This window comes from Astatotilapia calliptera, chromosome 13 (assembly GCF_964374335.1).
Source record: "Astatotilapia calliptera chromosome 13, fAstCal68.1, whole genome shotgun sequence".
NCBI lineage: Eukaryota > Metazoa > Chordata > Actinopteri > Cichliformes > Cichlidae > Astatotilapia > Astatotilapia calliptera.
In genome coordinates, this window is record NC_137434.1 from 30,424,013 (window position 1) to 30,568,191 (window position 144,179).

Below are 144,179 nucleotides of genomic sequence, written 5' to 3' on the forward strand. Positions count from 1 at the left end.
TAAAACTTAAAAAGGAGAAGTACTGGTTGGAGTCCAAAGGAGGGGTCCCTTTGATCAATAGGAGAAAACGGATCTCTTCTTAAAACCCCGATGATTTTAGTGTTTTAAATGTTTTGATGTTCTGTTTGATATTGGACACACATAAATACACGCTGAATGCTTGCTGTGGAACACTGGGCAGGACAGTTTGGTTCTCCGTTGTTCACAGATTACACAATTAAAGGAACTAGGTTCCTCTTTTGGTTAAAATAATACACCACACATAGAATTTTTTTTACACATTTATTACATACATAAGGAGGGTAATGAGTGACTGCAGGTAATGTATGAAGTGTGAATGAGACGTGTGAACAAGGTGACAACCAACTAGCACCCCTATCAGGAAGCTCTAGGCAAGGTTACCCGCCAGACTCCGGTTTGGTAGAAGCTTGGTAACACCTGAAGGGATATTTCAGTGCTGACTCACCTTTAAAGCAGCGCCCCAGCTGTTAGTGCCTAACAGAGGCAGAAACCCAGCTGGCCCAAATTCTCCTTTAAAATCAATAAAAGAACACTCCTCCATTGACAGTAAAATGGATGGAGAATTAGATCGAGAAACTAATGATGATGGTTGGGGTCCCGGTGTTATTCTTAGCACATTGGGAGAACAATTAACATGTGTTGAGACAGTCATCAACTCCACACACCAGCCTAAAGAAGCAAAAAAGCAGAAAGAGTCATTGAGGAAAACAGCTGAAAGGTTAATGAAAGAAAAGGGAAAGGACGAGGGGAGTAGTGGTAACTGGGGAATAATTTGGCAGAATAAGGCTATGCAGGCAAAAGAGAAAGAGGAAGAAGCCAACTCAGCAGCAGCAGGTGCAGGTGTGATGAGCGGGGTGAGACACAGAAAGGAAGCAGATAAGCACGCAGGCCGCAAAGCTAAATTTAATCACTGGGTGTGTTTATGGGAAACTGCAAAACCACACATGAAGAAAAATAGGTCTCAGCCACCTCCCTATTCTGCCTCAACTCCTCCCTCAGCAGGCATATATCCGGTACTTAATATCTCTGGTGGAATAATGACTATTGGAGAAGAACCGCCCGTAGCTCCAACTCCCATAGATACCAAGCATTTTTGCCCAGGAAGCTCCTCTCTGTCGGCGACATCCTCAGCTAGTAGTAGAGCCCCCTCTTCTATGTCCCATTGTTTTGGAACCGGATCTGAGGGCCTAACTGACCCCCCTGCGAGCGCACCATTTGCGGTTCGAATGAACAGACAGGAACCCACTGAACAACAATTAACTGATCAAGAAGCAGCATTACGCAGCTGCTTAAATGAACATAGGTCAGTGGTCCAGGTGAATAATCGTGTTGCGTCAGCCCCTCTTTCCCGGTCCAACCCCTTTGCCAGCACTCCTGTCGCTGTTAAAGGAGATCTGACCGCTACTGCAAAAACTGAGCCTGGCACTTCACCAAATGTCACAGTTACCATGTCTTTGGTGGGCCGTCAGGATCCGGAAACACAGATGAGTTTAGCCCACGTTTTTGCTGACACTGCTACCCCACCAGGCGGGGAAGAAACTGAGGATACTGATGATGAACTCAGTGACCTTAACAATACACCCCCCTCTACCCCTCCCAGTTTAGGATATCAGACTAGATCTAAGGGCCCTGTGCCTCAGCCTCCAGGCATATTTCCCCTGGTCCAGACTAAAGCGCAACGTAGACCAGTGTATCAACCTTATTCATTCGGAGATGTCCAGGCCCTAGTGGACAAACTCCCTGACATAACGGAGGGAGGGAATGCCTGGTTGGCTGGTTTGGATAAATACACAGCTGGACAGGACCTCGCACTGGGAGATTTTAGAGCTATTATAACTAGGTGCACATCCCGATCTCAGGCAGCGGACCTGGAACAAAATGCGGGTACTACCATGCATGAGAACGAGGTGCCACTAATGCAGGCCTTGAGGTTTATTGGACCGGCCCTGCGCAAACAATTCCCACCCAAAAATCAAGGCACCTTACAGAAATTTAAATGGGAGGGAAAGCAAAATCCCACCCATTATCTAAATCAGGCTGTTGAAGACTGGGTGAACCATACAGGTCATCACCCCAGTAGGACTTGTTCACAGAGCATGTGGTTTAGAAGGGCGGTGCTGAGGGGCATTCCGGAGTCAGTAAGCCAGAAAATGGAGGATAATCCTGATTTGCAGGACTGTGACTTTGCAATCTGGAAGAAACATTTGATTTTTAATCTTAACAAAGTGCAGATTAAGTCTGATGATAAAGCGGAGAGCGTCGAAGATTTACAGTTGCAACTGTTGAAGGTTCAGCTGCAGAAAGCTAAAAACGACCTGGGTGGAAAAGGTGACAAGCCTAAAAAGCAGCTTGTGGCCGCTGCGGCTCCCCCTCCTGGTCCAGTTGCCCCTGATTTGTATCCGAACCCATGGCCAACTGATCCACAGCCCCCCCAGTATGGTGCTTATCACTCCCCGGCCCCTTATGGGCAGAGAGGTTCCCCATTTGGAGGAAACAGAGGTGGTTTCAGGGGAAGGGGTCAGATGGGAGGTGGTAGGGGAGGCCAGATGTATGTTTGTTTCCGGTGTGGACAACCTGGACACTGGGCTAAAGCGTGCCCTTTGAACCCGGCTGCTGGAAGAGGCAGGGGAGCCCGTGGTGGGCCCTATCAGCATCCTGGCCACAGAGGTGGACCTCGTGGTGCTGTAGTTGGAGTGCCCCCGGCCCCACAGATGCCTGTGATGGGGTGGGAGTACTACGAGGGTGGTCCCCAGCTATAGGACACCCCACAGACTGCCCAGGACGGTGAAGGGACAACGGCGGACCCTATGCTGTCCATAACTGTAGATAGAAGAAGAAGCAGCTTTTTAGTGGACACTGGAGCTACGTACTCCACCATTAAGGATGTTGCTCGTGAAAGACTTACTGACAGAGTGATTACAGTGGTGGGCATATCTGGGGAACCTAAAACTCTGCCTTACACCGTGCCCCTCCCCACAACGGTTGGAGATCAGACCTTGTTACACAGCTATGTTTGTTCAAAACAGGCGCCTGTGAATTTACTGGGAAGAGACTTGTTGATTAAATTAGGAGCCACAATACTCTGCTCTTCACAAGGCCTAACTGTGACTCTCCCTACTGGGGTTGTACTTCCCTGCTCTGATGGGCCAGAGGGAGGTGGTCAGTTTCTGCTGCAACCCTCCTCCTGTTTGGCGGACTCTGCTGACATCTACTGGGCATTATTGGAAGTTGAAACACCTGCTGAACCAGGAGTTTGGACTGCTTTTCAGCAATGGCGGCCGTGGCTCTCACTCCTACATCCTTATGTCCCTCCCCCTGACCCACCTCATGTTACACTGTTTTATGACAGGCATGACACCACCTGGTACCAGCACATGTTCCAAAAGCAGTGTGAGGGGCGGGCTTGGTCTCTGAACATGTCGTGCATTTTTGCGGCACCGGAGGGAGTGGCAGCAGCGGTTACTTTTACAACAGATCAATTACAGTGGTACATGATGTCTGATGAGGCAGCTCCCCATGTGTCACTGGCCTTACATCCTGGACACCAGGCTAAGGAGCTGGGTGGAATGGTTAAACGTTCCCTTGCGGCCACTGACTGGACACCTACAAAACTCCCACAGGTTTTGTTTTCTCCATCTACCAAGACATACCAAATTTTAAATGATTGCTTTAATTCCTCAACACTGCAACATGGAGTGGTCAGCGGGTCACATGGAAGAGAACACACAGACCACTGTGATGCTGCGCCTTTACTCGACTCTCTTCCAGATTGTTTGTGGTCCCTTGGACCCACAGATGTAGGTTTAGTTGATGTGGAGCCAGTCTCTTTTCAACTGTCATCTGCTACCCCTTTGTGGCAGCCTCAGTACCCACACAGACCGGAGGCTGAGGCTGGGATTGCAGAAACAATTTCTGGTTTGGTCACTGCCGGTGTCTTGGAGCCCTCCTGCTCTAAGTGGAACACGCCCATCCTACCCGTTGAGAAAAAAGGCACGGGGAAGTTCAGAATGGCACATGATTTGAGAAGGATTAATGCCTTACTTGGCACTCCTACTTTGCCTGTGCCTAATCCTTATGTTGCCTTGACCAACCTCCCACCATCTCATGCCTGGTTCACCTGCATTGACTTGGCTAATGCCTTTTTCTGCCTCCCACTTCGTGAGTCACTGCGTGACATTTTCTCATTTACATTTAGAGGCCGACAATGGCGTTACACTCGCTTACCACAGGGATTTGCCCTCTCCCCAGGACTGTTTAATCAGTGTTTGAAAGAACTTTTACAAACCAGCCCACTACCATCTGACTGTATGTTAATACAATATGTGGATGACCTTTTGCTGTCTGCCCCCACGGCTGACATCTGTTTGGAGGCCACCAGAGTGGTACTTCACCACCTGGCCAACACAGGTTTTAAAGTGAGCAAAAACAAACTACAGATTGCAAGAAAACAGGTTTCTTTTCTAGGCCGCATGGTCTCACAGTCCGGTATTTCCTTGTCCCCAGAACACAGGAACTCCATTTTGCACCATCCAAAACCTCTAACTGTAAAAGACATGTTGTCATTTTTGGGCCTGACTGGTTACAGCAGGACCTATGTCCCAGACTATGTTGGCCTTACTTCCCCTTTGCGCGTTTTGGTAAATGAACAAGGCATGAGAAACCTCTCTGCTCCCCTCTCATGGACTACAGAAACAGAACAGGCGTTTATAAAGTTAAAACAACAGCTTTCTGTCGCCTCTGACCTTGCTGTGCCAGATTATGCTTTGCCTTTTCATCTTGATGTTTCTGGAACTGGAACCCATATCAATGGTATCCTGTTCCAGAAAAAAGGGGGAGAGAGAAAAGTGTTGACATATGTAAGCGTAATGCTTGACAACACTGAAAAACGCCACCCACCGTGCACACAACACGTTTCTGGACTTGCAAAAATCATTCAGAAAACAGCACACATAGTGATGAACCACCCACTAAAAATTTTGACATCACACAGTGTGGTGGCCTACGTCTCCTCACAGGCCTTCACACTCACTTCACTCAGGCAGAGACGCCTCAGTACCATTTTGGAAGCACCACACATCACCTACTCACATGAAGGCATAAACATGGCTGATCACATGGGATCAGGGGAACCACATATGTGTGAAGAGGTTGTGCAGGTACAGGAGAAAATCAGGCCAGATTTGCAGGCAGAACCTCTAATGGATGCAGAAAAAGATTGGTTCACAGATGGATGTTGTTTCAGAACTGAAAGTGGAATGTTGAAGGCTGCATGGGCAATAGTGGAACAGACAGACATGAGATGGAAAACAGTGAAAGCAGAGCAGTTGACAGGACAACAGTCTGCACAGAGAGCTGAACTGAGAGCGGTGATTGAAGCCTTAAGGATGGGAAAGGGACAGAAAGTGAATATATACAGTGATTCAGCTTATGCTGTGGGAGCAGTGCATGTGGAGCTCAAGCAGTGGCTAAGAGCTGGTTTTTTGACAGCCAGCGGAAAGCCTATTAAACATGAGATAGAAATGAGGGAATTAGCGGAAGCACTGTTGTTACCTGTTAAGGTGGCAGTGGTAAAATGCAAAGGACACAGTGCCGGATTGGACTTAGTGGCATTAGGTAACAAACAGGCCGACTTAGTAGCTAAGCAGACAGCTGGTTACTTACCCTCCCTGATTATGGTAATGGACCCAGAAGCCACACCCCCTCCAGAAAGACCACCCATACAACTAGGCCTAGCCACAATCAGAGAGTTACAGGACAAAGCCAGCCCCCAGGAAAAATCATTATGGGTAACAAGAGGGGCCACAAACACAGATGTTTGGCGTGGCCCAGATGGAAGGCCCATTCTACCGCCAGGGGTCAGACAGACAGCAATGGAAGAGGCACATGGAGTGGGGCATGTGGGACCTGCACAAATGATGAGGAACTTAGCCGCCTGGTGGCACCCTTATCTAAAAGACATGACAAAATACATGGTTAAAACCTGTAAGGAGTGCAACCAATTTGGAATCAAGCCCGCCTTCAAGCCAATAGCAGGGTACTTCCCCATCCCACTTTGCCCAGGGAAAGAAATAATCATTGATTACACAGACATGGTGGACAGAGTAGGTAGTTACAGGTACCTGCTGGTGGCTGTGGATGCATTTTCAGGTTGGCCAGAAGCCTGGCCGACAGCCAGTGAAAACAGTGGAACTGTGGTGAAGTGTCTGATTAATCATTATATACCACAGCATGGGTTTCCCGAGGTCATAAGGTCGGACAATGGTTCACATTTCAGGAACCACGATCTGCAGAGGGTTGAAGCCGCATTAGGTTTGAAACATAAGTTTGGCTCAGTTTACCACCCCCAATCCCAGGGGAAAGTGGAAAGGATGAATCAAACTCTAAAAACTAAATTGGCTAAAATCTGTGCACAGACCAAATTAGATTGGGTTAAGGCATTGCCTCTTGCATTAATGTCCATAAGATGCTCAGTAAATCAAACCTCTGGTTACACTCCATTTGAGTTGGAGCATGGCAGGCCTTTTCCTGGCCCCTCCTCTCGCCTGTTAATGTCGGATGAAGCTGATTCAGACCTCGATCCGAGGACATATTATAACATGCTCCGCAGTTTTGTTGCCCAGTATTCCTCACAGGTCGCTGAAAGAAACCAGCAAGAGCTGAAAGAGGCGGCTACACCTGGAATGGACTACGTCCTCCTGAAAGTCACAAAGAGAAAGTGGGCTGAGCCTCGCTGGACAGGCCCTTACCGCATAACAGAGCGGACCTCCCACGCTGTCAGGCTCGAAGGGAAAGGTGACACCTGGTTTCATTACACACAGTGCGCTGCTGCCACCGAACCAGGAAGAACCTTGAGAGAGGTGCAGAAGGACCTGTCAGAAGGAGCTGCAACAGCATCACCAACCACTTGAGGGAGCCAAAACTCAACCTACAAGCCGGCTGGTTACAAAAGGGGGTGTTCTTCATACTGAACTAAACATTTTTATTTTTCTATTTTTAACATCTTTTATGACTTTGCTTTTATATTGGCTTGAGTTTTTAAGATTTACATTTTACATTGCAATAGTTTTAACCGCTGAAAGCTCATTTAAAGTTGTGTCACTGATACTTTTTGTTGCTCTTTAACTCCTAGAACACGCCCTTGGCGAGGTGGGGGGAACTGGACCACCTTTCTGTGCCCCATCATCCTCTATTAGAAGACATCCAAGCTAAGTAAACATGTCTTGGCCCTTTCCCCCTGAAATGACAGGCAGGCAAAGATGTTGCGTCTTTGTTTGCTTCCTGGCCCTGGGTCTCATTCCCATTGGCATAATCCTGATCTGTGAAGGGCCCCCGAAACTTCTGACACCTTCAAGTTCAAAAGCTTCGCCCCCTTCTGACAGTCCCAATCTGACAAATGTAGCCCCTAGGGTCTTGCCCACCACTTCCTCTCCAGTTTTGCCCACGCCCGATCCATTTAGAAAGAAACGAGACACGGTTACCTCCTGTACCCCAAGTACGACTAGAATGATTACTCTCTGTGTCCCCAACAATAAAAGTTGGGTAGTCGAAATAGATTTCGCTAGCTTCCCAGTCACTCCCGTCACCAAAGACCAAGGGGGGGATCTTTTTAACCTTGCAGTACATCTCTCCTCCTCAGTGTGGTATATAACCCTGGGAGGTTGGCATCAGTGGAAGTGGTCCAGTTTAGTGTCAGAAACGGACCTCGATTGGTCCAAGCACTCTAGGGGTCAGGCTTTGCACTGGAGAAACCAAAATATGCTCAGAATAGCAAAAAAACCGGATCTTTCAGGCTTAATTTTTACCCTAAAGGATCTGGCCTTGACCTCCTGTCAACAATTTATACTTGCCCCTTGGACTGATCGCACCGCCCTGTATTGGCAAATGGAAATATGCCCTAGCGTTGGTGCAGCTCCAAGCTCTGTAGTTAAAGATGATAATCCCACCTTTAATGGCCCTCCGGTGACATATACAAACGGGGGGAGAAACGGCCGAATACGCATAGTAGAGACAAATAAAATGTCTAAAGATGACCTCTTCCAAATTCTAACCGGTATTTCTGGAGCAACAAACAACTGGTTACTACTAGCTGAACAAGCTGCTGACAAGACGGCTTCCGACTGCATAGTGTGTATGGGAGCCCGCCCCACTTTAAGAGTGGTACCGGCGCCAGTCAATAGTGCATGCCTCCTGCATCTTATGAACAATACAAAACGAGGTCATTGCTCATATCTGGAAAACCACTTTCCTAAAACTCAACGCTCGGTCTCTAATAAACCACCTTTCTTTTCTTCAGATGTAGCTGTGAACAATTTCACTTGTATTAACCTGACTGGCAATGCAGTAAAACTAGGTAGCTTGAACTCTTCTTGGTGCACTGAGATGACGGTTATGAAACCAAACTTCCGACCTACGGCTAGGGCTGATTTGTGGTGGTGGTGTGGCAATAACAAGTTATATGATGGTTTCCCTCGGGATGCGTCAGGTCTTTGCGCTCTCATAACTCTTATTTTACCTGTTTTAGTCACTCCAGTAGATCTCTCTATAGAAGTACACGAAGTTGGCCTCCCATCCTCCTCTGAACGCCGCTCTAAACGTTCTCTAATCCCAGGTTCAGCTCATAATCCAACCTATATTGATGCTGTAGGTATACCCCGTGGGGTCCCCGATGAATATAAACTGCGAGACCAGGTTAAAGCAGGATGGGCCTCGATACTTTGGATGGTTGAAATAAATGCGAATGTAGACAGAATTAACTACATTCACTTTAATGTGCAACTGTTGGCTAATTACACTCGAGATGGTTTTGAAGCTGTGCATGCACAGTTATCTGCCACTTCCCTAATGGCTTTCCAAAACAGGGTCGCAACGGATTTTCTCCTCGCAGAAAGAGGCGGAGTCTGCAGCCTTTTTGGTCAGGAGTGCTGTACCTATATCCCCAATAACACAGCTCCTGATGGTTCCCTCACTAAAGCTATTACTGGTCTCACAGCTCTTACTGTTAAAATGAAGGAACACTCGGGCGTTGATACTGCCATGTGGGACTCTTGGCTTAACATGTTTGGCAAATATAAGGCCCTTGTAGCTTCCATCCTAGTTTCCATCTCAGTTTTTGTTGCTGTCCTAGTCACCTGCGGTTGCTGTTGTATTCCATGCATTCGATCCCTCTTCCAGAGACTGATTGTTACAGCTCTCACTCCTGAGGATAAGGATCTCGCCCGGCAGATGCCTTTATTGGCTAGTCAACTTCCCACCTCCTCGCCAACGGATGATGAAAACTCTGATCGTGAGGGTGACGAACATTATCGTCTTTCTCTTGTTTAAATGCTTCTAGAATGGTTGTTTCTCTGTGGTGTTTTGTATTAGGCTTGTTATTAATTGTTTCCCTCACCCACTTCCTCTTGAAGGATATATCTGGTTGAACTGTGTCTGGTCGGGTTGTGAGGGTTAAGCGATGTTCTCAGGGTCTCCGGACTTAAGCCTGAGCGAATGTGTACTCCCACCACTGGATATAAATTGTTTTTTTCCACACCCCTTCCTCACGTTTTACCATATTCACTTTTGAATGTCCTTAGCAGTTACCGTTCTGGGTTTATTTTACTGTTGATTTATTCTTTCACATTTTCACGTTTATATCTCTCATTATTATAGTATACTCTGTACTCTCCACATTTTTATCATTACTTATGCTTTTTGGTTGCTGGGTTACAGGAACTGTTAATTTTGTGTCACTACCCTGGTTGCACTGACTCGTTGTATCCTTGTGTGCAGGACAGCTGTTACTGCTTTCGTCTGGAACCGAGACTGCTTGCAGCCGACCCCTGGGCAGGGTGGTGCCTGGACTCTTTTCTCCTCATCTGCAATGACAGATAAAGACAAATGATAAGACCCGAGGAGTTTTTCGAGCCAGGCTTCGACACGTCTCTGTGTTCCTTTGAATGTTACTTATTTTTGTGTGTTGACCCATTTAAGATGGGTCAAAAGGGGGATTTGAAGAAAATATAATCTGATCAAACATTATTCAGCTTTAAATAATTGTTCAGCTTTAAAGTTACTGTGCAACTGTGTAATAAAAATGTGCTCACGACTTTGGCCTTGAGAGCGATAAGAAGCGATCGCCTCATCCTGCAGGTGCAAGATATCTGCAAGCGAAGAGACTAGAACACCCAAGGCCGATTTCCTTTTATGGAGTTGTTTTTCTGCTAATGCAGCACTTTCCTCACAACCCCCTCCTGTAAGTTTTAGAGAATATATACCCATCCTCACAGCAAATCTTCGGAATCTCCTGATGTGAGCTGTGTTGAGAGGTTGTCTCTGTCTCAATAAAAGTTCACTGATTCCCCATCTGCCGCAGGTGTCCGGTTGTCTTCATTCTCCGCCAGCCTGGTTAAGTCAATTCCTCCTTAACATCTAAAAGAACCTATTTAATGAAGGAAGACGGGTTCACTTTGTGTTTAATATTATTCTATTGCTGTTGTTGTTTTTTTTGTATCCTTCATCATCAGAGAACTTCTGCAGGAAGCACTGGGTGGAATTGTGGGAGAAGTCTGCAGTGTAGATGGTGAAGAGGAACGGAGCCAGAACCGTTCCCTGTGGGGCCCCCGTACTGCAGACGACCCTGTCCGACACACAGCCCTGAGTCCTCACATACTGTGGTCGGTCGGTGAGGTAGTCCAAAATCCAGGTAGTGAGGTGATGGTCCACTCCAGAGTTCTCCAGCTTGTCCTTCAGAACCGAGGGAAGAATGGTGTTGAAGGCACTGGAGAAATCAAAGAACATGATTCTCACAGTGCTTCCAGCGGTCTCCAGGTGAGCGAGGGAACGATGTAGGAGGTGAATGACGGCATCATCCGCTCCAATGCCAGGCTGGTAGGCAAACTGAAGTGGGTCCAGTGATGAGCTTGTTAGGCGCCGAAGCTGAGCCAGGACCAACCGCTCCAGGGTCTTCATCAGGTGGGATGTCAGAGCCACCGGCCTGTAGCTGTTGAGGTCCTTGGGGCATGAAGTCTTTGGCACTGGTACAACACAGGAGGTTTTCCAGAGCTGTGGGACTCTTCCCAACCTCAGGCTCAGGTTGAAGAGGTGCTCCATCACCCCACACAGTTGGTCCGCGCAGCACCTGACGACCCTCGAGCTGATGCCATCTGGGCCCGCTACCTTCTTGCCATTAATCCTCCTCAGTTCCCTCCTAACATGGGTGGTTGAGAGAGACAGGCTGGAGCCTTGTGTTGAGTGTGTATTGGATGCTGTTGTTGGGGGTGGGGGGGAGTGAGCAGGGTGAATCGAGGAGGTGTGAAGTGTCTGAGGTGTCAGAGGTGGAACAGCAGCAGTGGGGGTGGGTGAGTCTGCAGCCGATGTTGTAGACTGTCTCATGGTTGAATCAAATCTGTTGAAGAAATGATTCAGTTCATTTGCCCACCTCACATCCCTCCCAGGCAGAGAGTTCTGCTGTTTGTGGCCTGAGATGGTTCTGAGGCCTCTCCAGACTTCACCAACGTTGTTTTGCTGAAGCTGGTTCTCCATCTTCTGCCTGTAGCTGTCCTTCCCATTCCTTATCAGTCCCCTCAACTCTCTCTGCACCCTTTTCAACTCCTCTTTGTCTTTGGATTTGAAGGCCCTCCTCTTCTGCTTGAGGACAGCTTTAATTTCTGGGGTAATCCAAGGTTTGTTGTTGGAGAAACACCGTACAGTCCTGGTAGGTACGGTGTTATCCACACAGAAATTAATATAGTCAGTAATGCATGTAGTAAGGCTGTCGATGTCCTCTCCATGGTCGTCACAGATCACCTCCCACACAGTCGACTCAAAACAGTCCTTAAGAGCCTCCTCGCTCTCCTCTGACCATCTCTGCACTGTGCGGGTGGCTGGTGGCACCCTGCGCACTAAGGGCTCATACACAGGGACAAGGTGCACCAGGTTGTGGTCAGATTTGCCCAGTGGAGGGAGAGGTGATGAACTGTATGCCTCTTCAGCATTGGCATACAGTAAGTCCAGTGTTTTATTGTCTCTGGTTGAGCAGGTCACATACTGGGTGAAGGTGGGCAGTGTGGAGTCCAAAGAGGCATGATTGAAGTCCCCTGATATTATGAGAAGGGCTCTCGGAGATTGTGTTTGCAGTCTGCTGACCACTGAGTGGAGAGTGTCACAGGCTGCATCCACGTTGGCCGAGGGGGGGACATACGCTGTTATTGCGATAACATGCGAGAATTCCCGGGGCAGATAGTACGGACGCATGCTAACGGCTAACAGCTCTTTGAATATATATATGAGTGCTTGTGTATAAATACACAAACAATACACATATGCTTTCAGTTGTGTAATTTAAGTAATCTAGGTAGCTCTGTTTTGGAAGTTCAGTTCATGCTAGAAATGTGTTTTGGAGTTTGTACATGTTTTGTCTCTAGGGGCCACCACGTGTATTTATATATAAGCATATATAAATAAAACCACTTTTTTTTTACATTAATAATTCCTTTTGTGCATAATTTTATATTATTGTTTATAATAAATTAATTAAAGTAACAAAACAACCTGAAGAGCCGGTTCGGAGCCGAAAGAGCCGGCTCTATTAGTGAGCCGAGCCGAAAGAGCCGGTTCTCTAAAAAGAGCCGTGAAATGTCTGGTTTTCAGGGTTTTTATCGGTTTTCAGCGTTATTTTGTTATCGTTTTTATCGTTAACTCGGTTTTCCTGGGTCTTTTCACGTGTGTTATGAATAAATCTTCTTTTTTTTCGGTACCGGTACTACTTTTATTTTGTTGTATTTATCCGCGACACCTTAAAGGCCGGTCCGTGAAAATATTGTCGGGCATAAACCGGTCCGTGGCGCAAAAAAGGTTGGGGACCGCTGTTGTAAAGCATCGTAATTCTAAGAGAATGACTTGTTCTGCATTTACGGTGTATGTGATGAAAATATCCTACATACATATTTTGTTTTTAAAAAGCAAATCCAATTTTCAGTATAAGATAACATATGAGGGCTCTTTTTCATTAATGTATTTTCATTGAGGTTTGTCAGTCCTTAAATAGGTGCCTCTGGAGCATGTCACGTTATTGTCCTGGAAGATCATATGGAACATTAAGCACACAGTGCACATAGTCTGAAGTGTTTAAAGACCATCTAAAGTCTTTGTCTTTCCCTGATGAACATCTATGGAGTCATTTTATTCCTACATTCTGTCTCATTAGGTGTAAGAAACATTAAAATGTTTTGTCTTATATAACGTATTATAGTCTTATACACAATGTTTTAAAGTTGACTTTAAAAGTCTGCATTCATTTAGCACTTACTGTAAAATGTCTGTATGCTTAAAGTACTGCCTGATATTTCACTTCCAGATGTGGATAATCTTAGCTGTCTGATTGTAATTCTAGAATTGACATTGATGGCAGCAAAAGTTGGGAAAGAGTCACGTTTACTTTGGTGAACAGAGGAGACGATTTAAAATATACAGTCAAGAAACAAAATAGTAAAAACATTGCAGCTGTTTTAAAAAGATAATTGACAACAGCTGCAAAACATATATATAAACTTAAGTGACACCTCATTCTTAATAAGTAGTGTTTAATATGATCCCCCCGTCCCTGCTACTATAGGAGCTTCAACTCTTCTTGGAAGGCTTTCTACAAGGTTTAGGAGTGTTTATGGAAATTTTGGCCATTCTTCCAGAAGCACATTTTTTTAATACAGTTAATATTTGTGAGGGTTGATTTGCTGGATTTCTCTGTGTTTCTAACAGTGTGCTTGTAATTTGTTTTCCCCCTTTTGTCTGTATTAGATAAGTCATCACATCAACAACCAGCATGTTATCTGCAGCTCTTTCTGCTGCAGTGTTCTCCGCAGCACAGAGATGACAGCAGCTTGTGAATGGAGCCTTTCCACGTGAGAAAAAGAAAATTCATGAAAGGACCAAACAGAAACAAACTCAGGTAGAGCTGATGGAAAGGAAAATAAATGGCATAATCAGGTGAAATTCTTCCAATTGTTACAGTGATGAATATAGGAATATAGCAGAAAGCTGCATATATGCACCTCAGTCTATGATTTTATTTGGCGTACCACTTCATGACTAAGCTGTTGTCGTTCCCAATCGCTTCCACTTTGTTATAACACCACTAATAGTCCTTTTCCACTAGTGCCTACTCAGCGCGACTCGGTTTTTTGGTTTCCATTAGCTAGTACTATTAGGTACCAGGTACTTTTTTTAGTACTCGCTCCGTGATATGAAGTAAGCTGAGCCGATCTGAAAACCTGAGCCTGCATGCCACCAAGCATTTAGTCGTGAAGAAGTTTCGTGGCTGGACTTGTTGCATAGGTGGCATCCTATCATGGTACCATGCTGGAATTCATTGAGCACCTCAGAGCGACCTATTCTTTCACAGATGTTTGTAGAAGCGGTCTGCAGGCAGAGGTGTTTGATTTTGCACACCTGCGGCCATGGAGGTAATTGGAACACCTGAATGCAATGATTTGAATGTGTGAGTGAATATGTTTAGAACTGTACTGTACATCGTGTGATGAGAGCTCTTCTACGCATTTTGTTTGGGCTAAGGTGCTTAGCCCACATTAAATTTAGCTGTAGGCCTTTTACAGTGACTCAAGAATTGAGGATTAGTAAGTAAACTTCCAGCAACTCTGGATTTTCAGCATTACAAAGAGGTTCATTTCCTGTTGGGGTACACAATCATGTGAAACTTAGACTGATCAGGCCTAACATTATGACCACTAACAGGTCTCTTAAAACTAGGTCCCTTTTGTGACATAGAGTTTTTGTTTACAGATTACGAACATCGTGAATCCCGTATCTCACTAAGCCCAAGCATAACAGATGGTTAAATTCACTTTTGTCCTCTCATTTTACCATCTACCAAAAATTAACTCTTCATCACGTCATTTAATCCTGAACTAGCGAGATTTTGATGTATTTTGGTTTTAATGACTCTAAATTAAATGTTTTGTTTAGATAAGCTAATTTAACAATTTAATTGTTTACTTTGTATTATAACCATTCATATGATAACTGGTTGATAACAGCCTGATAACAGACGCATGTAGAGATCTCCGCTGGTTTATTTACGAGTTCTAATATCCGCCTGTACGCCTTACATGTGAACGCAACACAAAGCACGCATGTGCAGTTTCTTGTCGAAGCCGATTGGTTCGTTTCAAACTCAGAGCGCCGTCCTATTATTTTGTTTAGCTCTACGTTGGTTAGCATAGAAAAGAATATTCTTCTGTTTTAGCGCCCGATGTTCCAGATATAACAGCAACGTGAGTATGTTTGTCGAGTAGTATCCCAATGTAACGGTTACTGTCCGACTCCTGTTTCGGAAAAGATACCGGACATTTGTTAAAAAGTGTTGTGATTGTTAACTGACAGGTGTGGCTCCTTGTCAAGTGAAGAGTGGCACTAATCAGAAATTTGTGACACATCAATGAAAAGTGCACGAGTGTCTGGAATAGACGTCGATGATACAGTGATGACGTTTGGCTGTGACTTGGCAAAAACGCTCACAAATCTATTGTTACGGTGTTTTCCCCTGCAGTGCTAACCATTGTTGTTAGCTGGCTAACTTAGCAGTTAAATCGTAGCAATGAGCTAATCAGTCGTTGGCTAACGAAGCTGACTCACTTCTTTTGTTTATTTATTTGTTTGCCGAATTCACAGCGACCCTCTGAAACGCCTGCTTTTTGAAGGGCGGGATTTGCACCAACTTGATGACCATACTAAATTGATAAATGTCATGTTTTTGTACAGCGAGATGTGTATGTGTGATCATTTAGCCCTGTGGGCTGTTTTGACAGTTAATTTTTAAATCTACAGTTGCTTTCTCATTTTGTTGTTGTTGTTGCAGGATGATGGAATCATGCCCTGACAAGGCTGATAAGCAGGAACAGGTAGCAGCTGACGTTTTGAAAGGGGCGCACTTATCAGAAGTTGGCACCTTACCAGACTCACAGGTAAACCAGGTCTTTTATACAGTGCTGACATAAACGCTTGTGTTGACCATACGGGTGACTGTGTGACAGAAATAACGTGATACGGGGTACCTACTATGTTTAAAACATTATGAAGTGTTTACAGCAGCATGCGCACACTTGGCTGTACACCTGGGGGTTTCGTGCCTAAGAATCGGTCCAAGCACACTCTATTAAACAGAAATGTGTACAGATTCAGCCTATTTTGGGCCATTTTCTAAACATTTCTATCCACAATTCTTCAATAACTGCACCCCAAATGTCTCCATGCAGTCAAAACCTTGTACATAAAAAAATATAAATCACAATCACCGTCAGAAAGACTATCCCCAAGGGGCAATTAAGATACAACAGAGCAGCATGATGTTGAAGATAAAGACGGGGCATAAACAGGCAATAAGAGTGAGATAATAAATACACAGAATATACATCATATACACAGTTTTAAAATTAAAGTGACTGAATATAACTGACTGAAAATAGATAATTTATTAAATATGTTACAAATAAAACTAGGATTTCATTGATGTAACTTTTCCTGGACTGATACTGACTTGTTATTAGTAGTAATGAAGGAGCTGATATATATTTGCTGTCAAATAAATAATAATTTAATGTTGGTGTCCAAATTTAGACTAAAACAGTTCACCAGTCATTCAGTGTGTTATTTGTTAACACAGGGAACACTGCTATTCAGAAGCAGTGTTAAATGGGACTAATAACCAAAACAAGTAAGTATGTCAGGGGATTTGAATGGCCAGCTAAAGTTTGCCTGTGAAACAAAGGCTACGTTCACACTGCAGGTCTTGATGCTCAATTCCGATTTTTTGATCAAATCCGATTTTTTTGTCTGCTCGTTCACACTACAAATAAAATGCGACAGCAAACGCGCTCTAGTGTGAACGCTCAAAGCGGCCCGCATGCGCAAAAGAAGATGTCACACACAACGCGCTCTGTTTAGACCCAGAGCAACAGTATTGTTTGACTGATGGCCTTAATATAAAGACTTCGGTCTTCACGTTTCCCAATTTTTGCTTTAAGTTATTTTGTTATTTACATAATAATGTAAATAACCTAATAATGATCCTTATTGCTGTTTAAGAGAGGAGCGGTGCTTCAAATGATAGCTGCAGATTTCTGTCAGAATCTGCAGATTATACAGTACAAATAAAATGTTCACGTTGTCTTCCCAACAGTTTCACTGACATCCACACTGGATGGCCAGGAAGCGTTCGCGATGTCTTCTCGGGCGCTGATAATTGGCTTCAGTCTTGTGTCGGTGACGTAAAAGGCGGATTTAATGCGACTTGACCGTTCAAACAGCAGTCGCTTTCTAAAACATCGGATATGTATCGGATTCAGTACCACATACGAAAGTGACCCAGATCGGATTTGAAAATATCGGATTTGCGCCGTTCACACTGTCATAGCATGATCGGATATGGGTCGCATAGGGTCAAAAAATCGGATTTGATGCGCTTTCGCCTGCAGTGTGAACGTAGCCAAAGTGGTGGATTGTTTTCACAGTAACCGAAGCGTATGAGGTAACTGAAGGAAAGTCTGCTCAGAGGTGTGGAAAGTTCAGCAGGAGGACAATGCTGGTGGTGAAGGACTCAACGGGGCAAATACATCAATTAGTTTTTCAGCTATAAATAGATGACTCTAGCACTTAAAAAAAAAAAAAAGTATTCGCAGATTTAGTCCCAGCTGTCTCCATTTTTGATTTCACAACAGCAGTGAAAGTTACTGCTGTAGATTATGTTGAAGCCACAGTCTTGGTTGTTAGAGACCCGCAGGGAGTGACGGAGATGTTGAGTAGATGAAGCCGGGTGGAGTGAGAGAAAAAAGTTTTCTAAAGTGGACGAGAGCAGCGCTTTTTACTGTGATTGCAATTAAAAAGCCATCAAGAGTCTTTTATCAAACCACCTGATCAACAAGCATCCTTTCACTGGTCCCATCCCCCGGCTCTTGGTTCCACATGTGCCCGAAGAAAGACAACGTTAAAACCAAAGCTGTCAGAATGCAGACGAACTAGTTTAGTTCAGTTGAGCCATCTTTCAATTTGGCTGAATTCCTTTTAAACTTTGCTGCAGACTGATGGGAGACATCCGCTCTCTCCTCTTTCAGAGGTATTTGTACAGATACCAGAAACGTGTCTAAAATATTGGTAAAAATGGCAGCGCTGCTGTCACTGTTTCTTAGAAAGCAAGAAATGTTGTCCCAGTGTTGCATTTAATGACATTAAATGCATCATTTGATTGGCAGCATATTTGAGATAAATGGTTTTTATCTGACAGCCAAACAACTTGCATTACATGTGAACAGACTGATATAACTGGACACAAACACTAATAACACGTTTCAGCCTGGTTAGTATTATTTATGTGTAAATAATCTTGTTTGCACTGTCACAGCTCTGCCTTTCTGCTGCTTCCTAATTTCAGTTCATTCTTGTATATGTCGCATAAATTCACAGCAAGTCGCCTCAAAATGCTTAATGTGGTTAAGGTAAAGAGCAAATCACATGACCCCATATAAGCCAGCGCTTATCACAACATTGCAGCATTTACCTAGTGGTTTACTTATCTTCATGTGTGCAGTCTGAGGCTGTCATTGTTCTCCAGTTTAGCCATGCAAATGCCCCTTTGTGTGCTTTCTTGTTCTTTTATGTTGTTTTAAGTCTATCTTTCCTGTTTCTGTTTATTTATTTATTTATTTATTTTTATATAAAGGCTGTACCTTCCAGGAACAATAAGGGCAAAAAACATGCCACTTTTATATGATGCACTCACATGTACATGTTAAACATTGTTCACTGGCCCTTCTTAAATGAAACAAATAATAGAAATGATGTGTTTTTCTGTCGGCCACAGAGCAGCCAGTGCAGAAAGGGGAAGAAATAATGCTGAATATCGTTAAATAATCGGATGGATTCTAAATCAGATCCAAGAGTTCAAGTTCTTATGGCTTCATACTTTTAGTGTGAAAGGGAGGAAAAAACCACTCGGTGGCAGATGGAACCAATAAAAGACAAAAAAATATTCAATTAAGGATACAAAAAAGTGGAAATTATAATACTAAATGAATAACATAGTAACAGTAAATTATATTAAGACTAAGACATTAAACTGAATGGATTGAAACTTTATAAGTAACATAGTCCACTGTTCCACAGACGATTGTTCAGCGACTGTTGGTGGGAGGCTGGGAGACCTGGAGGCAGAATGTGGTGTTAATATGCAACAAAATTATGTCAGGATGTTTCAAGAAAGTTTACTGAACAGTGATTTGTTGACGTTTGCAGACAGTAAATGATGTAAACGTTCTATCCTTACACACTCCCAAATTTGACGTGTCAGTTTACTGAATATGTAACCCCACTTGTTTACTTTTCCTGTCATATGAAGTGTAACTAGTGTGATTTGTTTACATCTGGGTCTCACATCACCAGCTTCTTCAGCGTGTTTGAAGTAGCTCCTTTTTAGGTACAAAATCATCATCTGAGGCTGACGCGTGGCTCTCAGACATCCGGGCTTGTCTCATTGCACCAAGGAATATAAATGCATGACGTTTGTAATATAATGTATTGTGGAGCTGATGCATGGAATGCGATGTTTTGGCTTTGTACAACAGAGCTGGTGTGTTTAAAAAACAAAACAAAAAATGCTGCGACATTTGTGTCGGTGCCTCTGACCAGTGTCTGGGAAGGTTTGGGACTGCAGTGCATGTGGAAATGGGATTAGGTGTTTTAGTCTGGCAGGGACCGCTAGAACCTTCAACCAGCCAGGCTGCCACATTTTTGTAATGTTTTTACATTTTAGGTAAGATTAAAACATTAAACTGGAAACAGTGGAGCTTTTTTGCACCCAAGTCAAATTCAAGCTTTCATTTACTCTGTTTCTTCAGTGTGTTGAGTTGGGTAAGATGCATATATTTGACTATTAAGATATTTAGGTACTTGGTTATACATTTTGGGATTTGGCAAGCAGCAAACTCTCAATGTGAAGAATTAAGCCAAAAACTGCAGTTCCTCTAAGAGCCACTAGAGGCTCCAGAAGTGGTCCAGTCCCTGTAGGCTCCCATGTTGAAAAGTTTACAGCACAAATGAACATGTTAACCTTTCAGCCTTGGTGTTGGTGCAGGCCTCAGGTTCAGACTCGGAGGTAATGAAACTGTTTTGCTGATGTTAAAAACATGTGCAGGCCCCCAATTTCCCACAGAGGAAACTGATTATGAACCAATAATGAAGTGTTAATGGAACCTTATGTATAAACACCTACATATCCATCCATGGCCTGTTGTGCAAACTGAACGTAACACCAAAAATCTCATCGTTCACTTTGTGATTTTTCACTGAAATCCGATGTTTCCTGCAGGATTCCTGCACCGAGGAGAAAGAACACCTTCAGGTCTACCTCCGAGTCCGACCTTTCACCTCAGCAGAGACAAACAGTGGAGAGTCTCAGGTAAAAAAAGAATGAAGTCATGGACGTGAGAGTAATTAATATGCTGGATATTGATTGGAACTGAATTTGTGTTCAAAGTGCAGACACCGAATTCAAAGGCCATCGAATAAACAGAACAGGCTTTGTTTTGTGGTGGAGAACTTCTTCCACAGTGTCAGAATGATGAGGTTCTGCTGATGCTTCTGCAGATCATGTTAAGTGAATGTAAACTGAACCAGAATAACCCCCGTCTGTGTTCCTCCTGTTACTTATTCATTCACTAACAGGACTGTGTTACCATCAAGCTCCCTGACACAGTTCTGCTCAAGCCTCCCAGTTCGTCCCTCTCAGCAAGACTGAGCACCGACAAAGCTTTTCCACAGACTGGACAGCACTTCCAGTTCTCTCAGGTTGGTGTTTCCTGGTGTCACAAAGTGTTTTTATCATCAATGCCCACAGAAAGATTCTGATGTTCCTTATAAATGATCCATACCCTGTCTTTTTTGCTCAGTCTCAGGCCAGAATGTTGGAGAATTCCTCATATTTAAATATGAGACGATAAGTTTACCGTCAGTACAGATGTGCCTTTTTCCTTCCTTGGACAGGTGTATGGCCCTGAGACAACACAGAGGGAGCTGTTCGCAGGCACGGTGAAGGATTTGGTGAAAGATGTTCTCGAAGGCAGAAACTCTCTGGTTTTCACTTATGGAGTCACAAATGCTGGGAAGACCTTTACATTCCTCGGTATGTGGCAGTCCCTCATGTCCTGAAGTGCATCACTTTTTATGTCAGGCAAAGTTGCTTTGCAGTTTTGTATGAAAACCATCTGACTGATGCCATCTTGTGGTGGATCAGTGTAACAGCAACAAACACTCATGATTGTGAGTCCACTGTCTTCAACACTGGATCTCGTCCAGCTGCTGTCTTGAACCTGTTTTGATGAACTCTATACTCTAACATGGAAAGACATTTAAAAAAAAAAAGAAATAACAGTTGAGCTGTTTAACTCATCTAAAATTGATGTGCAAGAGTTAAAGCTTACTAGCTTTACCTATCAAGTCGCAATTCAAACTTTAGCTAGCTTCACTTTTATATACGACTGCCAGGACTATTCGACAGAGTCGCTGAGTTTTCCTTTTAAAAAATAATTTCTTTTCTTTTCCTTTGGAGGTATTTGATCTCATTAAACAGCCTGTATGGCTTTCATGCTCAGGCTTGTGGAGCAGCCTGTAGAAGTGAGATCAGAATCAGTGTTTTGAGTTTTTATTGTAAAGGCTAACAAACGTGTGTGGGCTGGCTGGTTGATGATGATGGATTTAACTGTAAGAAATTAATTGTACATTCATTCCCTTGATTAGCGATGAGAATCGATAAGAATTTAGCTGGTTTCTGATTCATTATCGATTTTTGTTTTCACCATGTTAAAAGTCGCCACCGTCTCTCAGCAGGATTTCAAAGACATCGATGCTGTGTGGTCGCCTGTTTGTGCTCTTTGTTGTGATCAGTGTTGGAGTTGTTACTTAAAGTATTGCACAGGATACTTTTTGCTAAAGTGAGGCAGCAAGTTAATTAATTACTCCCAGGCGAAAGTCATTCATTATACTACTCCACGAAATCAGCCAATCACAGTGCAAGCAGATCGCCAGTTCCAAGGAATTGAACTACTGGGAACCAGTTCTTGATTCTCATCCCTTGATGTGATTCTCACGTCACGATTTAACACTTCATACTTTTATGACTTTTATTCTATGTTAATAACTGACTGACTTTGAAAGTTAATAAAACTCGACTGCCTGTCGATGTGTCACAGTCCATCATCATGCTTGTGTCACTCAAGGTCCGGATTCTGACGCTGGCATCCTGCCCAGGTCTCTCGATGTCATCTTCAGCAGCATCAATGAAAAGGTTTTCCCTGGAATGAGCATCAAGCCGCATCGCTGCCGAGAGTTCACAAGGCTCACTGTGGAGCAGCAGACGGAGGAAGCATTGTTCAAGCGAAGCCTCCTCAGACAGCTAAAAGAGGTAATGTGTGTGTGTGTGTGTGCGTGTGTGTGTGTGTGTGTGTGAGTGAGCAGACACACACACTGTGTTTTCATATCTTTGTGGGGACACCTAAGTAACATAATACTTTCCCTAACCTTAACCATCAAAAATGAACTAAACCTAACCACAACCTAACTGTGACCCTGACACCAAAACCACATTTTGAGTCCTTCACATGCGGCATGTTCGAGCGGCACAAAGTTCTGCTGTGTGTGTGTGTGTGTGTGTGTGTGTGTGTGTGTGTGTGTGTGTGTGTGTGTGTGTGTGTGTGTGTGTGTGTGTGTGTGTGTGTGTGACTGCAGTCATAAACATGTTGTAGGAAGTATTTCCTGACAGTGAAGAAAGACTCTGCTGTGGGAACACCCGACACCCACCCTGTGGGGCCAATCAGTGATAGTCTGTTCTGGAAGGTTTTGAACGTTGTTCTGTTGTGTTTTAAAGAATTGAAGCTGTGTTTTACCTTTGTTTGTTTGTTTTTGTTTTTTTGGAGCTTGTCGGCAATATTTTCATACACATATTTGCAGTCAAATATAGAAATGTATCAGCTACGCCTCACACAGCACATGATCATCAGAGGACCATTAAAAACCTTCTATAGAGCAGTGTCTGCTGCACAGTTTCATCACATTAGGGGGAAGTGAGGCCAGAATAACAAACAAACAAGGGACATTTTAAACAGTAGGATGTGAGGAAGAGCCAGGTGCTAGCAGAACCATTCAACATGCACACCAATGAGCCCTGCAGACGGACACTCAAAGATCCTCGTGAGCAGAGAGGGAGAAAACAAACAGGTGCACAAGAACGCAGGATTGCAATTAGACTCAAATATCAGCAGGGCTCTAACAGGGTGTTAATATACGGCTCAAAGAAAGCATTGCACAGCACTGCAAGATTGAATATTTGCTCTGAACCCACAAAGTGGTTTTCAGAATTGCAGGAGTGGTTTTATTTTACTGTTGCATCCTGTAAACCATTTTAAAGCTTGTGATGAGTCTTTGGTGAATCTCAATCATGTGGTGAACTCTTCTCTAAAGGTTTTTGTCTGCTCTTGCTTATCAGCCACACATGGTTTTATGTATTTATAATATTTTATTATTTTTGCTTTAGAGTGCAAAGAGCAACATCAGTCTGAACTCGACCAACAGGACTGTCATTGAAGGCAAGTTTTACATTTTAATGTTGCGCATGCAACACTGAACATGTCTGTGCTGTTAATATTAATGTTGTAGTTATGACAAACATTACAGATCAAGCTCCAAGACACGAATGTATTTTACAAAAGCAGTGGGGATGGTACAGTGTGTGTGTAAATGTGTGTGTCTGCTGCAGGCACCTCCATGCTGTGGACCAATGCAGAGGATGAAATCTCACTGGAGGTGGAAGCTAACACCAAGTTCTCTGTTTGGGTTTCTTTCTGTGAAATTTACAACGAGAACATTCACGACCTCCTGGAAGTGGCGCCTGGTGGGGCCCTGAGGAGGACCGCACTGCGCCTCTCGCAGGATGTCAAGGGAAACGCGTTCGTCAAAGGTCAAATCTAAAATTATAAGTAAAAGCAGAACTAAATGTCAGCTTTATCGTAAGTTTTCTTATGAGAATGTAGGAGAGCCTTCTCAGTGACTCGTACGCTGTGTTTGTGTATTTCCATCTAGATCTGCGCTGGGTTCAGGTCAACAGTGCCGAAGAGGCGTACATGGTGATGAAGTTGGGAAAGAAGAACCAGAGCTTCTCCTCCACTCGACTCAATCACCTGTCCAGCAGGAGGTGAGGACGACAGGCTGCAGCATTTAGACCCAGGCTGAGGCTGCGTCCACATGTACACGGGTGTTTTTTATAAACAGTGGATGTCAACAAATCCCGTCACACGTGCAGTTTTGGAAATATATCTCCATCTGCTTGTACACGAAGTCAAAGACTGTCAAGAACACGCCAAAGCAGCAGGTGACCAAATAATCCTGACTGTGTAGAAATGTTGGCCAATCAGAAGTGTAGAAGCCTGGGAGGGGAAGCGTAAACAAAGATGGCGCATAGAAGCAGTCTGTCTAAATACAGGCACAGTGACTGTGTGTGAAAACAGCATCATTGTAGAAATTTGTCTCATGTAAACAATAACATGGCGCACAGCTTTGACGTCGGGTGAATAAATCTGTTTTCTACATGTAAACGCAAAAACTACGTTTTAAAAAATCTCAGTTTTCAGTGATTTTAAACGGCGTTTATATGTGGACGAAAGGCCCAAACGCATGGAAAAAGCTGCGTTTTCAAAAACACCCGAGGACGTGTGAAATGAACTGTGGTTCGTTTGTGTGAACGCAGTGATCCCACTCAGGTGTGGACCAACCGCACTGAGACTCTTTGGAGTAGGTGCTCTAAGAATGTGAATGAATGTGTTATGGAGAAAGTCCTGGCAGCCCAGTGCTCAGACTTTGGGTTTAGGTGTGGACGAGGAAACGTCAAAGGTGTGCGTCGTTTTTGATGCCACGCTTTACGCCACATTATTGTTTAAATGACATAAATTTCTACAGTGGCAGAGACAAAATACTGATGCTGTTGATCTGACCATCTGCAGTTTTACACGCTTACATGTCCCTCCATTGAGAAAAGCAGAGGTGTCAGATTCTACGTTCAACACAGACACACTCACGACCCAAATCCCAACATCGGTTTTGAATAAATTAATTTTTTTAAAATTAAATTTATGTGTTTTATTCATTTCTAAGATGTGAGTCTACACCAACCAAAATACTGTCTTTAGTTATTAACATTTGAAATGATGAAGGCACTTGAAAAGTAACAAAGTTATCTGCCTGTTCAGAAAAAGGTTTTGTGAGGGTACAAAACCCTGTTTACTGTTTCCCTCCCAGGCTTCTAGGCTTCTGATTGGCCAGCATTTCGTTTTTAGCGTTTACATGTGGACGGAGATTTTTTTTTTTTTTTTTTTCAGAACTGCACGTGTGGACAGGTTTTTTTTTTTTTTTTTTTTAAAGGAAAAATCTTGTTTTCAAAAATACCCGTGCACGTGTGGATGTAGCCTAAAGGTTTCATCAGTGGTGAATAGTTGAGTCATTTAAGGAGGCAGCACTAATACTTTAGTCTGTCTGACATCATTTCAGCCCTTTGACCAACAAGGTTTTTCAAAAGTGACAGAACTGAATGCAAAGTTAAAATGAGGAATGATCAGTTTTGTCCAGTGAACTTGTGTTTGTACAGTGTTTTCCTGCATGCAACATGCAATGAACGTTTCTTGGTGTCATACGTGTTTGCAGCAGTGAATTTCCACAGTTTAAGACTCTGCACACTGAACTCCACGTTTGTTTTACTTCAGACTTTTAAACAGCACGAGATTGATCAGGTTCTGACATCATTAAACATGACAAAGTCAGTCATAGTGGTCAGTATCAGGCAATATATACTAGTGAGAAAGAGAAGAGCTTTTACAGACCTCACTACAATTATGTATTTAATATGAAGCAACGCCTGCTCTGGGCCGTTACCCCATGAACTGCACGAGAGGGCGGATCTGTTACCGAGAAATTGTTCTGCTTTTTTTCTTTTTTCATTGAAATGTGTGCTGTGATTCTTCTTCGTGCAGCCACAGCATTTTCTCCATTCGAATTTTGAGGATTGAGGACGTCGGGACACCGAGGGTCCAAACTGTCAGCGAGTGAGTAAAACCAGTGTTTGAGCACATAAACGAGTGTTTGATGTGTTCTCAGATAGTTAAAAATAACTGTGTGAGGTGGGATTTAAGCTTCTTCGTCAAATCTATACCATATGTATGTTGTAACAACAAATCCTTCTGGGAAGGGTAAGCCGTAAGCTGATATGCACTTTCCTAAAAATGTAACTGCGTGTCAGTACTGTCATTTCCTCCAATGCATTTGTGGTTACTACATATGAAACTGTTTTTTTGCAAAAGGCTGGCATAGAAAGAATCAACTGGAAGACAGAAACCCAGCAGAAATTCCAAAGCAACACAAGCCCACTGTGCACACGTGTAAATGCTGCTGTGGCTGCTAGCATAGACTACCTTATTGGCTTTATCTAGATTCAGCACAAAGTATGCTCTGTGTTGTTTGTGTCTTCAGGTTGTGTCTGTGTGACCTGGCTGGCTCTGAGCGTTGTGCGAAGACTCACAACAAAGGAGAGCGTCTGAAAGAAGCAGGAAACATCAACACGTCGCTGCTCATTCTGGGAAAATGCATCAATGCTCTGAGACACAATCAGCAGGCCAAGTGAGAGTTTTATCCATCCTTCGTTCCCTCTCTGTCTTTGGTTGATATTGAGTTTTATTTATATCATAAATCACAACACTTATCACCACACTTTGTCACGGGCTAAATATCCCTACAATATTAGAGGGGAAACCCCAACAATCATGCGAGGGAGCACTTGGTAACAGTGGGAAAGAAACGCTCCCTCTGAACAGGAAGAAAGCTCGATCAGAACTTTGCTCAGAGAGGAGCAGCTGCTGCTGAGGGTGAAGGGAGGAGCAGAGAGCAGAGTAAACTAATGTTTAAATGCAGATGGTGCATGAACGCTGTACGTAAAAGGTGGACTTTTGTTTTTATCTCAGGAAAGTGAAGCCAGGACACTGGCTGCTTTGGACCTGCATTTTTTTCAAAGTGTGACAAACAAAAGCATCAGATGCCTTTAAAGATCTTTTTCAAATGTTGCAGGATTAATGATCCAGTCTGCTGTACGGTTAAAAATGACAGAATTACTGCAGACATCCGCAACTCGTCTCGTTTTAGCCTGATTTTAAATCTTCTTGCAGTCTGGTTTAATGCTTCCTATAGCTTCTCTGGAGAATGCTGGAGGCCACTGCTTAAAGGAGTGTGAACAATGCATTGGTAGTGGACACAAACACAAGTGCTAATGCTGATGCATGTGTTATAAAAATGCATTACTGTTTCACAGTGAAGCTGCTCTGTACTCTTTGCCCGTTCCCTCCAGGCTGCTGCAGCACGTTCCCTTCAGAGAAAGCAAGCTGACCCACTACCTGCAGAGCTTCTTCTGTGGTCGGGGTAAAGCCTGCATGATCATCAACATCAACCAGTGCGCCTCCATGTACGACGAGACGCTCAACGTCCTCAAGTTCTCTGCTGTGGCGCAGAAGGTTCATACATGTTTCATTGTGTTTGTTCGTGGGCTCCGGGCTGCATTAAGTCTGCAAGTCATCCCTCTGTTTGGAAACTGTGCCAACACACACCCACCCACCCACCCAGAAGTGGAAAAGTACAGTCCACAGGCTGAACGGTTAAAAATCTTCCACGTGGCAATCTGTGACAATCTGTGCAGCAAGAGAACCATGCAGTCGTTGTATTCCTCTGTGTGTCACTGTAACCTATTCATATTACATTCATATCTAACCTACCATGTCAGATTATGGCACTTGGTAAAATTCCCAAATGTTCTCACATGTATTAAACATCATATATTTAGTTTACCTTTTTCTTCTTGTGTGTTTTCAGGTTGTAGTTCTGTCCTCCAAACCCGTTCCCTTCATGCCACAGAGGTCTGTCGGTGAGGTGTCCTTCATCATGAACAGCACGGAGAGTAAAGCTCTCCGGAGCAGCAGGACGAGCTCCCTGATGGGCTTTGAAAGCAGTCTGGAGGACGTACAGGTAGGACGAAGAGATCACTTCCTCACCGCGGTTTACAAAGTATTTCATGTCGTTTACATCTTTAATTGGCTTGACTTATTGTCACATAAATCTCCATTAAATGTTTTTATCCAGGAGGATGAGGATGATGAGTGTGAGGAAGAGGAGAGCATGATGATGGACACCACGGATCAGGCCGAAGCCGAAGAAGACGGTGAAGATAAAATTCTCGTCTGTAAGAAGACGCATCAGGTGAGCACATTTTTATTTCATCAATGATCTGGAAGCATTCGCTGCCCTCAAGGTGTAGCTGTGCTGTGTGGGTGGAGCCAAACTGGTGGCAGAGAGTATCACCTTCCCTCACTGTGGAAAAACCCGGGGGGTGTGGTGTGTCAAACGTCAAGCCCTGGGGCTAAAGTAGACCACTGAGCTCTGCATAGTTCGAATCACTGTGAGACTGTAGAGTCAGATGTTAGTGGTGTTATAGCAAAGTGGAAGCGACACAGAGCAGAGTCAGCAGTTGCTGAGCTACGTGATTCAATTCCATTTTATTTACACAGCGCCACATCACAGCAACAGTCGCCTCAAGGTGCTTTATACTGTAAGCTAGACCCTACAATAACACATGCAGAGAAAAACCCCCCTATGAGCAGCACTTTGGCGACAGTGGGAAGGAAAAACTCCCTTTTAACAGGAAGAAACCTCCAGCAGAACCAGGCTCAGGGAGGGGCGGGGCTATCTGCTGTGATTTGTTGGGGTGAAAGAAGGAAGACAGGATAAAGACATGCTGTGGAAGTGCGCATCTAGTGCTCAGATGTTGCCACCTTTTCTGCAGTCAGTGACTACAGCCCTCCAAACTTTACGTGGCCTTCAGATTAGCTCAATGCAGTGCTGTGAAGCACGCCGCCACTGGACAAATCGCCATTCTCCATCTAACAGTCCAGTGGACGAGTCTGTGTTGGTGGTTGCCAGGAGAACAGTACTTGACTACATCGTGCCAAGTGGAAAGTTTGGTGGAGAGGGGATTGCAGTGTGGGGGTGGAAAGAACTCTTAATGCTTCAGCATACACAGACATTCTGGACATTTTCATGCTCCCAACTTTGTGGGAACAGTTTGGGGATGGCTCCTTCCTCTTCCAAAATGACTGCACCGGTGCTCAAAGCCAGAAAAGACATGGATGAGTGAGTTTTGCTGTGAAAGAACTTGACTGACCTGAGCAGAGTCCTGACCCCAACCCAACAGAACACCTTTGGGATGAGTTAGATCGGAGACTGCGAGCCAGGCCTTCTCGTCCAACATCAGTGTCTGACCTCACAAATGTGCTCCTGGGAGAATGCTCAAAACTTCCCATTAAAACTCCTAAACCTTGTGGAAAGGCTTCCCAGAAGAGCTGGAACTCTCATAGTGGCAAAGAGTGAGCCGACATCAAATTAAACGGTGTGGATTAAGAATGGGATGCGTCCCATATGTGTGTGAATGGATTTGATACAGTTTATGTTCACACCCCCTACCTGAGTCCACAGCAGGGATGGACACCAGCCTTTTTTTTTCTCAGGGCCACAGTGATTTGGATGAAACATGTGAACGGGTGCTGAACAGTTGTATGAAGATTTTACACCCATAGCTTTGTAGACATAACCGATAAGAAAAGGTCCTGGAATTACCTGGTAGAAGATACCAACTTGTTTCTGTCAGTATGGATAACTGAGACATAAAACTTGATTTTTACCATCAGAGAAAAGAACAGCAGTGCAGCACTCTGTTTAAACAGTTACTGTGCAGTGCAGATTTATCGGCCTGTTCTGCTCCTCATGTGGTGACTGAGCTGCAGGTGTTTTTCTAAAATGGAAAGGTAACATCAGAGTGTGTGTGTGTGTGTGTGTGTGTGTGTGTGTGTGTGTGTGTGTGTGTGTGTGTGTGTGTGAGTGAAATTGTGAGAAACATGTGGGTAACAGAATGTTTGAACATTCATAGGATGCTTTATGTGTGTTGACAGATGTGGAAGTGTGAGTCAGTGTGAGTGCATGTGTGCGACTGTTCCATGGCAGTTTGGGGTACATGCTGTATGAGAAACGTGCTGACTTCAGTAGCTTTGCTCGTACTTGCTCTCGAACGTGACTCTGCAGCCTCAAATTAATTTGTCTATCACGTGCAGAAGGACACGGAACATTTTTGATATGAACGCTCTGCAAAAATGTTGCTTCATAATTTGACAAAGTTCTCATTTTTAATTTAACTGTGAAACTTGGGCAGTCTGTACCTAAACCTCATCAGACTCCTTTAAATGGTTTGTTGCAGAGGTCTAAAGGCAGAAAGCTCTGATCGCAGCTGTAGCCTTCTTCTGTCTGAGAGGGGCAGCCAATCACACCAAAGGGTGAATGAACGGAAGCCCAGTATGAGAGAAATAAGGGTTTTTTTGAACAGTGACTGGTTTATCCTATTACACCTCATGTGCATGTCTGCAGTGGACGACTGAATATAATTATGCTCTTCAGTCAAATGCAATAAGAAGTCATCAGCGTGTGTCCACAGAGGATTATCAAACTGTGTGAAAAGGTTTTGTCTAAAGAAGTAAAAAAGTACAAAAGCTCATGTTATGTTTTGCTGTTTTGTCCCTCAGAGGCAGGCGGTGCTGTTAAACCACCTGCAGGTGCAGCTGAAGAAAGCCAGAGCTGAAAGTCTGCTGATGGAGTCCCGAGTCCGAGAGGACATCGGCAGAGAGTTCTCGGAGCTTTTCTCCGAGATGCAGAACGATTACAAGTGAGACCCTTGTAGAGCTGTCCTAACAATGATCCAGGGGGGGATTTTATTTTGACATCTGAACTCAAAGTCATGCGAATGTGTTTGTGTTCGGCTCAGTGAGCGTCTGGCCAGGGAGAGAGAAATCCTGGAGGAGCGAGCTGAAAGGAGGCTGGAGATTTTCAAGAATCTCATCAACAAAATGGCTGCTGGACCCAGTGGAGAGGCAGAAGCCGTGGTAACACAAACCTTCATTTACGTTCTTCAAAGTCCTTCAGTTATTGTTGTCTTTACCAGTTTGTTCTGTGCCTGCTGATTCACTTTTGATTTAAACATAAATGAGATAAAAAGAAATCGCAGACTACAGGTGGGTAATCCTCTCCGACGTCACATCGTCCTCATGTGAAACAACAATAACAGATACATCGCTGCTGGATAAGATAAGATTACCTTTATTAGTCCCACAAGTGGGAAATTTGTTTTGTTACAGCAAAAGTACAAAGTTATGTAGCAGAAATTAGAAAATACTGAAATGCAATAAAATAAAATACTATATACAATAGAATAGAATAGAAATACAACTGCTATATACAACTGAGTAAGAAAATACAAAAGTACAACTTCGTCAGAAGAAGGATTGTACAAGAATTGCACATATAGCAGTCTTATTGCACATGTGTGGGTTTGATCAGTTGCAAAAGTCTTTGTTGTGGAGTCTGACAGCAGTGGGGAGGAAAGACCTGCGAAATCTGTCAGCTAAATACCTGAAATAATGCTACACAGTGCCATCTTTGTTTGCTTCCTGCCTGCAGCTGTTTGTTCAGTCTGTTTTCATCACCACGTGTACAGCTCAGTATTGTAATGAAAAACATGCACGCCCTGACGGGGTCGCTCAAAGCCCAAATTCATCATGTTTCAAGCACATTTGTGATGATCATATTTAGAATAAAAGATGAACATAAGGCAAATATAAGCACTGAAGTAGCCTCAGTGGTGGTCTGTTGTAAATGAGTGAAAATCTAACACAACTCGATAGTTTTTGTTGTTTGTTTTTTCCTCGAGTGTTGAAAACGAGTTTGTGGTTTCCAGCTGCAGGGGGCGGCTTTCTTTCATGTTTTGATAAATGTTGTGCTCAGAGGTCCGACCTCGAGTTTCTTTAAATCTAAATCGTCACAAATTTCTGTGCAGTCGCCTGAAGTGTTTGGAGGATTCTCCCTGTTGGAGTTTAAATCAAAAAGCTGTGGACCTCACTCGGTTACTGCAGGCATAACATGCATAAGGGATGCTATATGTTGTTAGAGGTATATGTATACATGTGCATGTGTGGGGTTATTACCTCTACATTAAATAGGATTTCCAGGATGCGCCCACTAAACTGTTTCTTTCTTCCTGCAGGACAAATTTCTGAACTCCTGCTCCTCTGAACTGGTGGGAGGAAAGAAATCCACTGATGCCGCTCAGAGAAGTGCAGATCCAGGCCGAGCAGGGCCTCGGGCAGGTGCTGAGCTGGAACCGAATGAAGGGCAGCAGGAAGCCCCGGAACCGCTGGCTCACAAGTGCAATGGTAAAAACAAGACGGCGAACACAAATCTATTAGTTTATTCGTCTAATTAAGCAGATGGTTTGCAGATAAACACCCAACAGCGTGAGCACATGGCCTGCAGAAATATTTTCTGTTGGATGAAGAATGCATTTGTAGCTCTGTTCAGCCGTAGCATAAAAATGTTCTCTGATAAATTTGTGTTTGCATATTTGAAATTAGTTTTGAGTGGCCAAAATGAAGTATTACTGGTGCCCTACTTTTGTTCCTTTTCTCTCTTACTTAAATGGTGTAGCCAGAGGAAATGAGAATGAGGAGAAGAGGACAGTCCTCTTCGAGCTCCAAGAAATGTCATCAGAGGTTTCCCGGCTGGAGAAACAAGTGGGAGACCTGCAGAGGACGGCAGAGCTGGCCCAAGAGAAGAGCTCACGTGAGAAAGAGCAGCTGCAGGTGGGGAGCACATGAACAGGAGGTGCTGTGTGGTCTCATCTGTTTCTTGTCTTCACAGCTGTAACCATCCATGTACAGTTAAAAGTAGCTGTTCATCAGTATTTATTACCCAGCCTGGTTTGTCTTGGTGGCAGTACAGACACTATAAATTACACCTGTTTACTTTTGTCTGCATTACATGAATATCTCTTTTCACATTTCATTTCACGCCTGTTTATATGTTAAACTGGGAGTAATCCATCATTTCAATCACTCAGGGGGCTTTGACAGCTCTCCAGAAAGAGCTCCGAGCCAGAGAAGAGGCCCTTGCTGTGTTGGAGGGCCAGACTTTGGGAAAAGAGGAGGCACTAGCATCTTTAAAGGAGGAGAGGAAAAAAAGGGATGAGGCCGTTGCAGCAGTTAGAGATCTAAAGCAAAGTAACGAGAAGATGCTGGAGTCCCTTGAAGAAGAGAGAAAAGGCAAAGAGAAAGCAATGGCAGCCCTGGAAACTGAGAGGAGAGCCAAGGAGGAGGCCATGGCAGCGCTCGCTGCTCTTCATGAAGAGAAGAGTAGCAGGGAGGAGGAGGAGAGGAAGGAGATAAGCAGGCTGGCAGAGCAGAGGAGGCACGAGGAGGCGGACGCACTCCGACAAGAACTGGGAGAGCTGACTGTGAAACTGGAAACTGCAGAACACCAGGTATGATTTTTACCCAGAAATGTGACCAAAAATGTTAAATCGATCACCCCGAATACGGTGACGGCCCTGGAAACAGTTTACAGCGCTCTCATGCATCAGTCGAGATGTAGTGATTTTAATGTTTTTCTATGTATCAAACTTGTGTATAAAAGTGTGGCGTCAGGAAGAAGATCCAACTCAAATATCTGTAGAGTTAAAGTTGTGGGAGCTTCCAGCTGTGGTGGGAATAAGAGGGCAGCCAAGAGTTTGATGCTTTTGTTTGTTTAAACTCCAGAAAATGCCCAAATTTTGTGTGTGTGTGTGTGTGTGTGTGTGTGTGTGTGTGTGTGTGTGTGTGTGTGTGTGTGTGTGTTCAGCTACATGTCGTTTATATCATGTGGAATTTTGTCTCTTGTGTTTGATTAAAACTCCCTGTGCTTACCATGAAACTGCCACAGGTGACCAGCAACGCAGAGAGAGCTGAAAAAGCCTTTGTCCAACTACAAGCTGCTCAAGCACAAGTGGATGAACAAGCCAAGGCAATTCAGGAGAAGTGTTCCCAGATCCAAACTCTGACACAGGAAGCTGACAGGCTAAAGCAGGAAGTGCACACCTCTGCAGTGTCACAAGGTGCGAATGAGAAACTGCAAGAGGAAGTGTCTCAGTTTCAGAAGAGCCTGGCTGAGGAAAGACAGAAAACTGAGGCCAAGCACAAAGAAGTGCTGGATCTGGAGCACGAGCTGGCTGAGGTCAAACAACAGCTGGCACACAAACAGCTGGTCCTGGACCAGCAGCTGGAGCTGTCGAGTCAGAAGGAGGCATCTTCAAAACAGGAAGTTGAAGAACTGCAAAATAAACTTAAGCAGCAGGGAGAGATGTCACAGGCACCACTGGATGATCTCCAAACTCAGCTCGAGTGCCAAAAACAGGATTCCAGAGAAGAAGCAGAGGAGCTGAGAGGAAAACTCGAGCAGCAGACGGCGGCCTCAGAAAGGCAGGTCGAGCAGCTCAAAGAGAGGCTGCGAGAACAAGAAGCATCATCGCTGCAGCAGCTGGAAGAGTTGAAACGCAGACTGAGTGAACAAAAATCCAATTCCAGCAAGCTCGTGGATGACCTCAGACAGAAGCTCAGCGAGCAGGAGCGAGCTGCAGAGCGCCTCAAGACAGAGGTGGAAGACGCCAGGATTCACTCAGAGGCTAAAGAGCTCAAGAGGATGAACTCTGACCTCCAGGCTGAGGCTGCGTCACTCAGGGAAAAAGTTTCCAATATGGAGAAACAAAAGGAGTCCTGCAAAACCGAAGCTCAGCCGTCGTCCTCAGAGACCGAGAGGATGCTGGAGGAAAAGGACAGTCAGATGGAGGAGAAGCTAGCAGAGCTGCAGAAAGAGCTGCTGGAAAAGGATGCACAGGTGACATCCCTGAAGAAGAGTTTGCAGGAGGCTCAGGAGCAGCGTGAGGAGGATGAGTGCCAAGCTGTTCAGGAGGCCCGGCGCAAGGAGGTCGAAAGGAGACGGGAGCTGCTGGCGGTGGCGCACGAGGCCATCGCTCAGAAGGAAGTCGAGCTGAAGAAGAGAGACGAGGACATCAGCAGGTAACTCGTCATTGTGTTTAGATCTGAGGCAAGTTGGAAAGTTGGGCCTGTAGCTGCTACATCATCGTTGTTAAGCCCAGTGAAACTGATCAAAGCCTTTTCATGTTACATTTAGCTCAGGATTACAGACGCGTCGGTTCCCGCTACAGCCGGAGTGTAAAATATCTCCGCTCTCAGCCCGGCTCTCTAAAATCCCGCCTCCGCCTCCCTCACGTATCTGCTCTTCCAAATCACTGTGAAACACATGCTTTCAATCATTCTGATGAGTTTTATCTACAGGAGTTGCTATTATGGGAAACTCATCAGCCCAGAGCTGAGCCTGCCTTTGTAATGACTGCATTAGTGCGCAGCTGCTCTCAGAGCCAGCGCAGAGCTCACAATGTTACTGATGGTAAATGAGAATTCTTGCTGTTTGAGTCTAATTATAACTTCTAAAGTAACAACAAAAAATCAGGAAAGATGAAGCCGGGTTCATACTGCAGGTCACAAACATTGTTCCTCTTCACCTGAACAAAACTATTAAATGTTTTTATTTACCTACATCTGTGATGATTTCATGACTGTATCAGGTGAACATCGAAGAATATTTATCTCTAATTAAAACCTTGACTCGATCAGGATGAAATTAATTGTTATAGACCGCCTGTATTGATAAAGGTTCATAAATTTCTGCCCCTCTCTTATAATCTGGGATTTAGAGATGGTTCCCTGGAACATAAAGGTGGTTGAGTTTCTAATTAACAATGAAAAATGACAGTAAAATGTTGTTCTTATATAAACGGTGTTAAAGGGAATACTAACTAATGAGAAATGTATCGCTGTAGAACAGACTGAATTCTCTCTGTAGGTGTGTCGCTCTCCCAAACTGCTGTTTATATCCTCTCAAGGAGAAAAGTAACAGAGTGGGAAGCACTGACTGTGTTGTTCATCATTTTTTTTAGCACTTATTAGGCTGCTTTGGTTTGTTCGTACCTTTGAGTCTGGTGGACGTTGTAAAAATCCAGCCATGAAAGAGTCTGAACATCGTGTCTTTCCCTCTCAGGCTAAAGGAAAACGCCAAGCAGGACTCAGAGAAGGTGAAGAGCCTCAGCGTGGACCTTCAGAGGAAGGAGGAGGACTCTTCAGACCTCAGAGAGAAGCTGGCTGACTACAAGAAGCAGATGCAGCAGGTCCAGAAGGAGGTGCACGCATTATTGGATGTTTCAGTCTGTCGCTCACACTCCTCACTGCTGATGCAGTTTACTGCAGCACATCAGCTGCTTCCAGCAGAGTTCTTACAGTTTTTTCCTAATTTGGTTTATTTTATTTAGATTTTTAAATTGAGTTTAGTTTTGGTTGGTTTCCAGTGTGAGTTTGACTGTTTCAGTTCGGTTTTATTTACTTTAAAATGTTTAGTGTCAGTTTAGTTTTGCGTGAATATTAGAACTCCAGTGCAAAGATGGCTTTAGTGCCAGTGAGAGGTCAGGATTGCTGCTAATTCTTAAATAAAGTAGATCCAGTGATCTACATCAGTGACAGCAGGTCCTTAAAAGAACAAACTTGGCTTAAATGGGCTTAAATTATGTTTCGATGTGTCTTAAATGTTTTTAGCCGTGTCCTCACAAACATTTCAGACAAGCACCACATTTGTGCCTGTACACATTTATCCTCACGGTGCTATCAGGAGTGAGCTGGACCCCGTTCATGCTCCAGTTAGGCTGGTACAGCCCTGAGCAGCAGAGCTCTGAATCACAGTTAACCTGCAGAGCTGCATGCTGGGAAAAAGTCGAACCTTTTACTTTCAGAAACCTTTAATGCTGATTTGTGTTTGTAAAAATAGTAATGACTGCTCTGTGGTCTAGTAAGATAGATTACTGTGACTGAGTAAAGTCAGCTTCAGATCCTTACTTTTTGTCCTTTTTGTCCAGATTTCAGCCATGAGAGACGAGGAGAAGGTTCTGAAGCAGAAACTGTCCGACGCTGAGAAAGCAAAGAAGCAGCTTCAGTCTGACCTCGCCGGCAGAGACCGAACCATCCAGCAGCTCAAAGTGGTGAGGTCATCTGTTCCTCCACCAGACACTACTCACTGTGTGGGAGCAAGATCATCATGCTGCTGATAATAATATATTGTGTAATGTACATGTGATGATGATAACTAGTAAATGTGAGACAGTCGTTCTCTTTGTGGGGAGCGTCTCATGTTGTTGATGCCTTGCCTACCTCTGTAGGAGCAGTCATCTCATGCAAAGTCTGACCAGACGCTGCAGCGCTACCAGCAGGCCTGTAAAGGTCAGAGTTTCTCTGTGCTTTATTCACTTATACATGTTGTTTTTTCCCCAAACACATTTATCTTAACGTTTAAGCCGTCCGTCCACTTTCTCCCACTTACCTTTATTGCAAAGGCAGCGCTAAGCTCCCCTTTCTCCGCCACCTACTCTTTCTTACTGAGTGAAGAAGGAAGAGTAAAAATCTGTCCTCACCAACTGTCTTTACCTGTGAAAGGTCCTTCAGTAAAGACGTTGGTGCTCTTCCCATGTTCATGTGTCCTGCTCTTAACTTCACACAATATGGACTCTTCAAATATCGCCAAACTGTTGAACAGGAAAAATGTTCACTCAAGCTTTCCCAGTAGTGTCTAACTGGTTTTTATGTTAGTAACCAGCAGAGGTTACTAACTTGTTCATCGTGGTGGATGTGAACCTGAACTTTTGCTGCGTGTGTTTTTGGTCGTTCGTAGAGCTGGAGGCCAAGGAGCGGGTGATGGAGGGCATGCGTTTGGCTCTGTCGGAGCAGGAGGATACTCAGGAGCAGATGGAGCAGGTCCTGGAGGAGAAACTTAACCTCATCCAGGAGCTCTCCAGTGGTAAGAAACAGGAGGTGAAAAGAAGGCAGGTTTTAGTAGTTAGAGGAAGTCGAAGGCTCTCGTACGGACACTGGCTCAGGTTCAGTCTTTTATAGTTCAAAGCAACAGTTGATCGACCGTGACCTTTGACATGCTCTACTTCTAGTTTTCATAGTTTTAATTATGCAGTAAATAGAGATGTTCTCTGCCCATTTTCTTTCTCTTTTTTTTTACGGTACTTCTTGCACTCTCATGTCTTACTAGTTATTGTAAAGCTATACTTAAAGTTGCATTTAACTTTACATATGCTGTGTCGTCAGTCTTCGTTCTGTGCTGTAAACCTTTTCAGAGGTGGAAAAATTGAAAGAGATGCTGCTGCAGCAGCAGGGAAGTGGAAACAACACACACCAGCAGCTCAGCAACAGCCAATCAGATGACTTAAAAAGGGCCAAACAGGAAGCAGCTGAAGCTCAGGACAGCGTGAAGGTACGGAAGCAGATTCATTATTAGCATTTGTGTTGATGTCCCAGAACAGAAATGTTACCAAACAGTGTGTCTGCAAGTGGACTTTGAGCCCAGGACTTAAGATTACATGTATATTATATTCTGTACGATCATGTGTTCAGTCTTTTCAGTCCTGATTACAGTTCACGTGTCTTTGGCTGGTCCGATATGCGTGTTAAACAGCTGTGTGCGTCATCGTCAGGATGATGGGGATCATTTTGTTATGCTGAGGTCTGACTGCACCAGATCTTCATCTGCGATTGTCGAGCCTGATCTCAACAAACCGAGAAATAGTCTAAAAAACAATCAGCTTGTCTTCATGGACGTTAGTTACGATTTTGTGGCAGTTAGCACAATATTGCGTCACCTTGGCAACCAAATAAATCAAAAAAAGAAAGAAAAGAAAAAAAAGAAGAAGAAACAGAAACTGTTGTTTTCAACCTAAACATTGATTTTTGTCTAAGTTTAACACCCAACTTCAACCTAATACTTTGTGTTCTGACTCTAACCAAGTACATTTTTGTTAAAAGAAAAAGTGTGACATATAAAACTCCGACCTGCTGCGTGGAGGAAGTGACTCGCTCGAAGAAGAATAAACCTTAATAATAGCCGGGGTCACATTGGTTCTTTTTAGGACTGAGGGAACTGCTGTAGGAGACCCGTGAGAGCGTCAGATTCCTCCACACATGCAGTCAGTGGGGTGAGGTTAGTTCGGGTGATTCTAAATGGCCCATAGATGTGACTGGTTGTGTGTGTCTCTCTGTGTTAGCACTGGGACAGCCCAGGGTGTACCCCCCCTCTCGCCCCATGTCAGCTGTGTGATATGTTTCATTCCCACGTGACCCTGATTGGATAAGTGGAAGAAAATAGACAAATTTATTAAATATGTTTTTTCTTTAGACAGAAGGTGTAATTCAGTCTGCCAACTACACACAAGGGTTCATGGTTGAGTTTGGAGGAATTCCTGTTAGCAGGCCTTTGATTTTGAGTCAGGTTTGCAATAACATAGTTCAGCACCTTTTTTTTTTTTTTTTTTTTTTTAGTTAATTTGAATACATGTTTGCAATTTTACCTTTTACTATTTTTAGTTTTATTACGTACTATTTTTGTTCCGTAGATTTCTGCAGAGAAGCACCAGGCGGACCGCAGGAAATGGCTGGAGGAAAAAGTCTCCCTGATCGGCCAAGCTAAAGAGGCCGAGGACAAGAGGAACCAAGAAATGAGGAAGTTTGCCGAAGACAGAGAGCGCTGCACTCGGCTGCAGAGCGAGCTGGTAAGAGGAGGACGATGCTAAAAACTGTCTGACACCCACCATCGACCAATGAGGGTTTGAACCGAGTTAGATTGTGATTGCCATTCAACCACTTTCTTATTATCAAAGGACCCACCTTACAATAAATTCAGCACAGACATACGTATTAATTACAAACCTGATTAGTTAAAATGTGGCTTTTGCTTTCAGATATGAGCTTCACAAAGTTGCTTGTGATGCTTACAGCGGAGGATGATTTTTACTGATGGAGTTACTTTTGGAGCGCAGCTTTAATTGGCGAGAATGTTGGTCGGGCATATACAGTGGGGCAAAAAAGTATTTAGTCAGCCACCGATTGTGCAAGTTCCCCCACTTAAAATGATGACAGAGGTCAGTAATTTGCACCAGAGGTACACTTCAACTGTGAGAGACAGAATGTGAAAAAAAATCCATGAATCCACATGGTAGGATTTGTAAAGAATTTATTCGTAAATCAGGGTGGAAAATAAGTATTTGGTCACCTCAAACAAGGAAAATCTCTGGCTCTCACAGACCTGTAACGTCTTCTGTAAGAAGCTTTTCTGTCCCCCACTCGTTACCTGTATGAATGGCACCTGTTTGAACTCATCATCTGTATAAAAGACACCTGTCCACAGCCTCAAACAGTCAGACTCCAAACTCCGCCATGGCCAAGACCAAAGAGCTTTCGAAGGACACCAGGAAAAGTATTGTAGACCTGCACCAGACTGGGAAGAGTGAATCTACAATAGGCAAGCAGCTTGGTGTGAAAAAATCAACTGTGGGAGCAATCATCAGAAAATGGAAGACATACAAGACCACTGATAATCTCCCTCGATCTGGGGCTCCACGCAAGATCTCATCCCGTGGGGTCAAAATGATCATGAGAACGGTGAGCAAAGATCCCAGAACCACACGGGGGGACCTGGTGAATGACCTGCAGAGAGCTGGGACCAAAGTAACAAAGGTCACCATCAGTAACACACTACAACGGCAGGGAATCAAATCCCGCAGTGCCAGATGTGTTCCGCTGCTGAAGCCAGTGCATGTCCAGGCCCGTCTGAAGTTTGCCAGAGAGCACATGGATGATACAGCAGAGGATTGGGAGGATGTCATGTGGTCAGATGAAACCAAAGTAGAACTTTTTGGTATAAACTCAACTCGTCGTGTTTGGAGGAAGAAGAATACTGAGTTGCATCCCAAGAACACCATACCTACTGTGAAGCATGGGGGTGGAAACATCATGCTATGGGGCTGTTTTTCTGCCAAGGGGACAGGACGACTGATCCGTGTTAAGGACAGAATGAATGGGGCCATGTATCGTGAGATTTTGAGCCAAAACCTCCTTCCATCAGTGAGAACTTTGAAGATGAAACGAGGCTGGGTCTTCCAACATGACAATGATCCAAAACACACCGCCCGGGCAACAAAGGAGTGGCTCCGTAAGAAGCATTTGAAAGTCCTGGAGTGGCCTAGCCAGTCTCCAGACATCAACCCCATAGAAAATCTGTGGCGGGAGTTGAAAGTCCGTGTTGCTCGGCGACAGCCCCAAAACATCACTGCTCTCGAGAAGATCTGCATGGAGGAATGGGCCAAAATACCAGCTACTGTGTGTGCAAACCTGGTAAAGACCTATAGTAAACGTTTGACCTCTGTTATTGCCAACAAAGGTTATGTTACAAAGTATTGAGTTGTATTTTTGTTATTGACCAAATACTTATTTTCCACCCTGATTTACCAATAAATTCTTTACAAATCCTACCATGTGGATTCATGGATTTATTTTTCACATTCTGTCTCTCACAGTTGAAGTGTACCTCTGGTGCAAATTACTGACCTCTGTCATCATTTTAGGTGGGGGAACTTGCACAATCGGTGGCTGACTAAATACTTTTTTGCCCCACTGTATGATGCTGTTTCTCCTTTTCCGTCAGGAGTCCCAGCTGGCTGAAAAGGAGAAAACCATGGAGAATTGGAGGCAGGAGCGAGACACTCTGGTCGCAGCTTTGGAGGTCCAGCTAAAAAGGCTTCTTTCCAGCCAAGCAGAGAAAGACAAGCTCATCCAGCAGCTGCAGCAAAATAACACACAGCCGCCACAAGAGGTCAGTATAACATAACGAGGATCACAGGCCCCGGAGGCAGAGTCTTAAATCGGGCTCCTGTTATAAAAGAAAGATGGGAAAGGTTAAGCATGGTGGTTTAAGGCATGATCGTCTGTTTCTTGTGCAAGATACGGGGTGATATTTGCAATGTGTGTCTCAAACACCGTCAGGTAATGTCCTTCAGTATAAAGTATATTTAGTATATAATAAAATAAGCCTACAGCCCTGCTGTGTTTCACCTCAGTCTATTTACAGCCCATCAGTTTAAAACCTGCTGTGATGTGATGGATCACGGTTTAGTCAGAGGTGGACGTTTGAACTTCCTGCCATGTTTTATTTCTTTATTTAAATCTTTAAACAGGATTTATTGAAGAGGACTGAATAATGCCTCGTAGAGCGAACAGGTTATCTGTTCCACGTTTTCTGCATCCCTTTTTTGTTTTTTTTAAACCTCACATACACCTTTGTGAATGTGGAACTATATCTGTTTTAGCTTTTAGGCTTTTTATCATAGTATCATCACTCAATGTGACCGGGCAGTCCACCTAAAGCATAAAAGAGTCAGTTGGGGGAGGGGTGTTATAATTATGCACAAACCGTATTGATTTAAAAAAAAAATTGGTGGAGATCTGCAGCCAGTTTGCTGCAGGCGTCTCTGTATCGGAAAAGCCACTAAGTGACGTAAAGGAAAGTCAATAAGTGTGAATGTGGGAAAAACAGCTACAGCATTGAAATATTGACACTGCAGTGCTGATTGCACACAGATATATGAAGTCACTACAGGGAATCACTGGACTTGTATTATGAGTGGATACAGTTTCAAATAAAATAGCGTCGAGCCCTCAGATAGCACATCCTCTGGTCCTCTCCATGCCTCTCTAAGGATGACTTTATGGGTTGAAACCCTACGCTGTAACGTACGCCGGGACCTGCTGTGCATTTCTGCAGATATTTAAGTATGCGTCTTTTTTTTTTTTTTTTTCCCCCAAAAAAAAGAGGAAAAAAAAGTATCTGTCAAATTTCTGCCGCCGGTTTTCAAATTTATTTCAAGAAAATGGATCAAAACAAAAAGAGAAGCTCATTCAATGCAGAAGGAGCTGCTACCAGCTGATGGTTAGTCACTAATGGACAGTCCACACTAGCGTTGTCTAGGTAACCGTCTAATACATAACCCTCCTCCCCCCCGTCATATGTCAGCCAGCAGTATCTTTTGGTCTTATTTATAGTTTAATTTCAGATTGAATTCTACCGAAATCGCTGAATGTCATTGGCTTTCTATGATATGGCTGCTGGTCACTTCCTGCGTGGCCGCCCTTTAGCCCCTCCCACCAGCTACGTGAGTGCAGGAGGTGAGGAAGAAAGGAGAGATGAGTCGAAGCGAGTAAAATGTGACACCCTTGTGTCTGGATCTCTTCAGATATGATGTTTGATAGAACTGCAGCGCGAGTTGTTCTGCCTTAAGTTGTTGAACAGCCACTGCTGTTTTTTGACCTCAGGTGTGACAGGACAGAAAGTTTGATCATGTTTGTTAAAAACTTGTTCTTCCAGTGTTGTTTTCATGCTCCTGCTGTTTGCCATGACTTTTGTGCAGTGAAGGTAAAAATGCTTCAGGAGGTTTGCAGCTTACCTCCTGTGCACGCTTCAACATGGAGTACTGAGATGGATGTCTGAGTTGCAGACAACTTGTTGGAGATTTTAAAGGGGAATGTAATAAAATGTTAGTCATATTTTTACACAACTCAATTTTATCATTTGGTATCGTCTGCATCAAATATATCTTTAATAAATAAAATAAGAGTTTCCTTCGCTGTGTCCATGTTTTGATCAAGTGCAGAAACCTCAATAACCTAATACTGAAATGTTGGCATCAATTTGGTGATGGAATGAAAAGAGTTCCTGCCTGTTGCCTCGGTCGTTTAAAAACGTCTCCGCACAGCAGTGATAATGAACGACGGGGATCCGCCGCACCGGCCTGCTTTTGATTGTTAGCTCATTTATGTTGCCGGTTCCTCTGCCGTTTGTCCAAACGTAGTTCTTCATTTTCCCACTTTGATGGAAGTCAAAGCGGCGTAAACGCTTCCAGGTTTTAATGGAACCATAAATATAAAAAGTGTGTTTCATATCCATTTATTTTAGTCTCCAGAAAACAGTTATTCTTCTTTATCAGCTTGTTTCTGTTTGAATGGTTGCAAACTCGCCAGGAAATACTAAACCGTGCCCGCTGATTTGATTATTTTCCACAACAATAACAAATAAAAGGAAACCAAAGAGAAAACACTTCACAGCCATTCGTAACAAGGAAAACACGAAGCCTTTATATCTGAGCGATGCACAGAAAATGAGTTTCAATTATATTTTTTATTTTTTTGTGCTGTTTATCTTTCTAGTCATACAGAACTTTAAATTGAAGCCACTGTATATGTTCCAGGATGATTCAAAGTCAGAGACCTCAGTTCCGATGTATTGGAAGCAATTTTGTTGGTTTCTTAAGAGTTCAACCTTTTCAGAGTGTTCCTTTTATTCTGTGGTGAGGGGAATGGATTCTACATCTGCAGGCAAACAGGGCTCCCCCCCCCCCCTCCGTCTCTCCCTGTGTATAGGAGGTGTACCACTCTTAAGCTTTATGTAGTGCGAGCTATTGTGTTCAGTGCGACTTCCTTAGAAAGTATTAAACTTTCCACTTTGACCTTTCGAAGTTCTTCTTCTGGCATTGATTTAAAAAATGAAAAGCTCATCTCTGTTCGTCAACGTTGCATGCTGTTTTCCATAAAGTAATCCCTTCACGCCTCAGAGTGGCTCAGATCCAACTCGACACCTTTTGCTTCCTTCGGTCTCCTCCATCTATGAATATGCAAATTAGTCCCAGTTTCTATTTCCACCCACCGGCCTGCAGCTCAAACATACCTGCTCACCTTCGACTTCTGCTCAGATAGCATAAACTAGTCTAGGCTGGGCTAGTAGTTGTAGCGCTGGGGTAATTCAGGCGAAGACGTTCAAGCCAGAAACCAATTCTGATGGAGGGTGAATGGGTCGGCAGCAAGCTGATGAATCAGGAATGTGCCGGGAGGTGTGAGAGCGAACCGTATCGGTGTATCAATACAAAGGAAAATGAATTGATATGTGTTGAAAGTCTATATTGTCAGCCATCTCTGGCATGTTTCAAGGGTCTCTCAAAAGCATGAAATTGAAGGTGAGATGCAGAAAACATGCTCAGTGTCCATGAACTTCCTGTTTCAGGGCAGCGACGGTGGTCCCAGCGTGGCGACGCTGCAGGCTGCTCTGTCTGAAAAGGAGGCAGAGATCCTGAGGCTGACGGAGCAGCTCAAGGCCTCCACAGTGAAACAGGAGGACACAGTGACACAGGTCAGTGTTTTAAGCCTTACTCGAGTCAAACAAGAACTTTTCAAAATCAGATATCCACCCATGGTCGCATTTGAAAGGTGGCTTTAAAGATTTGTGGTTTTAATCCTCCACACTGGACGGCAGTGGTGCTTATCTTTGATTTATAGCCCCGTTCAGACGTGCACTCTTTTCATCGTAAGCCGACAACATCTGAACCTGTCGGCTTCATGTCTGGATGAACGTTCTGCTAACTTTTACTTAAAAGTTGTTCTGGTAAAACCTTTTATGCCCTTAATGACCACCAGGAGGAAACTCCTGTGGTTTCCAAAGCACTGCAGGTCCTGTAGAAGTCTATCAGGAAACAGCCCTTGGACGTGACCTCTGTAAAGCCTGAGACCATCCAAATCTGACTTTATCAGGCAGGGAGCAGAACGCATCCTGTGTCTGAGCAGGAACCGAGACGCTTAAAAATGTTCAAGCATGCTTCGACATCTTTGCGCCCTCAGATTACTCCTATGGTTTAAAAGTATGTTAGGAGCGCCTTTAGCTTAAAGCTCAATGTTTTTATGTAGCATCTGTCAAAACTGAGGAGTCTTTAAACAAAGGGCCGTATTTTTAGTTTTACATGGAAAAAGAGAGCAGATGTAAATGAGTGCATAGCTCTGTAGTTGTTTTATGTTTGAAGGTGAAGATGGCGGGCAGCAGGAACATTTTTTTTCTCTTATGTTCAAACAGATGTTCGTTTTCATTTCTCAGCGAGCAGGTCAGAGGATAACGGGACGAGAAAAGAGCTTCAGGCGTGCAGATTTGCTTTTGTTGGTTTGCTTAGCGCTTCAGCTTAAATGTAAGAAGTGTAAATATAATGAAAAAGGCAGAGGACGCCCGGATTAGACACATCTGATCTCTATCTATAAACAGAGGCAGAAGATGAGCAGAGAACACGGACAAACTGGGCTGTTTGTAACAAGGAAACGTCTGGTATAGTTTACCTGATATAATATAAAACAATCCCATCAAGAAAGTACAACAATACATACCAAATTGAAGTGCAGTGGTCAGTTATGTGCTAAAAATAACTCGCGATAGGTGAAATCTGCCAGCTTTATTTCTCAGACAGGCATGAACATTTTCACACTTTTCTCTCTTGCTTAAACACTCAAAGTTCAAACCCTCATAGAAAAATAAGTCCAGCATTGTAGAATGAAACCAAAGACCCGCGGCTGCCTGCAAAACGTCTCGTCGACATTGTTGTTTGTTGGGGAGAAAACCTACAAACACACAGTGCAGCGCTTCAGTGCTAGAGATCGAAGACTTATGTAAATTAAATAAATTTGACAAGCTGAGCGCATTCTGTACTGTACAGGAGACACGGCACGAGATTGATCTACAGCCAATCAGGACACAGAACACAATGAGACGTAAAAAAAGTGAACCGCATTAAAGCGAGGGACCACTGTACTCTTATTTTATTTCCCCTCATACACAGCATCTCATGGAAGTAGAAAAATTGTATCATCGGAGCAGCAAATGAAAAAATCCCACTAAAATTGGTGACAAATCGTTAAGTAAAACAAATAAAACGAATGAAACTGTGTACTTCTCTTTGGTCCACCCATTCCTGGGACGTGTGGGTGAAAATCCCCTGATGTCCCAGGATGAGTGAATGTTTCCTTTTAGTGTTAAACACCAGCTGTGAGTAACCACAAAGATGAGTGTGAATGACAGCACTGAAGGAAACAAACTAAGATCTAAACCCTGACCCGATATATGAATAAAATCATTTCAATGGTGTGTGTGTGTGTGTGTGTGTGTGTGTGTGTGTGTGTGTGTGTGTGTGTGTGTGTGTGTGTGTGTGTGTGTGTGTGTGTGTGTGTGTGTGTGTGTGTGTGTGTGTGTGTGTGTGTGTGTGTGTGTTGGAATGTGAACATATAGAAGTAAGATAGCAAAGCTGTACCTGTACAAAAATATGTAGTGTCCAACTTGTTTGTGACTTTTATCACTTTTTATGTCTTTTTTTTCTGCAATTTGTAGCTTTGGGACCAAAACAATCAAAAGACGTTAATAATAACATGAGATGTTTTCTCGTTCTGGCAGCAGCAGGCTGGAAACAAAGAGAGCTCTGCTGCTCTCATGGAGAAACCCAGGAGTGAAACCATCGTCAGGAAGTCTGGAAGGAAAGATACCAGAGCGTCTGTCAGCAGCCAGGTAAGCTGCTGAGATGACACGAGTGCAGGAACAACAGCTGTGTACTGAACCTCCTCCTCCTGTGGTCTGTAGATATCCCCTCACACACAGTCCTTATTAGAGTCACAAACCAGTGTGTGGGATACGTGACAGAGCCTTTGTGGTGCTAGAGCTGGGGAGTGGCGAGAGGCGATTTTTCTTTATGAACCAATAACGTACGCTCGAGTTGGCGCGTGTGCTTGAGCCACGGCTCTTTTGAGTGGCTGTGACCACAGTGGTGAGTTTCCGTGTGCTCAGTTACAGCTGCATTAGTCAGCCGACTTTATTCCCTCTACTTCACCTTTTTCTCCAGAGTAATAGTGACACACAATAGTAGCCACAGAGTTAACGTTATAGCCATAAATAACACATTACAGATAACATAAAACTAAGGCAGATTTGGCAATTTGAATTAAAACATAATGCAAAAACCAGACTGAGAGAGATAACAATACTGTGTATTAAATTAATGATACAGATCAAACAGAGGGAACGGGAAAAGGTCAGATACAGTCTGCAGCTGAGGTCATGTGACTGGAGTCATCAGAGCGTTCTTCCAGTGCAGTCCAGCAGCTCTGCGAATAATCCAAACACATTCAAAGACGATTGATCTGACACATTGATTCAAAGACGAGCCAGCAGTGAGTTCTGCCTGCAGCTCAGACCACCCCCCCCCCTTTGCCTTTTTGTTGAACCGTGCCTTTGGGCGACAGAATTTCTGTATCGATTAAGTTTAAACTTTGAAGTTTGAACTCACCACAGTTCTTCCTGTGGTGGCCGTACCCTCTGTGGCATCTTTGCTCTTTGTGTGAGTTCATAATGTTCTTTATGGCTCTGGGTGCTTTGGTGCACGAGTTTTGGATCTAACAGACCCCTGACGGTGTTGTCCAATACATACTCTCAACTTAGTTTGCGGATATGCTCCCTCGAACCTGCGACGGATCTCCAGCAGGCGTCACTGTTTCCCCTCTCTCCAGCCTGCAGTAAACAGAAGAAAAACCAAAGAGGCTTCTGTTGGAGTCCTCATTATCAGGCACTCAGAGTACCAGCTCTCACACTTTAGACTGTAGGTGGTTGCACTAGAAGCCAATTGGTTTCTGCCAGTTCTGGACTTTGTCCAAATTCAATTTCAAAGAGAAGACAGCTTGATGAGTTTTTAATCTGCTGTGTTTGGCCAAACACTAATTCCTGTCTGCAGCCTTTACAACACCTGAGATTTTACTACATCCAAAATGAATAAACCAAGAAATCCAAAGTATTTTGCGTAAACACTAACAGCACATATAAAATAATAATCTAAGATTCACGTGTGAAGTCAGTTTTAAAGCGTTCGTGCTCGAGGTTCCAGCGGACTGAGGCCTTTCACAGCATGTCTGAACCTCCTGGAATGCAGATATGTGATAAACTGCCTTTAGAGGTCAACAAGTTGCAGGACTGCATGCAGCAACTTTTCCCGTATCTTTCACTCTCAGAAAAAACAAATTTCTACACAAGTGTAAGGGCCGCCCTGTTACAACAAGCTTCTTTCATTTCTGCCGACTTTTATGCTCAGTGTCAATTTTTGCACGGCCTTTGTTTTTTCCTCGTCAGCGAGTCTTTTCGCGGCGTGCAGATGAGCACTTCAGAAGTTGTCGTGATGTGCTTTTCATAACCGGAACTGTTTTGAGTCGCTGTCTGCTTCAGTGTGGGTCGTGTACTACAAAGCAGGATTTGGGGCTCAGCGAGGTGACTTCAGGGTTAACCCTGAGTTTTCAGGGTCACAAAGTTTTTTTTTTGACTTCCTGCTGGGGTGTATCGCCATGGTAACTTAAGCCACACACCAAATATTCACCTGAGCAGATTATCATTAAAAGCCAAAATCAACACACATAAAAACCATCACATAGCGACTACCGGTAATCTGTTAGCGTCACGTTTCCTGGACGATCCATCAAACCTCGACTCTGTGGGACGACAACAGTAAGGTGTTCAGTTTATAGAAACGTCTTTCCTTCATGAGCATCACTGAGAAATGTGCTTATGTAGCTGTCTTATTCCTTGTTTTTCCACTTAGCTGAGAGTCATTTTAAAACCATTAACCTGCACACTATTACATCTTGTACAAAGCCTTGGTACCAGGTTGAATTTGACTGTTGTTTTAATTGTTCCTCACTCGCTCTCAGACTGTTTAACGCTGCGGGGCTTCAGCTGAATGACATCTAAACAACATGGAAACTTAACTACATGTCACATGTTTAAATGATGGTGCTGTGAGAGTCGTCTCACTTACAGCAGAGATTTTTATTACGATACAGCTGTGACGTGCTTTTGCTCTCGCTGCTGGCGTGGCTCTGTGCCTTTTGTGATGTCGCTCCTTATTTTAACCCACATCACTTCTGATTGGCCTGTTCATGGTCACCTTTCATGTGAGGTGATTTACAGCTGATGGCTCGGCTTTTTGATTTGATAACACTCAGCAGTTGTGCCAACTGGCCTCGACACCTTTATTGTAACAGGCGGAGAAGCCTCGATCGCCAGACCTTGTGACATTTCTCTCTGGAGTGATGATGAAGTGACCCTTGACCTTAAGCCCACATGTGGTCCCGCAGGTTTCGAGCGGCTGTCCGTCAGTCCTGGAGTCCTCTGAGATTTCCACAGAGGAGGGCAGAATGAGTCGCTTCCCTCGGCCTGAGCTGGAGATCTCCTTCAGCCCGCTGCAGCCCAACCGCATGGCTCTGCGCCGGCAGGGAGAGGAGGGCGCCGTCACCGTCAAAATCACCCGCTCAGCACGCAAGAGGAAGAGCGGCGAGATGGAGAAGGTAAGAACCTGTAAAATGAAAGCTGCTCGTCATCAGGATTATCGAGGAAGTAAAAATCATAAATTAGGAGGTTTGTTTTTGTTATTGGCTGAACTTTGCATTTAATATTTCCCACATTTCCAAACAGGTGCAAAATAGTGCGCACGCAAACATCACACTTTAAATGAACCCACACTCGTAACAGTGCGTCCCTCTAGGTTTCCCAGAAATAAATCAAATGGGGGGAAAAACCCAACTGCACACAGAAGCCTGAGCCGTGATCCAGTTACAGTTTCCAGGTACAATCAGGGGTGAGGGTTGTTTATTTCTCCACCATGTTGTGTTCAGAAAATCTTCTCTCAGCTCCATTAATCCAGCCAGTGCAGGCTGAGCATGGTTGTCCTAACACGTACCTTTTGCAGCAGCAGCTGTAAACAGTGTTAGATTTGTTGCTTTCTCTCCAGCAAAGAGAAAACGAACAGCTGTGACGTGAAAGTCAATTTATGCTTCTAGGAATTTCTGCACTTCATAGTCTAACAGTAAAGCAGGCAGCAGCACAGTTATTCAAGTTTTGTTTTTTCTAGTTGGTTTGTAGTTTTATTTCATTTCAAGTTTTTATTTTGCATTTAATTTCACTTGAGGTCATTTCCAGATTTGCTGGTTTCAGTTTTTGTTGTGTTACTGTCATGCACGGTGTTTGTCAGGCAAGACTTCAGTTCACAGCTTTGTGGAAGGCAGTTGGCTCAGTCCTGCAGACGAGCTCCATAAAAAATGTCTGTAGTTTCTACACAGATGCACAGAAGCCCTTAAATTAAAGCTAAAAGTCTGCGCTTCGGTCGGGTTTGACTAGTTGCTAATTTAAAAGCTTCCTGGTGTTTTTAATGCTCTGCTGGATCTTTGAGTGGTTGGTTGGTGACGAAGACGTTTTGCTGATGTTTTTCAGAATCACTCTGACGTAAATGTTTCCTGAAACATCTGCAACAGAGCACCGCCGCAAATGACCACACACAACACAGATGCACATAAAATGTGTCCAGTAGAAAACATTTTTCAAGGACCAAAAAAAAAGTACTTTTTATTTAACATATTTCCCACAACGGTCCCACAAAGAGCTCCATGTAACTGCCAGGAGCTCAACGTGTAGTCTGCATACTGTGTAGGCAATGTGTGACTCACACAAGTAACAAAGTCGATCCATTCCCATCTGTGCCATCTGGAAACGGATCACATAAGCTTTCATCCTGTGAAATGGTCAGCGCCGCGGATGCTCTGTGATGCTCTTGGAAACCAGTCCCAGAGTGGGCTGAAGGGGCTTCGTAGAAACGGCTCTCAGACGGAGGCATGTATAGAAAAGTGAAACTGCACTGGAAGCTGAGCAGAACTGTGGACCTGCGCTTGGGTCCCTCGGTTGGCTTTGACCAATCCGAAGGAAGCACATGTAAATATTAAAGGGAACATGAATACGTGCACACACCTCTGGTGGTGCATTAAATTGTACAACTTCAGTTTGTTGCAGAGAGGAAGCAAAACCAATGTGTGTGCATCTAAAGAAAACATAACAATCATTCAGAGCGAAATATGGAAATAGAATATTTTAAACATCGAGTACGGTTCATTTTTAGCGCCAATAACATTATCCAAGTGATTCCTTCAGATGTAACACATTCAGTGCAGATGATAAACACCAACACATGTAGCAGCCACATATGACACTCATTCATCATAAATACCAGGAGAAACACTCAAACTTCCTCCCTGAGAACACGTTAAACGACCCCACACTCACAAGCAGACGAGGTCGAGTGCAGTTTATTCGCTTCATTCGACGTATCGCTCTTCCTGTCTTTGGCACAAAAGATTAATGCTTGTTGCAGACCTGTGTGTTACAGATCATTCACTCCTTCTGTCACGCTGACAGACTATTTTGAAAACTTAACATGGCTGTGTTCAAGAAAATAATTTTTTAAAAATATGTTGATGTAAAGTGAAAAATAACACACTGCAAATAGTTCTTTGTTTTGTTTTTAATTGATGGCGACTCAGCCCAAAGTCGGCGTTTCCTTTCTCTGTCAGGATCGGGGGTATCCTAAATGATTTTTATATGTGCTTCCAAATATTGCCACACTGAAGTGTTCTGGTTTTCTCAATAACATTAGACGCAATTTTCCAGACCTGTCACCGTGTTGCTCCTATAAACGCCACGTTGTCCTTATTTCCATATAATCACAAGAGGCAATGTGTTTGGGAGGCGCTGATAAATCCAGAGTGCTGAGGCATGAAAGTGCCTTATGGCAGTAATTCATACTCACACGTGCTCAGTGTTTTTAAGTTTACTACTGACAAAGTTAGTTTAAAAGCAGCTTTGTTAAGACCCAACAGTAAAGTTTCCCATTTAGAGCATGCCAAACTTTGGGGTCGGGTCAGGTTAGCTCTAAGCCGTGTCTGGGTTAAGAAATGTCGTCTTCTTTGGTCATTACCCAGAGTTCGTGGTTGTAGGTGGTGGTAAGAACGTAGGATGAGTGTAGGTCGACATCTTTGCCTTTACACTCAGATCTCTCTTCTCTATACAGGAAGTCCTGAAAATGCACAAGAACCTTTTAAAGCAGCAGCATCGCTCGAACCCTTTAGTAGGATTTGGTTTTTAGTTCAGTCCAGCAAATCACACTGACGCTTTGCAGCAACGAGGAGCTGTTTATGGAGGCGATTTCATTGTGAGAATTCTGGTGTGTTTTGCACTTTTCTGTTAAAATGCACGACTCTGATCAGTCCACAACAAAAACTAGTTTGGGGGTTCCTGTGATGTAGAACTGTGGACTATATTTAACATCTCGACCTTATCCTGGCACGTCCACACATTCAGGTTTTGTCACAGTGACAACAGCAGCATGCAGCTTGTATAAAAGCTGACTATCCTACATGACTGCACTGCTGTTACACGTTCCTCTCCTGCTGTGAAAACAACTCACTTTTGTGGTCATCATATCTTTCAGTTTGACATCCTTGCTCATGGACTCGTTGGCACTATTTGACAGCAGATTTCACAGGTTCAGGCAACAATAGGAACTGTTTGTGACCAAGAGCAAGGGCATGAAGGATGATGTAAACAAGCAGGATCAAATTTGGGCTTTGACCATACAGAGAAAAGTAAAACCAAATGTTAAAGGAAATTTGGTTTACAGAGATTTCTCAAACATTGAAACAACAATAGGACGATGAGCTTTCACAGATGAAAACTCATTACCTCTATAGTAAGGGAACATGGTGATGGTAGAAGGCAGCTTTCATTTGTGGGAGAAGTGCATTTCTCAAAAATAAAGTGTACAAAGACGTGCATTTTAATGACAGCAGTCACCTCAGGTTGTTGTCGTAGTTTTGTAACTGAATCTAACTAAAAAATGAATTAATACGTTTTATGTAAATGCTCTTCAGACTCCATTTGCCTGATCCGTCATGGCACTCGAGCCCTCTTCACTCCACAAAAAGCGCACCTTGTTGAATAAAAGATGAAGATCATATTGAGTTGGTACCAGGAGGAAAGCTATTTAGAAACTAAATGATTCAATGTTGTGATGAAGCAACTTAAGATGTTCCTCACTCATGTGTTCTTCACTCAAACTTTTAAAAATTGGGGTTAAAAAAGGGCAGACGAGTAGGGCAGAGGATTATTTGCAATAGTAGTGCCAAGGAGGTACTCGAGTGTTCGGCGCTGAGACCGCGTAATGGTCTGTGTGAGCTAGAGCTCCGGGGTGGAGCTCCGGTCGTGTCGTCCGACCACGTCTGTTGGACAATACTATTAATGCCGTTCAATGGAAAACAGACAATAGAACTTATTTTGAGGTGACTGCTGTGACACCAGTGCTGCTGGTTTGGCCCCATACTCCTCTCTCATCTCCTGACAGTGCGGCAGTTAGTTAAATCTGATTTTATAACATCAAGCAAATTATATGGAAACCGAGACCTTCAACAGCTGTACTCACGTGGAAAAATGCCCTTTTAAAGAGGGAGAGCGCTCCAGTAGAACCAGATGTTTGGGAACGCAGACCACAAACAAAGAACACACACGTTATTATAAAATGGATTGCAATAGAGTTAGTGGTTACTATAATGTGTTTGAATTTGTTCAGCACTTTGTTGTAATGTTACAATATTAAGCATTATTAAGGTTGGTAAGGGTTCATACCCCTGGGAAGGTATTAGCAAGTGTTTCATTCATCATTTATGTAGCATTACTACTTCTTAGTGTGCCTTTTGTAATTATACATGTATTATTATGACAATGATCACGATTACTCCTTACATATTTACAGCATGTTCAGCAGTGATAGCTGTACATGCTGTAACAGTAACAGCAGGATAGGTGTATCTGTGTTCATACATGACATACTAAAGAACAGTCATGATATAGAAATGATGAGTCATTTACAGCAGGTACTCCTGCTGCTGTTTTGGTACCAGCAGCAGGAGTATTTACACCGGGGTAAGAGCCGTGCGATGGAACCCAAAGTAATTCCACTAATGACTGTTGTTCTGCTGACTGGGCTCAGTTCAAGAGAGAAAACTGGAACAAAAACAGAAGGCAGGGAAGTAATGAAAAAAAAGATGAATGGCTTTGTGTTGGGAAGGGGCTGAACCGATGTGACGTTACATCAGATTTTATTCTCGGTATCTGGGGCGCTTCAGTCAACATTTATGAACATGAACACCGGTTTTAAAAGGCAGTCTAAAAAAACCCTCACAGAGACGCTGAGACAAATTCTGCACTAGATTTATTTGTTTGTTTGTTCTAAACAATGAGACGGTCTAATAAAAATCCTCAGTTAAAGCCCAAATGTTTCATGGAGTAGAAAACATCAACGGAGGCATCCTCATCTGTGCAAACAGAAAAATAAGGCGGGAGGTTGTGGAAGAAGAAGGTATACAGGAAACAAATGAGGGGGAGGAAAGTTTTAAAATCAGAGTGAACTGGGCCAGTATAAATTTGAGGAAAAGTGCAGAGGGAGGCAGAGGCAGCGCAGAAAATTGAGAGATTGGTTGAGGGTAAGGAAGGAGAATGTCAGCCAGGAAGGAAGAAAAGAAACAAGGCAGACGGGAATCACAGAAAAGAGACAGCAGAAGGAACACAACAGCACAGTCGAGAGGATGGTAGGAGGAAACGAGGGGAGGCAGGGAGGAAAGAGGAGAAGAGGAAGATAAAAGTAGCAGGCGAGCAGAGACGAGGGGTGGAGGGAGTTTGGATGGCAAGATGAAAGAGGAGGGATTGTGGGTAGGGCTGTCGGATAGGAACACAGACTAAGAAGCAACGAGGGAGGGTAAAAAGCGCAGCATCTGACACGGCGGTGACAGTTACTGCTAACCTCACTGTGCTCGTAATGTTGGCTTCCATTAGAACAACTCTTATTAGCTTCATCGGGCATCTTTTAAAGTGTGTACACTTACTGCACCGTGCTCATCCACCGCTGTGTTTTATTGTCTTTGCACAATAAAGCCTTGCATTACCTCTGACATGTAGGACGTACTAACTAACAGGGATATGCTCACAGTGGATTTGTTATGCTAATTTCCAGCTCCATAGTTGTCCTTAGACTGCACTCCAGTAAAATCTTGACTCATCTTATATTTGACCTAATGCAGACCAAAAACACATTGTGGCATCTGAACTTGCAGGTAAGGAGATCAGGTCATGGTTCTGCCACTAAAGCAACATGTTGTCTGCTATCAAGCTGGAAATGTTGCAGATCGTAACACCTTCAGGTGTTTCTCTTTGAGCCTTTTTCCATTAAAGCTGTGATGTTTCGCCCCATAGTCAGATATGCATTTTATTGTCTTTTTTTCCTCTGGCTGGGAAAGTCTGCAAATACCACAGGAGGGATGTTTACGTCCTCCTGTCTCTCCCCACATCATAGGTGGATGCACACTTCCTTATGTGAAGCAGTGGTGTGGTTGGTGGGTTTAGATTGGTAGAAAGATAACAGTTTTAATTTGAAACAGTGAGGTTTGCAGATTCATGTTTTATGTATTTGTTTTGATGATTTCTGGAAAGTGACATTGCTTCTGAATTTTATATCTTTGTGGTATTTTGAGCGCCAGCAGTTTTATTAGTTTGATTATATCAAAGGAGACGGAATCTCTCTGATGTGTCCCAAACTGGGCAGCGCACACCAATGCAGTGTGGACAAAGTGTGTACATTTAGATACTAGCGCAGAACAATTTGTTCAGTTTTTTCTGTCGTCACCGTAACATCATGTCTAAAACTTTGCAGAGTGAGTAAAGACGAGTCGTCTTGATGCATTGGCTGCTGTGATTGCAGCCATTCCCCAACTGTGTGAATGCTACTCGCGGTCTTTGATCAGTGGGCTTTGGTCAGTGGATGTTGATCAATGGTCATGAGAATTTGCATAATTAAGATTAAGGAACTGACCTCCCAGCCCATTGTTCCTTCAGTGGGCTGGTTTCAGTCATTATGCAAATGTACTGTTTATAAGATTGAAACCTGCAGTCAGCTAAGACTAAAGAAGTTACCTGGATGAGTGACCAAACGTTTCTCCCACTGAAAACGTCCAGATGAACAGAATCAACTTTTGGAGGCAACGATGAGTCATTTTCTGAGATGAAGGCCGTGTGAGGCCTTTGTGCTCCCACATGTAGGTTTGTTTCCTCCATCATTTTAATTATTACAACCTGCCATCAGTTACTGACATTTACTCTTCTTTTTTTTTTTTTTTTTTTTTTTTTTTTTTTTTTGGCCTGTCCCGTTTGGCTCTTTTGCATCAGAATTGTTGTCTAAAGGCAAAGAAAGGTGCCCAACGGATTTACTTTACCAAATTGACCATCCCAGCATTGCCATAATGGTCCATTTGATTCACCTTTTATTGTTTATTTTATTTTCACTTACTGAATACGGGACAGACTGGACTGGGGGAAAGAAGGGGAGAAAGAAAGAGGGAAAGAGAAACAGCTGAGAAGAGGGACGGGGGAGAAGGGCAAAAACCAAAAACCAACAGAATGAGCAGAGAAAAAAAAATGCATATATCAATCACCTGGATCACCTGCTGAGAAAGAAAAAAAGAAAACAAGCAGAAGAGAACAAGAGTAATAGAATAAACAACATCACAATGATATATGGGAATATGACAGTAAATACTAAATATTAAACATTATTGTGCAGCACATAAGATCAACAGAACACAGTGTGCTTTGAGGTAGGAGCCAAAAAGGGTGTAGTTTGTGGGTGTGATCACCCGTGTGTACACCTGTGAGCATGGACGCGCTTGTTTTTTTAAAAGGTTCCTTCATGTAATGATCTGCTAGAGGGTGTGGGGGGGCCACAGCCCCGTCCTCCAGGGTATGAAGCAGGTATGGAGGAGATCCAGGCCCCAGACATCCAGAGGCCCCCAGAACACAAGAGACCAAGGAAGACCAACGGAGGGGCAGCTGCGCCACTGTCCCAGAAAGAGCTGAGGAGAGTCCCAGATGAGGGCTCACTCAGCAGCCGCGGAGCAGAAGCCAGGGGGAGTTGCAGTGACGCGCCCGTGAGCTCCGCCGGCAGCCAGCCGTGCCTGAGTGACCGAGCCCCAGGCCGAGAGGCCGGGGGCACCCCACCTCCGAAGTGGCCCGAGCGAGCCCCAGGCTCCAGGCCCCGATAAGCGGCCACCAAGGAGTGAGCCGGTGTGTACCCGGACGCCCATCCCCGGACACAAAGAACCACCAACGCACCGATGTCTGAGGGGGTCCGCCACTGGCAGGGGAAGTGGTGGTAGGGGGAGATAGGCCTCCAAACCTTGGAGGGCCTGAGATGTCCCCAGAGAGGTGGCGCCTGACACCCAACCTGACATATAGACACAGACATACAGGCACACACAGATACAAACATCCATTCCCACCCTCATGCTCTCATATGCACTTACTCCACACTCAACCAACGTGGAGACAGACATAAAGAGACGCTGTACACACAATCACACTCCCCGAGCATACTCTACAAACCGGGTCTAGGTACCCTTGCCCCTGGAGGGGGGAACTGCACCCAGACCCAGGTGGTGTTACCCTTTTCCCTGCGGTGGGGGGAGGCAGACCACCCCGACTCCGCAGCAGCAGGGAGGCCCCACACTCCAGACCGCAGTCGGACGGCCAACTCCTCCTCCTAGCCCCCCCGCTCCAGCAGGTCGCAGAGAATGGGGGTGAGAGAAGACTCCAAACCTCCCTCCACCCGCTCATTGTAGTGTTGATGCATATGTGTTCTAAGGTGCAATTAAAACCCAGGAGGGCATGGAGCTACCTGCCAGAGAGCAGCAGGTAAGCGCATAGTCCCTCCTGCTAGCCCTCAATGTCTACGTGTATTTAACATTGAGAGGTGGGCAACGACGCCAGGGGTGAGGTGTACACCCTGATGGTAATTTGGACTCCGTGTATCGTGCCCACCCCCAAGATTCTATATGTATGTGTAATGAGAGTGTGAGTAATGTGAATGTCTAAGTTGTGGGATAAAATTGAGGCAGAGGCAGCCAGAAGGGGACAGAGGGGGGGTAGCCATTTACTCTTCCTATGCATCCAGTGTGGAGTGGATTACAGTGTACTGTGGCTGCATTGGCTTTGTTATTTTTATTTTTTTGTGACACTCTGTGTCAAAAACAACTCATGTTCGTGGTAGCAAAATCCTTTCTCCCACCATTTAACATATAACTACATGCATTGAAACAATGCTTGTTCTTTTAACCACAATAGGGTGTGTATGTTTTTGTATTGCTTAAAGTGACTCACAGCCAATGTTCTCCTGGGGTAGGGAATAAGTAGCGGATATTCGCTGGATCTTGTAGAGGCTCTGTAATTGACTAGTCGTGTATCGGCCCTTCAATCTGTCTCTCTGCGGGTCTGTGTGCCGGCAGGATCTTGGCCTATCTTTGATCCAGCTGAGAGCACAGGCGGAGAGCAGGTTCGTCACTGATTAATGGGATCACTCTTAATAGAGCCTCACAGAGGTCAAGGAGAGACTGAGAGTCGGGAACAAACAGACATATAAAGCCCTCACAGTGTCAGCTATTTTATTTTATTAAGCTCAGTTTCCTGAAGGAAAACCTTCATGTTCAACACAAATGTAGTAGATTAGTCAGAGGTGGAATTTGAGGTTTGATTTAGTGCTTATCTGCCACATTATTAATAGATTAGCAATTATTTCTCTTCCCTCTTGATCTGAAAGCCGACGTGAGCGTGGCGAGTAAAAATGAAACTTAGCAAGGGTCATTCGTAGAGGAGCTCTTTTCAGCTTTAAACTGGTTAGTAAATAATAAATTAAATATTAGCGGTGGTAGGCTCTAGGAAATATTTGAGCAAAATAGAATTTTAATTATAACCTGTTTAAAAAGATCAGTGCGAAGTTCAGTTTTGCAACAGCCTGCAAATGATGCCGTACAGTGTCGGAGCTGGGTGATGTGGAGAAAAGTGGCAGCAGTATGAATACACAGTATGCATCTTTTTACAAACAAACACGTTACAATCACTGTTGTTAACAATGAGTGTGTCATTTCGAAGCTCACAGTATAAACCATGTTGTTAGGTGGGGTTTTACCATAGATGGTGTAAAGATGGACGCGGCCACTGATGTTACCCGTGGGCGACTTATTTTAGAACTTAAATGCCACTGACAGCAGGAGATATGTAGTTCACTGACACTAATGTCTTTCATTAGACAGGAACACACACACACACACACACACACACACACACACACACACACACACACACACACACACAGATCTGTACATAGTGTGTGTGTGTGTGTGTATTCCTGTCTAGCTATCTTTGTGAGGACCGAAATCTGCATTCTGCTATACTTGTGAGAACCAACAGTCACTTGTGAGGACACACAACCCGGTCCTCACAAATTTGGAGGCATTTAAAGGCATTTTTGAGCCTCAAAATGTGGTTCTAGTGTCAGGGTTACAATTAGGTTATGGTTAGGGTTAGGCAATCATTTTTAATGGTTAGGGTAAGGGGCTAGGGAAACCATTATGTCAATGAAGGTCCTCACTAAGATAGCTGAACGGGGTTGTGTGTGCGTGTGTGTGTCTGCGTGTGTGCGTGCGTGATCAGCATCCCCGTTATCATCAACCTCAGGCTCAGCTTTTCTTTGTGTGGTGCTACACACCCCAACACCCATAACACATCAACATAAAACAAGCTCATTCTGTTCATACAGATAGCAGCATTAATCAAAATGAACAATAATCACGTAAATACAGTAAAAGAAGCGTTTTTAATAAACATTATTTATCCTCAAGTATAATTTCTGATTGACTCTTTTACGTCACGTCTCATTTACATTCATTTACTTTAGTTCCAAGATCGGGGTTCTAAGATTTCACCCATATTCACGCAGCACATACACACCCTGCCATCAGCTGTCTCTGTTTCTGTTCTTACTGGTTTTTATATTAGTGTCTTAAATATCTTTTTCTGTGTATATAACATTGGTATATAGCTATTTTATCTAAATGTCACCAAACCTCCCCCCCACCACACTGCAATAAACTGAGCAAAAACATATTAATGCAATATTTTTTTCCTCTAACAAACTATATCAATAATAATTCCAAATAGAAGACTTCCTGATATGACTACCTGATCATAACTGCAATAACTTTTCAGTACAGACACGCCTTTCAGCTCTAATGGAGCAGAACGAAAAAAAAGTCTCTTGGCTGCAGAAGACACCGACCTTATTGCTCCCTGAGCCACACAAGCCTTTAAATCTTTAGCCGTGTTTCTGCTGCATCCAGGTTGTTTTCTCCTTGGCTAAATTCAATGGTCGAGGCTTTCCAACAGAATGTGCTGAACATTGAGGTGCAATGGCATGCACATACTGCACACAGTGTTAATATTAACATACTCAGGCCTGTGTGAGTAATGTTTATAATAGTGAGAGTGTGCATCTCCAGGCACACATGAGAGAAACTATTTGTTTTGAGCATAAAACATGACTGCAGCGGGGAAATGGGGACCCTTTGGGGTGCTGGGTCTTGAAGAGACTCTGCATAGCGTCATAGGCCACCTGTAACTGAAGTGTAAAAAATGTTTGTTTCTTTTTAAAATGCCAGGAAGCATTAAACCGTGTCAGTGCATCCTCCTCTGATAACCTGCCCACAAAGATAAAAGTTAAGTGTTTATATTTCGTGTGTCCTCTCCTCGCTGTGCAGAGAACCTCAAATTAGCAGGTGAATTTTAAGAAGACAGACGTGTCGGGTGGATAACCTGTGGACTCGAACACGTTTACCAGAAACGCCACAGCTGACATTTTCTGCACAGTCTCTTTGTTTTCTGTACCACTGCCATCCTTTCAGTAAATATCAGGCTAAAGGCAGGAGCCACACTCATTAGTATTGGTTAACACACTGTTAGTTTAGTCAGTTAACAAACAGTCCTGGAAGTCCAGGAATATAAAGGGATTAGTTGTGGTCCTTCTACAGCAGCAAACCTCGGATTGTGCTGGGAAGGTTTTGCAGCCGAGTGAGAAGTGCCGCTGAAGAAAATAAGCCAAATGAAAGTCTGAAGCCACCATCCTCAGCTGGAAAAGAGTGGATGGCCCACTCCAGATGGAAAATGAGTTGGTGCCTGTGGAAGAGTTCAAGCATCTCTGAGTCTGTTCACGAGTGAGGGGAGAGCATAGCAGGTGATGCAGACACTTCACCTCGCTGCTGTAGCTGAGAGAGCTGAGCATGAAAACAAAGCTGATCTACGTTCCTACCCTCACCTATAGCCATGAGCTGTGGGTGCTAATCCAAAGAATGAGATTGTGGAGTAAAGATCTTTTCCACATCAAAAGAAGGGAGGTGAGGTGTTTCTGGCAGCTGACTGGGACGCCTCCTGGAAGCCTATTAGAGGAGATGTTTTTGGCAGGTCCAGCTGGAGGAGATCCCGGGTCAGACCCAGGGCAGGCTGGGTATCTTGGCTTGGGAACGCCTCAGTGTCCCTGGGGAGGAGGTGTGAAGTTTGTACCTTTGTTTCCAGTCAGACACGTTTGTGCTGTTTATCCGCTTTAGAAATTGGAGCCTTTTCTGAAACCCCAGTGTTATAAGACCTCGCCATCAGAATCGCAGTTTAATGTTTCCAGCATTTCTCTCGTTATTTATTTTCTTGTTTATTATTTAAATTGCATTTGCACCTAAATATCATTTTTTCAATTTTCAGAGTAATTTTCAGTTTACAGAATTTAAAAAAAAACGTTCTCAAACATGCACAAGAAGCTACCACAGAACACAAAAAGAATTCAGTAATAATTCTAAATGAGCTTTTATTAAGGTTCAAGGTTCTTTATTTGTCACATGCATAGTTATACAAGTATAACACACAGTGAAATGTAGCCTGACACGCTCCTCGACATGTGCAAAAATGGGGGGGTGGGGGTGTAGAGGAAGAACATTATATATATCTACATATAGTATATACACTGGGTGAATGTGCAGTAGTAGTATTACTCAGCTGAATAAACAATAAAGGGTGCAATACTGATGTTTTTACTACAAGAACACAGTTAAAGGAAATGTACTCAGTGTTTTATCCAAATTATATTCTAAACGTTGAATACTCTGTAGAATACTCGACATGTTACATTGTAACATTTTAACACCTTTTCCCCTGTTTTTCAAAGTCTTGTGTTTTCAGGAGGAGTAAGCGGCGAACAAAAACTGAGGTACCTGATTATTTCTATATCATAAGCCCAGAAACATCCACTCTCATGTTTTTCATCATCATTCGCCTCATTAGTGTATATTTCACTCCTGGATCTAATACAGTTCTAACTCACCATTTTCCCATTATGAACACGTTACATCATTTAGTAAATCCACTTTGCAGAATCACATCTAAGCATTAAGTGTGTTGAGTGACCTGAAGGCTGCATAAATGCGAGGTGTGATCAGAAACGTCTGCCACACGGCCGTCTCTGCAAAGACGTCTTTGATTTCATTAACAAGGTCGTGCAGCTCAGGAGCGTTCCAGCGCTGCCCGAGTTTCTGTTCAGGCCACTGCTGTATGTGCACATCTGCTCTTTCACTATGGAGCCCCGGCAGAGAGCAAACATCAGCATCTGTGAAATGAACCCAAACTATGGCGTCTTTAGAGGAGTTTCGCTGGAATCCCCTGTCATATCGAAGCCCACAGGGGGGCACATGTTTGTGACCCTCACAGGGTCTGAGTGGCTCTCACACTCAAGATGATGATGATTCCACCAGATTCAAATACTGCTTGGTGTATTTATTTATTTATTTATTTATTTATGTAAGGCTGAATACGTGACAGAGTATAGAACCTGATCAGTTTAAAGGCTTCACTCCAGATGTGAATTGAAAGTGCAAAACTGTGAAACATGGGTGATGGATGAGCACTCCACATGTTTCTGGGTCACTCAACAGATCTGGATCACCTTGTCTTCTCTGCTAATTTAGGATTGAAAATGAAGGATTGCGGTTTGACACTGTAACAGGTCCAATCACGTCCCAGACACACAAGTGGGACAGACAGAGCCGGGACTTCAGGGCAGCAGTCTGGAAGTAGCAGCTTTGCTGAAGGTGGTGTAGCACTGTCCAAGGATATGTTGAAGGGGAGACTGGGGCATGTTTAAACTGCATGTTTTTTGGTGACACAGAACCTGATAAAAACGCCTCGTGTAGGAGCCGTAAATCAGGAAACCTTTTTTACTGTGAACGAGTTTTAGTTTCTTCTTTGGCTCCAGGCCGACAGATGTTGGACTGAAAACCGTTAAAATGCAGTGCAGGAAACCACCCTTTCATCCAACATGCCGTGCATCAGTAAGATACGTTACGGATGGTGTAGCCCACCGAGGGTGTATCTGCATGCACATAATGTGATCGTTCCCAACAAGCGGAGTAAAGCATCACACCAAATGAGGTGTTTACATGGGCTGCCTGTTGAGGTGTTTCATTGATTTACTGGTTTCCATCCTACAGAGTAAAGTGTGACTAATGATCGGAGGCGCCACCTTCAGCATGATGCTGTAGTGTCACAGATTCCCTCCTCTATTTGACCTCTGAAACACATTTGTTCCATGATACAAACGGGCACACAGCTGCTTGGCTCGGATGAGGTTTTGCTCATACTTGATGTGATTTGTGCGGTCGGGAGAAAAGCAGATTAAGTTTTTATGTGTCATATGTAAAAATGTGGCTCATTAGGCACCGCTGGTGTACATGTTTCTAAACTCACAAAGGTGGGGCCTATTCCCTGCTCTGTTAGTTACAATAATGTTCAGTTACTGACGCAACTTCATGGCTGCAGGATGTGCTGTTGAACTGTATTGCATCATATCCAGGAAGTTGTCTCTGTTAGCCTACCTACCCTCATTTAAACAGCAGTAGACAGTAGCACACCTGCTCATTAATAATTTACTGCAACAGAGTTCATCTGTCCGCTTAAAGGATTTCTTCTTTTTTCCCTTTGTAATCTGAATATGTGTCCGATTATTGTCTCCCCCGTGTTTTTTGCTACATAAAGATGTGCGGCAGCAGTAGATGCTGAAATTAATAAATGTTTACGACATTAAGACATTAGCAGGAACTACTTATCATAAAAATGCTTTGTAATTGTCTTTATTGAGGGGACATGGGGGCGTTTAGATGAAACACATGACAGTAAATGGAAACCGGTCAGTAAACCAACAATAAGTGATAAGCAAAGAAAAATATAACACTGGAAACCAGAGCAAAACAAATCTATTGTTTATAAATATGTAATTAGAGTTGTATTAAGCAGAGATCACACTCCTGAAGACTTCCCCCTCTCCTTGGTCTTAACTGCCAAAAAATGGCCTAAATTTGTTTGTTTTCAACCCGTTAATTTACACTGTTCTTGGTAGATTGTGTTGATCATTATTTAAGTGAACCGGAGGTCTCTGTGTTTATAAATGAGCACACTTCTACATTATGATATTTTCACCCCCTTCGGCAACTTTTGCAACTCCAGCTTCAAGCTCGTTTGGCCTAACTAGTAGATGTAGCTTGAGCCAGAGTCGTGACAGGTCTTTCCACAGCTTGCTGATTCTCATTTTAGCTGCAGGATAGATGGAGTTCAAATCATTCTTTTTTTTTTTTTTTTCTGGGTGTTTAAAAAAGTAAAGTTTGTTTTTCAACATAAATTTTCTCTGTGAATGTTTTTAGTGTTTCAGTGCAAGAACATCACAGTAAGTACAGCGTTGCTCTGTGTTTGGTTTCCACAAACACTGCACGTGTATTTGTGGAGCTGTGCTGTTGTCCTCCGTCCTGCAGGGAGGTCAGCGTCGATGTGGAGCTACAGAGCGGTGCTCCTGGAACCTGCCGGGGCTCAGTTCAGTTCAAGGACACTTGAGCAAATAACTCAGGGTCAAAGTGTAAAATTATTATCACCGGGTCGCATGTACGACCACAGGCTTAAACTGACCCCTGACTTCTTCTTGTACTGCTGAACTTTCAAAATATAAGTCGGCACGATCCACTCAGCTTAGTATCTGCTGAGAAACTTCAGCTATGCTCATGGAGGTGGAACACTGGATATTCTTCAAGTAGCCCCATAAAGTAATAAATACCAATGCTGCTGGATCGGTAAATAAGCAGTTTCCTTATAAAATATATGGAATCTAATGGTGATATGTCAGTGTTGGGCTTCGAAGGGTTTTTATGAGAGAGAAGACAAATATGCTCCAGTTATGAGTTTTGACAATTTATTATTAAACTAGTAGAATTTCCGATTAGTTTTACATGCTGCCATGTTGGGCTGTTCGATATAACGATATATATTAGATGATGATATGAAAACGTCTTGTTTCATTTTAAGCTATCGTTTGTTTCATGGTGTCGCAAAAGAAACTGTTTATGGCAATATTTGTTTTCATCGCTTTGATGGTCGCTGTAGAAGTTCTTAAAGTTCTCTCTTTCTCTTATATTTAATATAACCACACTACCGACGGATAAACCTTAGAACACGCCGTGTACTAAATACAAAGGATATTGCGGCCGTTTCTACTTATGTAACACTCGACTCCAGGTACACGATGCCCAGCTGAAGACGCTTCACGCAAGTAGAGTTGCCTGAGATTCACAGAATATACAGAAAATGTAAAATTTTTGTGACATATGTTGTTGTCGGGACGATAAACGTCTTATATTGGGATATGAGATTTTGGTCGTATCGCACAGCCCTACTGCCGTGGACCTCCTCTCTCTGGCTCAGAGACAAAAGGCTTCCACACCCAGACACTAAACGCTTTTATTGCACGTCACAGAAAAGTAATATTGACGTGATTGAAACAGTTTAGCGTGGCCTCCTCGGGTCTCATCTCGGGGCGTCTCTTATTTGGAGACGACCCTTTTGCAGGCAAAACTCCCGTTACCATGACAGCCACCTCTTGTGCACCGGTCAGGCCTGTAGATTTAAAGATGGAGGAAGAGTGCATTCCATAGGAGCAGATTTATGAGCGAGGCTACATCCCTGCGAGGGGGTCTGCCAGTATCAGAGTGTGCCGTGGAAGACAAAACACAACTACTGTGAGAAGAATGAGATGTTAGCCTGAGATTAGGTTTATGGTTAATTTCAGAAGCATCTGTTCTTGTTTTTCCATAGATTTTTCAGGATCAGTCAACATCCCAAACCTTGTTGAAGCAGTGACACTAATATTAATATCTTTGTTTGAATGGGGAGAAAGACGGCTCTCATGACGTGGTGACGGCCATGAATCGATTTTCCAAGAAAGCCGTTATGTTTGAAGTGCTCAGTGATTAGTTATAGGTGGAATCCTTCATCGCCACATTCTGGTATTTTCTTTTATCTATTCTAATGAAACACGGGCTGCATTTATATCTGCATCCTGTGTTTCATGGCTAAGTGTTGTTTTTATTATAAAAACATTAAATTATCATTATGGTGATGATTGCGCTCTTGTCTTGTTTTAGAATCAGATCTCAGTGCTAACGGCAAAGTGAAACCCTATTTTCAGAAAAGTTTCCATGCTGTGTAAAATGTTGGGATATATTTATCTGGAAACAGTAAACACAGTTAAATGCTGAAACAAATTGGTTTAATATGTTTGCATTTTGATTTTACATTTTTTGTGTTTCATCAGTAATCTACCCGGGGAAACCAAACGTTTCTTTAGTTTTACTCCTGGGAGATGAACTGAGCATGTATTTAAAATCACATGTATTCCATTCTTTGCGTGGTATAAAAGGTAAATTGCAATCACTCCATTTTTGGAAACGGGGTTGTTGTGTTCCTGCCATTCGTCTTGTTCTTCAGAGCAATTATGCTCTGGAATCATTTACATTAAATTGCTACTTCTTAAACGGAGTGCTCATATTTCATCGCTGACACCAGGCAGGCAGTTGCATGGTGAAGTGGCTTCTTCTCTGATGGGTTTGACATCTGCAGGCAGTGACCCAGCAGAGATTCGGCTCCCGATTTCATCAGCCTTCCAGACTTCTGCACCAATTCAATTTTTCTCTGAGATAATGGAGCATTGGCAGCTGATGCATGTATGCTGACACGCCACGTTCACGCACGAGCAAATAAACCGCTTCTCCTTTTACTCTTAGCACGCAACCCTTTTTCCTTCTGCCTTCCCCGATTTTTCTCCTTTCAGTTTTTTTTTCTTTTTTCTGTTAACCTCGGACCCCTTTCTCCACATACCCATTCCCCCCCCCCCCTCTCCATCTCATCTCTCCCAGCCAGCCATGTCTCTGTTCAGCAATGATTTATTGATGATGGTGCTTTCTGTAGTGGAAACATCAGTGCTAGCCCAGAAAGTCTTTACCTGAGTTTTTTGGTTGTATAATGTTGGCGTTGGTGAGGAGTCACTCTGATCCACACACTGATGCACTGTCCTATTTTAACTACGGCTCAAAAGTTACAGAAACCTTCATCTGACTCCATGAAAACACAAGTAATTGGAATATTAATGTCTTTATCACTTCAAATGTTATCAAACAGATTGACAGGCTTGAGATCCTGTGAGAGAGAGAACCACCTAACTGCTTCCTCTCTGCGTGCGGCGCTTGGAGCTCTGATTTGGCTCGCTGTTCTGTGGTAGGAGTAAACTGGCACCAGTGGAGCAGCGTCTACTGGATATGGCACGGTGCTAATCTAAATCTCTCTTGTCCTGTACAAACCTCCCACTTTGATACCAAAGCTCCCAAAACATCTCATTTCCTCCATCGCGTGTGACGGTTGTCATTAAGTGCTCCCACAGCTTTTATTCTACGTCTCACAAAGATTTCTCATCCTGTTCATGACATTTTGCTTTTTTACTCTTACGCTTTCTGACGTCTGCAGATTTGTCTTTTCCTGTTTATAACGTGGTTGGAGATATTGGTGTTCCTCTGCACTTCTGGCCAGAGGCCAGCTTCCTGTAAATATTCCCTGTGTTTTGTGGGTCCCATTTATTGAAGCTGCCAGTTGAAGGCCTGTTTATCAAACACGAGTCTGATGTACTGTCCTCTTTCAGCTCTCCACCAGGACCTCCCACTTCTTCTTCTGCTTCTGCTTCAGGAAAGTTTGTAATTATCCAACAAAATGTGAGCAAAATGTCTCTTTTGTTGGCAGTTTCCCACTTCATCACTCAGAACACAAACACTGACAGACTTCAGAAGAGAGACGTTTTGTTCCCATTAAACTGCCCGTCACATGTTGATGCTCCAAAACCACAACTAGCCAAATGTATTGATTCCCCCCCCCCCTTTTTTTTTTTTTTTTTTCAATTTAACAATTTTTCGCTGTGCCAGTTTTACTTTAAAAAGAGACGTCCATTAAGTGTTAAGCCTCTCAACAAGATGAACTTGCATTGTGTAAAATGACTGAATCAATTAATTCTTCGGGTGAAAGAAGCAAACTTTGACGTTTGAGCGTCTCCTGTTCAGACCAGGCTGTGTCTGACGCCTGTTCTGTGCTTCTCCATAAAGAAGCAGCTGTAGTAATAAAGCATGTTTGAGTCCAGAAATGGAAATAAACTGGAAATTTCAGCTTTGTTGCGTAGGTTGCCTGTGAAATTTCCCAGCTACTAATATACGTTTAGAATGAATCATGTTAATTCACAGTGAATATATGGAAGATTAATGCTCCTGTTCCTGTTCTGTAGGTGGATACAGGCCAGCACAAGTACATTTTAAGATCAGTTAAAGGCTCCGGTTTCCTGTGTGTCACATGCAGAGCAGACATTGTGCTGTTGAGATAAATGTTGTAACAGTTATGACATCAAAGAGGTTTCTGAGGTGTATCAACCGCTTAGTGTCCTGTTTTTATAGTGAGTGAGTACACGGTCTGAACGTGGCGCTCTGGTGTACATTCATGTGTACGACATGTAGCAATGACCACATCTCTGCGTCTCGCCATCTGATCTGCTTCTCTTGGCGCTTGATTCATTGTCTCTGGTACATTTTTGTTCTCCACACGTTCCCTCTATCGTCTCATCTCTGCGCCTCTACTTCTCTTGTACACATTTCATCTCGCTGACTTTCTCCACACATTCCAATTACACGTTCGTTCTGTCGCTTATCGCGGCTCCTCTGCTCGTCTCCTCTTCTTTCACGCTTTCCTCCCCGCTCTCTCTTACACTCGCTCCAGCTTCATCGTCTGCGTTCTTCACATATTTTATCTCTGCTTTCGTACTTGGCGGTCTGCGTTCCCTTCCTTCCTTCAATTTATTAAAAAAAAAAAGTCCAGTGAGTCACTGGTGACTCCATGTTGTGACCTTCTTTCTGCTTTCAAAATGGAGCGTTTTCATCTCATCCGCCACGCCCACTCCTCCTCTCAGGTCAGCCTCATCCCAAACGAGAGTGAGTCAGAATTGATTCACTAAAAAAAAGTATATGTTCAGGGATTTGTTGTGCTGGAGATTATGCAGGCGCATCATATCTGAGAACGCTGTTTTTAGAAACGCACAGCACACATTTGTCTGTTTTCTGTTCCTTTGTGGGCTCCAATGAAGCACAGCGTGGAACCCGTTATAGCCACCCCGACCATGAATACTACACGGACATGATCCCTCATTGACTTCCCAGCCTCGTAATGGGTGTAGTTGGTTTTGCTTGTAGCCACAAAGGCCCTTTGAAATAAAGCAGCCAGTACAGATGTTCCTTCCTTCACTCTGCCAGAACTGAGGTTTGTGCTGCAGTACACATCAGGCAGTTGGTCTCATTCGGTAAGGCTGGAGTTGTTTGTGATAAGATACAAAATATGCTGATTATTAAGTTAAGGCCACCTGGGTTGGCTGGAAGACTGTTTACTTAGCCTAGCAGGGCGAAGGACACTGTCTCAGCTGAACTGTGGACACGCACACACATACATGTACACTGATATGCACACACTCATCCCCCCTCCCTTTCCAAACGCCTTCGATGCTTGTTCCCTCCTGGGAACACGGCGGGTCTGAGCCCGTGCTGGAATGGTAGCGCTGGGCAGGATGGCTGCTGTGTTTGCTTCGGATGACTCCTCACCCCCCACCCGACCCTGTGGCTTGTCACATGTTCCATAATGTTGTGCTGTGGACATTTATGTGCTTTTTTTGTGCAGAGGAGGTTTTTTTTGTTTCCTGTTCTCATGCTGTCCTCCCAGGAGCCCAGCATGAGTAGAGGTCTCTTTTTTTTCCTCTTGTACTTTCCCATTGTAGTGTATATTTCAGTGTTTGTTTTCTGTAACGCTACCGATCTCCGACCTGTATCCCCATGTGATGTCTGTGTTGTGTGTGTGTAAGGCTGGGGGGGGGGGGGGGGGCAACCTGCACATGGCGAATAAAGCCTTGATTGATTATTAATTGTAAAATATGGCCAAGTATTTGCAATTTATAAAGATGACAATTAGTATAACACCGGTTTAAGGTTGGCGCATAAACGTTACATAAACGTCTAACTGTCTGCATTTTGGTCTGTGAAGAGAATCAAATGGGCATTTTTGATTAAACTCTACAACATTCAGTTTGTACGGCTTGTGTTGATATGGAGACAAAATTAATTTCAGGTTGAGTCAAGGCTGCCTCACAAAAATGCTCTGAAAAAACAGGAAATTTCAGGTTTGAGTCGGTGGATACAGCTCGTGTAAAATCACACTTTGGTTTGTGAAGTTTGATTAGAAAACCTGAGATGACTCGTTGGCTAACAACTTGGCAATCACCAATCATTCGCTAATGAGTATGACCTACATGGGGTGATGTAGCTCAGAGGTGGAGCAGGTCATCTGCTAACTGGAAGGTTGGTGGTTTGATCCCTGGCTGCTCCAGTCTGCATGCCAAATATCCTCGGGGAACATGCTAACCCCAACTTAAATGTCTGTTAGATCAAAAGCACTTACATAAAAAAAGCACAGCGAAAAGTGCTGGTGTGAATCGCTGAATGGGGGAAGTTTTGTTAAGAACTACATAAGAACCAAAGTTTACAAAATGGATTTAATGTTCTGTTCAGCATGATTAAAAAAACTGAACTCATAAGTTCGATCACCAGGAAAGTGTTTACTGAGGTCGGGGCTGTTTTCCTTGTGTTCACTACGAACCCGCGAGATTCTAAAGCCACGGAAATGAGAAATTCTTCAATGGCCAAGTGAATCACCTGATGTCAGCTTTTATAGCACGCTTTTCATTTACTGAATACAAAACTGAAGGCACAAAGAGCCACAAACACACAGGTGCAGTAAAGGTCTGGCCGAGCATCTCAAGGGAAGAAAACGGTGTTTGGTGATGTCCTTGGATTCTAAAGATTTATCCGGTTTGTCCAAGTTCAGCTTAAAGTTTAAAGTTCGCTCACATTTTGTTTGTGGTGTCTGTTTCCAAAAGCCTTTGGCGCCACGAACATTTGGCTGATCTCACATTCTTGTGCACCTGTGGACGTTTTCAGCTGTTCTGCTAGCTTAAGTCAAAGGCTGATGGCGTCCACTCGTTGGGTCTCCTTCAGCATCGAAACGATCGTCACTTAGTTTGATTTTTATTTCAGAGAAGTGGGCAGAGTGCAGATTGGGCCATTAGTCGAATCACTTGGACGTGCCTGAAAGGATAAAAGTAATCACTTAATTTGAAGTTAGGAAAGTTTTTTTTTTTTTAATCTTTACTCATTTTTAATGAACGTGTTCAAGACTTCTTTGTCATTGTTGTTTTTTCTTCTTGCCTCTAATTGGTGGCTGTATCAATGAAACACAGACTCTGTTCTCATACTCACCTTTATTTGATTGACCCAGTGGGAATTTGCATCAGTTTACATTCTGTATGTTACTCGTGTACACTTTGCACAGGCTGTAACCTGGTATTACGGCTATTTGGAACTGAAAGCGTTTCCAGCTTTTCAAAAGGTCCAAAGTTTCTTTTACAGGTGGAAAGAAACTTTAGCAAAAGTGGTTCAGACGAAACATTTGTGAATTTTGAATTTCAAACTGCAACTTACCAGATTTAGAAGTTGCAAATTGAATGCATCCATTCACCATTTACTCACAGCTCCATGCAATCATGTCATTCCACTCATCATCCTGTCATTAATACGCTGAAATCTGAGATGCTTCCTTTAATGAAACATTCTTGCAGGATAGTTGATTCATAGACTGATCCCTGGTAAAGTTGGGAACGACGGAGGAAAACAAACCCAGCTGTTATTCACACATTAGCAGAGGCTTCCCTCAAAAAGCGTATCGATCCAGAACTGAAGCGAACATCCAGGCGCTCATTTTTCTTTGTTTGCCGTAATGAAAGCTTTTCCACACACTGTTGACAGAAACTCATTGCTGACATCAGAATCTTGTTTGAAAGCGAACATTGAAGCTTAATTGGGTGTTTGGGAAACACCCAGGCATTATATTTTGACTGGTAGTAGTTGAGCTTGTCAGCTCTTTGAGTCCCTCTGCAAAGTAAATACGGCTAAATTGGAGCGTGTTTTCGCTTCTCGAGAAATATTCAGGCTGGTAAAAGTGTCATTTACCTCCTACCGAGGCCACCGGACAAAGCGTGTGAACATCTCGCTCTCGTCTGCATCGTATTAATGACCAAACCCATCTCGTCCATAGCGTCCTGTCATTATGAAACATTTTGGTGGTTATTTCTCCTCTGGTACGGATGACTCAGTGCACACTCAGTATTTTAACACTTTGTACGTGCCTTCATGTTGCTTGTGTGTGTGTTTGTGTTTAGGAGGAAGTGGAGGCAGAGAACAGGCGGAACACGAGAACCAAACTGACGCCAAAGCTGACCCCACACCGGGAAGAGGTGAGAACCACAGAGAGACAAACACACCCATGTGATGTGCAGACACACACTGAACATCACTAATTCATCATTTCGCAGATGTACCCACACACCGTGACATCAGTCTTACTCTGTGGAAAACACCTCAACTGTCAGACAGTTTTCCCATTTAAACGTCATTATCTGCACTCACCCAGAACTCTGACGCAGCCCTAACGAGAAGCTGTTTCGTACGTGCTAACTGTGCTTCGCTGTTCTTTGATCAGAGCTCCTCCCCAGCGGGTCGTCACGACTCCCAGATCAGCGTCCGCAGCAGGAAGGAAGGAACGCTGCAGAAGATCGGAGACTTCCTGCAGAGCTCCCCCACGCTGCTCGGCACTAAAGGTCAGCACGCGACTCGTTATTGTTGGTGACGTTAAACTCGAACTATCTTTGTTGAAGACGATCGTGGGACTGAAAAATGTTCTTTATTTCGAACATAAGACGGAGCAGCAGAAACCGATGCTGCGATTGACGAAAAGTGCGCTTAATGAGTTTTCTGTGCTGCACAAAAGTCACGTTTACAGAAAGTGCAGAAATCTGAAATGTTCAGGGCCTTTTTTGCAAAGAGGAAAGTTAAGATCACAGCAAAGTAAGTCTGTATAGAAAACTACAAAGCAAAGTGACTGCATTAAAGAGGGTTGGTATTCACATGATCCCACTTCCTCCCTTTACAGTCTGGGATAGATTTTGCTAGTTTGTCTCCTTCACTCTGTTCTGTGGTGCACTGCAGTCACTCCAGCAGTCAGACAGGCCCCAGGCACGCTGTCTTGCTCCTGACGCAGCCTTCTGGCTGTTTTTAATTGCCTGCGTGTAAGAACCCAGATGTGGCGGCTCTTGTCTGTGGAACAACTGAAAAGGTCAGCGTGTGGAATTGAGGCATTTTTAAAGGAGCCTGGTTCACTTACAGAACAGCCCAACCTGAAGTTTCTGGCGGTCGCCGGTGCTTTTATGCATTTTAATTTGTAATTCATCAGGATGCGAAAACATGAACGTGAGGACTGCAGTGGCCGAGCCTGCATCAGTCCATCAGGAGCTGTCCTTCGCTGATGCAATGTTTCAGAAATATAAAAGTGATGGTCTGAATGTCAAATATGATGGAGAAAAAAGGAACACTTTTAATTTCAGACCTTGCTGGATCTCACCACACACACACACACACACACACACACACACACACACACACACACACACACACACACACACACACACACACACACACCAGAACTTTCCCCACAGATACAGTAGATCCCCTCTGCTGCATTTTATTCATTCATCTGCAGTTATTTTTACTGAGAGTCCAGGAGGCAATCTTATCGGTCCAGATGGGTTTTAGGAATCTTCAAATTTAACTGTGAGTGTTGGGGGGGAGAAACGCAGGGCACACAAGGACAAACCTCAGAGCTCCTGCCGGAGTTATTTGGAAAAGCATTGCGCAGGTTTGACAGAGTAAAAGGGCAAGGGCAGTGAGTTTGGGACACTAATGATGGCTTAAAGGAGAGAGTTAAGACAGCCAACATATTGGAATCAACCAGAGTCTTCTCTGTTTTATCCTCAGGGACCCACAGTTTCACTCGGTCAATTAATTGTGGCCTCAGGGATCCAAGGCAAGGTTGCTGTCATCTGCAGCCATCTGACCCACCCTTCATCTCTCTTCTCACCTTCACTCGTCTTTTATCGTCCTTATTTTAATTCCTCCACTACTTCGCTCTAGCTTTCAGTCTCCTATTTCACCCTGCTCATCCTCGAATCGTGAATCCGTCTTCCTGCAGGAAGAGCTTCCTATTTAACCTGGAGAGTAACTCTAAGAGCCAGCGTTGGTTTACTGAGGCAAACAAGTTTTCATAATGGACCTAGCTTGTTTGTTTCAGCTGGATAAACACGCCGTCAGCTTTGGATTAATTTGTCTCCCGAGTCGTCTTCACTGATAATTCCTGTTTAAAGTTTTTAGGCTTTAAATCTGCGATTAAAATGATTTATACACGCACACTAAGCATTGTGATTAACGGGATGTAGTTAAGGATGCTGTTCAGCATGCTTCTGCTTTCCTCTAAAACTGTGTCTGCAGCCAAGAAGATGATGAGCCTGGTGAGCGGACGGGCCGGCACAGATGCAGCAGCCTCCTCTTCCTCCCTCAGTCTGAGAGCAAAGAAGAACAAAAGGAAACTCTACAGGCCCGAAATCTCCTCCCCCATCGACATGCCCGCGCACCCAGTGAGTCTCACAGCGTTTAGTGCAAACATGTCCGTATCAGCGCAGACTTACTTTTTATTCACACAAAGCTCCGAGGAACGTTTATTTTCCTTAACAAGTGCTGATCCCGGCCTTTTTCCTGGCTCGGAATGAGCTTTATATTCGTTTGAATATTCCGAATACTTTTGGCTCCAAAAGTTATTTTGCACTCTTTGAAATACGAGCACAGATGTGATGGAAATGCAGACCCTCAGCTTTAATTCAGAGGGTGCTACATTAACTGTTTAGTAGGGATGGGTATCGTTTAGGTTTTATCTGATACCGGTGCCAAATCGGTACTTTTGAAACGGTGCCGGTGCTCAAACGGTGCTCAAACCGGTGCTTAAAGAATGGAGAACACAAAATTGGTCCAAAAACCTCTCATGTTCAGCTGTTTTTTTGTAAAAAGATAACAATGTTAGCCTTTTCTGCAGCTATGGGGCATATATGGTATCACTCTTGGCTGGAAGCTTAATCAATGGAAAAAACACAAACTTTGTCCAAAAACCTCTCATGTTTAACTGTTTTCCACTTTTTCTTTGGTCATTTTAGCCTTTTTAGCCAGGGTGAAGGGAGCATCTGCCATCACACAAGAAGACAGCCGCATGTAGCTATGATGATGTTTGCTAGTTCACCTTACATGCATTAATGTAATAACGTGGTTAGTCTACTCAACGTAAATCACACAAGAACAACATTAAGCTACTCACGCAGAGAAGAACGGCTGCTGCTGCTATCAAATACGGCGCATTTCTCGGCTTTTAAAAAAACGCTATGCGTCTCCAGGTGTTTCATGAGATTCGAGGTGTTACCTCCTTTGACAGTATCACAGTATCAGCTTAAAGCACTTGTTGCTGCTGAGTTTGCATATTTTGCTGTGAAGTACAGCCAGACTTTTGACCGCTTCGCCTTGGACATTTTTAATCTGTAGCTCTGCTCTAACAGAACGTACGTACCTGGCCCCGCCTACTATTCTCGGAAACGTAAAATGATTGGCTAGAAGTGTATCACAGCTCAGGGAAAAAAAAGCACCGAAATAAAGCACCGAAATGTGCGCTGCTTTTCGGTCTGGTTACTACCGTTTATGTCAGAACCGGTGCCATCATGGCACCGGTACCCATCCCTACTGTTTAGTTATTGTTCATTTTTATACACAGCCCGTCATTTTCACAGGTCACAGGTAACCAACTGGACAATGGAGTCCAGTTGGTTACGGTCATGTGAGGCCTGTGTCATACTGGCATTTTCCAGCTGTTCACTGGAACTCTCAATATGAGGTTTAAAGAGACGGACCGACATCATCCTGAAAAAATAAACCAGCTCAGCAACAACTAAATGCCTGAAAGACCACAGGAGACATTTATAGAGTGATCACAGAATGATGTCTTTAGTATAAAACCATTGGTTCCACTCAGGAGGAGGAGGGGCAGATTAGACTTCACCCTTTCATCTGAGGGCTCTAATGTTTGGTCTCATTTCAGATCATCAGCAGAGAGCCGGAGGAGAAAGAGAGCGACCATCAGATCATCAAGAGGCGCCTTCGATCCAGGAAGGCCAAATAATTTAGTCCATTTGGAGGCGTGGCCCGCGCCCATGACCATTTCCAGGCTAAGCTAACAGCCTGCTGCTACTTAACCCAGACATGGTGGTGATTTCAGTATTTTCCTGACCGATTCAAGTATTTCAGCGTTAACTTACCGTAAACTTAAGTTTGAGTTTTTCTCAGTAAATACTTCACTTGTTAGATTTCTTTTGTGATTCTTAAGAATCAGAGATGGGGAGAAAAATACAGGCTAGCCAGTTAGCAGTTAGCAGGGAGGCTCAGCTGCAGGTGAGGGGGCAGCATCTGAAAACAAACTCAAAAATCATCAAATGTAAATAAATCTGTGTGACGCACTCAAGACTGACATTCCAATTTATTTTCTCAGCTGTTCGTTGTCTAAATGTTGACATTTACTATCAAGTGATTCTTTTCTGATAACTGTAAGCACTCTGACTTTTTTTAAAACCTTTACGTGCAATCTTTTGATACTGATGTGCTGGAGGTCCAGGTGCATTGATTTTTACTTTCTTTTACTTCTTTTTCTAGGACAGTTAAAGTTGACATAGTTGAGACATATTTAAATGTTACAAGTGGTTTTGTATTGACTTCATGTGCACGTTTGAAAGCTTCTGCACTTTATTTGAGATGAGGAGCAAATTGTGACCAAGTGTGAGAAAAAGTCCGTCTGGTGCTGCTGTGGTAGCCAATCGCCTTCCTGCAGTTAAAGTCATGACTGAGTGTTTTCCCCAGGATAAGTTTTCGGGACTTGTGCCTACCTTTAGTTCTCTTTAGATCACTACACTGAACACCCGACTTTTCTTCTTTTCTACACTACATTAAAAGTTTGTTTCAATCATAATATTCTGAGTTTTCTTTTTTATAACATCTCCTGTTTTGATATTATGTTGAAGATATTGTGGGGTCTTAACTTGAAGTGTAAAGCATCTAAAATAGTGCAATCTAAATAAACAGACAGAATAATGATACTGTTGGGATTATGGGAAGACTAGTGCATGTTTGTGATCCGTGCATGTTTGTGGTCGGATTAGGTTTAAAGTTGAAGTTTTCCAAACAGCAGCTTTTCAATCATCCAGGTAAGCTTTCCTTACCTGGATGATCGAACATGCATCAAGAAGCCATTTTCGGTCCAACTGCTGGTGATCATAGAGAATAAAGTTTGAGCAGATGTGACGGAGGAACCAAAGCCTGGACTTCACTGAACCAGATGGATGGACAGTGAAGGTTTGTCTATTACAGGCATTCATGTTTTTGAAATCGCACCACCTCTACACCAACAAGAAGCTCCTACAGTCCAAATACACTTTTTCTTTGCTTCTCTCTCCTCTGTGGTTTCACGGTTGATGACTTCGTTTTGGTGTGTCTGAAAGAGAAAACAGCATTTTCTCTTCCAGACACTTTTCAGCTCACAGACTGCTGTCCTGCCAAAATCCTTCAGCTCCGTTTTCAATGTCTTCATTAAAGACGTCTTTGTGAATTTATGGTCTTATTTGGTATTTTCATCTTTATTTTTTGGTACCGATTGGAGCCAGAAAAGAAGGCAGGCAGAGAATCCCAACTACATCTCGACAGCACCTCTCAGCCTGTAGGTTTCACCCCACATTTTTGGAGGACAAAAAGCAAAGTCCAGGCGTACTTCCAGTCTCATCTCCTTAACTGAGACACCTGATTCAACAGCAGTCTGTTTTCAGTCTGTTCTACATTTATTAGATTTCGTATGTTCCATTTTGTTTGTAATCTTTTGTAAACTTGTTCTAAGTGACCTTTTAAAGCGGCGCCGTAGTCCAAAACCCACAGTCGTGCCTCCACAGGACTCCATTACTCTGCAACATGCCGACAGTAATCACTCAGTGCACAAAAAATTAAGCAATAGATCAATCACCCACATAATTACAGACATTACAGAACCGCACCGAGGCACTCGAGCAACAAGAAGCAGTTCTGATTTTTGTCATTAATGTCACTTGGGGTGCGGAGGTGGGAGAACGAGCTCCACAGTTGTTGGTGTGTGGGCGACTGAGCTAAGAAGAAAATACTGCAAATAATTTCTCTTCTGTTCACTTTGACGCTCATTTGAAGACTTGGGATCAAATATGAACGTCAGTTTCAGTGGCCATCGTCTCCACGTTTACAACTTACACTGAATATAACAGTAAATCTGCTTCTTGTTTGCTGCTATAAACATTTTTAAATACTCTAGGAACAACAAGTAGGCCTGCAGAGCGAGAGCGAAGCGCTCTAATGGGGTGATATGGTACTACAAGGTCATTAAGATAAGATGGGGCCTGATTATTTAAGACCTTGTATGTGAGGAGCAGGATTTTGAATTCTGGATTTAACAGGAAGCCAATGAAGGGAAGCCAAAACAGGAGAAATCTGCTCTTTCTAGTCCCTGTCAGGACTCTTGCTGCAGCATTTTGGATCAGCTGAAGGCTTTTCAGGGAGTTTTCAGGACGTCCTGATAATAATGAATTGCAGTAGTCCAGCCTGGAAGTAATAAATGCATGAACTAGTTTTTCAGCATCACTCTGAGACAGGATATTTCTAACTTTAGAGATGTTGCGCAAATGGAAGAACGCAGTCTTACATATTTGTTCAATATGTGCATTGAAGGACATGTCCTGGTCAGAAATGACTCCAAGGTTCCTCACAGTGTTACTGGAGGCCAAGGTAATGCCATCCAGAGTAAGAATCTGGTTAGATATCATGTTTCTAAGCTTTTCAGGGCCGAGTACAATAACCTCAGTTTGATCTGAATTAAGAAGCAGAAAGTTAGCGGCCATCCAGGTCTTTATGTCTTTAAGACATTCCTGCAGTTTAACTCATTGGTGTGTGTTATCTGGCTTCATGGACAGATAGAGCTGCGTGTCATCAGCATAGCAGTGTAAATGTATGCTATGTCTTCTAATGATGCTGCCTAAGGGAAGCATGTATAATGTAAACAGAATTGGTCCTAGCACTGAACCCTGTGGAACTCCATAATTAACCTCAGTGTGTGAAGAGGACTCTCCATTTACATGCACAAACTGGAGTCTATTAGATAGATATGATACAAACCACTGCAGCACAGTACCTGTAATACCTACAGCATGTTCTAATCGCTCTAATAGGATATTATGGTCGACAGTATCGAACGCTGCACTGAGGTCTAGCAGGACAAGCACAGAGATGAGTCCACTGTCAGAGGCCATAAGAAGATCATTTGTAACCTTCACTAAAGCTGTTTCTGTGCTGCGCTGAGCTCTGAAACCTGACTGAAACTCTTCAAATAAACCATTCCTCTGCAGATGATCTGTTAGCTGTTTGACAACTACTCTTTCAAGGATGTTTGATATGAAAGGAAGGTTGGAGATTGGCCTATAATTATCTAAGACTGCTGGGTCTAGAGATGCTTTTTGAGTAAAGGTTTAACTACAGTCAGCTTGAAGGCCTGTGGTACATAGCTGATTATTAGAGATAGGTTGATCATATTTAAGATTGAAGCATTAATTAATGGCAGGACTTCTTTGAGCAGTTTTGCAGGAATGGGGTCTAAAAGACACGTTGATGGTTTGGAGGAAGTAGAATTCCAGCACTTTTGATGTTTTTTGATTCCATAATTTTTTGTTAATACATAATTTGGTCAGACAAATGTCAGCATAGATTTCAAAAAGATTTTAAACTTAGATTCATTCATCAAGATCTGATGTGTGCTTTGAGTGCTTCTCTTGTGGGGTGAATTTGATGCATATTAAGTAACAGGTCATCTCTAAGAAAAGTTCTAACGCGTTACTTTTGGTCAGGCTCATCCCCACAGGAGGGAGAGGCTTTTAAAGCAGTAAAAGGGTCCAACACACGGCTCTGACTACACGCCTTCCTTACAGCATCAAACAAAACCTTTTTCTTTTGTGATGTGAGCCAAGAAACAAGCAAAATGTGACTATTTTATCCTTGTGGGATAAGCAGTCTGTGATCTCTCTTTCAGAATACATTCACTCGATTTGGGATTTGATGCTCTCCACCAAACCGTTTTCTTTTAAATGTTGAAGTTCACTCAAATCTGTGCTCGGCGCTCTCCGAACATGTCATGCTACAGTCCGATCAGGAGCTATTTGTCTCATGTCCAGTGTGCAACATTAACATTCTGACCCAGAGGTGTCTGTAAAAGTAAACAGGGCTTCAAATGGGGGGGGGGGGGGGGGGGATTGTCAGCCAGGACATTTGAAAGCCTGCGGGCAGACTACTGCAGAGATTTCTACAGTACACTCACCCAGAATGTCACTTTAAGGTTCAGGTTCACTTTGAAATGTTTGCCTGGTGATTGAAGTGGAGAAAGCTTTGCAGGGTAACTCTCAGTAAGTGGACATCTTCAGGGGACATGATGTTTTTCCAGAGGCTGGACAATCATCAGTGCCTCTCTGCTCAAGGACCTCCTCCAGGATACATACAGGGCAAAAACAAAAATAATTGTGATGTAAACAACAGACACACAAAAGGAAAGAGAGAGAAAGGAGTTTCAGAAGTGGCTTCTTTCCTCTCTCTTCCACACTAAGCCTGTCCGGAGAGAGAATAGCCCAGGTTATTTTTGAGAAGCGACAGCGTATTGATTTCCCTTAAGCGCGTCACGTGCAGGTAATCAAAAAGTGACTGTGGTGAAATGAGGACTCCCTCCCTGAAAGCTTTGAGCTTTTTAAACGTGGCTGTGCAGAATGAGCAGAGGGGTTGTAATTTTGTTTGGATCTGCTCATGTGATGAAAAAAAAATTGACATCTCCACAATAATAAAGTCCTCTTATGTAGCCTGAAGCTGAGTGTTGCCATAGACACTGCCTTAGCTTTTTAACACCAGACATCACGAGTGGATCCGACTGTGAAACTGAGGGAGCCAGCGTCCACGTCACGCACAAGTCTTTGACTATTTTACCTGAATTTGAATTTTTAAGTCATACTCTCACTTCTGTATATCACTGAGCTTACTGTAAGTATTACAGCGTCACTGTAAAAGGGTTCAAGTTCCAGCACTGGCAGCTTCACGTTCCAGGAACACAAGCTGAACCGTTGCACAAACACTCCTCACTGAGGTGATGATTTAAGATTTTATAGGTTTAGCTTTGGAGCTCCGACATGCTTATTTATACAGTGTTAAATATTGAGGGGGGGGGGAGCTGTGAAATGAATTTGGAAGCAAAGAGAGGTGTTGCTCACACACACACACACTGTAAGTGTGTGTTTTCCAGATCTGCTCCTGCTGACGTCAGAGATGTTCGGGCCATTCGTCCAAACACTGACAGTGTTACTAGCTCACAGCGGTGAGGTGGTAGGGGGCAGATTATCTGTGGGTGTGTTATTGTGTGTTTGTAATGGCTTTGCACCCACAAGCTTTCACGCAGAGAGCTTTCCAACAACACGAGTGGTTCAAGCAGCAGGCAGCGACGGACAAGTTAGACTCCAAAACCGAGCGCGATTCCGTCTTCTTTCTTCCTCAGTTGTGCGAGCTGCCGGGGACGGGAGTTTGGAGGAGCGTCAGTCTCTTGAGTTTCATTTCTGTCAAACCTGAGTGGCCTCCATCTTTGCCTCCAACATACAGAGGCTGGAGCACCTCCACCTCCAACACAGAAATCAATAAGAAAGAAAAGTTACTGTAAGAACAGATGGATTTGCAATCTAAACTGCAGCTGAATTTAAATGTGAAATTCACTCGATGCCATGTTGGATATTATCCAGTGACAGTCTGTGAACATGCACCAGAAACATGGATGTGAGGATGATTTGACCAACATGTTTTTGGAGTTTGTGCTCTGACTACAGCTGAAAGGGAAAAAATTAAGGTTAAAATCTAAATCATGCACACATTTAATCAGAATTAAAATTTCTTTAAAATATCTGACTGAGAAAGTTTGGAAAAGAACATCTCACTTAAGACAGTAAGGGCATCATATCAGAGTTCATGTTTCTATCCTGTTCAGAGAGTTCACAGCATAAAGTCAATGCAGGCATGACGTGAAAATCTCCCACAGGACCAGAAGTTTAGAGTGAATGAAGCTAAAGAAGAGTGATTCAGTGTTTGGCAGAAAGAATGAAACATTTTGGGAAAAGAAAAGATTTTCTCTCAAGTAATTTTATTAGCCGGCTAATTGTTTCTACTTGGTTTGTATCCAGGGAGACAAATAATAAGAACAAAAAGCATAAAAGCTTTCCAAAACAAACAGTTCCAGAATAAAAACTTCAAATTTGAATTTTATTCAATCTGCATTGGAGAAAATAATTGCTTTAAGAAACAAAGAAACAAACAGTCTAAAGTTTTTATGGTAGTTTAATTTTAACGGAGCCGCAGAATATCAACCAAAGGTCCAGAAAAATAGAAACACATTACACAAAAGTCCCAAATTGATTTGGAGGTCTGGAGAAATCTCTGTGCACAAGCAGTAAGGCCAAAAATCACTAGTGCATGCCCTCAAGTGACACTGCATTAAATACAGATGTGATTCTGTGCTGGAGATCAGTGCATGGGAACACGTCCAGAAATCACCATATTGTAAAGAAGCAGCCATATATGAACACGATCCAGAAACACTTCTCCAGACCGAAGCTCGTTTAAAATGGGCTGAGGCAAAGTGGAAAACTGCTCTGTGATCACATGAATGGAAATTTGAAATTCGCTTAGGAGGAGAGGCTCTGGTACTAAGTTCAAAAGCCTGCATCTGTAATGGTAGGGGAGTGTCAGCGTGCACATCTGGAAAGACTCCATCAGTGCTGAAAGGTTCAATTCAGTTTCTTTCTTTCTTTTTGTTATACAGTTTATCAAATTTGTGTTTTGCATTGTTATTCTTATTAATGCCACACTGCTGAGCCTTTGATAGTGGCTGACTGCTAGTATACTTAAATATGTAAATACGTCAGGTGTTCATCTGTCAGATGAATCCTATTAGTCCTTTGCTTGAATGTTGGGATGATTGAGGTATTTTCTCTGTGCATAAACAAAGACATCTCAAGGAGCTGATGAAGGTTGAATCCACCAAAATGTTGTAATATGATAAGAAAATAGCAACAATGAATGAAACAGTGTGCAGCTGATTTATAGCCATAATATATATAAAATCAACTGATTAGTCAAAATAATTCACAAGATTGAGATTGAATCTGTTTCTGACAGAAACACATATTTAAAACAAAACAAAGTATTATGCTGGCAGATATTTTGTTACCACTTGTGGTTTCATTGTCAGTGGATGGCAGATTAATTTAGCCCAATAATCACAGCTGCAGTGGGAGATTCTGCACAAACACATTAAGATAATCATCAAGTCTTTCACTGCATGAAAAGTGGCGTTTCCGTCAGTAAGAGCACATTAAATTGCTGTACAAGGTCAGGCTAACAACTGCTAACAAGCAGAACTGTGGAAATGGTCACTGTGGTTACTTTAATCAGTTTTGCTATGCAGACAGAGGAGTCGCCCCCTGCTGGACACGAGAAAGAAAGAACATTTAATTCAAATTCAAATTCAAATTTTATTTGTCACACACACAACCATACACAGTATGACATGAGGTGAAATGCTTGTAGCTGTGCAATGCAATGCCCGACCATTAAATGACAGTGGTTTTACAGTATTTACAATTTACAGGTTATTACAAAATTTACAGATTTAACTTAGAAATTTACAGTAAAAATGTGCAAATAGCAGAAAGAGATTAAAAATTATAGGAAGTGTGCATGAAGAAAAACCAGAGTGCGTGTGGTGATGTGTGTGGGAGAGTCCAGTCCTACACCTGGTTCAGGGCCCGAATAGCCTGGGGGAAGAAGCTCCTCCTCATTCTCTCTGTTTTGGCCTTAAGGGAGCGGAAGCGCTTCCCAGACCTCAACAGTGAGAAGAGTCCATTGTTGGGATGGGATTTAAGGTCATTTCAAAAAGCAGTCAGTTTCCACAGATTAAGAATGGCATAAAATACAATTCTTGTGAGATAGAAACTCACTGTTTGTTAGGTACACCTGCTCAACTGTTTGTTAATGCACACATCTAATCAGCCACACACATTAGCAACTCAGTGTATATAAGCATGTAGACACGGTCAAGACTGCCTGCTAAAGTTCAAACTGCATGAGAAAATGGAAGTGAGGTGATTTACGTGACTGGATGGGCTGGCCTGAGTATTTTAGGCTGGGATTTTCCCATCTCTAGGATTTACAGAGGACGGTCTGAAGAAGAGAAATCATCCAGCAAGCAGCAGTTCACTGGGCAAAGTGCCTCGTTGATGCCAGAAGTCAGAGGAGAATGGCCATACTAATTCCAGCTGGAAGGCAACAGTAACTCAACAGCTAGAAACAGGAAACTGAGGCTACACTTTGCATGGACTCACCAAATCTTGACGAGAGGCGACTGGATAAACACTGCGTGGCCTGATGAGTCTCGATTTCAACATTCAGATGGTAGGGTCACAATTTGGTATGACGTGAAAGCACAAATCTATCCTGCCTAGGATCAAAGATTCACGCTGTGAGTGGTGGTTTAATAGTGTGGGTGATATCTTTCTGGCACACTGGGCCTGTTAGCACCAACTGAGCATAGTTTAAACACTGTGTACACAGTGTACCCATCATCTGATGGCTGCTCCCAGCAGACTAATGAGCCATGCCACAAAACTCAAATCATCTCCAACTGGTTTCTTAAACATGACAGTGGGTTCACTGTACTCTAATGCAGTTGTCAGTCATCAGATCTCAGTTCAACAGAGGATGTTTGGGAGGTGGTGGAATGGGAGATTCACATCATGGATGTGACCAACAAATCTGCAGCAACTGTTTGATGTCATCAGGTCAGCATGGGCCTAAATCTCAGAGGATTGTGTGCTCATGCAAGAATTAAGACAGCTAAAGAGGGTAAAAGGTTGTCCAGACCATTGCTAACATGGTGTGATTAATGAAGTGGGCAGTGGAAAAGTGGAGAGACAAACTTTAATCAAGATAATGTTGAGGACAAATGTTTTCAAATGTCTACAAAAGTTTAATTCTAAATCTTTATAAAAATGACATCAACAATCCATTTAACCTGGAGTTTTAATATGATATGATTTGTATAAAAGTGAACCAAATGCATTCTCTTGTTTTAAACTTGTTGATTTTAATGGGTTTTTTTTTATTTATAAGCTATAATATTACCCTAACCGATGCAGTGGTTTCTTCCTAAATCATCCAGCTCAGCTTCCTATTAATCATCTTTATATCCAACCAAATATCAATTCAGTTCATGTGCTGGTGGAGGAAAATAGCGATGCAGTCTACAGCGGCGATATGAACATTACTGTCATTTTTATAAGAGCACAAGAGTGCAACGGTACAGTGCAAACTGTGTCCAGAACAGAAACAACTGCCTTATTCTGCTAACATCCTCCACAACTTCAGCGCTTTGCAAGCATGCTAATGCATGTTAGCAATAAGCTAGCCAAACTTTCCTTGAAGGATGGCGGGCCTCTTCCTTAGACATAGGGTGAGGAGCTTGGCCATCCAGGAGTGGCTCAGAGTAGAGCCACTACCTGCTCCACATCAAAAGGAGCCAGTTGAGGTGGTTCATGCAACTGATAAGGATGCCTCCTGGGGGGCTCCTGGGTGAGCTGTTCTATGCATGTCCTACTGGGGGGAGGCCCTAGGGCAGATCCAGGACACGCTGGAGAAATTATATCGTTTGGCTGGCCTGAAAACGCTTTGGTGTTCCCTCAGACAAGCTGGAGGAAGTGGCCTGGGAAAGGAGGTCTGGGCTTCTCTGCTTAGACTGCTGCCCCCATGACCAGTTTTAAGAAGTGTTCTGTGTAATGTGTACAACACGTTACTTATTTTGAGTAGTGCCACCAACAGAGATCACAACAAGGACAGGAAATACATGCACAGACATCTGACCAAACAGGATCCAATTAATCTGCATAAATGGGCTGTCTTTGATATGCTGCCTAGCGATGGTTTGAGAATCGATAATGGAATTGGAGTCATTCAGTTCCCATCCCTACTAATATGCTCACTAAAATCATCCCCAACCAATCACAGCACATGGCCCCGCCCCTCCCTGAGCCTGGTTCTGCCGGAGGTTTCTTCCCGTTAAAAGGGAGTTTTTCCTTCCCACTGTCGCCAAAGTGCTTGTTCATAGGGGGTCATATGATAGTTGGGTTTTTCTCTTTATGTATTATTGTAGGGTCTACCTTACAATATGAAGCTCCTTTAGTCAACTGTTCTGATTTGTTGCTGTATAAATAAAACTGAATTGAATTGTTTTATTGTCCCATCTCTATTAGGAATAAGTTCACACACAAAACAGTGCCGGCACGCAGTTGCACAAATAATTTTCACATGCAAAACACAGATAAACTTGTCTTTTCTTTCCTCACCGATGCGTCTCAATTGTGGCGCTTCTGTTACTGAGTTAAAAGAGGATCTTCTTGTTTGTGATCTGCCAAATGAACTGAACATATTAAGGTTTAACCATGGATGCAGTATGCATTTCTATGCTTCAGTGTCACATTAGTGGTGGCAGAAACCCAGCAGAGTGCTTTGCTTTGTGTGCATCAGAAAGACTTCAATCCAAAGACATAATTAGGAGGAAGAATCATAATGACAGTACAATAGAAAGACAGAGAGAAAATGATAGCCGCACAGGGTAAATGGAGAGGAAAAAAGAAAAAAAGAACCAGGCAGAGCAGGGTAACAGAGAACTTACAGAACAAAGAAAAAATGAGACAAGAAGATGAGTGAAGGTGAGAATTCAAATAAGGACTTCCATCTCTAACTTGTTTTTTCCCCGCCTGAGAAGTCTTTGAGTGAACTGAGAGAAAGGGGAAGAAGTCATGTGTTCTGTGAATGATGGAGAGGGCGCCATGATGCAATTTTAGCACTCACTTCCCACACAGCTGGGCCCTTTTGTGCTGTCTGTACAGCTCTGCCTTCCTGTTCCCGCTTCGCATATACACAACAACATGGATGCGTGTGTGTCTTTCATAACTTTAGAACAAGCCGGATCATTATTCAGAGCCATACTTATTGATCAAATGTCCAAAGGCATGGGGATTCGCTTAAGTCATTTTCAGTGGTAAATTATCCTCAGACAACTGGGGGATTAAAACATCAATTCAGGATTTAGATGGACTTTAATTTTATATCAGAGTGACAGGAATTCAGTGACAAGAACTCAGACTACTGTCTTATATTTTAAGCCTATTTGTCATGATGGCATTTTATAGGTCTAACCTTTGTTGTAGAAACGTTAGAGAGAAAAGAACACACAACGACTCTCTGATAAATAACTGCATCAATGGAATTGCAAGCCAGTCTACAAAAAAAAAATCTAAGTTTTTCCAGCATGCATATATACCTTTTTTTTGTTAAGTTCATGTTACTGAAATAGGCTAACTGTAACAAATGTAACATAGTTTTAAAAAAAAAGATTTTCTATGGGTATATTTGAATTCTCGGGCAGCACGGTGGCATGGTGGTCAGCACTGTTGCCTCACAGCAAGAAGGTCCTGAGTTCAATTGGCCATCAGGGTCTTTCTGAGTGGAGTTTTCATGTTCTCCCCGTGTTTGTGTGGGTTCTCCCCGGGTACTCTGGCTTCCTCCCACCATCCAAATACATGCACTTTGTGGGGATAGGTAAATTGAAAAATCTAAATTGCCCATAGGTGTGAATGGTTGTCTGTCCCTGTGTGTTAGACTGGCGACCTGTCCAGTGTGTACCTCGCCTCTCGCCCTATGACAGCTGGGATAGGCTCCAGCACCCACCGCGACCCTGAAAAGGATAAGCAGATGGATATATTTGAATTCAACTGAACTGAAAAATTCTTGTTTTTCTTTATACACTTTTTGCAGGTGCACACTTCTTTTTCTAAGACAATGAGCATTCGATGTGATCAGTTTGCTGTATATAAACACACAGTTTTGGCTCGGTGTGAGTAATTATATCAGCACAAACAAACCAAACAATACTATGGCATGGGCATGTACCCGTATGGAGAACTCACTGGGTGGCTGGTTTGTTCCAGAGATTGATGAGGAAGGACACAATAAGCAAAAACATCACTGACTGCACTCAACCAGGCTGATGGTGAATAATCAGCGTGATGGTGATGACACCTTTGTGGGCCAAATATGGGAAACAACAAAGAGAAGTTTTTGGATGGCCAGTCATTGAGTTTAGTGTTTTACAGGTTTGGATGATGTGTTAAAATCTCCCAAACAGCCAGCACCAGTCCAGCATGTGGCATTTCGCTGCATTCACACTCACTCAAGAAATTTGTTTAAAAAAACAAAACAAAAAATGGCAAGCTGACAGCTGAGGATCAGATAAGTTATTAAATAAATAAAAGCATGCATGGTGTATTCAATGAGACTTGGAATTAGTGACCAAAACCCTAAATAAGCTATCTCACAGACTTCTGTAGTATCAGATATAAGAGTAGAGTCGCCCCCTGCTGGCCACTAGAATACAATAACGGTTTAATGGACTTTGGCACTTGAGTCTATGTTGTATATGTGGCTCTGAGACAGCTTTTGAAATGTTGTTAGACATGTGGATGAAGACTTCCACACAGATGCTTTGGTCCACAGTATGCAACATCAATCCATTTACAATGGCAGGTCTCCAGTGCACACAGCAGCATACAACTCTCAACTAAAGCTCAACATAACGAAAGCAAGGAACCAAAATCAGGTCTGAAGGCGTCATCAGTTCAAGGTTTAAGTTTGATGCTGATGCCTGTTCAGCGCCAGCATGTCAGCAGATTTACATTTATCTCAAAGCACTGCAGTCACTACGTATACAAGCAAAAAAAACAATGGTTTGGCTTTTCTGTTTTTATTATAAAAATGGGCTCGATTCAAAATGAACACAAAAATTGACATTAGCTTGAAGCTTCAGTCCAAAGGACCAACGGAAAGTGATTTTCCAGCCGCTGACAGAGAAGATTCCTGTGATTTCAGACACGCCATCTCAGATCTGAGACCTGATGTGAATCCATAAATTACCGGGAACCACGAGGTCAGTGAAGACCACTTCTTCCTGTCATCTTTTAACACAAACACGACACCGTGGCTCACTTTGGTTTGTGAGGTGGAAAAACATGGAGATTGCTTCGAGTATTTCACAGGGACTACTTTCCATATCAAGGAAAATTCTCCCACTGCAGGATTATAGTTTGTAGTTTACAGAACAGAGTGAAAATGTAATGTCCTAGATGAGGGACCCTCATCTGGGACTCTCCTCAGCTCTTACTGGAACAGTGGCGCGGCTGCCCCTCTGTTGGTCTTCCATGGTCTCTTGTGTTCTGGGGGCCTCTGGATGTCTGGAGTTTTGATCTCCTCCATACCTGCTTCACACCCCGGAGGACGGGGCTGTGCCCCCCCCCCCCCACACTCCCTAGCAGATCGTTACATGGAGAAACCTTTGGAATACAAGCGCGCTGATCCACACAGGTATGCACACGGGTGTTCACTGCTCGTAGACCCAAATTACACCTTTCTTGGCTGCTACTTCGAAGCACATCTGTCCTGCGTGCTGCACAACAACATTGAATATTTAGTATTTACTGCTGTTTACACTTGGCTAGATTAATGCGATGGTGTTGTGTTTAGTATGTTGCTTTGTTTTTTTTTTTTGTCTTTTTCTGCTTGTTTTCTATTCTTCTCTCAACAGGTGATCCAGGAGATTTTTATTTTTTTCTCCCCCCCTTTCTCACTGTCCCTCTCCCCTTCTGTTTTTCCTTTCCTTCCTCTTTCTTTCTCCCTTTCCTATCCCTCACTCATGTCTGTCCCGTCTGTAACATCTGAAAATAAAATATAATAAATAATAAAAACAAAGATCGACCAAATGGACCAATACGGCAATGCCACGATGATCCATTTGGCAAAGTAAATCCATTGGGTATCCTTGTTGGTCTTCAGACAACAATTCTGACGGCTAAAGAACCAAATGGGACAGGCGAAAAAAAAAAAAAAAAGAAAAAAAAAAAAGAAAATGTAATGTCCTTACGGAGCAATCGGCTTCGCAGGCAGCAGCCCAACACAAACACATATACAGCATGATGGAAAAGGACTCTGCGAGCCACTGAGGGAAAAAAACATGAGTATACTGGTAACTTTGAGAAAATCAAAGCTTTGACTTAGAAGTCAATTCAATTCAATTTTATTTATACAGCACCAAATCAGAACAGTTGACTAAAGGAGCTTTATTCTGTAAGGTAGACCCTTCAATAATACATACAGAGAAAAACCCAACAATCATATCACACCCTATGAGCAAGCACTTTGGCGACAGTGGGAAGGAAAAACTCCCTTTTAACAGGAAGAAACCTCCGGCAGAACCAGGCTCAGGGAGGGGCGGGGCCATGTGCTGTGATTGGTTGGGGTGAGAGAAGGAAGACAGGATACAGACATGCTGTGGAAGAGAGATTAATAGTCAACGTCTAACAGATGCTGAACAACATCCTTGAGATGTCCCACGTACCATAAAGAGATCTCCTGGGGCGACATGAGTTTGTTTCCATTTTTGAGACTGAAACCCCCCAAATTGACAAATCATAGAAAGAACACTGCAATCACTTCTGTTTTTAACAATAAAACACAGAAACAACTTTGAAGACAAGAACAGCTGCTTTGCCTTTTTTACACAGAGCATTAGTATTTACCAAACTGCACCTGCTGCATCACCTGTAATCAGACACGCAGAGATGGATTTCAGCTTTTTTGCCCTCGCTGTGGTTGATGCCAGATTTTGTGTGATTCATAAACTCTGGGAGTTATAATATAAGCAGCCCACATAGGCTATTGTAATTTTTATTCTACAACATTAAAATATATAAAATTTGTTCTGGTTTTGAGCCTTAAATCCATAAAGTTATAATTAAAAATTAGCTGCGGCTTTGTGTATCATTGTTTTCTGCTTCAGGCAACTTACAGCTATTTTTTTCCTGTTAACAAACGATTGTTCTCATGATGACCGGTGCTTCTGAAAGGGATAATAAATTAAAGAAAAAGATGTCACGTCTCACCTCAACCACAGCTGCTAGCACCAAATATGAGCCTGCGGGGTAATTATTTGCACAGTGCCGGATGTTATATTGTAAAACCTTTAAATAAACCAAACATGGTGACTCATTCGTATCTTTATACCCCACCGTGTCCTCTGCTCCTCTCGTCTTGCCCTGTCAAGAATTTATTTGCTGCATGTTTGAAACATGATATGGGATTTACAACATGTGCAGAGGAAGTGGAAGTAGGAGGCATGTTTTTATATATACAGAGGCATGATGTCAAAGGCTTAAAGAGAGTGTCACCCAAGGTTTTTAAAGGTACATTTGATACACTAAAAGCCTGTGTCAAAGAATATTTTTCCCCTCAAGTTGTTTCTACAGAGACCAAAGACATAAAATAAGAAAAGGCACTGGCTCTGACGTGGTCCTCTTCAAATGTAACCCACATTTTCAAACAGCAGGAGCAGAAAGATCACTTTATTTATCGGATTTTCAGTGAGTGACTTTGCTCCTGGAGTGTATCCAGCTCACCTCGATCCCTCACACAATAAACTCACTAAATAACTGGGAAAAAAGCCCCACGTCTTTACAAGAAGAATTTCAGGAAACACTTTCTTGCCAGCAGGTGCATGAGGGGATATACTGTTAGCTCGCTAACAAAGCAGAAGGAGCAAAGCGCAGCCTGGCTAAGTTCTCAGGCAACATTGAGAAGGAGGACGCTTTATTTCTGGCCCAGTACACATAAAAGGAATAACAGGAGCAGAAAAAAAAGACGAATCAATCATCCTAACCAGCCGCACCTCATACCTTCATCCACAGATATATTCAGTAGGAAACCACCTAAACATCCATATTACTGCCTGATCCTTTGGCCCATGAATCTTTTTCTACTCCTGTTTAATGACGGGAGCAGTCTAAGCAGACCCAGCAAACATGGTTAACACAGTAGCGTCATCTGTGCTACCAAGCATCATCTCATCCGGGTAACTTTGGGGTCAAACCTGGGTTTTCTGTAGTACGAGGGTGGATCACTTCTCCTTGGTAACTTATGCTGTGACCCTAACCTGCTCCGGACCAGGCGTGATCCAGATCGGCATGTGTGAAATCATTGATCGACCTACTGACCGACCAAGTCTGCAGAAAAATAAAGCCACCATTCCTCGAAGATCCATCGACCTTTGTGCATCCATAGCCGGAGGGTGGGAATGTTTTTTGTTTCCCAAATGAGCGTCAGGAAAAATACAGATTGTTTGAGGCAACTCGGTTCGTTTGTTCTACAAACAGCTTTTTGCACTTGTGCACTTTATATTAGTCGCACGCAGACTACATTTGTATTTATTATTTGCTTACTCTCAGACCATTAAACTCCATCAGTGCAGCAGCATAAAAATAAAATCTAAAACTATCTGAACATCCATTTAATGAAATACTTGATTAACACTCGATTAAACTAAAATGAATATAGTAGCTCTTTTCCAGTCTTACTGACCAAAACATTTAAAGCGAGCACACATTCATACAGCACCTTTAACACTAAACTGTAAAGTCCTTTCCTCTCACATCGATGATTCATCTGCAGCTGCTGTGTTACTTGAATTCTTTATTATGTTTAGAACCCCTTCATATTTTTCCAACTATCGTTCCCAATCAGCGACTGGTACAATAAATGTGCACATCACTGTATGATCCTTACAACACATTATTATTGGTCAGATGTTGCCAATGTCACACCTTTCATGTGAACATGCTCATGACTGGATCAGCCGACAGATCGGACCTAGCTCCGGGTGACCACTTACCCACTAAGACACCCTGGGTCTGTTCAGCTTGCTTAGTAGTACAAGACCTCGACAAAACTGGTTGAGTTATGACAGCAACAACTGCAGCAGAGTGTTTTTATAATACATACAGAAAGAAAAGAAAGAAAGGAATATTTTTCACATTTGTGATGCAGCATGCAAACAGGCCCAGGTCTATTCATATGAATTTATTTTATGCATCAGAAACTGTTCAATAAACAATATTTGCTTTGATATCATGAACACTGAACTTTTGCTGATTCGCACTTTTGCAGAATATAAGTTGACAACATGAGCAAGAATATTTGACTGACCACAAAGTTGGTTAATTAAAATACTCTTGACATACACAGACCAGTATCACAGGAGCCTGTTTACTGTCATCATCATTGTCACCTGTGTGTAAGCTCAGTAGGATAAGGAGTGGGTAAGAATAATAAGAAATCAGGAGTTCGATAAGCCTTCATGCCAGGCATTTTTTCTGTTGGTGATCATAACAAAAGGGTCTCAAACTATTTGAATAAAATTTTATTTAAATATAAAACAATTCTTGAAGACAAAGCCTTGCAAAGCCCAACAGGATGTTCAGGACACACTGAAAAGTCACTTCCAGCAGTTGTGGACTTGTATTTTTGATGCCGTTACAGCTTCCATGTTGGAACTGTTGTTCAGCCAAGACATCAAGATTACGCTGAAATGTTTGCTTTCTTCAGCTTGATACATGACCGCTTCTGCCGATAAACACAATCGCCTGCGTCTACCTCGAGTTCCCCTGTTAGAAAAGTACCTCACCTAGACATCCAAAATGAAGCATCCCATAGAGATGCCCAAATGGCCTCAGTGAGGGATGGGAAAGAATCACTGCAGACTCTGAACCAATCACCCATCAGTCTCCAACTCCTTTGTTTCCTCACTGATACATGAAACACCGAAGCTACAAAAGGATCTCAGCTTGGAGTTGTTCCCTTTTCATTTTTGGGATAATCGTCCCTATTCCCACAGCACCAAATCACAGCAACAATCGCCTCAAGGTGCTTTACACTGTAAGGTAGAGCCTACAATAACACATACAGAGAAAAACCCACCAATCATATGACCCCCTATGAGCAAGCACTTTGGCGACAGTGGGAAGGAAAAACTCCCTTTTAACAGGAAAACTGGTTAACTGATTCTCAGTCTGGCAACACCAGACGCAGGGAGGGGCGGGGCCATTTGCTGCGACCAGTTGGGGTGAGAGAAGGAGGACAGGGTAGAAGACATGCTGTGGAAGAGAGACAGAGATTAATTTCTTTAAGCAAAATTAATTTGCAGATGTACGAAGATTTCTGCAAACACAATTAACAAGTTAAATTTAATTACTCTCACATCGATTTCTATTTAAAACTTGGGTATTTAGCCTTTTTATAACAGATAAAGCCTCAGTTAATGAAGTTTATGAGCTGATGACAGAAATATTTGCACAATTTTAAACCCAGGCTGCCCAAACTTGGTCCACCTGGCAACAAACCCGTTTAAAGCAAATCATGAGCAGGTTTTACAAACACACCATACACACAATGGATGTATTAAAGGCTGGAGACAAGCAGGCAAATCTTCCATCTGGACCAGATTACCCCCAAATTCCAACTCCTGCAAATAGCTCTCATCTTCAGACAGAGACATTAATCCCCAGTGATGCAGAAGCAGGACAGAGTCAGAAGAAATGACTGCATAACAACATGAGTGCAGCTTGAGGAACGCTTCAGGTGTGTAAGTCCCCATCATACTGCTTAAAAATGCAATATTTCCCAATTACGTTCTGTCCACAGAAGAAAGTCGACAGAGGCTGTTGTTCCTGCAGCGATGGCCGCCCAGTAAACGCAGAGTGCCACAACTTTATAAAAGAGTCACTGTTTCATTTGAAATGTACTGGAGTGAAGAAACGCCGCAAGAGAAATCATGTCAGTGGCCTAATAAGCTCTGACTACACTACATCGTCTTGGTAGGAGCTATTTTCTTCTAAGCAACAAGCAGTAAATGATGTGTCCATTCCCTCTGGGTTATGTTTAGCCAATACAAGCAGACACTTACAAACAGCCCTTTAGTTTTAAAGGGGACCAGCTGTTATTCTTTTCCTCATTTCTGTATTTTAATACTTATGATGGTGGATGTTTACTTTATAAATACGTTTGTTGCAAATTATTATAAATGTATATTTCTAATATTGCACTTTTCCCCCATTATCAATACATTTGATTAATGAAAAGAAAATGTAAAAACTGAGGGAAACATCATAGCAGAGGTTTGGGAGAGCTGCAGATGAACAGGAGGTGATGTGAAATGAGGAGGTCTTATACTGTATCCTGGAAGTTCTTGGTGAATCATGTAGGTTATAATGAACTTTGGCTGTAAATTCTCTCATTTGTTTAATGACAATGGCGAGTCAGGACTAGAGAAAAAAACATGCACTCAGTGTGCAAAGTTTCAGGTAACGAGTTCGTTGCTTGCGCAGGGAATCCCTGGGAGTCAAAAGTGCTCTGTGCTCAATGATCTGCAGTTCAAAGCAGCTTGAGGTGACTGTTGTCTGAATGAGCTGGGTGCAGGGCGCTCGTGAAAACTATGTTATTTCTTACACTAACTGCTTGGATCAGACGGTGTCCCAGACAAAGCTTTCGTACAGAACAGCTCAGGATGAGCACGTAGTTACACAACATTTAACCTTCAAGGTAAGGCCCCGATACAGCCTGAGAAACACAGATTTTCCATTTAGGGGATCAAACATGGCAAAGGCTAACATTTCATTTTGTCAGACACATTAGTAACTGTGGTCATAATTGTTATTGGCGTCCGTCCTACTTGCAGTATGTCCCTGGCCCTTACAGCTTAATCACTTTGAGCATGATCTCTCCTCACAATACTGATGCCCCACATTCATACTATATTCTATTTTCTCACAGTACAAATTTTCCTTTCACTGTCCTGATGCATGCTCAATCATTCAGGTAAGTAGATCCTAATGTTTCGTCACTCATCCAGGTGACTTCTTCAGTCTCAGCTGACTTATAAACAGGACATTTGCACAATGACTGAAACCAGCCCACTGAAGGAACAATGGGCTGGGAGGTCAGTTCCTTGATCATTAATATGCAAATTGTCATGACCACTGATCAACAACCACTGATCAAAGCCCACTGCTTTCTCTTACAGAGATTTGGGGAATGGCTGCAATCACAGCATTGTAAGATGGTGACAGATGATCCTTAGGCCCCCTCCTTCATTCAGAGATGGTCTTTCCCTTTTCACATAAATGGCCTCCTTGACTCCGCGCTCAAACCAGCGTTCCTCCCAGTCCAGGATGTGTACATGGTCTTTGGTCAAAAGTTTCAGTCATTATGCAAATGTACTGTTTACAAGGTCAGCTGAGACTGAAGCAGTCATTTGGATGAGTGACAAAACGTTTCTCCCACTGAAAACTGTACGTCCAGAAGAACAGAATCAACTTTTTGGTACTTTCATTTCACTGTTTTGGCAACTTCTTTAATAAACGCACTGACAGTGCTCTGGGCTCTTATCTTCCGATTGTCAGCCAAATGGAAAAAAGACGTTCCTTTAAGCTGTGTAAGCCGGTGAGTGCAGAAGTCCAATCCAGCTGTTTCACCTGAGAGAGCTAGCCAAGGTAAAGCCACACCTTCCAGCTGAGGTCCAGGTCAAAACTAACCTTAACTATTCCACGGTCTAAACTTAAATCTCGTGACCACAGAGCCTTCTCTGTGGCAGGTCCTAGACTCTTAGATCTGCACCAATGCTGGAACATTTTAAATTGTTATGGTCTGGCTTTTAACACACATTGACCAAAACTTTTGGTTTCAACAGCCTTATTTGTCATTTTAGTGTTTTTTATTGACTTATTTTATTTATTTTTCTATATTTTACTGCATCACTGTTGTGCATTTTATTTATTTTAGTTCACATTGCTAAGGACTTTATGCAGCACTGTTGGTAATGTGCTATATAAGTAAACTTGACCTTGACTTGACCTCATACAACCCCCCACCCCCTTTAACAGAAGCTTTAACAGCTAAACTGGCTTTAATGCCAAAATACATGTTTTTGAAGTTTGGACAGAGAGAAACAAAACTGGAGACGTGTCCTCCAAATCGCTCCGTTCTCTCTCTGACCCTCTGAAATGAGTCGTGGGAAAATCTGCTATCACTGAACGCGCCGCGCTCTCTCTCTCATGTTCTCTAATTTGCTGCGTGTCTGATGAGATGACAGGAGAGGTGCTTGACAATCACAATAAGGATCCAATTATTTTTGACATTTTTCAAAAACAATGTTGCTGGTCTGTTTCCTCTCAGTGGACTGTTATCAGCTGTCACTCAAGTGGTCATACACCTTTGATAGCCCACCCCCTCAGAAACACAATACAAATTGGATATCAATCACACGCAGCAATGTGTCACTGCTACCTTTGTCACAATAATATAGGAGACATTCTACCTGAAGACACTTCCTTGAATGCCTGCATGCAGTTTTCATGAGAGACCTCTCTGCTGTGTATTTGTTATTTTTGTACAGAGGGAGCGATCGCTTCAGCTACAACATTTACAGCCGTGCATTATTTACACACTCTGACTGGAGGCAGGAGCTGAGTATAAGTCAGCCCTGAATGAAGGCCCACACAGTTGTATCCCTTCCAGCATGCAGATCTGGGTTTTGGCTGCGGCCGACGGGTCACCGGAGTGAGTGCATTAGCATCATTATTCCACCTCTGCAGTCTTTGGGTACTGACAAGCCGTCCGGAGTAAAATGGTTTATTGATAAAATATGTGTGGCTGTCTGCCCGAGTCTTTTGATTTGAATCAGTACATCTGAACATGCGATGGAGAACTATTATTAACATATTTATAATCCCGGAGAGCTGACACACAACCAGGCCACACTAAATTGGTTTATTGATAAACTATCAGTCCTCTAAATCTGCAGGAGCAGTCAGCCGCGGGAAATGTTTCAGCGTGTGTGTGAACTCCTCTTTCAAATCCATTAAAAATTGTCTGCCTTCCTCAATAGGTGTTGACCTTACACAGGTTAGCCATTTTTATTTGTCAGTTTACAGGTTACTTACTTATTTATTTTCCCTCCTGGGACATTTGCTAAGCTGACTGTGGTTACTATGGTAACAGCAAACGGGTATATTTGAAACATGAAATTACAAAGTTACCAGTTCATGGCTTGACATTATTTTGATCGTCCTCGACTGCATTTCATTTACGTTGACACATTTTTATTAACGTATTAAAGTGTAAACAGATGGATGTAGCCAGCATTGGTTTTGGAGCGAGGAGCGAGCCTACCCGAGGGGTGTATTATTTTTTCCCATCTTCCTTCTCTCACCCCAACTGGTCGTGGCAATTGGCCGTCCTTCCCTGAGTCTGGTTCTGCCAGAAGTCTCTTCCTGTTAAAAGGGAGTTTTTCCTTCCCACTGTCGCCAAAGTGCTTGCTCACAGGGGGTCATTTAATTGTCGACTTTGGACACAAAAGAGAGCCACTTTATGACACTGAATATTCTTTTGACTTTCAGCTCGCCGCAGCTTCCTAACCTAATTATTTCTAAGTGCTAAGTTTACAACTAAGGCTTGTTAGCCCTGTATCAAAGCTGCATCCATAAACTGAATACGTTTATGGTAAGCTAATCAGAGGAAAGTAATATAAAAATAATCTCAAGCACAAGCTTCCTGGAATGGCTTTTAGTGCAATGAGTTTTATTATTGGTCAGAAACACACTCAGACAAAAACTGGTTCATCCCAAAGAAAAAACTCCTAAACACAAACTTAACAATGTAGTGTATGCTGCACAGTGCAGTGAGGAATGCCCAGACCTCTACATTGGAGACAGCCAAACAGACCAACGCATGGCACAACATAGAAGAGCCACCTCCACGGGACAAGACTCGGCTGTCCATCTGCATCTAAATGACTAACGACACACTAAAAGTGTGAATCTTTACTTTTCTGCTGTAAATTTTAACACAAGTCTGTGGAGATTTGGTCTGTTTTAGAGAAACTCTCAAACGACCATCATAGAAACTGTTTGAGGCGCTTTTATCAGCCTCAGAGGTTTCTGCTTGGATTACAACATTAACAAGACAATTTGAGTCCAGCATGGGGAAAATCACTAACAGTCAAAGTGGCTATGTAAAGATGGACACACACTGTCAATAAATTGAATTGGAGAAAAAGTGCAGACTGTGTGGGAGGTAATTATATCAACGATGCTGATGCTTTATGTCATGTTAACACACACCTGACCTAAGCTGGGCAGGCAGAGACTACACACACCACGAGGGAGAGCGCGACAACGAACAGAGGAAGACACAGACAATTTATACACAGGAGAGTGATTAAGGGAGATGGAGACACATGGGAACATAGCTGAACTAAATCATAACTAATGAGACGGGGGAAGCAAAACTGAACATCACTCCCACAAGACAGGAGTCTGTCAACACACACACACACACACACACACACACACACACACACACACACACACACACACACACACACACACACAGAATAAGACATGTGAACTTGACACTGGGACTGGGGATAAACAGACATGGAGACATGACAGACCGGGAAGACAAAGCGGCAAAAGACAAAGAGATAAACATGGGAACAGGAGGGGAGACACGTGTCGCGACCACAAACGTATTCACGGAGACAGAACACAGAGACACCAGACAGACTCGGGGACATGACTAAGGAGATTGCAGGGAAACCCGGGGACACTGATGACAGAACACAGAGACGAGACAGAGATGGACTGAAGGAGAATAAAACAACCAAGCCAGAAATCAAAGACCCAAAAAATGACACAAAATGTCTGGAAAGTAAGGGTTATTCAAGAAAACGCACACCTTTGCTACACAAGGGCTGCCCACCACCAGTGTTGGGTGTAACACATTACAAAGAAATCTAAACTATAATCACACTACATTTTTTTCAGTAACTCGTTAATGTAATAGTGTACAACATTCAGTAATCACATTACAGTTGCAATTATCTTCTTACTAGCGTTACAGACGTTCATTAGATATCTGCATGCTGGGTGGAATCAAGCAAACATGCTTTTTTCTTCCTGCCTTGCTACAATCAGCTGTAGGAGTGGCGATGTGGACATCACCCAAAACAGAAACAACTGCAATATGTTGCTAACACAACTTCTGCTCTTTGCAAGAACCTGCACAGAAAGCATGCTAATGCTACGCTAGCCAAGAACCCAGAATAATGATAAAGGTCTTGTTATCTGTTGAAGTTCAGGGCAGCAGCATGTCATCACTCTGGGTTCTTGGTAAGCTTAGCGTTAGCATGCTGACTGTGCACGTTCTTACAAAGGACAGAAGTTGTGTTAGCATTGTGCTCTTGTTCGTTTGTGCAATAAAAATAAAAGTAATCTTCATATCACCACTGGGAAAGGGAATTGACAAGAATTTAGCAATTCCTGTTCCATTATCAATATCACTTATCAATTCTCACTGGCTCCACTTTCCCCATCACAACAATCACTGAGCAGCATTTCACTAGCAGGGACCACATCCTTGGTAAAGGGATGAGGAGTGTGAATAGTGCTACGGTTTGGGGAAGGCTTGAAGGGGACTGGGGACGGCTCTCAGGCCAGGCAGAACCCCATGTACTAACGAGAAATAAAGGGAGGAAAGGAAGAGAGGAGAGGAGAAGAGAGGAAAGAAAAAGGGGGGGCATGAAAATGAGAACAGCAGGTATTGGAGAAGGGGTTTTTTTATAGCCTGAGGCTGGAGGGTGCGTGAAGGAGGAGTGGTCCCGCTCCTGAAATTCAGATGATATCTCCACATCAAAGATGTTACATTCATGCAAATAGAGACAATCTTCCTCTAGTGTGTGGCACTATAGCCTCAGGTTTACATGGTTAACTGTAATTATGAGGTAATGCACTTGGCCATTTTACAAATAAATGATAATGTAATGAGTAGTGTAATACTATAAGTCACTCTCTCTGGCAAGTAATTAGGTAAATGTGCTATATTACTTTACTTTGTGCTGTCTCCAGCCCTTCCCATCTTGCATTTCTATACAAGCTTAGTGGGCACTAGCAGTTCCTCGATAATGACCACCCGTCTCTCCTCAGTAAGTCCAGTTCCATTGTCTTGGACTGCGTCGATGAATATAGTCCTTGCTCTACTCTAAGAGTTGGAGGGGCTACAACGAGAACCTGTGGCAGTGGTTAGGAGGGGGACACTGCCTGCTGCCACAATTAGAATCTAATTCAGTGGGACGCACCGAACAGACTCAGCAGAGAAATCAACAGTGCAATCTGCATCTTGCAGTCCCTTCCTCAACAGTTATTTTCCTCTAACAGAGCACCTTGTGTATTCTTTCTCACACAGACCTCGCTAATGTGTTCAGCAGTAACAAACTGAATGAGCCGCAGTCATCTGTTCACACGTGACGCAGCAGAATCTCATGCTGATGAATCATCCATCTTAGCTGTGCGCTCGCCACACTGTTGTTGTTAAAAGAGTTCAAACATCACAATCAGCAACCGAATCTTCTACATGCACAATGAGAGGTCATATAAGGTAGTAATATTCTGACACTGAAGAAGTCCAAATCCAGCCTGAAGCCCATGTAATGAAACCCAAACATGGAACTTTAACCCCTCTCAGCAGCTGTTTGATTTGGGTTTTTGAACCAAAGCTGTAATCCTACGCACACTTTGACCCTGAAATCATAGATCGCAACTTTTAACCGATTTTAACCAGACTGTCGATCCTCAAGAATTTACATCCCAGACCATCTCATTCATTTTCACTGCAGCCTCCCTTTTTACAGTGCTGGCACGTGAAGGTTCTGTAAAACAAAGGATTTCTTATGGAAACAAAACAAAACAGAAAAAACTCATTACTGTGTTGTCACACACGACTGGATTAACCTTCGAGGAGGCCCGGGGTAAATAGAATAAGCTGCTGGTCCCTACTGATTCCCCCATTTCTCTCTCCAAGCGCTGCATATATGGTAGTAATTAGCAATTACTTTGTGTTCATTGGATTAAGTGAAATTTCATTTAGTAAAATGCGCCGTGGAAGCACGAGATAAAATGAAATAATCACGGCCTTGAAACCACATCTAAACTCTGTAACCTTCTACATGGAAATTTTGAAAACAGGAGACTACTCGGGGCCCCTGGGGGTGTTAGTCCAAGGTGCAGCCGCCCTGTTGGTATTCCAGCCTGAACTCTCTTTCACACCGGACTATAATATCAGATGGTCTGGTCTTGTAATTGGTGAAAGTGGACCTGTTATACTTTCCCTTGTTTTCTGTTAGCTGTGGATGGTTATATTGAACATGGACAGTTATAAATAATGAGCAGGCCAAAAGCTCAGGGTTAAGCATGTTTTTAGAGCAGAGTCTACATTTTAATCCAGTGGACCGAGGAACAACAAACCACAGTCAGTGTGGAAGCAGGTTGTTCATCTAAAACAAAAAAAAAGGAGCGAAGAAGAATCATGTTATTCAGGTTGGTCCACTCTGTTATCATCACAGACAGAATAAAAGTTTTATAAATATATAAAGTTTTTATATTGTCTGTTAGATGAATGTGCAATAATTGTACATTTGATTTTTAAATGTAATTATTCAGCCTTAGATCATTTAACCGGACAGGGACAAAATGTAGGAGACAGGAACTGAGTACAAGCGTAACAGTTTACTGATGGAACAGTGAGATTAGTGATGCATCCAAAATGAAGGTGGATGGAATGATCTAGAAAATGTCTGGAGCTGAACTGAATCTCCGACCCTTCTCTGTCTGACCTGACAGCTGGGATAGGCTTCAGCCCCCCCGCGATCCTAAACAGGATGAACAGAAGAGCATGGAAAGTTATTTCAGCCTCATCGTCATTCTAATATCCACATAATCTAACTGTGACAGACATTTATTGATCAACGTGACCGATTAGAACGCAACAAATATTGAAACACTGATTCTACAGTAAAGTTCAGAGTCTGTTAACTGCTGATTGTAAGGAAGATGCATACTTCTTGCCTGACGTCGTCATGAGCTCTTGTCTGTCATTTTTAGCTGAGATTATTAAGCAAAAATAAAACCAGGTTTTCTAAAAACTTTGGGCTCACTCTCCTCATTATGTAGCAGCTGTCGAGCTGTTGGCCATCACATAAAGTCAGAATTTAATACTATATATCTGAGGTAAGAAGAAGAAGTGTTATTTTGAAATGTAGATCATGCAAAGTCACTCTGGTAGAATCTGACTACAGAAACATGGAGCTGGGAATCGGCTCAACAGGTCCAACTTTAAGAACTAAAGATTAAGGTTTAAACCCAAAGAGCCCCTATCTTCATAAAGGAAGAGCTCCTCAAGGTTAACACTTCTTAGGTGGAACTGCAAAAATCTGATCTGCAGCTCTAAACGCTAATATAACTTTAAAATTGTTTTGATCTAAATTTAGATTGAGCTACTTTTTGATATGTAAAGCTTTACAGACTTTTGTCGTCAAACCAATACTGTGCTTTACACATTCTTTTTGTCCAACAAGTGCACTTCATTAAGTACCATTACAGTCACAAGATGACTTACTTCCTCGTGCATACATAGAAAGCCGAAGATGTTCCCCATCTGAGCAGGTCTCAGTGAAAACTTGGATGACCACTGGTTGGGTCAGATAGAGCTGGGGTCGAGGAGGGCTTGTTTAGAAGTGTAAACTCAGATCAGCTGATCAGGATCAGAAGCTTGATTTTGTCCTCAACATTTAACCATCACTGCGTAAACAGCATCAAGGTGATTTCAAGACCAATGCACTCAAATTGAATCCACAAAAAGAATTACCATGTCATAGCATTTCATGAATTTTGTGTTTTCCTCTTATGATACATCCTGTGTTTTATTCTCTCTCACTCACTCACTCACTCACTCACTCACTCACTCACTCACTCACTCACTCACTCACTCACTCACTCACTCACTCACTCACACACACGTTTTCAGATCTGACTGAAGACATCTAATTGACATAATGCTTTCCCTGGCCGCTTACCCTAACCCTCCACCAGAACCTCCACCATGAGCTAACTGTAACCCTGACACTAAAACCACAGAGTCTCAAAAATTCCTTCAAACTTGTGGGGACGGGAAATTTGTCCTCACAACTGACTGTTGGTCCCCACAAGTACAGTAGCAAGCCAATGTTTTGTCCTTACAAAGACATCTTTGTAAGGACAAAAAAAAAACAAAAAACCACACGCGCAGACACACACACACACACACACACACACACTGTGAACTATCTATCTAATCTAATCTAATCTAACTGTCTTTTTGCCTTTTTGAAAACATGTTCTATAATTTAAAAGGTGTACATTTCTGAGTTGTCTTCAAGTGTAAAAGAATACAGTGGCTTGCAAAAGTATTCGGCCCCCTTGAACTTTCCCACATTTTGTCACATTACAGCCACAAACATCAATCAATTTTATTGGAATTCCACGTGAAAGACCAACACAAAGTGGTGCACACGTGAGAAGTGGAACGAAAAACGCTGTCCATCTAATCTGACTGGGCTGGAGCTGTTTTGCAAAGAAGAATGGGAAAAGATTTCAGTCTCTAGATGTGCAAAGCTCCCATATGGAAAAGAAATAGTAAAAACATATATGATTTACTCTTGAAGGTGGCCACTTTCTCATTACTTTCATATATTTTTTTAGTAAGTATACAAAACATACAAGTTTCATTATATAATTTTTCAAGGGATCTTATATGTGTTTTCACTCTTGTATGCTTTTCATACAAGTTTCATACAAGACAGATACAAACTTTATAAGATTTATATATATCTTTTCCATATGGGCTAGTAGAGACAGACCCTCAAAGACTGGCAGCTGGAATTGCAGCAAAAGGTGGTTCTACAAAGTATTGACTCAGGGGGCTGAATAATTACGCACACCCCACTTTGCAGTTATTTATTTGTAAAAAATGTTCCACTTCTCACGTGTGCACCACTTTGTGTTGGTCTTTCACGTGGAATTCCAATAAAATTGATTGATGTTTGTGGCTGTAATGTGACAAAATGTGGAAAGTTCAAGGGGGCCGAATGCTTTTGCAAGCCACTGTAAATAGCTATTCCCCTTCTTAAATAATTCTCCTCATTCCAACAAAACCCTGCTGGTACTGAGAATGTGTAGTTGGCACCTCAGATTACTTTCTTTGACTGCTCCAAACTTCTGTCGTTCTGTCAGTGCTAATCAGGAAACGCTGGAGAGTGTGGACTCCACATGAAGCTCTGTCAGTCTGAACCTGATCTGAACTGTAGATAGTCCATCTGGACTGGTTAATCTACCTTAGCACTTTAGGACAGAAGATAAAGAGAGAGAGAGAGTCCCTGTCACTTTCTATTTTCCCCCTGGCTTCATCCGACTCTCCCTCCCTCCTCCCCTCAGTCAGATCTCTTCTCCAAAAAGGTTCCCCAGTAACTACATTCAGCATTCACCAGAAGTGCTCCAGCGCTCGGTGGAAAGTGTGAGACTGTGGCTTTTACTCATGTACCTGCATTAAACGCAGCGACTCGAGGTCAGTAAATATTTTCACATCTCCAGGGATCGGAGGTCCTCTGGGTCAGTGAGGACTCTCTGTTGGGCTGAACACTGATGTTAATATCCGGTGGAGCTGTGAAAATGTTGTGTCTGGAAATGGACTATGTGAATGTACAACCGAACATGAGAGGGAAAACGAACTGAGCATAGTTTCAGTTTTTCTACTTTCCAGTCAAATGAATCAAATAGACAGAAAATATTAAAACGTATTAATGCAGTGAAAATGATAATGAGAAAAGTTCAGGAAAAAAGTGAACAGACCTGAGGTAGAACAAGTTACACATGTCAAATACTCCAAAATGCTCACATCGCCTCAAAAGTCCATCTGAATTCACATTGAAAGTAAATGAAGCAAATTAAGATTCATTCATGCGTTTGTGCCATTCTGATGGAAAATAAATCTTTCCTGCAAAGTTCGCAGAGGAAACACATTTGAAATTCGATTCCAGGCTCTTTTTGTGTTATCTCGACATCTTTGGTATTGAATATGAGGATCTCCAAGTATATGAGACTTATTCTTATTCACTGCTATCAGGAATGTTTCCAAGTCTCTCTCCATCCTCAACAGTTTGATCGCAAGATTGTAATTTAGATATGGATACGTCTACTCATGTATGTAAATATATTACACTGACAGTCGAGCGCTCTGCTTTCAGAGTGGGGGCTGTTTTTAATTCACTAGAGACGGAAAAGAGGAAATTAGAAAAAAAATGCAAAGTAGAGGCAACTAATGGCATACAAGTGAAGTGGTCTGAAAGCATCTCTCTACTGTAAATTCTCTACACACATATTACTCATAATACTAATTAAACTTGAAACAATGATCAGCAACTTTGTAACTGGAGAAATGACAGATGTGAGAGTGCAACGTTTTCACCCTAACAAGAGATTCTCTTTGAAAGACGTCAATATTTCACCAAGATGCTTGACCCTGAAGCTGATATCACAAGAGCAGCAAAAACAACAAAGAAAAAATGCATTAAAAGTTAAACACATTAAGCTGTGAAGGTTTACAGTAGGTGACATTCCATGTCCCTATTGCCAGTCTTGGCAGCCGGGGGTCAGTCCGCCAGGGCCTCCACTCCTGGCCGCCACCCGACACACAATGCACCCGACCTGCGGGTGGTGGGCCTGTGGGAGGATGGGCCCATGTCTCCTCTTCGGGCTGTGCCCGGCCTGGCCCCATGAACTAAGGCCTGGCCACCAGACGCTCGCCCTCGGGCACCCTCCCCGGGCCTGGCTCCAGGGCGGGGCCCCGATAACTCTATCCCGGGCAGGGTAAACTGTTCCCTCGATGTTCTTTTCATAAGGGTCTTCTGAATCGCTCTTTGTCTGGTCCCTCACCCAGGACCAATTTGCGATGGGAGACCCTACCAGGGAGCAAAAGCCCCCAGACAACATAGCCCCTGGGATCCCTGGGACACACAAACCCCTCCACCACAATAAGGTAGCGATTCAAGGAGGAGAATCGCTAGGAGGAGTTCAAGTATCTCGGGGTCTTGTTCGCGAGTGATGGGAGAAGGGAGCCGGAGATCGACAGACGGATTGGGGCTGCAGCTGCAGTAATGCAGACGCTGCACCGGTCCGTCGTGGTGAAGAGGGAGCTGAGTGTAAAAGTGAAGCTCTCAATTTACCGGTCGATCTACGTCCCTACCCTCACCTATGGCCACGAGCTGTGGGTAGTGACCGAAAGAACGAGATCGCGGATACGAGCGGCAGAAATGAGCTTCCTCCGAAGGGTGGCTGGCCTCTCCCTTAGAGATAGGGTGAGAAGTTCGGCCATCCGGGAGGGGCTCAGAGTAGAGCCGCTGCTGCTCCACATCGAAAGGAGCCAGCTGAGGTGGTTCGGGCATCTGACAGGTGCCTCCTGGGCGCCTCCTGGGTGAGGTGTTCCAGGCATGTCCCACCGGGAGGAGGCCCCGGGGCAGACCCAGGACACGCTGGAGAGATTATATCTCTCGGCTGGCCTGGGAACGCCTTGGTGTTCCCCTGGATAAGCTGGAGGAGGTGGCTGGGGAGAGGGAGGTCTGGGCCTCTTTGTTTAGGCTGCTGCCCCCGCGACCCAGCCTCAGATAAAGCGGATGAAGATGGATGGATGGATGGTTTACAGTAGTACTCATTCTGAAACTCTTTACTCTTCACATATTTCTCCAGACAGCATTAAGATACTGCTCAACACAGCCGTGAAAAATAGCACAATAACACATCCCTTACTGCTACACCTCAAATACACTCAATTAATTGATTATCAACAAATGTAACCGCCGCTCTAAAAGCAGGAGTTTGGTTAGTTTGCTTTTATATTGTATGTATTCCTTAATTGCAAATGACACCTGAATTGTATTCAGAATTGAGCCTCACTTATGGAGGTCCACAATTCTAAAGTGTGTGTAAATATCTGGTTTTAACTGTGAATATACTGCTGTGTAGAAATTCCTCTTGTTTTGCATAGAAATATACTGAACATCATACAAAGCATAATATATAAAATAACATCTACCTGAGTTTTTTCTTTGAAAGAAGCTCCTTATGTCCATTGTTGTGTTCATCAGTACATAACTGAAACTGATTTATAGAGTTTGTTTAGCCGTGGAGGGAAACAACTGAAAATATGAAGTAAACACACATGTGAGCTAAGACTCTCTAAAGAAACAGCATTGTTGTTGTTCAGCTTTTCATTTCACCATTTGTTGATTCACTCGAAGAGCAAGTAACGTAATATGAGTCAAGTGATCAGTTTGATATCAATCTTTTGTGATGCACCGTCATATTTACATTATTTGTACAGTACGAATGATTTGCTTTGCTACCTGGTCAAACTTAAGCTCTCCTCTGTCTGCAGCAAATTACACTCCAAAAGACCCCGGGCTTCTGAAACAACAACCTGGGCTTAAGCCCAGTAAGACACCCCCACCACCCTCCCCCGCTCCGCCGATGCCACACAGTGAGTGTTCTTCAAGGATTTATGAATTAGTCCTCAGACTTGTAGGGAGGTGAAAAACCTGAAAAAGTTGTCAGAGTTGCTCAGGGCTCTTCTCAGTGTGAAAATCACTATGAAACGTTATCAGAGATCACATTTGCGTTAGATTTAAATGACTTCCATCATCTACATCCAAAACGCTACCTGCGCATTTCTGGCTGCAAGCCCTCAGCTACCTTTGCGTGATCATGACCACAATACTTAAGGGCAGTCACTGTTGTTTCATTTCATACGACCTCTGTTCCCCATCTGCTTTCACCCATAAAACGTTTTCATAATACTCCAGGAAGCAGAACAAAAGTATAATGGTGAAGCGAAAGGTCAATGACCAGGGGAAATGTTAAAGGACACAGAAACACCAACACAAAACTGTCTGCAGACGTCACAAACTCATACAAGTTTGCAGCCATTACTGAAGCTCTAAACTTTAACTTTAAATTAAATGTCAGTGGTCAGAACACGAAACATATTTTTGGAAACATATCAACATGGCCGTCGTTTGGAACTAAAGGCCATCCTCAGGCCTCTGGTCAAGCTAAGTTTAGCTTTTGGTAAAACATACAGCTCTGGTTGTTTACCCAAGCCAGACGGATGCCAGCTGTTGCACAAATTGCAGTATACTTCAGAAAGACAAGCGCACAATCAAATCATTTCCAAATGTGAATCCCCATGTTCACTTGGAAGGTTGCCCCAAATGATGGAATAAACGTGTTGTGCATCTTTCAAGGCCATGAAGGATATCCTCTATGCAGGTCTCTGAAATGTTCAAATCTTTGCATCCAAAGTTTATGTTACCTCAACAAAAGACTAGCTGCAGCCGCTCAGTCTGTAGTCTTTACTTTATAATATAAAGCTCCTTGAGGCAACTGCTGTTGTGATTTGGTGTATAGAAAAACTGCATTGAACTGATATTAAAGCTGACATCAGTGCCTGTCCACAGAACAAAGCTGTACTGCCAAATAAATCATCGTGGATGGAAACAACAATGTTCTTCCCCCAAAACAAGTCTTTTTGGCAGCACCAATAATTATTGTGCACAGGATGGTCATACTGGTGGACATGGTCTCTCCACCTTCAGTTTCTCCCAGGCTCCAACTTCTGATACATAAAGATACGAAACATTTGGTCCTCAATCACGTTGAGGTTTGGGTTGATCCTAAAAAAAGGCACCAAACAGAATTTGCTCTTGCATTAGAGTTTATTTCAGCTCAGCCACTTAATGGCTATTTTTGGAAATTACCTCAAAGAGCTCCTGTTCTTATTTTAGAGACTCTTCATGTTCTAAATCTTAATCCTTAGTATTTAAATTTGGACCTATTCTGCACATTTCTAATTTATGTAATAACTGTTTTTCAAAGTGAAGACTGACACCTGAATTTTTAGAAATGCTGATTTTATTTTAAATGAATAAATAATATCAGCTAGAAATGACGTCCAGGAGAGCATGGCTGCTCCAGGAATGCTGTTCTATCAACAGTCAACACAGTTTTGTTTCAACCATGGCACTAATACTTCTCTTTCAGTGTAGTTATATTTTGTGGTGCGATTTGGAAAAGAACAAAACCAAGATTTCAAAGTGTCCATGTCCCTGAGCCCCTCTGTGACTGCAGGGTCCCACGAAACTGCTCAGATTTTATTTCATCAGCAAATTCAGTGAGTTGAGAACATGTGTTGACCTACTGTGTGAACAGTTTCACCCTTTTCCACTTGATGTTGCATGATCTAATGAGGCAAGTAACATCTTTATGCGTGATTTCCCTTTACACTAGGTCAAGCTTCATCCCCGTCTGCCTCCAGCTAGTTTTCCCCCAGGAAAGTTGACTGTTTCCATCCAACCACAAAGCTAAAAAATACTGCTTCTTTTTGTCATCTGAACTCCAAGTAGGTCCTTCTGAGTAATGTGAGGTTCTGAACACGCTCAACAAAAGTCCTTAGCTGAAAAAAATAAATGTTAATGTAATTCAGTGCACTCAATCACAGCAATTTTCATTTGATCTCTGGGCCTGACCTGTTCTTTCTTTCCTTTTACTGACTCTGAACACTCCAGGCGGCTGGTGGGAATTAATAGGTGTTAAATGCAGGTTCAATAGCATTAGACTGTGACAGTCCACGCTATGCATGGAACCAAACCAACCAATGATGAAGAGCACATATTACATTTAGAAGCATGCAGCTGAGGCAGCAGGACACACAGATACAAACCATAATCATGAGATGGAAATAGGTCAACATGCTCAGATAAACACGCACAGCAGGGCTGCAGGCTGCAACAGTCTGGTGGCATTTAAACTGGGCACAGTGAAGCAGTCACTGGTCAGCAGATCTGAGAGGTCTCTATTTGGGCTATCAAATGAGCAGTCCACAGATATAACCTGGTGCTGATGCAAAACAAAAACATTTAGGATTTAGCTACGTGTCTTGGGTAATCCAGGAAGATAAGCCAGGACAGGACAGATATGGTCCCTCTTTTTTGTACCGAGCTTCACTCCTACACTTTGATCAAGCTGCCGACAAGATAAAACTGACTAAGCAAGTCCTACCAGGAGAGAAAGACAATTAACAAGTCAAGGAGAAATAAAAGGTTGAAGTATAGTTTGCAATTTTTGCTCAGTTTTTGAGCTAATCTATAAAATGAAAGAAGCTGGTGCTGATAACTGAGGTGGATTTGCTGCAAAGGGTTCAATATTGGCGCCGAGCCCCATTTTAATTTGGAAAACAAAATTAAGTGTACAACCAATAGACTTTCAGTCTATTCTTTTTTTGTTATTTAAAATGAAACAGATTTATGGCTTAGTGCGGGTCTCTCATTATCTTTAACACTTAAATTGATTCTACAGTTGGGAGACTCAGATTCAGTCAAACGCAACAAAGTTGGCTGGATTATATGAAAGCGACTCAAGACGTTTTGAAAGCAGAGCAGTGAAATATTCTGCCCAGGCAGTTTGATCTCATCTCATTCGGTCCACATTTCACTCACGCAATACAAAACAATTCAATTCAATTTTATTTATATAGCACCAAATCACAAATACTGTCTCCTCAATACAACAGATAAAAAACCCAACAATCATATGACCCCCTATGAGCAAGTACTTTGGCTACAGTGGGAAGGAAAAAGAGAGAAAAAAGAGATGAAAAACAGGATAAAGACATGCTGTGGAAGAGAGACAGAGATTAATAACAGATATGATTCAATGCAGAGAGGTCTGTTAACACATGTTGAGTGAGAAAGGTGATTGAAAAGGAAAAACTCAATGCATCATGGGAATCCCCGGCAGCCTACGTCTATTGCAGCATAACTGATCCACCTGATCCAGCCCTAACTACAGTGGCTTGCAAAAGTATTCGGCCCCCTTGTGTGTGATCTAATGTCAGTACAAATACAGCTGCTCTGTGACGGCCTCAGAGGTTGTCTACGAGAACATTGGGAGCAACAACACCATGAAGTCCAAAGAACACACCAGACAGGTCAGGGATAAAGTTATTGAGACATTTAAAGCAGGCTTAGGCTACACAAAGATTTCCCAAGCCTTGAACATCCCACGGAGCACTGTTCAAGCGATCATTCAGAAATGGAAGGAGTATGGCACAACTGTAAACCTACCAAGACAAGGCCGTCCACCTAAACTCTCAGGCCGAACAAGGAGAGCGCTGATCAGAAATGCAGCCAAGAGGCCCATGGTGACTCTGGACCCAGTTGGTGCGGGGACAGAACAACGAACGCTGTTAGCGGCTGACATCTTGCTTTAGTGATCCATAAAATGTGCAGATAAGCTGTGGCTGCAGTGAAGCTGTAACTGAGACAAAAGAAAGCCACAATAAACTGCAAAGACAGTCTGTAACTACAACCGGAAGTCATCATCTTTCATTTTGTTTAGTATCACGGTTATTGCCAGTGCAGAGGTGTCGTGACGCCAGAGAGAACAGAGCTGAGACAAACGTCCTCCTGCTGTGTGCTTCACGAGAATGATGTCTGACCTCATCCACCTGACGTTCACCATGGCTGACGTGAGAAACGGAGTTAAATGCAGAATATTTGTCACTGTGATTGGATTTAACAGCCAGTATATGTTATTTAAATCTCCTGGTGCCTTGGAGTTTGAGAACAGGGGAAAGCAAGTAAACCTTTAGTTTATATTTAGAACCAATAAACATCTGCAGTTAATAAAAAATGTGTGTTAAATATTAGAACAAAAGCATCTGAGACCTCACCATTCATGAAGTGCATCCCTGTGTGCACAGGGTATCGGAATTAGTCACAATGTTTGCAAATTTATGTTTAAAACTCATAATCATAAAGAATAGTTTCAAACACTTGTGCATGCAGACCACAGCTGACTCGAAAAGCCAACCACTCTGAGCTGGGCTGAGCATGAACTCTGACTGTTCATGCAAATCTGCCCATGACTTTATGAGTAATTCTGCTAACAAACAAACAAACGAACCAAAACAATCACATCACCTCCATCTTTCATAATGCGCATGAAAAGCTGCGTCATCATAGAAAACATGAAAATTAGAAGTTTGTGGTGCTGCATCTTTAACATGTGTGCAACTCCAGCGCTCTTCTGTAGCTTGTTAGGTTTTACTTGGAAACAATCAGACTTGGGCAGAGCGATTAATGAGTTGTATAAAAGAGCATAATCTGAATAATCTGAATGTAGCATTGCCTACTTGAAAGATTGAAATCTTGAAAATGGGAGCTGTCAGAAAGCACAGATTCATTTAAGAGTTGTTTTAATAAATTAAAAGTTTGCATCCTGTTGCTTTGTGGGATGAATCAGCTGCGTGCTATGAAAAGATCAGTGCTACAGTTTTCTAACTCAATCTGCCAAGCTCGAAACCTCTTTAGTGCCCGAGCTTCCTCCCCCGTAGAGCCTCGTTTCATAATGCTGATACCTCTCATTTCCTCTGTGTTCTGCTCTGCTGATTTGATTTGATTGATATGACTGTTTGACCACGCGTGCTTATTTACATACATCTACTTTTCAGTGCAAAATTTCTTTTGATGTTACAAAAACCTCATTTGCCCTTCACCTATTCCCGTGCCTCCGATTTATCCTTTTACCACCTACAGATGCTGCTGCAGCCCACTTTCCCCTCAGGGATGACAACTAATCAACTAATCTGGTCTATTGATATTTTCCAGTAGCTTTATCTTACATAATCCTAACAAACTGCTCTGAGCTCACTCCAGCTTCTTGTGCAGTTTTCACTTTGTCAGTCCCCGAGGTAACCGTTTACAGATGGAGTGTGTGCGTTTGTGTGCACATCCTAATCTGAAAAGGCTGTGCTCGAGATCCATTATCAAGATGATTTCTAAAAAGGCCAATACCGTGGAGACTTTTATGATCTATAAGGTGTTTTTATTGTGTCCCCAGTGAGTTAATTTCAGGGAAACGTGGATTAAAAATGATTAGTTGGTTAGAAAGACCTTCGCAGACTTAAACGCAGACAGATTGTGTAATTGCAAGAGTGTCCTTGAGCAAGATATCATCCAGCATGAAATGAAGCAGCGACAGTGTTCTTGAGAAAAAGAATACGGTACATCTCAGGTCAGGTTCTGTCTGCTCAGGCTGCAAGATTTACAGCTCGAAACTCAAGGGAAACATAACGCAGGAGGGGCACAGCGGCACCGTGTCGTACAGCTGACGATAGACCTTCAGATTTTGAGTTAAAACCCACTTTTCTGCTACTTTTCTACAAAGTGTCCCCCTTTTAAGGTCAGTTGCAAATAATGGATGGAATGTGAAGTGAGGAAGTAATTTAAGGCTTCCAATTTCAACTTTCTTTCGATTTTTCATACCTGATCCAACAGAATTCATTTCATCTGACATGATTGAAAAGTGCAGGATCATATTCAGAGTTTTGCACACTTTCGCGGTTACTAAGTTCCACTTAAACAGTGGCACGAATATTAAAACTGCATTCATGCTACTTGATGGAGACACTTAGGATCAAAGCTGCCACCAAATGGCAGATTTCACGTAAATTTATAGCCACAGTACAACATTGGTAGTCTTGGAAAAGGTTAAAATTGTTAGAGGAAGAAGGTGAGTGGTACAGAACTTTTCCCGGGGGCGATTAGTGAACTATTCGTGAGGCAGAGAATATGCTGATCCTTTTAAAAGGTGTCCAAATATAATAAGATAAACTAAAAGAGACGAAATTTGATTTGCAGTGGTATGCACACAGCTTTGGCAGGCGGCACAGGGATCATTGTCACCCACAACTATTCATCTCCTGTAATTCTACTTCCTGTACATTATGTAAATCAATTTTCTTAGCTTTGACTTTTCACTCAGATGGTTCAAATCCTCACATTCACCTGTGGGCACTGACCTTTGTCTGGGCTGCTTGTACTCTGTCCAACACCAAAAACCAAACATTTATACCCCTTTATACCTTAAACTATACAACCTTGTCCTCTTCTGGTTGTTTGTACCATTTTTAGTTTTGGATGAAGTTTTAGTTGTGAGCACAATGACTCCTGAATCTGTGACGTGAGCCCCCTGTCTCCAAAAAAAACTTCATTTTCATTTGAGAAGAGAGGACAAGGCTGTAAGAAGCTGGTGAGTACGACAGATGATAAGCAAAGTGTATTTTGGTGATTGTGCTGTATCCCTGTGCACGATACATGCAGGACAGTATAGTCTTAACCACGATAACCACAAAGTAATCACACGAAACACCAAGACCCTAACCCATCGAGTCACCAAAATGAGCGTGGGCACATCTAGGCCAAATTTGGTGCCTTTAGCTTAATGTTTAGTTTTAGCTGCCATTTAAAAAGAGTGTGTTGGGGTTAAGCCTTAGTCTGGATTAGAGAGACAAAGATTGCCTTATAAGCCCTGCACTGTCTGCCAGCGTTGCATGCTCCCAATGCACCACTGGCTTCAACACTTTTGACTTTTCTACTGAAATCTGCTATTTGTTTTCCTGCTTATAGTCCCAGTGATCACCTTTGGAGTGAAAATCAGGTCAGTTGGATATAGAAGCTGACATTTGCTATTTAGACGTGCTTTTGGTTCATCGCAGAGGTGCAAGTGGACTTTAAGATGAGACACTAACGAAGCAATATTAAACAGCTGCAGGGGTTCAGAGGTGCATAAGGAGAGAAGGCTGAGCTGCAGATTGGTTCCACTTATGATATGTGTACAAGAACCTATGGGTATTATTCATTTCTAACAATAATGATTCATAAATGTCCAAAGCTAGAAAAAAACTAAAGCTTCTTTATAAGACTGGACACTGGAGGAGAGATGGCAGAAAGAATGAAAGAGTCTTAGGTATTCAGAGTAGAGGCAATGATGTATTCCCATCATCCCTACCATAAATTAGGCCTTCGATAAGTATAATATATGTGCTTATTTGTCGATTATCAGTTGCACCCACAATGCACAATCCGTGACGTTGTTTCGCCCACCGTTAATCACAGACCAACGTATTACACCAACAAACTTTAGTTAAATCCTAACGAGAAGTTCTGCTCTGGTAAAATAAGTTTGGCTGGTGACTCACAGTGAGTCAGTGAGTTGCATAAGGTTCTATTCTCAGTAGAAGAGTTTCTATGTTTCATTGTGGATTTATAATGTTGTATAATTATTTGAACCATTGTGTATAATCTCAATAATAATTGTAATTTGGGCTGGAATAATGAGTTAGACAGGACCGAGACTGAAGGCAGAGCCATGCAAAGTGTTCCTTTCTTTTAGGACGTTTAAATGAAACTCAAATGTAGGTAATTTCTATGAACTGTTAAAACTTTGACCTCATTAAAAAGTGTTTATCGATCCAAAAAAACGAAGCAGTTCTCCAAACCTTCATCATGTTCAGTGTAAGCGCTGCTTCACGTCAATGACACCATGTCATTGAGTGTCCTTGTGAAGTTTATCCGCTCAGAAGCCAAACTGAAGGAGAAAGTATTCCTGTCACCATAGCAACTCTTTCACTAAAGTACTTGTAGGGCAGGATTTTTCTCAGTGATAATTCACTGGAGTTTTTTACCTTCCTCTTCAGATGAATGCTATCATGACAGAGGATTTCGTTTTTAAAAACCATAAAAAGTTACATATTTAATGAAGGTTATTGTGGTGCAACTGTCAGTTTCAGGCCGTGATTGAAACAAAACAAAACAACTATGATCTGATTAGTCAGCAAACTCATTAGAGGAAGGCAGTGCTACACCCCTTCCATCTTATTTACTGAGGAAGAAACTGCTTATTTCATCCTGAATTGCACAGAATGTGAAAGCTAATTATTTTTAGTGCTTTCCTGTTGGCAGCCGCTGCTGCTTCTTTGTTCATCTGCTTGAAAAGTGGAACATAATGACACCGAATGTCTCATCCATTACTCTTCAGGGTTTCAGAGTATGAGACTGTTCGTTGGGGGGGAAACACTGGGAATCGCAGAGCTGCAGGACTCGTGCCATCCCTCACATCATCCAGACTTGTGACAACGTGTCCTCTCTGGGCCTCGGGGTGTTTTCGTGGGGCAGGTGGCCTCTGCAGCAGGGATGTCACAGTCACTCTCATACCGATGCCTACTAAAGCAGCAGGGACAACCCACCCGATCACCACATGCTGCACAATGGCATCCAGTCCTGCACATTCTTCTCCTCCACTGCACTTAAAAAAATTTCATGGCAGTTATTTTAGCACTTTATTAAATCCACAGACATATGAAGACTCCTTAAAGCCATCTGTGTAAGTGTAAATAAATGCTGAACAAATAAAATTCCCAAATGTCAGCCCACCATGTATTTGTCACTGCTGCACAGGAGGCTGCAGGAGGTGTTGCTGAATAAAGACCAACTATGGCCCAAAAAAAGGACTAATTTTTGTGCCTTCATGGTGGAGAAGTTCTAAGACCTGCTTTCATTTTATGAACAAATATGGTTTGTAACTTCACTTCTGGTTAGGAGACAGAAATAAAGCATTTCCACCTTAAACGCACTGTTTTACTGCAGATAAATAATCGCTCTGTAAGCCTGAGCTCTGGTCTCCTGCTCTAAGCATATTTGGCACCATGACAGACAACTGACTGCAAGAAAACAGACAAAAGAAAACTAGGGCAACCGCTCTCTTCAGGTCACGCCACAGCATCGCGGTTGGGTCAGGGCCATCGAGACGCATACATTTTATAGTATTGTGTGAGCTAGCTTCTGCTGAGCTTTTTAAGTGTTTGGTTTGATCTCCATTTTAAAGTAGCAACAGTGCTGAACTTCCTAGAAAGGTTTTTGTGGCTTCATAAAAATCCAGGACATTAGAAATATTTGTTTCAAATGTCGTTGTGATTGAGGCATGGTTCCCATTAAGCTTTCCTTCTCTTGACTTTCCCAGTAAAGACTGTAGGGTTAAGTCTCTTTATGACCCAGTCTCCAATCTCATCTTAACTGGAACACAAGACAAGAAGTCAGACAAGCACAGAGGTTCACTCACTTTTCCCAGATTTGTCCCAGTAAATACTCACTTTCTTAGTCAATCCAAAGGAGGCTAATACTAATGGAAAGGTGGAAGAAAAGAAACAGATGTTTTATTAATGCATGATTACAAAGACAGCTTAAAGCTACAAAGGTGTAAATATAGAGGAAAGTTCTATGATTTCATATTTTACTGTACCTGTTCATCTAATATCAGTCCGCTAAGGTGGACTAAATGAGTCATTACCGTACGTAATGCAAGCGAGGTCAGCTGTGAGTCAGTGCTCTGAAAGAGGGAAAAAATAACTGGTGTCTCTCTCTTGAAATCTTCCTCATACTTGTAACTACGTAGCTCAGGAGGAAATGGATACATGAAATAAATGCATGAAATGAGTGAAATGAATGACTTCTGACCCATTTACAAAACTTTTTTTTATCAACTAGCTCTGGCTATTTAAAATAATGATCTTGAACTGGAACTTTTATCTCTGGAAGATCAGTCAACTGACAATTACCACAAATGACCACCATTACTAAAGGAACCGAGACGCTAAAGCACGGGACATATGTGGAAAATCAAAGTAAGATTTATGTCTTTTAAGTGCAACACACAAACACAGACAGTAAATATCCTGCGTCAGACCACTGCCCCGTCTCTGGCTTTGACCGTCAGCAGCACTAAAGAAATGCAGCACGTGGAGCACGTGCAGCCTCTCAGCTGTAGCTGCTTATTCAGTTAATCACTACTGCAAAGCAACTGTGTGTTGCACTAAAGGGTGTTAACATGGAAACAGTAGCATTTACTAGTGTAGCTTAATGAAACAGAGACATTCGTTAGAGGTTTACAGGCGCTGCCACACATCACTGAATCAGAGAAGTCAGATCGCAAATACTCTGAATGCTTCGTAGCTGCGTTGCTTGCCTGCAGACTCCTTTTCTCAAAGCGACAAATACCACTGCTGCTTCACTGTTTTAAAAAAATGGGGGTTTAAAGCAATGAGTCAAAACAAACAGTCATGTTCTCGACATCTTAAAAAGTGTGCCATCTTCCTGCTGCTTTGCCTGTGTTTGTATATAAATTCTAAAACTGCCTGGATTAAATATATATATAAAGTCTATTTTGGCCAGAACACTGAATCTAATGAAAAGGTGTAAAGCTTTCTCATATATCCAGCTTAATGTTCGCTGTATTCCACTTTGGACTGTAAATTCAGGCCGTTGCCGCCATAAAAATGGCTGTTAATGTTGAGATGACTTTTCAAACCTATGAACCCCTTCAGCTAAATCACAGTTAAAAAACACTTAGCAAAAGGGCACCTTAGAAAAAAAAGTTAAGAAATTGCTTTCCCCACTCTCTCTGACACCTTGTAAGAATAAAACTGGGTTTGTAAAAGATCCAACAGAAGCAGGACGAGGATGAGGCTTCGAGGGAAGTACAAAGTCAATGAAACCATTGTGACTACTCAGCAAGAGCTGAAATTATTTATGCCGAGTACATTTTTCATCAAAGAGTGAGTTCAGTGGCCTCTAATAAACAACTTTGACTTAATTGGTGTACTGTTATAATATATCAAAGGAGAGAAAATTAGGTTACATCCACTGATTGGTGCGAGTTGTAAGGAAGCAGGGAGGCCTAAAGGTTAAAATCACTGGAAATTAGGCCTCTCGCCCCAGAGTTCAAGGAACGAGCACAACGTCCTCAATACAAATGTGCAGGGTGGCAAAGGCGGGTGTGTTTAACGGCTCGGGTGCACTTAGAATGAAACACCTACAACATAATAACAGAAAATAAATGATGTAAATAATTTTATAATCATAAAGGAAACAAGGTGTGAAACTAAATGACTTATTGATGCAAATATTACAATTACATTGATTTTTTTCATTATATTAAAAAAAATCTCAGCATTTATCCAATAAAAGCCACAAAGTTTGTTTTTGTTCAATATAAGCATTTCCTTTAAGTGCAGCTTTGTCAGCAATCTTTCATGTACAGTAACTTCATGTGATCAAAAAATAAAGGTAATCTTGACTAGTCGTGTTTCTCATATCAAAGAGGCCAAACGTTAAACTTCAGCGGAGCTGCTGCGTGCGCCTTTCGATCACACGCCCAGATTTTGACAAGTTTGAGAACCGATTCGTTTTAAAATGTCGCAGACAAAATTTACTGGTGCATGTCTTGCTCTCACCTCTACTGCAGCCGCTGGCATCAGCCTTTGCAGCTTTGGCCCAGGAGTTTGATGGTGCCAGTCTGGTGAAAGTTTTTTTGGCTAGCTTAAAACCATTTTCTCGATTGGGTACCGATGAGTGGGAAAGGGTACACGTACTTTTACTGATTTACTAATTACATTTGTGCTTTTAGCAGGAAATCATAATTTTGTTCAAAATGTGTACGTGGGTACTTTGTAACTTTTTTGGATTTTTACAGTTTATTGAATAGCTTTAATAAAATGAAGCTTAGCAACATTAACCTGTGTGTCTAACACAGTGAAAGGTGTGTATTTTCACTCAGCTGTGATTTCAAACTTGATTGCTTAAAACTTTTATATATTTATAGTTTTATATTTACTGTTTATTATCAGTCCACTACTCTGCGCTGTTTTTCTGCTATGAAGAACCTTTCTTGACACAGAGTGCTTCAACTTTACTGCAGCCGCAGGGATTATAAATTTAACCATACACAAGGAAGAATTGCCCGTCTCCTCAGTCTCCTCCCTTAAAGTGATGGATTACATCCATCAGTGCAGAAGGAATTCTTTTAAAGTAAATATTATTCATAGAATTGGCCCTTGTGACAACAACAGGATGAGAAAAAGGGAACATCATCATCTTCTCTTTGGGGAAAATAGTAGGTTTGGCTGTTTAATATCAAATATTTTATACTTAATATCATTTAATTTGAATTTACTCCCAGGCTTTGTTTGTTTGTTTCCCCCACCAAGTCTTAGCTCGAGCTCCTTTTTCATTCATCCTCAATTCTTGCCAGAACACATAGTGAGCTTTAGAGCAGGCCAGACTACAACGTTTTTTATTTGATGTGGTGTCCTGAATCGAGAAAGGAAATAACGGCTGATTTTGAACCTCTACCGGCTGTTTATGTCATGGTTCTGGGTTTTGACCCGGTGTTTCGAGTTTTGAGTAGGGGCCATGAAGTTAGTTAGGTTCCAGTTATTCATTGTTTCATCCTTTGTACTCACTCTGGTGTTTGCATCCTCAGGTCCTAGGCTACGTTCACACTGCAGGTCTTAATGATAAATTCAGATTTTTTGATCAAATCCGATTGTTTTGTCTGCTTGTTCACACTACAAATAAAATGCGACAGCAAACGTGCTCTAGTGTGAACGCTCAAAGCGGCCGCATGCGCAAAAGAGGACGTCACACACAACGCGCTCTGTTTAGACCCAGAGCAAACAGTATTGTTTGACTGATGGCCTTAATATAAAGACTTGTTTCCCAATTTTGCTTTAAGTTATAAAGTTATTTTGTTATTTACATTTGGCCTAATAATGATCCTTATTGCTGTTTTAGAGGAGCGCTGCTTCAAAGGATAGTTGCAGATAAAATGTTCACGTTTCTCCAACGTTGTCTTCCCAAGAGTTTCACTGACATCTACACTGGATAGCCAGGAAGCGTTCATGATGTCTTCTCCGGCGCTGATAATTGGCGTCCGTCTTGTGTCAGTGACGTAAAAGACGGATTTAATGCAACATGACCATCAAACAGTAGTCGCTTTCTAAAACATCGGATATGTATCGGATTCAGTACCACATACAAAAGTGACCCAGATCGTATTTGAAAATATCGGATTTGTGCCGTTCACACTGTCACACCATGATTGTATAGATGGTTGCATAGGGTCAAAAAAGTCAGATTTGATGCGCTTTCGCCTGCAGTGTGAACGTAGCCTAAATTTGTTATGTAGCCTTTAAGTTTCTCTCATCAGTCCTCCCTGTGTTGCCCGTTCTCTTGTGTCTAATTTCCTGTGTTAGTAATTTCGGTCTCCCTGTGAAGTCTCGTCTCCATGCTTATTTGCCCGTTTCCCCAATCATGTCTCGTCGTGTACTTCCTGTTTTATTTTGTCAGTCTCTCGTCTCATGTGCATTCTGTTCAGTTTTGCTTCCCCTGTCTTGTCTTGATTTGTCCCTCCTGTGTTCCCATGCATCTCCACATTTCCTAATCACCTCATGTGTATATGTGTTATGTCAGTTCCCCGTTGTCCCTTGCTGGAACGTCAGCTCATCTCCCTCCATGTTCCAGGTTGTTAGGTTTGGTTAGCATACGCCTTCATCACCTTTTGCCTCTTGTTTTGTATGCGTGATGGCTGCAATTATAGGCACACATATTGGGTAATATCTACCAAACATCACAGAGCTACAATAGACTTAGAATAGAATAGAATAGAATTCAACTTTATTGTCATAATGTATGACTTACACATAACACTACACTTTTCTTTCTTTAAATACGGAATTTAATTTACAGAGTAATACAGAATTGGTTTTGGTTTAGAACTTATTGACTTATACAATCACATAATAAAATAAGTGCGCACATTTTAGTTTACACTGGAGGTGGAAAAGGGGCGGAGCACGCCTATTTGGACCTTCAAATTGGGTCATACCACAGCTCTGGATCACGGAGTGAAATTTTATTATGTTACTTTCAGTTAAGTTTGTGTGTGTTTTATCCCTTTTTGTGCTTTTGTGGGTGGATCGGCCACTATTTAAGTTTCCCCTGTGTCTCATTTAGGTCAGTTTGTTTGTTGCCAGCTTTTGAGTTCCTTTACTTTGACCCCTTTTATGAGCCCAAGATTTTGATTTTCTGTATAATTTAACCAAATTTGCTTTTTGGGTTGAATTAAAAAATGTAAAATTGGAGTTTAACCTGTGTTGGACTTTCCTTTACTGCTCGGTCCATCACAGTATTCTTGGCTGGTTTTCATTCAGCCTTTAATAAACGGCTCACCTTTTATTAAGATCAAGCTCCATCTTCACGTGTCTGCGTTTCTGCTCTCTCTTCAACAACTTCGCTGCAGATTGTCACCGCTTACTGCAGAAAAGAATACAAGTGACTTTAAACAACTCAAAACTGTTTAAAAGTCTTGGAAAGAGGATTGTGTAAATGCCATGTTGGATTATGACGTTCTTTAAAAAAAGAATTAAATAATGTTGCTTTTTCCATTGTGTAATCCCCCAAACCCCCAAGACACTTTTTGAGTGTCTAAATTTTTCCTGTGTTCCTCCTGTCAGGATGAGCAGCCGTCTCTAACTTTGTCATTTTTGTTGAAGAAGTTTTACTTCACCAACAGTTTATTGTACTGGACCACAGTCTATGCCCACAGTGCTTCCTGCAACAAATAAAGTATTGAATTAAGTATGAAGCACGCTACATTCAAATTGGTGCTAACACCAACATTATGTATTTGGAAACAGAATGGGTTAATGTCATATAAGAACAGAGACTTCCTTATGAGTAATTTGACGAGGCTTAAAGGCAAAAAATCAGCACTATTTTACCCCTCTGAGTAATTACTGCTTTTTCCCCACCTCTTTGTAGTCCTGCCTCTGAGTCAGTGGGTGTAATTTGTTGCTTTGTGGCCCAGAAGAGGTGTTTTTTTTTGTGCTCTGTGATAAGTCAATCATACTGTATGTAAACCTCAGCTATCTTAACTAACCCAGCAACCTATTAATCTACACATATAAAAGGAACGGCTGAATTAGTATCTACAGAGTCTCTTAAGTAGTGCTCATCAGTAGTGCACAGATATATGTCACTCACTCACAGTCAGTTAGATGTCTTCATACGAACCAAATATGTGTACACGCAGCTACATGCACAGTCGCAAGAGCATAAAGCATGAATTATGCATCATGACATCAGTGGATAAGAACAAGACTGGTGTGCTTACATACATTGTACATAATGGAAAGAAGAATGTCCTACATTTAAAGGAGCTGTGGGTAAGCACTCACACTGCATTCCCTGCTGTTTACTTGATCTAACGTCTAATTAATCACCTTACCACTAATTAATCATTTGGCTTTGTTGTGCACTGCAAGGAAAACTACTGCTGTGAGATACAGACCATTTTCTTTCTCGAGAATGAAGTTATTTCAGGGCTATGTTGTAATTATCAACCCAAGTAGGAGCACAGAATGTGCTTTAACAAGGGAGATCTAAAAATAGTACAGAGATTAGATGGCGTCAGCGCCCTGACCCACTGGTGTCCAGACAACCATCTCACCCTCAACGTCGCAAAGACAAAGGAGCTGATAGTGGACTTCCGGAGGTGCAGAGAAGTACACACCCCCATCACCATCAACGGTGCTGCTGTGGAGAGAGTGAGCAGCTTCCGGTTCCTTGGTGTACATCTGGCTGAGGATCTTACGTGGTCAGTACACATGAACAAAACAGTTCTTCTTTCTCAGGAGACTGAAAAGATTTGGCATGAGCCCCCGCATCCTCAGGACCTTCTATCGCTGTGCCATTGAGAGCATCCTCACTGGATGCATCACCACCTGGTATGGCAACAGCACCGCCTACAACCGCAAAGCTCTCCAGCAAGTAGTGCGGTGCTCTGAACGGATAATTGGAGGTGAGCTTCCCTCCCTCCAAGACATCTACAGGAAGCGGTGCCTGAGGAAAGCAGGAAGGATGGTAAATGGCCTGTATTTATATAGCACTTTACTAGTACCTAAGGACCCCAAAGCGCTTTACATATCCAGTCATCCACCCATCCACACACACATTCACACACTGGTGATGGCAGCTACATTGTAGCCACAGCCACCCTGGGGTGCACTGACAGAGGCGAGGCTGCCGGACACTGGCGCCACCGGGCCCTCTGACCACCACCAGTAGGCAACGGGTGAAGTGTCTTGCCCAAGGACACAACGACCGAGACTGTCCAAGCCGGGGCTCGAACCGGCAACCTTCCGATTACAAGGCGACCTCCCAACTCTTGAGCCACGATCATCAAGGACTCCAGTCACCCCAGCCATAAACTGTTCAGACTACTTCCATCAGGAAGGAGGTTCTGCAGCATCCGGTCCCGAACCAGCAGACTGAGAGACAGCTTCTTCCATCAGGCCATCAGACTGCTGAACACTTCATAGACACCTCAGCTTCACTACTGGAACTTCAACATTATGCACTACATACTGTATATAAATGCCACTTGCTTTGCACAATATCCAACTACAAACCTCTGTATATTTTATTTTAATTTGTAAAATATGACTCTTATATTGTACATATATTCATTGCTCTCAGATTTCTTATATTTTGCTTGTTTTATGTTATTGTAATTTTGCACACCTCTGTTGCTTGTGAAGCTCGCACACAAGAATTTCACTCGCATGTACTGTACCAATGTACCTGCACATGTGATGTGACAATAAAAGTGATTTGATTTTGAGATTACATTATATGAAATGAAACTGTAAACTGAGACTCAGTCATTCTGTAAACTCATATCTTATTCACAACGTAACATAAAAAATATGAACGTGTTGCAACAGAAAATGTACAATTTTAAGAAAAATAAAATTACGTCAGGAATTTGGCGACAGCGACACATCTCAAAGAAGTTGGCAGAGGGTCAAGCAGACACAGGTCACAGAGCTTTATCCTGTATTTGTGGACGGCACAGAGAACTGTGTTTGCAGGCAGGGATTTCTGGAAGTCTGCTATAAGCCATGCATTGATTTCATGACAGGGCTTGAGTGCCCAAAGGTCATTCAGTACTGATATTTTTAATTGTCCCAGATTCTTTTGATGATATTACGTACCAAAGATGATGAGATATTCAAAGTCTTTGCAATTTTATGTTGAGGAACATCATCACATGGTATGGTTTTACTTCTGAGAAACTGCCTATTAAAATATTGTTTAATTTTTTTTATAGCTAATAATGTTGCTGACCTATTGCTAATTAACCTACATGTAATTACCTGCAAAAATGTTCCTCCAGCTGTTTCTTTTTAGTACTGTTACTTTTCCAGCCTTTTGTTGGTCCCCTCCCAACTTTGCTGCCGCCAACTAATTCAGAATTTTTCTTAAAATGTTACAATTGCTCAGTTTGAAAACTTGAGATGTTTTCTGTGTTCTGTTGTGAATACAATGTTGTTTAATGAGATGAGATTAACTACATTCCATTTTTCATTTACCATGCCTGTCCAACACAAAAACACAGGCATGCTAATTTATCATATTGTTCTTTTCCTGTTTCACTGTACGTAATCACTGTAAAAGATAAGGTAATCAGTGAGTGTACTGGTCACTATTAGCATCACTGTTTGATGAACACTTTTACAGATATGGGACCAAAAGTGGCCCCAGAGTGTCGCTGCACTCGTTGTTTAGCAAAATGTGTTTACAAATAACATCATCATCAACATAACGTACACATCATGTAGCTGTGACGTTGCCATTCATACAGACCATCTAAAAAGCATTTTACATTCCCACACTCTGCTAAGCAGCCTTGCTATACTTAGCTGATAGTGTATGGTCAAAACAAACAAAACAGTGACAGTAAAGTTCTGACTCTACAAATGAATGTGTGATGTCACAATGACCACCATAAGAACATTCAGAAGGAGGCTCCACCGTTGTGGACTGCAGTTGCTACTAATAGTCCTTAGTTATCCTTTGCAACCCTTGTTAGCTCATAAAACAAGGTCTAGCACTGGTAGCTGCAGACTACAACAGTGAAGATAGAGCATGCCTAAGTGCGAGAGAAGAGACTTTTCTACAGAGCCTGAATGATGTTGAGGGCCAATGCATCAGACTCAGTAAGGAAACACGAGATGGAAACGGTTAAGGCTAACCACTTAGAAATGGTAACATGGCAAAATCGGTTAATTGTGACCGAGTCAAGAAATAAATATTAAAGTATTTTTAAAAAGAAGGGGGGAACAATGACCCATGGAAGTTTTGTATGTTTGTGATATTGGGTGTATCTCAGAAGCACTAGTTAGATTTTCACAGATAAGATCTAAATTTGCCTTAATGGATTTGGCTTCAGTAGATGTGCACAAAAAATGTTAGTTAGAAAGGCAACTCAAAACGCAACCATGAGCCCCCATCATTATCTTCTACCATGCCAAACGCCAGCATCGGGAGCGTGTGGAGTCTCGCTTCCGCCAGGGCGACACACAGAGCATGTGACACTGACTACGGACAATCATGGATCATAAAGCCAGAGACACTGCAACGATCAACGCAGAATCTGCTTTCACCAATGAGTTGAACATGTACTACGCCCGCTTTAAGATTAGCCAGGCGGTTAATGCTAACAACCGCCTGGCAACTGAGGACGGTGACATCATCAGAGAGGTACTGGTGAACAGCATCGCAGAGCACGACGTCCAAGCGGCACTGAGGAGACTGAGCACAAGGAAAGCGGCAGGACCAGGCGGCACCGCCAGCCATCTGCTGCGTTGCTGTGCTAACCAGCTAGCAGGTGTGCTCACTTCCATTTTCAACGAGTCCCTTGCTGAAAAACATCATCTCTTCTTCCATCCCAGACACCACAGATCCGCTCCAGTTCACCTACCAACCCAACAGATCCACAGAGGATGCCATCGCCCACGTCCTGCACAACACCCTCAACCACGTGGACAAGAAACAGGGTAACTATGTGAGAATGCTGTTTGTTGATTACAGTTCAGCGTTTAACACAATAGTGCCCGGCAGACTGAAGCTGAGGGATCTGAGACTCAACAGCTGTCTGTGTGCATGGGTGTTGGACTTCCTCACTGACAGAACTCAGGCGTGAGGGTGGGTAGGTGAATTTCCCGACAGCATCATCATCGACACGGGAGTGCCACAGGGGTGTGCACTCTCGCCCCCCCATCAACCATGAGTGACTGAGATAGGACTCATTGTTATCAAATTCTCATATTATGCCTGATCCTTCTGGCTTCACTGCAGTTCAAGTCACTTTAACTCCCCACTCACACAATGTACATCACCAAATTTTGTAACTGTAAATTTCCAGATTGTTTTATTTTATTTACTTAATGTATATAATTCACTCACTTACTGCACATAATGTCCACTTTGTATATATTTACTTACGTACTGTATATAATGTTTTCTCTCTCTTTTTGCCCAGTCGTGGAGCGTAACAGGACACATTTCACTGCATGACTTGTATAACTATGCACGTGACAAAAAGAAGATTTTGAATCTTGAATCTACCATGTAAGCTAAAGAGAGGTTCTCCTCTCGTAAGAGCAGAAAGCAAACGGAAGCTAATGTCCACAAGGTCAGTATACTTCATCCAGATTTTGACCAACACGCCAAAAAATGGCTTCATATCTCAGCCTCTCAGTCGACAGGAAATCTCGGTTGCAGTGCTGAAATAACCTCCTCAGAAAAATCAATAACCGAGCCCATCTTGGGTCGACAACTTTCTTCTCCTGTCTGGTGTGTGATACAAGGCCTAGCGGTCAAACGTCAGTTCTGCTCTTCCTCGCCGAACAACGTTAAGCGTGAATTCAATAAACTGGAGTCAAGTCACATCCCTTCAGTCCATTCATTTTGCCCCTCATCTTTGCCCTGCTTCCTCTTATCTCCCTCTGAAAGCACAAAGGATGGGAACATCCGTGGGGACTGAAACTCAAGTTGAATTACATCCTTTTGCACTGTAGCCTTTCAACCCCTCCGGTGAGTACAAGTCAGACTGTGCTTCAGCAATATCAATCACAACTTTGAATGTGAGAGACTACTGAATGCGACTCCACGGGGGCAGCGCCCAACATCCTTCACTCAGATTTAACCCACAGAGTTTCCAACGACCCTTAGGGGTGAATGTTGTTAGGTAGATTATCCGTGTGGCAGTTGTGGTCAACACAACTCCCCCTTTTCTAATCGGTTAAAGCGATCCAATGACATTATAAGTTTTGTTTCAAGTGCAGGATAGCCCTACATGAATAAGGGACATGATTTTGAATGCAATTCCTTAATATTGGACAATGACTGGAATTCAAATAAGTAAGTTGTTGATTTCAAATTCTGTGTGGTTTTGGGTTTATTATAGAAAGTCAGTCAGAAGTCTAGCCAAGTCTGGTTATATTAACGTACGACTGTCTGAAAGAAAAAAAACTTTCAAATGTCATCAAATATGTCATCCGCCCTCTATGAAACTTTATGCTTACATGTTTATTATTTTCTGCCCCAGTTGCAATTCTGTTGTTCCTCTAGTATTAATAAGAGTCCACCTTATTGAACATTAAACCAAATTTTACTCACAATATTATTCACGCCTAGAAGCAGTGAGGGGGACTTAGCTGCTCCCCTCAAAGCTTGTGTGCAAAGGCTGTCTACCCTCCAGCAATCTCCTTTGAACAACTGCTTTAGGGCACAGATTGTTACGGACGGGTTAGGAGGATAGTTAATTCAAGGGTCCTCAAGGCAGAGGTTTCACCAAGCTTCCATGCAAGAGCCTCAGCCATAAATCAAATGGGGGGGGGGGAGAAATCACAGCTTTCTGGTACAATCTGTCCTAAAGAATTTCTCCAAGTTTTTTGTTCTTTTAAAGTAACAATGGGAAACTTTGGCTTTTGTTCCAACAAAGACTTGAGTCTGACCAACTATAAGTATAATATCAGAATCATCGCCACTTCAAAAGCTGGAAGATCATTAAATGTATTATTATAATAGTAAGAGTAGTTAGTACATAGATCCACCAGCAGTCTGTGGCTAGGTTTCATCATCACCAGTCCAGCATAGCTTAGAAACATTAAATGTCATCATTTTCCTAGGCACGTGCCTCACATGTGTGCCATCTGTGGTCATGTGGTCATCTTGAACACAGGAAAACATCAGATTCACAGGACGGAACAATCGATGGGGGTCAAGGCAGCCTCACGACTCGGTCCACGAGGCAAATGACAAAGTGGGAGGTCAAGTGATGATGGCTTGACAGAATGAAGGAAGACGTGACAGACAGATGTCATCCCAGGATATAGCCAAGAGTGAAAGAAGTGCAGAATGGCACAAAAAGCAGCGCATCCGGATTGAAAACAGGATAAACACACGGAAAGATGAACAAAGAGTAGAGCGAGCATGTTATCTCTGCATAAGCACAGCGGAAACTAAAACATACCCTTTTTAAACAAGCCACACATGCTTAACTTACCTAGCCTTAAATCTGGGATCACTCTGAGATTACTCAGATATGGGAACAGCACAATGCCAGGTTTCAGCTGAATCGCACTCATTCATCGTACATGAAGATAACTCCACCTTAATTACATACAACAGTGATTCCTTAATGAGAGTCTCATAAATGAGCAAAATAAATAAAACAAACAAGAACGATGCAATCGTACAATCACCCAACTTTCGGGGACAGTTACAGGCGGGGTTATTTAGATGCCAAACATCCTTTTGTGTTAAACCTGTCATGTGATAAAACATTAAATTGAGACTAAACCTATTTTGACTTTTCTCACAGTGAAGGCATGTCGCTCTGATTGATGACATGTAAAACCTTCCACACAGTTTTAAGCTGTGGAGAAGTTTTAAATATGTTCTTATTCTTTTATATTGAATACAGAACAGAACTGTGCCTGAATTGAATCATTATTCACCCGGTGAGATTACACAAGAGGTAATATTCTTAATAAAATTGATGTAGAGACATTGTCATTTACATACGGCACCACCACACAGCCTGACTCATATTAGCCAGATGACAGGACCTCATTTGTTCTGCATGTATTCAGTCCAAATCCACCTTAAAATTTACATTAACAAATGAATTCTGAATGCAGACAGAGAAAAAGGAATAAGAAAGGGGGAGGCTTTTGAAATGTGCCTCTGGAGACCGCCATGACACTTTGATAAACGCCTTTTGCTTAGAGAGCTACTAAGAGTCAAAGACAGAGGGAAGATCCTGAGCAGGTTCTCAGCCTCAGGACTGAGACCCATCAGGCAGATACATGATGATGTTGGAGGGGCTGCGATGTGACTCGAGAGCCAAATCCATCTTCCTTTTATGATTTCTGAATGTCTGTAATAAAAACACTCATTTGCAGCCATTAGTGGTCCAGGTAGGCTCTGAATATCTTTGGTAATTTGTTGAGCAAAAACTGGAGAGAAAAAAAAAAATCCTAATGCTGGGTTTTTATTTCACCGAGGCTTTGTTATGGATCTGTGAGGCACCGAGGTGGAGCATCACATCTCTGAGCAGCACCGGCCCCGTGCTCGGTACACTGGGGAACAGAAAGAGAGCCATATAATAAGTCTGTATCTGATACAACATGTCTGGTGGGGATGAAAGGAGGTTTCATTCTCTTTCTGGGTCTTGCCTTATCTCTGAATCACATGTATGCATGCATATGATTTTTGTTCAAACCTTTTCTGGGCTGGTGCGCTCATTCATGTTTGTCTCAATTACTTGCTTAGTGTTTATACCGTTCTGGCTCCCTGACAGCAGCAAATAAAGGAAATGATGAGGGAGCATAGTATTGTAATTACAAGGTTCCAGCTGGGTTCAAGAGTAGTTGAGATAATGAGCAGTACAGTTTTCACCTCCAATAGACCAAAACCAGGAGAAACTTTTTAATTAATGCCTTTTACCCCCTGGAAAAAAAGTGTTTTGAAAGCCATCCTCAAAATGTGTTTATGGAGATGTTTGCCGGAAGCACACAAAAAGCAGGAACAAATGATGTTATCCCAAGTCCAGAACTATTACATAAGTGATGCCATTTTTAGCTAGCAAATGCCAATATAAGGAGTCCAACCTTTAACCTTCAAATTTCAGTTGACTTCACTTTCCTATATGGCTTTCATCATCATAAATCATGAAAACAAACTTTCTCATTTTCTGCACGATGATAGCGCTGAAATAAAAATAAATCTAAGAGAGAAACTGAATCTGTGCGGCATGAATGTTTCATGAGGTCAGTGTTTTGACTGTGCAGTGAAGTTTTTTACAGCTTCTATAGTTATTCATTATGGGCATCTTTGTAAATGCAGGTCAAAGGCCTGACCCCCAGATTTGCTAAATCATATAGAGTATAACACAGCCAGCCTTCCTGTAAATTAGATTCTGCTATGACACTGAAAGTCATGAAGTAAAGTCATTACACAAGGCTAACAAAGGGTAAGTCTCAGTCAGAGATGCTTTGAATCTGTTACATCCATCCATCCATTCGCTTCCGCTTATCCTTTTCAGGGTCGCAGGAGCCTATCCCAGCTGTCATAGGGCGAAAGGCGGGGTACACCCTGGACAGGTCGCCAGTCTGTCGCAGGGCCAACACACAGGGACAGACAACCATTCGCACTCACATTCATTCACACCTAGTGACAATTTGGATTATCCAATTAACCTATCCCCACAAGCTGCATGTCTTTGGACGGTGGGAGGAAGCCGGAGTACCCGGAGGGAACCCACGCAAACACGGGGAGAACATGCAAACTCCACACAGAAAGACCCCGGCCTGATGGTGGAATTGAACTCAGGACCTTCTTGCTGTGCGGCAACGGTGCTAACCACCGTGCCACTGTGCTGCCTGAATCTGTTACATTTATCCTAAAATGAGTGCAAACACAAAGTCAGCGTATTATCATTGAGCACCGCCGCGACACCAGTAACATAAATAAACAGGCTCTACAACAATAAAGTCATTCAGGGTTCACCGCACATAGATTTTTCTTGGGCAGGCTGCCCAGGTCTATTATTGGTACTCAAAAAATACTAACAATTAATTTAAACATAAAAATACTGCACATATGATAAATATATACAGTGTTTATGCACAACTCTGCATTCAGTCATGAGTTATTATTAAGCACTGGCTCTCTTCCACAGCGTGTCTTTGTCCCCGTCTTACTCCCCTCACCCCCATTGGTTGTAGCAGATGGCCACGCCTCCCTGAGACTGGTTCTGCCAGAGGTTTCATCCTCTTAAAAGGGAGTTTTTCCTTCCCACTGTCTCCAAAGTGCTTGTTCTTAGGGGGTCATATGACTGTTGGGTTGTTCTCTGTATTGTTGTAGGGTCTGTATCTTACAATGTAAAGTGCCAACAGTTTTTATTTGGTGAAAACTGAACTGAATTTCATTTTAATTCATTTTGGATGCAGCTAGTCTCCTTGTCCCAGCCCTTCCCATTCTGAGTTTTCCCCATCAGCACGTTCCCATATTGTTATCCAGCTACATCCCTAAAGAGAAGAGCTAATCGGCCATACTCCAACTCCACCAGCTTGAATTCCAGCTGGCTCTGAAACAGTTTTCTAACCAGAAGCAGCAGCAGGTGGTTCCACAGAGTTCCCTGAAGTTACAGAGAGGAACGAGGGCAGCAGGAGCCAACAGTCGTCTAAGTGGAGTTGGAATTCATCCACAGGACGACAGACTGACTGGAGAGGAGGCTCGTTGTCCTCCCCAGTTATTTTTTTGACACAAAGTCATAAAATAAATCTTCCAAAGAACCGAGAATTAATGGGAGCTATGTTATGGGCTCATTACAACTAATGTTCATATTAGTTGTAATGAGCCCATAACATAGGATGTTCATATCCTCCAATGAATGTACATGAACTCTGAACAATGTACTGAATAGATTCAAACTGTCACCAAAATCATTGTAGTACACTCAGGTAAACAATGTGTGCAAGAAGTATTATAATCTAATATTATTACATTAATTATGGTTTCAGGCTCCAAAAGTTAAATCAAATAATTAACATCACACACATAGATACTCCGTGTGTTCTGCTGTTTTTAAATTCAATGCACATCTTTATTTTATTTTTAATCTGTGTCGTTAACCCATCCATGAGGAGGAGGCACAAGCCTAGGCAAACCACAAAGAGCGAGGAGGCAAAGGAAAATGCTTGTAATGAATCGAATGTGAGGGTGGACAATAAGGAACAAGAAAATCACTTCGTTAAGAGAGATAGAGAGTTCAAGTTGGAAAGGACGTGCAGCAGGTTAGGCTGATTATTGTGAAAATGTTTTGATGAAGTGAAGAGTATGTGTTGATGAGACAGAGGTATAGTTTGAGGAATTGAATGAAGAAAACAAGAAAGAGAGAAGGGACTACGGATGGTAGGAAAGTTAGGGAATCAGGAGGTGCGGAAGATTAGCAGGGAGGAAGTGAGGGTAGCTACGAAGAATACGAAGAGTGGAAAAATCCAGGTATTGATGGAGTTGTAAGGGTATGGACCGAATCTGATGGAGCAGTGGACTTTTACCAGATTGTTTTAACACAGGTTTGGAGTGAGAGGATGTCTGAGGAACTGACCTGTTTTCAAGAACAAGGTGATGTGCTGAGCTGTGGTAACTACAGAGGAATAAAGCTGATCAGCCACACCATGAAGATGTGAGAACGAGCTGCTGAAGCTAGTTTAGGAAGAAAGGTGATGATCATTGAGCATCAGTTTGGCTGAAGAAGAGTACTACTGAAAAAAAAAATTAAAGGGAGAAGATGGAAAAGTACGGCGGTCGGAAGGAGTTGAAAATGTATAATAGGATGCTGAGAGAAACACTGTGATACTGCACGAACAAGTCAGGAGTGGGAGAAAGGTGTATGGAAGAGCCATATACAGGACATGCATGAGGTAAGGTGTGTGGGGGGAGTGATAGATGGGTTTAAAAATGGAGGTAGGATTACGACAGGGATCTGCTCTGAGCCCCTTCTTGTTTGTAGTGGTTGAGGAAAGGATGACAGATGAGGTCAGGCAGGAGACTTTGTGCCTATGATCTTAACATATGACATCGTGATCGGTAGTGACAGAGAGCAGGTGGATGAGAGCCTGGAGAGGTGGAGGTATGCTTTAGAGAAAAAAAGAATGTAGAAGTGAGGTAGAAAACATGTAACAGACCATGCATAAGAGAGATGAAGCACTGTGCAGCCAGCACTGGATAAGTGGAGACAAATGTCAAGTCAGATTTTTGACACAAAAACACCAAAACTATACAGCGAGAACCGACGTGTTGCCATACCCCTGCAGTAGAACGGTAAGCTTTACCAGATGATAGCGAGACATCCTGTGATGTATGTGATGTATGGTTTGGCACTGACAAAAAGATGGGAGGCCAGACTGGTGGTGGCAGAGCTAAAAAGGTTACAAGTTTCAGCAAGAATGACAAGGATGTACGGGATTAGAAATGGGTACATCAGAGGGACAGGTCAGCTCGGGCTGTTTGGAGACAGGCAAGTTAGAGAGGCAAAGATAAAATGGTTTGGATATGTGCACAGGAGGGACAGTGGATGCTGGGTGTTGAATATAGAACTGCCAGGCAGAAGGAAGAGAGGAAAACCACATAGAATATTCATGGATGTCATGAAGGAGGACATGCAGATGGTTGTGAGACAGTGGAGGATGCTGGGATAGGATGAGATGGAGGCGTATGATCCGTGGTGGCAACCCCTGAAGGGGAGCAGCAGAAAGAAGTCTTCCCTAGAGCCCAAACTGCCCACCAGGTAGTGGCATGTTTAGCTCTTTTAAGGTCTTTTTTAAGTTTAATTATATAAGTATTTAAAATGAGTGTTCCTGCTTATTTTATTCATTTTTTCCAAGCAATAGTTTGCTGTGACCCACACACCGTTTGTTGTATTTTTCTTTTGAACTAAAAAGAGATTTTATGCAAATGTAATGCTTTGTGTTGGTGTACGATCTCACTGCAGAGGAGGGGTTTGTTTGCTTTGTGATTCTGCTCTTGTTTATTGTGCTGCTGTTAAAATTCTGTTTAAAACAAATGTTTTTAACCTTACTTATGGTACTACTAGCATTACTTTGGTAATCCATTTGCCTTTGCAGCTGTTCAGTCTGCCCACTCCTGCAGTGTCCATTAAAACAGGAGTTGGCTTAGAGGACATTCTCTGCCTTCTCCATCTAAAATAGAAACACACACTGACCCTGTACAAGGTATAAAAGGAGAATCAAAGACATAACGACTCTAAAAGTGATGTAACATTGTCCCTGATGATGAAGAAAAAAAACCCTCCACCCCTTTAAGCACTTTCCTTTCAGTATAGCACGCTTAAACTGATGTAGAGTGTTATAAAAGCACACTGACACATAAATCTCCATAGAATACACTTACATGGTCTCCACTGGAAGCACAGACACCTGAGAACACGCCTGTGTTTCTGCGTCAACTGTGAGGAAAGTGCCTGCAGTGCTCTGAGTGGAAGGATGGATTTATGACTCCCTTGGTTTAATGTTTATGCCATATGGGTGATGATTATGTGTAAGTGTAAGCTATGGAGATTTATGTGCCTGTGTGCTTTTATAAAACTCTATATCAGCACAGCTGATCAAATCATCACCTACTAACTATAGCTTTGATCGCTGCACCCGTACAAAGAGGGGGTGTTTGGCTGGTTGTGATGTATAAAACCCCAAAAATGTCAGCATCCTGAAACATCTGGACACGCAGTCACAGAGACCTTTGACCACTAAAATCGAATCAGTTCTTCCTTTAGATCAGTCAGATAAACCCTGATGCCAAATGTATTCAAAAACTTCATGACAGTGTTTTGGAGATAGTGACTTCACATGAATGGGACAGATGGGACAACCCATGAAGCAGGTGTTAAGATAGGCCGCAACAATCCGAAATGTTAATCTTGGACCTTTAATTAAGTCTGACAGACAGGTTTATGCATTTTACTGTTGAATGAGTTAATATTGTGTGATTAATTTGAGATACTGTACTTGCTCAGTAATAAAGAAATAAAAATATTCCACTTCCTGTTCCACCCCCAAAACCTCCTTTCTTCTCTTTATCTCTGTAAACTGTTCATGGTGCAGATGTAAAGTTGTTGCTGGTCCTTAAGGCGCTAGCTAGAGCTACAGAATCAGGAGGTAATGTCAATTCAATTCAATTTTATTTACACAGCGCAGATGTCTCAGGGCACTTTATACTGTAAGGTAGACCCTACAATAATACATACAGCCCAACAATCATATGAGCTGCCATTTTTGAATCCCCCCATGTGCAACACTAATAAATAATTAAATAAATAAATAGATAACACAGTAAATTAAATTATTAATAAACCATTAGAGATCAGAGACTAGACAGAACCTGTCGTCAGGACTACAATGAAGATTAAGAGCCAAAATATTAACTGAGCACTTCCTGCTGCTGTTACTCTGGGGCACTATTTTTGCACTTGAATTGGAAGTGATCCTCTCTCCCAGAAGAGAGCTAGCAGCTGTCGCTCTTCACACTGGTCTGATCTGCTAATGAGAGCATTCTGTTAGCCGCTTTATTTGCGACAACACGAGGCCTTGGTGGTAGGGTATCTGGAGGTTCATGCAAACTGTTTAACCTGATTCAGACCTCAACAAGACATGGGTCAGCAGTCCGGCTAGCCTACGTATCATCTCTGACCCCTCTCTGAAATTTGTGGCTCGCCCTCCTCAGGCTGTGGATTCTGGGCATCAACCTGGACATCACGTTTTGATCCCGGCTGACCCTCCAAACCTCGGCCCCAGATGCTGCATTATCTCTCCTGAGATTGATTGGTCAGAGTTTCAGCTTAGTCTGTCTTGTTTTTGTTCTCCTCAGGAGCTCAGCTGTGGAGCAGCGCCGTGTGCACCCATCCTTATGCTGCAGAGGAACAAGGACGTGAATGTTTTTCTCAGTATGACTAAGAAATTCTTCCAGACCCGACAAACAGTGTTATCAAGTGGCTCTCGTGTTATAAAAGAAAGAATGAATTTCCAAAAATAAAACCATAAAGAAAATCTATTCAATTCACACTTTTTCAAAAACATAAGAGACAAAATTCACCTTGATTTTTGAGTCGGTTTTGTTGTTACAGTTTGTCAGACTAAAAGCAGCATCACACAAAGACAAATACTAAAGCACACAAGAGGAAAAAATGTTGGTTTTATTTCGGTGAGAGGCTCACTGAATAGTTCAGTGAGTAAGAAAAAGATGTGACTCTGATAGAGTGTGCAGAAGTGAGATAAATAAAAAGGGCAGAGTCTGGTCAAAATTTAAGATAAGAGCAAGGTCACAGAAGTAATAAAAACAGTGACACTTTCAGCGTGGCCTCCACTCTCCCCAGAGCTCCTCCTAACGAGACACGGTTGGTATATTCTGCTGAAAAGACCAATGAGGGAAGATCTTTAAGGAGGGCTGGTCCCTCTATTATGGGGATGAACTCTGTCTGTGTTTGCTTAAAAGTTGGAAATCTAAAACATAAGTAACAACTCATGTTTTAGATTGATGGCAGCAACAAGTTTCAATCTTCTTTTAAAGACAAATCTCTGGGAGCTGCTTGGGATATAAATGCTGTCGCGTTCTTGTCTGAAGGAGTATCCTAGCGGCTCAACGTTCCCAAATCTCCATTTTTATACTTTTCATTTTACAACGTGTCAAATTTCTTTTTAAATTGTTGAAACGCCTGGACGTCAGGCGGGCCAGTTCAGCACCCGGGCTCTTCTACTGTGGCGCTTTTTCAGGTGGTGCAGTATGCAGTTTAGCATCAACTTGCTGAAATTTTCAAGGCCTTCTCCAAAAGAGACCTCTGGATGGATGCTTACGTTGCTCTAAAACCTGTATATAACTTTCAGCATTGATGGTGCCTTTCCAGATGTGCAAGTCCTCTGACACTAAAGCACTCCAACACTGTGCAGGCTTTTGAACTGACTGCTGAGTACGAGCTGGATGATCCCTCATCTCTCAAGACAGAATTTCAAATTTCAGTTTGTCAGCTCACAGAACAGTGTCCCACTTTGCCTCAGGCCGTTTTAAATGAGTTTGGTCCAGAGAAGCCGGCAGTGTTTCTGGATCATGTTCACAGTTGCTGCCTTCACTGCATGACGACCTTTAACCTGCATTTGTGGATGTCACAGTGAGCCGTGTTCACAGACACAGAGTGGGTGCACTCATTTCCATTACAGAGTCATGTCGGGTTTTAATGCACAGTTGCCGGAGGGCCTGAACATCAAGGACATCCAGCACAGACGTTCAGCCTTGTTCCATGCACACAGACATTTCTACAGATTCTCAGAGTCTTTTGATGACATTATGAATTGTAGGTGATGACATATTCACAATTTTAATATTTATTTGCTGAGAATCAGAATCTAAAAGTTGCACAATGTTTCCTTTTAGTAGACTTACTTCTCCAGCCTTGTTTGTTAAACATTCTACAGAGAATGAAGTTTGGGTTTGTGAGCTGGGACAATGGGACAATGGGACATCATTTAACAAGGAGCCGGCTGCTTACACACCTTTTAATGTCTGATCAGACTGTGTTGGGCTCTCACACACACACACATCGTCTGAGTGACGTCTAAAGAGTTCATGGCTGCAGTGCGAGTGTGAGCAGTTTAAAACTTTCTTTACCTGGAAAACTTCAAATTAAAACGTCAACATGAGCTAAACTCATCTTAGAGCAAAACCTTTCATTAATACTGTTAGGGTCCCTGGGTCGTTGACCCAGTGTTTTGTGTTTTTGGTTCTTTGATTTTGTTATTTCATTATATTCTAGCTTTGCTGTATGGGTTTTAGGATTATTCTTAGTTTAGGTTCTCTGGGTGGGGTTTGGTTAGAGTTTTTGTGTTCTGGTTTTCTGTCTGTGTTCCATGTTGCTGTCTCCCCTTTCTGCTGTATCCCCACATCCAGTCAGTGTCTGTGTCTGCCCTGGTCCCACGTCTCTGTTCCCTTTGTTATAGTGCCTGCCCGTGAGTCTGTGTTATGTTTCCTGTTTTACTTTGAAAGTCCATGTCTGATGTTAATGTGTCTGGTTTTGCTTCCCCTTGTCTCGTTAGGCCTGATTTGCCCCAGCTGTGTTTCCCTCCTGTTATTCATTCCCTGATTGCTCCCTCTGTGTATTTAAGCCCTGTGTTTCTCTGTGTCGTGATCTACCGTTTACTTTGCTGTGTGTGTTGTCATTTTTCTAGTTTAGTTCTTCTTATGCTGTTTTTATAGTTTTATTGTTTTACATTGTTTTATTTACTGTTATATTGTTTTATATTCCCATTTTCTGTGTTGTAAAGCACTTTGTGATTTTTATCTGTGAAAAGCGCTATATAAATAAATTTTACTTACTTACTTACTTACTTTAAGTTTGTTTTGAGTTTTTTCAGTCATGTTATATTTTGAGTCTTAAATTAAAGCCTTTTTGAGTTCACGTCTGTCTCCGGAGTCTGCACCTTGGGTCCTATTCCTGCTTGCACACAGCCTCACCTAACAGAAGATCGCGACCAGAACATGGACCCAGCAGACTCCGTGTGGTATCAGCGACCCACAGTTTCTGCCTTCCTCAAGGAGATCGTGAGGGAGGAAGCTGAGCATGCCCAGGAGCTCCAGTCACCCTTCTATGGGTCACGTTTGGCTTTGGGAGGGCCCCGCAGCCTCCAAACTGCCGTGGCTACGGCCGAGCCAGCGTCTATGCCTCGGGCAATCAGGTTGAGCACGTGCTCCTTCTCTCCAGTCGCTACACCTCCGCCTTCACCCCTGGATTACCAGTCCGACAAGAGAGTTAAGCGGCGGAGGAAGAGAGGTTATGTGACACCGGACATTAGACTCACTCCGCTGCAGTCCTTCGCTCTGTTTTTGGGTCTGCCACGTTCTGAGCTTCACAAACTCTCTGCTTCCTCATCGCAGCCCGGTCCTTTGGAGGATTCGCAGCCCAGTTCGCCACTTCCCGGAGGAGGCGAAGCTCACACCGTCACCACTCTTTTTCTGCGGAGCAACTCCCGGTGGTGAGTTGTGATTGCTGTCGTTCCTCGGAGCTGGAAAAAAACAATCATGTGAACACTGCTAAGACTGAGACTATTAAGACTGTTAGACGTGGTGGTGGTAGGAAGTTAAAAAATGTTTTAGAGGAGTCTGTGTTTGCTGAGCCTGCTCCTTCGCACCATTGTGTTCCTGCTCCCAGGGCAGCTCAGGCCCAGCATTCCCCTGCACCTGTTTCAGTGCTTCAGGTGAGGGAGGCTGAGGTCCGGCTGGTCCCTGCTCAGGTGTCTAGGCTGGCTGAGCCTCTGCCTGTCGCTGCACCCGTACCAGCTCCTCGGGTGGGGACTGCAGCTGCCCAGCCGTTGACTGTGCCTGTCTCGGCTCCCAGGGTGAGGATGACCGGGAACCAGTTAGCTCCTGCACCCGTACCTTCTCCTCGGGTGGGAGTGGCTGGTGTCCGGCAGGTACTTGCACCTGTTTCTGACCTCGCTGGAGGCTCAGGTGAGCCCGTCCAGCAGTTTTCTGTAGGATCCGTAGGCTCAGACAACCTAGTCCAACCATCTGCTAATCCACCACCTCACCCGCCATTACTGCCTTCGTTACAACAGTCAATACAACTTAAACTTCTCTCCATAGCTCAGACATTAGCTCACCTATCAGCTCAGTCACCTGCTCAGTTTCTGCCTCAGTTGTTTGCTCAGCCTCCTGTCTCCGCTGGAGGGTCCGAGGGGCCCGTTCAGCCATCTGTCTCCGCTGGAGGGTCCGAGGGGCCCGTTCAGCCTGGTCCGGCCTCAGCCTCTGCAGCTCCGCCTGGTCCAGTCTCCGAGTGTTCAGCTTCGTCTGTTCCTGCGCGTCCTGCCCGGCCTGCGCGTCCTGTCCGTCCTGCCCGGCCTGTCCGGCCTGCACGTTCTGTCCGGCCGATGACTGGACGTCGTTGCCGTCATGGACAGCCCACTGGACTACGCCGCCGTCGGTGCCTCCCGCCCGGCCGGCCTCCTGATCTGCTCCGTCGCCACCGGTGCCTTCTGCCCGGCTGGCCTCCTGAACTGTTTTCTGGGCTCTTGGACCATCAGCCTCCGGGCCGCCCCCCTGACCTACCCGGGTTTGGACTGTTGTGCCGTCAGCCTCCGGGCCGGCCCCCTGAACTTTTTTTTTGAGACTATTGCCTGGGCCTCTGCGCCTTTCGTGAGCTCTTTTGTTTGTTTGCTTTTGGACTTTGCCTGGGCCTTGGTGCTGTTGTTTTGGACTTTGTTTCTGTGTTTTGTTCTGTTGCTTTCCGGGCTCCAGTGTTTGCACTTTTTTTTGTTTTGTTGTTTCTGGCTCCTTGTTTGGTTTTGTTTCGAGCCCTCCATCCTGTTTCCCCCACCGCCCGCCCTGGTTGGGTTGTTTTTTGTTTTTTAGTGTTCTGGTTTGGGCTGTCTGGAAGCCAGCCCTTAAGGGGGGGGGGGGGGGGGGGGGTACTGTTAGGGTCCCTGGGTCGTTGACCCAGTGTTTTGTGTTTTTTGGTTCTTTGATTTTGTTATTTCATTATATTCTGGCTTTGCTGTATGGGTTTTAGGTTTATTCTTAGTTTAGGTTCTCTGGGTGGGGTTTGGTTAGAGTTTTTGTGTTCTGGTTTTCTGTCTGTGTTCCATGTTGCTGTCTCCCCTTTCTGCTGTATCCCCACATCCAGTCAGTGTCTGTGTCTGCCCTGGTCCCACGTCTCTGTTCCCTTTGTTATAGTGCCTGCCCGTGAGTCTGTGTTATGTTTCCTGTTTTACTTTGAAAGTCCATGTCTGATGTTAATGTGTCTGGTTTTGCTTCCCCTTGTCTCGTTAGGCCTGATTTGCCCCAGCTGTGTTTCCCTCCTGTTATTCATTCCCTGATTGCTCCCTCTGTGTATTTAAGCCCTGTGTTTCTCTGTGTCGTGATCTACCGTTTACTTTGCTGTGTATGTTGTCATTTTTCTAGTTTAAGTTTGTTTTGAGTTTTTTCAGTCATGTTATATTTTGAGTCTTAAATTGAAGCCTTTTTGAGTTCACGTCTGTCTCCGGAGTCTGCACCTTGGGTCCTATTCCTGCTTGCACACAGCCTCACCTAACAAATACACCGGTCAAGTTTGAGATTTTAGGTCAGGTTGCATCGCTAATACATGACATCTATAGAACATATACGCAGCTTGGCGCATATTATCTGAAATTACACCTCATTTATACATTTAACCTTAAAATTTTCATTTTTCAAGTTTCATAGTTCATAGTTTTTTCAGAAAAAAAGACTAGTTCATCAGATCAGGCTGCCCCCTGCAGAAATTTACACATTTGTAGAAGATGAATTATATATGAAAACTGCTAAAAGTAATAGGTTCACCCCACAAAATTTACATTTCTACATGATAGCCAAGAAAAGGCCTCCATTCATATGAAACCAAGAGTAAAGACAGTGGAAGTCCTTGATTATATTAGATGATCTCATTATGAAAAAAGTCAAGAATATGAAGCTGGCTCTAATTAACCTAATTAACACTTTTTTTTTTAGCAGCATTAATGGTGTTTATGGTAAAAATCACCAGTAGTGTCTCCCTGTAAGTTGTCAGAGGGTAGGAGATGGTT

At 42.9% G+C, this 144,179-nt stretch overlaps 1 protein-coding gene across 6 annotated transcripts; it reads left to right on the forward strand.

The window, feature by feature from the left end:
- Positions 1-13,868: 13,868 nt before the first annotated feature.
- On the forward strand, positions 13,869-77,964 carry kif20ba (kinesin family member 20Ba). 6 transcript variants are annotated; one of them, XM_026189918.2, is made up of 35 exons: positions 13,869-13,945; positions 15,872-15,977; positions 20,372-20,461; positions 20,728-20,850; positions 21,046-21,184; positions 22,278-22,462; positions 23,591-23,642; positions 23,813-24,013; positions 24,136-24,247; positions 26,076-26,147; positions 26,572-26,718; positions 27,440-27,602; positions 27,958-28,110; positions 28,225-28,341; positions 30,711-30,850; positions 30,950-31,067; positions 32,225-32,393; positions 32,665-32,819; positions 33,077-33,496; positions 33,934-35,066; positions 36,109-36,247; positions 36,974-37,096; positions 37,274-37,334; positions 37,783-37,908; positions 38,237-38,373; positions 39,509-39,664; positions 41,596-41,763; positions 45,001-45,126; positions 47,200-47,310; positions 49,917-50,126; positions 62,747-62,788; positions 73,238-73,312; positions 73,558-73,675; positions 75,399-75,544; positions 77,044-77,964. In XM_026189918.2, exons 1-35 carry the CDS (start codon positions 13,884-13,886, stop codon positions 77,122-77,124), a joined length of 5,676 nt encoding a protein of 1,891 aa, XP_026045703.2. In that variant the 5' UTR covers positions 13,869-13,883; the 3' UTR covers positions 77,125-77,964. The 6 variants fall into 6 exon arrangements, with proteins under 6 accessions (XP_026045703.2, XP_080144308.1, XP_026045704.2 ...); XM_080288182.1 differs by having other exon boundaries at positions 47,203-47,310; XM_026189920.2 differs by lacking the exon at positions 13,869-13,945 and adding an exon at positions 15,153-15,287.
- The last annotated feature ends 66,215 nt before the right edge of the window (positions 77,965-144,179 follow it).

Coding starts and splice junctions, on each gene's coding strand:
- kif20ba (XM_026189918.2), top strand. CDS start 13,884: ATGGAGCCTTTCCACGTGAGAAAAAGAAAATTCATGAAAGGACCAAAC. Junction 28,111..28,224: donor GCAGTCTGGAGGACGTACAG/GTAGGACGAAGA, acceptor GTTTTTATCCAG/GAGGATGAGGATGATGAGTG. Junction 47,311..49,916: donor GAGCGTCTGTCAGCAGCCAG/GTAAGCTGCTGA, acceptor GTGGTCCCGCAG/GTTTCGAGCGGCTGTCCGTC.